This window comes from Ranitomeya variabilis, chromosome 7, assembly GCF_051348905.1.
Source record: "Ranitomeya variabilis isolate aRanVar5 chromosome 7, aRanVar5.hap1, whole genome shotgun sequence".
Taxonomy (NCBI): domain Eukaryota; kingdom Metazoa; phylum Chordata; class Amphibia; order Anura; family Dendrobatidae; genus Ranitomeya; species Ranitomeya variabilis.
The window spans coordinates 404,321-523,643 of NC_135238.1; the positions used below are offsets into that span (position 1 = coordinate 404,321).

The window sequence follows — 119,323 nt, forward strand, 5'->3', positions numbered from 1 at the left end:
GGACCCCCATATCTAGGTCAACAGGTAATTTGCTAGATCTTCCGCGCATCAGGTATGCTGGAGTGCAGTTGGTGGAATTCACCGGGATGTGATTGTACATATCTACCAAGTCAGGCAATTTGGTTGGCCACAAGTTCCGTTATTCGACAGGCAAGGTTTTCAGTAGGTCGATTACCACTTGGTTAATCTTTTCGCACATCCCGTTAGTTTGTGGGTGATACGGCGTCGTCCTGATCTTCTTACACCCATATAAACTGCAGAATTCCTGGAACACCTCTGCTTCGAATGCTGGTCCTTGATCGGTCAGCACCTTCTCCGTGTACCCATGCAGTCTACAGAAGTACTGCTGGAAGGCTTTGGCGGCCGTTCGGGCCGTCAGATCTTTGACCGGCACAACTACCAGAAATCTAGAGTAGTGGTCTACGATGGTAAGAGCGTAGACATAGCCTGACCGGCTGGGTGTTAGCTTCACGTGATCTAGCGCGACCAGCTCAAGCGGCCGTTTGGTGATGATAGGCTGCAGGGGAGCCCTTTGGCTATCACGGTCCTTCCTGCGCAGGCTACATGGGCCACACTCTCGACACCACTTCTCGATGGCTTTCTTCATGCCAATCCAGTAGAACCTCCCGCGAAGTAGACTCTCCAACTTCCTCCATCTGAACTGTCCTGCCCTATCGTGGTATGCTCCCAGAACCATGAGCGCATCTTGCCGGGGAACTACTATCTGCCACACCAGCTCATGAGTGCGGGGGTTGATGCTTCTTCGGCACAACTTCCCCTCGTGAAAAAACAGCTTGCCTCTCCCCTTCCATATTTGTTGTGTCTCTTGTGGATCATCCGAGCCGGGATGCGAACCTGCCTGCGTCAGGAGCTCTTTCACCCGACGGACCGCAGGGTCAACGTCCTGGGTCTCTGCCCATCCATGATGGGGCAGGGGGTTCAGCATGGCATCCTGCTTGTCCCTGCACTTATTCTCCAAATGATGGGAACACTGGGTGGCCTTGGGGCGATGGAAAGCGGGCAACTCTATCTTCTCAAGGGCTTCCGGGTCTTCTCCCGTCTCCGGCAAGTTGGGCATTCTGGATAGTGCATCGGCATTCGCATTCTTGTGCCCTGCCCGGTACTTGATGGTGAAGTCAAAGTTGGACAACCGGGCCATCCACCGCTGTTCCAAGGCGCCAAGTTTTGCGGTGTTCAGGTGGGTCAGTGGATTATTGTCCGTGAAGACGGTGAATTTTGCTGAGGCCAGGTAGTGCTTGAACCTCTCCGTCACTGCCCATACGATGGCAAGGAACTCCAGCTTAAAGGAACTGTAGTTGTCAGGGTTCCTTTCAGTGGGACGAAGTTTCCTGCTGGCATAAGCAATTACCCTCTCCTTGCCTTTCTGGACCTGGGACAACACAGCTCCCAATCCCACGTTGCTGGCATCCGTATACAGCACAAATGGTTGGTCATATTCAGGGTAGGCCAGTACCTCGTCTCCCGTTAGCGCCGACTTTAAACAAGTGAAGGATCCCTCCAGTCCGTCGTTCCAGTCAAATGGGGTCTTCTTACACTTGGTTTTCTTGGACTGGCCCACTAACAGGTCTTGCATTGGCGCGGCTTCCTTGGTGAAATCCTTGATAAACCTCCGGTAGTAGCCTACCAGCCCGAGGAACTGCCGGACTTCATGGAGGTTGATGGGCTTCGGCCAGTCCTTGATCACAGTGACCATGTCGGGGTCTGGGGCCACTCCTTCAGCACTCACCACATGGCCCAGGTACTGCACTTTGGGTTTTAGCAGATGGCATTTGGACGGTTTTACCTTCAAGCCAAAGTTGGTCAGGGCTTCAAACACATCAGCCAGGTGCTTCAAATGGTCTTCATACGTCTTGGAGAAGACAATGACGTCGTCCAGATAGAGCAACATGGTTTCAAAGTTCTTGTGTCCCAGACAGCACTCCATCATCCTCTGGAACGTTCCCGGGGCGTTGCACAATCCGAAGGGCATGTAGTTGAATTCGCAGAGACCCATCGGCGTCGTGAAGGCCGTCTTTTCCTTGTCCGCCTCTGCCACGGGAACCTGCCAGTACCCACTGGTGAGATCCAAGGTAGAGAAGTAGTTAGCAGATTTTAAAGCGACAAATAAATCAATATGAGTGGCGCTATGGAGCACAAAGCAGTTTGCCTGCCGCAGGTGAAAACAATCACCACAAGGGATTGTAGTAGTAAAAATGAAGTAAAGAGATGATCACATAAAAATGATTACATCAGGAACCTGCGCTGGTATAACTGCCTGTCGGCAAACATCTCCTACACTGACAACCACTCTGAGATAATATACATAGAGAACTGTATTGGCAAACTGCAATGTCCAATATTGCAGATAAACAGACCAACCGGCTTTCCTGGTCAGAAAAAAAGAAAGTTCCTTCTCATCCTTACCGCAAATCCGTGGGAGGGATGTGGGCGATCCTGGATGAAGATCTGCTGTCAGAGAAAGTCCCAGGATGTCGCTTCACTGGCCGTACAGGTAACAATACATAATGTCCTTATAGGTAACACGGCAAAAGTTTCAGAGGAGAAGTCACGAACCCCCTCGGTGCGGTTAGTGCGATCGGCGCCTGCGCAGGACCTGTGAGCCGTAGTACGCAATGTGACCGCACACGTGACGGAGGGTAAGGTACGGGTGGCGATATGGACCAAAAAAGTACAACGCGTTTCGGAGACGCCTGTCTCCTTCTTCAGGTATGGTCCATACCTCCAAATAGTAGTCCTTATATAGACGCCAGCCGTACCATTAATTATTGAAACCCGAAAAGTTCTATCCCACAGTTCAAACCCTTAGGAATAAGGGTGTCTAGAGTGAAGATCCATTTGGTTTCTGATCTTGACATAGATTTGATGAAATTTCCTCCTCTCCAATGTGGGTGTACCCTTTCAATTCCCACAACCTTCATACTTTTTGCCTTTCCCTCATGTATTTCAATAAAATGCTTCGAGAGTGGGTGACCCAGGAATTTATTATTGATATTACGAAGGTGTTCGTTTATTCGAACCTGTAGAGGTCTCTTAGTACGTCCAACGTACATTTTGTTGCAGGGGCAAGTAATGGTGTAAATCACCCCTGTAGATGAACACGTTATAAATTCTTCAATCCCCAATTCGGTATTGCCAATTTTCGTTTGTTTATGTGTTTGAGTTTTTTTACACATATTGCATTTTTTGCAGGGAAAAAAACCTTTTAGAACACTCTGTGAGAGGGTAGTTTGAATAGATACTGATCTATTTTGTACTGTGGGAGCAATATACGTACCTAAATTACAACTTTTCTTATAAATAAAGCGAGGTACCTCCGTAATTCTGCCCCCCAGGATTTTATCTTTTTTCAATAGATCCCAGTGTTTTCTCACTATTCTGCGCAGTATGTTTGAATTAGCATTATACTGGGTAATTATTGGGATACAGTCCAAATTGTTATTTTTTATTTTAGGAGTAGGGTATATCAATTCATGACGTGGTTTCAAGAGAGCTGCATCCCTAGATTCCTTCAACACGTTTAAGCTATACCCTTTTTCCACAAATAGGTCTTGCATTGGCGCGGCTTCCTTGGTGAAATCCTTGATAAACCTCCGGTAGTAGCCTACCAGCCCGAGGAACTGCCGGACTTCATGGAGGTTGATGGGCTTCGGCCAGTCCTTGATCACAGTGACCATGTCGGGGTCTGGGGCCACTCCTTCAGCACTCACCACATGGCCCAGGTACTGCACTTTGGGTTTTAGCAGATGGCATTTGGACGGTTTTACCTTCAAGCCAAAGTTGGTCAGGGCTTCAAACACATCAGCCAGGTGCTTCAAATGGTCTTCATACGTCTTGGAGAAGACAATGACGTCGTCCAGATAGAGCAACATGGTTTCAAAGTTCTTGTGTCCCAGACAGCACTCCATCATCCTCTGGAACGTTCCCAGGGCGTTGCACAATCCGAAGGGCATGTAGTTGAATTCGCAGAGACCCATCGGCGTCGTGAAGGCCGTCTTTTCCTTGTCCGCCTCTGCCACGGGAACCTGCCAGTACCCACTGGTGAGATCCAAGGTAGAGAAGTAGTTAGCAGATTTTAAAACGGCCAAGGACTCTTCTATCCTGGGCAGTGGGTATGCATCTTTATGTGTAATGCGATTTAGCTGCCTATAATCAACACACATCCTCATTGTGCCATCCTTCTTCCTGACGAGGACTAACGGAGCTGCCCAGGGGCTACAACTGTCTCTCACTACCCCAGCCTCCTTCATCCCTCGCAACATGTCTTTAGCACACCGATGAGCTGGGGGTACAGGACGGTACCTCTTTTTTATGGGTGGATGATCTCCTGTGGGGATATGATGTTGAATCCCCTTTACCTGCCCAAAATCTAGGGGGTGCTTGCTGAATACCCGCTCGTACTCATGAACCACCCTGTATCTGTATCTGCAGAGCATCGCTTCCCTACCTGTGCCTGTATCTGCAGAGCATCGCTTCCCTATCTGTGCGTGTATCTGCAGAGCATCGCTTCCCTACCTGAGCATGTATCTGCAGACCATCACTTCCCTACCTGTGCCTCTATCTGCAGAGCATCACTTCCCTACCTGTGCCTGTATCTGCAGAGCATCACTTCCCTACCTGTGCGTGTATCTGCAGAGCATCCCTTCCCTACCTGTGCCTGTATAAGCAGAGCATCACTTCCCTACCTGTGCCTGTATCTGCAGAGCATCGTTTCCCTATCTGTTCCTGTATCTGCAGAGCATCGCTTCCCTACCTGTAGAGCATCACTTCCCTACCTGTGCCTGTATCTGCAGAGCATCGCTTCCCTACCTGTGCGTGTATCTGCAGAGCATCGCTTCCCTACCTGTGCCTGTATCTGCAGAGCATCACTTCCCTACCTCTCCTGCAGAGCATCACTTCCCTACCTGTGTGTGTATCTGCAGAGCATCACTTCCCTACCTGTGCCTGCATCTGCAGAGCATCTGTTCCTTACCTGTGCATGTATCTGCAGAGCATCAATTCCCTACCTGTGCATGTATCTCCAGAGCATCGCTTCCCTACCTGTGTATGTATCTGCAGAGCATCACTTCCCTACCTGTGCCTGTATCTGCCGAGCATCACTTCCCTACCTGTGCGTGTATCTGCAGAGCATCAGTTCCCTACCTGTGTGTGTATCTGCAGAGCATCACTTCCCTACCTGTGCCTGTCTCTGCAGAGCATCAGTTCCCTACCTGTGCATGTATCTGCAGAGCATCGCTTCCCTACCTGTGCGTGAATCTGCAGAGCATCACTTCCCTACCTGTGCCTGTATCTGCAGAGCATCGCTTCCTTACCTGTGCCTGTATCTGCAGAGCATCGCTTCCCTACCTGTGCTTGTATGTGCAGAGCATCACTACCCTACCTGTGCCTGTATCTGCAGAGCATCACTTCCCTACCTGTGCCTGTATCTACAAAGCATCACTTCCCTATCTGTGCCTGTATCTGCAGAGCATCACTTCCCTACCTGTGTGTGTATCTGCAGAACATCGCTTCCCTACCTGTGCCTGTATCTGCAGAGCATCACTTCCCTACCAGCTGTGCCTGTATCTGCAGAGCATCGATTCCCTACCTGTGCCGGTATCTGCAGAGCATCACTTCCCTATCTGTGCCTGTATCTGCAGAGCATCGCTTCCCTACCAGTGCCTGTATCTGCAGCATCAGTTCCCTACCTGTGTGTGTATCTGCAGAGCATCACTTCCCTACCTGTGCATGTATCTGCAGAGCATCACTTCCCTACCTCTGCCTGCATCTGCAGAGCATCGCTTCCCTGTGTGTATCTGCAAAGCATCACTTCCCTACCTGTGCCTGTATCTGCAGAGCATCGCTTCCCTATCTGTGCCTGTATCTAAAGAGCATGGCTTCCCTACCTGTGCGTGTATCTGCAGAGCATCTCTTCCCTGTCTGTGCCTGTATCTGCAGAGCATCGCTTCCTTACCTGTGCCTGCAGAGCATCACTACCCTACCTGTGCCTTTATATGCAGAGCATCGCTTCACTGCCTGTGCGTGTATCTGCAGAGCATCGCTTCCCTACCTGTGTTTGTATCTGCAGAGCATCACTTGCCTACCTGTGCCTGTATCTGCAAAGCATCAGTTCCCTACCTGTGCCTGTATCTGCAGAGCATCAGTTCCCTACCTGTGCATGTATCTGCAGAGCATCGCTTCCCTACCTGTGTGTGTATCTGCAGAGCATCACTTCCCTACCTGTGCCTGTATCTGCAGAGCATCGATTCCCTACCTATGCCTGTAACTGCAGAGCATCACTTCCCTACCTGAGCCTGTAACTGCAGAGCATCACTTCCCTACCGGAGCCTGTATATGCAGAGCATTGCTTCCCTATCTGTGCCTGTATCTGCAGAGCATCGCTTCCCTGTGTGTGTATCTGCAGAGCATCACTTCCCTACCTGTGCCTGTATCTACAGAATATCACTTCCCTACCTGTGCCTGTAGATCATCACTTCCCTACCTGTGCCTGTATCTGCAGAGCATCACTTCCCTACCTGTATCTGCAGAGCATCGTTTCCCTACCTGTGCCTGTATCTGCAGGGCATCACTTCCCTACCTGTGCCTGTATCTGCAGAGCATCGTTTCCCTACCTGTGCCTGTATCTGCAGAGCATCACTTCCCTACCTGTGCCTGTATCTGCAGAGCATCGCTTCCCTACCTGTGCCTGCAGCTGCAGAGCATCACTTCCCTACCTGTGTGTATCTGCAGAGCATCAGTTCCCTACCTGTGCCTGTATCTGCAGAGCATCACTTCCCTACCTGTGTGTATCTGCAGAGCATCGCTTCCCTACCTGTGCCTGTATCTGAAGAGCATCGCTTCCCTACCTGTGCGTGTATCTGCAGAGCATCTCTTCCCTACCTCTACCTGTATGTGCAGAGCATCACTCTCTACCTGTGCCTGTTCTGCAGAGCATTACTTCCCTACCTGTGCGTTTATCTGTAGAGCATCACTTCCCTACCTGTGCCTGTATCTGAAGAGCATCACTTCAACCCTGTGCCTGTATCTGCAGAGCATCTGTTCCCTACCCGTGCGTGTATCTGCAGAGTATCGATTCCCTACCCGTGCGAGTGTCTGTAGAGCATCACTTGCCGACCTGTGCGTGTATCTGCAGAGTATCACTTCCCTATCTGTGTGTATCTGCAGAGCATCACTTCCCTACCTGTATTTGCAGAGCATCGCTTCCCTACCTGTGCCTGTATCTGCAGAGCATTACTTCCCTATCTGTGTGTGTATCTGCAGAGCATTACTTCCCTACCTGTGCCTTTATCTGCAGAGCATTGCTTCTTTACACGTGCGTGTGTCTTCAGAGCATCACTTCCCAACCTGTGCGTGTATCTGCAGAGCATCGCTTCCCTACATGTGTCTGCAGAGCATCACTTCCCTACCTGTGCGTGTATCTGCAGAGCATCGCTTCCATACCTGTGTATCTGCAGAGCATCACTTCCCTAACTGTGTGTATCTGGAGCGCCCCCACACCGCCGCAGGGCCGAGGGGTACCCGGAGCCGGGCCTCTGGGATCTCAGTCCTGGGGTTGTCACGGTGGCTAGACCCGGTCCGTGGCCCTGTCTGTCAGTGGGGGACGTCCGTTGCAAATAGGTGCTGTTAACGGTGGTGTAGCGGTGCAGTTGTGGGGTGCAGGTCGCGGTAAATAACGAGGACACCAGGTTGCAGTCTCTTTACCTCTTTACTGGAGATCTCTCGGTCCTCAGTCCGGAATCCGGTCCACCAGGCTGCGCAAGTCCGGCCGGTCCAATGGCACCTCCAGAGTTCTCCTCACAGGTGGAAATCAGTGCCTTCCTTCTTAGCGCTTTGTGTTGTAGTCCTTCCCTGCTGTGCTTACGGAAAGTACCCCACAACTGTTGTGTCTGTTTCTTAAGTTCCCTCACAACTCGATTAACTGATCTTCTGCTAATCATCCGTCCCTTCCTGATGTTACAGTAAGAACGGCACCCGTTTGTCAGGTAGGCCTGGAGTTCTTCCGGGACCCTAGAGACGCCCCTCTCCCGCAATTGCCCCCCAAGACTTCATAGGTGATATGTGGTAGACAGCCCGCCTGAGACTGACTGTCCTGCCGCTGTTTGGAGTATGGCTTAAAGCTGTATATTATTCCACTCCCTCGGCGTTCCGGCCACCGGTAATGCGCCTCAGCAAGGTGCTGCCTCTTTCAACAAAACCCCTGCTGGTATTTCTCCTTCTGCTTGATTTCGTTTCTCACTCAGCACAATCTATCTCGCTTCTAATCCTTTCTTAGGGCACCGCCGCTATTCTGAGCAGGCACGGTCCCGTTACGTTCTTTCAATGCCAAGCCTCTGCCAGGATCCCACCCCTGGCAGAGACCCTTCTGTCTCTTCCTCCACAACACCCTCTCTCACTAGGTGTTGCTTCGTTCGATCCAGTCAGCTTTCTCTACTAACTTCCTGCCTGACCCCCAGTTTACCCACTATGGTGGGGAGTGGCCTAATGAATAGCACCCTTAGCTCCCCCCGGAGGCCCTGCTGTGAAACATATTGGTGTCTGTGATACCTGATTGGAGGAACTCCTTCAGTGCCATCGAACGCACCATGGCTCCCCTTAGTGGCGGAGCCACAGTACTGCAACGACCAGGACTCTGGGGCGCTGCATATCTGCAGAGCATCACTTCCCTACCTGTGCCTGTATCTGCAGAGCATCACTTCCCTACCTGTGCCTGTATCTGCAGAATATCGCTTCCCTACCTGTGTCTGTATCTGCAGAGCATCACTTCCCTACCTGTGACTGTATCTGATACAGGCACAGGTAGGGAAGTGATGCTCGGCAGATACAGGCACAGGTAGGGAAGTGATGCTCTGCAGATACACGCACAGGTAGGGAAGTGATGCTCTGCAGATACACACACAGGTAGGGAAGCGATGCTCTGCAGGTACAGGCACAGGTAGGGAAGCGATGCTCGGCAGATACAGGCACAGGTAGGGAAGTGATGCTCTGCAGATACAGGCACAGGAGAACCTATAGAGACCAATGGAGTATGACGCCCCAAAAGATTACAATAATATACATAGTATAGTGACAAAAACAATTCATTTTATTATTACATACAAAAGATCATAAAAACACAGTAGAATGGTAGAAACTTGGTGATGACAAAGTACAAAGACATGGCAGTACCAAAGACTGCATACCAAATCGGCTGATCCCATCGTATCTGATACTGTGACGGAACAGGAGGTCCTTTCTATTCTGGAGGACTTGGAACGTGAGGGCGCATCCAACTCCTCAGGTACCTTTCCTCTCTCTGTGGTGCCGAGGTCCACCACGTTCCCCCCTTTTTCTTTATGCCCATCAATTGAGATCTTTAACAAACTAGTTTTGGATGATCTTAAAATAATACCCAACACACATAGGGGAGATAATCTAACACGGGCACACCGCTCGGCTCTAAGAGAACTCAAATCTATGAAAGATGTTGTAATCAAACCGGCAGACAAGGGGGGAAACGTGGTGCTCTGGCCCTCGCAGAGCTACGAAAGGGAGGCGTCACGCCAATTGAGAGACCGTGGATCGTACTCTGTCCTCTCACAGAATCCTACTATTGGCTTCTCTAATGATATATATGAAATCTTGGATCGAGCTCACATGCAGGGAATAATACCTAAAAAGGTTTTTGAGGGCCTATTTGTCAGGAATCCGGTGGTCCCTACCTTCTATCTTGTACCGAAGATCCATAAGAATTTGGTGGATCCTCCGGGGCGTCCGATTGTCTCTGGTATGGGAGGGCTGTGTGACCCCATATGCAAGTTCATTGAACATTATCTCCATCCTTTGGTGGAGACCCTGCCCTCTTATGTCAGAGACACTACGGACGTCCTGAAGAAATTGGATGGTCTCCATCTTGAATCCGATATGTTTTTCGCCACGGTGGATGTCGAATCCCTTTATACACGCATTGGTCACGCCGATGGATTGGAAGCGGTGGAATTTTTCCTTGGCATGAGTAATATTGACTCCGCTTTACGGTCCCTGATCTTGGAGCTTCTGGAGTTTATTTTAACACACAATTACTTCACCTTTAAGGACAAGTTCTATTTACAATGCCGTGGCACTGCGATGGGCGCGGCGTGTGCGCCATCCTACGCTAATCTCTTCCTTGAGTACTGGGAACGGGAGATTTTCGGGGATGGCGCGGACGCCGCCTCCCAGGCGCAGTGCTGGTATAGATACATCGATGATGTGTTCATCATCTGGCAGGGTCCCGAGTCTGGCTTCCTGGACTTCATCCGTGGACTAAATCGCAATAATAGAAACATCAAACTAACGTATAAAACAGCTGTAGAGGTAATTGATTTTTTGGACATCAAAATTATGTCCTGTGCGGATGGAAGCATTCATACTGATGTGTTCCGTAAAGAGACGTCAGTTAACTCATTACTTCATGCTACATCCGCACATACAACATCAACTATTCGAGCAGTCCCTACAGGTCAGTTCTTGCGAATGAAGCGTATTTGCTCCACGGATGTTGCCTTTGAGCGCCAGGCTCTGGACCTCAAACAGAGGTTCCTTGATAGGGGCTATAGCACTAGGACTATCAAGAAGGGATACGCACGTGCTAGGGGGACTCCTCGCCGCCAACTCCTCGGTAAGAGTTATCGTCCTGATGCAGGCAATCCACCACTGAGGTGTATTCTAACATTTAACAACCAGTGGGGTAGGATTCGACAAATCATGGAGAAACATTGGCCTGTTTTACAAACGGATAAAGTTCTTAAACAGTTTCTACCTGATCGACCACTCCTAACTGCAAGGAGAGGTCGTAACCTCAGGGATCAGTTGGTTAGGAGTCACTATGTGGCGCGACCACCTGATCCTTTTGGTGCAGGCCAACGAAGGTGCGGATGCTACCCTTGTGGATCATGTGTGGCCTGCAATAATATAGCACGAGCCACTAATTTTACATCTGCGGACGGAGGTAGGGACTACCGGATTACCTGCTATGTGTCATGTAGTACTAGCCATGTTATTTACTACGCTGTATGTGCATGTAATTTAATTTACATCGGCCTGACTTCCCGTGAGCTCCGTATCCGAGTTAGGGAACATGTGAGGGACATTAGGGCTGCTAGGGATGTCACTGATTTAACTCTACTGAAGACTATCCCGCGACACTTCAGGCTGTGCCATAATTGTGACCCGCGGTCCTTTAGGGTCCGCGGTATTGATAGGTTACACTTGGGCATCAGAGGTGGTGACCTTAAGAAAATCCTGGCTCAGATGGAATGTCGCTGGATAGTGTCCCTGGGCACTATGTCACCATACGGGCTGAACGAGAAACTTTCATTTGTGCCTTTCCTATAGTTTTATTGTGGAACTTTTATTGCTGAGGTTTCATTATTTTTCATTTTTTAGTTTTATTTCCTTTTTCTTTTTTTCTCAGTCTCTCTTGTTTTTTATTTGGTTGCACTCACTTATTTTAATCTTTTTATTTGCAGTATATATGCTTTGAAACTTTTGTTGAGATGTTACTTATGGAGGGATCTATCCCTGGCTGTGGAATGGGCTGCAAGACTACATTGGTAAATTTCCAGATCCATTTCTTTCAAGCGCATGATCATGGACTAATAAAACGAAGGACCCATTTCCTCATCACCATTGCACATACTATATGCATCACTACTGTTACTGATCTTATGATTGTAAATGCTTTATTAGGTATTTATCTGTGCACTTGGGTGGTCTGAGGGTGCAGGCTGGTCTTGCTGTCTGTGATGTTTTATAGTGATGTGTAAAGATGGCGTCTGTTATATGTGTAGGTGCGGCACACTTTCTTTCCTTTGCACCATACATCTGCTAATGAGGGTATTTAACTAATTAATATTCTCTTTTGTATTCTTTAATTGCTTTATACTTACTTCGCCCTCTGGGTCCGTCACTTGTGTTTGACATTTCTGCCCCTTGTCCATCTTTCCACGGTCTGTTTGCCCTGGCCTTTGCCAGTAACAAAGATGGCGATCGCGGTGCGCGCATGCGCGGTGGACCCGGGTTTTGCACACGTTCTCAGATGGCATCCTATCAGCGCTGTGGGGAATACTGACGTCACGGAGTGTTTTTCTCCCCTCCCCTCAGCGCTGGGATGGCCGGATGTTGCGTGTTGCGACTTGGGAACCGCCCCACATGCGCGACATAGAGCAGCGCCGTCCATTATCTGCTTAGTGTAAAGATCCCCTCATCATGGCAACCTCACACGAGCCTCCCGAGGAAGCTAATAAAAGCGAAACGTACGTCGGGGCTACGTACCTGGCAGGTACCTTCTCCATATGGGTAAGCACCATTGAGAATACTGACCATATGCACTTGGCACTTTACTATGGGATGGTGGCACATGGGCCTGGTTACAATTGACTATATATTGTCTTGTTACCTATAATAATTTTGGCTCTTTTGCACGCCATCTTTGGGATACGTATCTGTACACTGTATGGGTCAGGGCCTTTGAAGTGAGGTCTGACACTTTCCCTGTTTGGTCTATATCTCTTTTTGGATTGCTTGGAACTTTCTCTTTGGTACTGCCATGTCTTTGTACTTTGTCATCACCAAGTTTCTACCATTCTACTGTGTTTTTATGATCTTTTGTATGTAATAATAAAATGAATTGTTTTTGTCACTATACTATGTATATTATTGTAATCTTTTGGGGCATCATATTCCATTGGTCTCTATAGGTTCTATTGTTAAAGGGAGTTGTCCCAGGATCCTGGTATTACTTGGACATTCATCCTCTTTTGGATGTGAATAGGTATCTATGATGTATCGGTTATTGTTGAAAAAAAAAAGATACAGTCACAGGTAGGGAAGGGATGCTCTGCAGATACAGTCACAGGTAGGGAAGTGATGCTCTGCAGATACAGACACAGGTAGGGAAGTGATGCTCTGCAGATACAGACACAGGTAGGGAAGTGAGGCTCTGCAGATACAGGCACAGATAGGGAAGTGAGGCTCTGCAGATACAGACACAGGTAGGGAAGTGAGGCTCTGCAGATACAGGCACAGGTAGGGAAGTGATGCTCTGCAGATACAGGCACTGGTAGGGAAGGGATGCTCTGCAGATACAGACACAGGTAGGGAAGTGAGGCTCTGCAGATACAGGCACTGGTAGGGAAGGGATGCTCTGCAGATACAGACACAGGTAGGGAAGCGATATTCTGCAGATACAGGCACAGGTAGGGAAGCGATATTCTGCAGATACAGTCACAGGTAGGGAAGTGATATTCTGCAGATACAGGCACAGGTAGGGAAGCGATATTCTGCAGATACAGTCACAGGTAGGGAAGCGATATTCTGCAGATACAGGCACAGGTAGGGAAGCGATATTCTGCAGATACAGTCACAGGTAGGGAAGTGATGCTCTGCAGATACAGGCACAGGTAGGGAAGGGATGCTCTGCAGATACAGTCACAGGTAGGGAAGTGAGGCTCTGCAGATACAGTCACAGGTAGGGAAGGGATGCTCTGCAGATACAGTCACAGGTAGGGAAGTGAGGCTCTGCAGATACAGGCACAGGTAGGGAAGCAATATTCTGCAGACACAGGCACAGGTAGGGAAGGGATGCTCTGCAGATACACCCACATGTAGGGAAGTGATGCTCTGCAGATACAGGCACAGGTAGGGAAGTGATGCTCTGCAGATACACACACAGGTAGGGAAGTGATGCTCTGCAGATACACACACATGTAGGGAAGTGATGCTCTGCAGGTACAGGCACAGGTAGGGAAGTGATGCTCTGCAGACACAGGCACAGGTAGGGAAGGGATGCTCTGCAGATACACCCACATGTAGGGAAGTGATGCTCTGCAGATACAGTCACAGGTAGGGAAGTGAGGCTCTGCAGATACAGACACAGGTAGGGAAGCGATATTCTGCAGATACAGGCACAGGTAGGGAAGTGATGCTCTGCAGATACAGACACAGGTAGGGAAGTGATGCTCTGCAGATACAGACACAGGTAGGGAAGCGATGCTCTGCAGATACAGGCACAGATAGGGAAGTGATGCTCTGCAGATACACACAGGTAGGGAAGTGATGCTCTGCAGATACACACACATGTAGGGAAGTGATGCTCTGCAGGTACAGGCACAGGTAGGGAAGTGATGCTCTGCAGGTACAGGCACAGGTAGGGAAGCGATGCTCTGCAGATACAGGCACAGATAGGGAAGGGATGCTCTGCAGATACAGGCACAGGTAGGGAAGTGATGCTCTGCAGATACAGGCACAGGTAGGGAAGCGATGCTCTGCAGATACACACACAGGTAGGGAAGTGATGCTCTGCAGATACAAACACATGTAGGGAAGTAATACTCTGCAGATACAGGCACAAGTAGGGAAGTGATGCTCTGCAGACTGTCACCCTGCATTGTCCCTGTGTGCAGTGAGGAGTGCAGCCCTCCACATAGAGGTGCAGTGCTCTGCAGGAGCTGTCCATACATTCCCCTGACGCTGTGGGTGCAGGACCTGCCGTGGTGAGAGGTCCTGGCCGCTCTCCTCCCTCCCTATTAGGCTCTTTCCCAGGGGCGAGCTCTGGTTACAGTATAGCGCGCAGGTCGGGAATGTCGCTGACTGCAGCCGTCACAGGCGCGGAGTCCCTACTGACTGAGCGCGCTCCTGAATGCGCGGCACCTCCCACCTTCTAAGCCCGCCCCACGCTGCCCTGATGCACCAATCAGAGTCAGGCCAATTGCAGCCTGGCAGCCAATCAAAGCACGGAGGTGCACAGCCAATGAGCGGCTGCAGCTCCCAGAGACCGCCACTTCCCTGACACTCCCACCACAGAGGGACCTTGGAAGTGCAAACTCGCGTCCCGGCATGCTTCGCGGTGATAGACGTGGATGCGCATGCGCTGTCCTGCTTCTGCTCTGGTGTCAGCCCTGATGTCTGGTTCGTCGCTTTCTTCCTGTCTGTCTCGGTTGGCGGCGGCGGCTGAGGACCCAGCAGGTCTCGGGAGGGCGCTGAGTGAGTTGCGGAGCCGCCATGTGTCCCGGGCGGGGGGCGCCGAGCTCTTCCGGAAGCGGGGCGGACTGGCGCTTCTGCTTGCGCTGTTTACGGATCCGGCGCGGGCTGCTGTGCTCGGAAACTCACGCAGGAACCTGGAACTCGCCCTCAGTCTCCTGGCCAATGGCTGCACGGAGGCAGGGAGCCGCTCCCAGGTAAGACACGCCCTCTCTTCGTCATTGGCTACCTGACTCGGCAGTCACTGGATGACCCGCCCCTTGTACGCAGGGGTGTTACCCTACTGTCTGGTGGGCGGGGCAACACCTTCTACGGTCAGTGGGGTAATGGGGGGCAACACCTTCTACTGTCAGTGGGGTAGTGGGGGGCAACACCTTCTACTGTCAGTGGGGTAATGGGGGGCAACACCTTCTACTGTCAGTGGGGTAATGGGGGGCAACACCTTCTACGGTCAGTGGGGTAATGGGGGGCAACACCTTCTACTGTCAGTGGGGTAATGGGGGGCAACACCTACTGTCAGTGGGGTAATGGGGGGCAACACCTTCTACTGTCAGTGGGGTAGTGGGGGGGGCAACACCTACTGTCAGTGGGGTAGTGGGGGGGGCAACACCTACTGTCAGTGGGGTAATGGGGGGCAACACCTTCTACTGTCAGTGGGGTAATGGGGGGCAACACCTACTGTCAGTGGGGTAGTGGGGGGGGCAACACCTACTGTCAGTGGGGTAATGGGGGGCAACACCTACTGTCAGTGGGGTAATGGGGGGCAACACCTTCTACTGTCAGTGGGGTAATGGGGGGCAACACCTTCTACTGTCAGTGGGGTAATGGGGGGCAACACCTTCTACTGTCAGTGGGGTAGTGGGGGGCAACACCTACTGTCAGTGGGGTAGTGGGGGGCAACACCTACTGTCAGTGGGGTAATGGGGGGCAGCACTTTCTACTGTCAGTGGGGTAATGGGGGGCAACACCTTCTACTGTCAGTGGGGTAATTGGGGCAACACCTTCTACTGTCAGTGGGGTAATGGGGGGCAACACCTACTGTCAGTGGGGTAGTGGGGGGGGCAACACCTACTGTCAGTGGGGTAATGGGGGGGCAACACCTTCTACTGTCAGTGGGGTAGTGGGGGCAACACCTTCTACTGTCAGTGGGGTAATGGGGGGCAACACCTACTACTGTCAGTGGGGTAATTGGGGCAACACCTTCTACTGTCAGTGGGGTAATGGGGGGCAACACCTTCTACTGTCAGTGGGGTAGTGGGGGGGCAACACCTACTGTCAGTGGGCTAATGGGGGGGCAACACCTTCTACTGTCAGTGGGGTAATGGGGGGCAACACCTTCTACTGTCAGTGGGGTAGTGGGGGGCAACACCTACTGTCAGTGGGGTAGTGGGGGGCAACACCTTCTACTGTCAGTGGGGTAGTGGGGGCAACACCTTCTACTGTCAGTGGGGTAATGGGGGGCAACACCTTCTACTGTCAGTGGGGTAGTGGGGGGCAACACCTACTGTCAGTGGGGTAATGGGGGGCAACACCTACTGTCAGTGGGGTAATGGGGGGCAACACCTACTGTCAGTGGGGTAGTGGGGGGCAACACCTACTGTCAGTGGGGTAATGGGGGCAACACCTTCTACGGTCAGTGGGGTAATGAGGGCAACACCTTCTACTGTCAGTGGGGTAGTGGGGGGCAACACCTACTGTCAGTGGGGTAATGGGGGCAACACCTTCTACTGTCAGTGGGGTAGTGGGGGGCAACACCTACTGTCAGTGGGGTAATGGGGGGCAACACCTTCTACTGTCAGTGGGGTAGTGGGGGGCAACACCTTCTACTGTCAGTGGGGTAATGGGGGGCAACACCTTCTACTGTCAGTGGGGTAATGGGGGGCAACACCTTCTACTGTCAGTGGGGTAATGGGGGGCAACACCTTCTACTGTCAGTGGGGTAATGGGGGGGCAACACCTTCTACGGTCAGTGGGGTAATGGGGGGCAACACCTTCTACTGTCAGTGGGGTAATGGGGGGCAACACCTACTGTCAGTGGGGTAATGGGGGGCAACACCTTCTACTGTCAGTGGGGTAGTGGGGGGGGCAACACCTACTGTCAGTGGGGTAGTGGGGGGGGCAACACCTACTGTCAGTGGGGTAATGGGGGGCAACACCTTCTACTGTCAGTGGGGTAATGGGGGGCAACACCTACTGTCAGTGGGGTAGTGGGGGGGGCAACACCTACTGTCAGTGGGGTAATGGGGGGCAACACCTACTGTCAGTGGGGTAATGGGGGGCAACACCTTCTACTGTCAGTGGGGTAATGGGGGGCAACACCTTCTACTGTCAGTGGGGTAATGGGGGGCAACACCTTCTACTGTCAGTGGGGTAGTGGGGGGCAACACCTACTGTCAGTGGGGTAGTGGGGGGCAACACCTACTGTCAGTGGGGTAATGGGGGGCAGCACTTTCTACTGTCAGTGGGGTAATGGGGGGCAACACCTTCTACTGTCAGTGGGGTAATTGGGGCAACACCTTCTACTGTCAGTGGGGTAATGGGGGGCAACACCTACTGTCAGTGGGGTAGTGGGGGGGGCAACACCTACTGTCAGTGGGGTAATGGGGGGGCAACACCTTCTACTGTCAGTGGGGTAGTGGGGGCAACACCTTCTACTGTCAGTGGGGTAATGGGGGGCAACACCTACTACTGTCAGTGGGGTAATTGGGGCAACACCTTCTACTGTCAGTGGGGTAATGGGGGGCAACACCTTCTACTGTCAGTGGGGTAGTGGGGGGGCAACACCTACTGTCAGTGGGCTAATGGGGGGGCAACACCTTCTACTGTCAGTGGGGTAATGGGGGGCAACACCTTCTACTGTCAGTGGGGTAGTGGGGGGCAACACCTACTGTCAGTGGGGTAGTGGGGGGCAACACCTTCTACTGTCAGTGGGGTAGTGGGGGCAACACCTTCTACTGTCAGTGGGGTAATGGGGGGCAACACCTTCTACTGTCAGTGGGGTAGTGGGGGGCAACACCTACTGTCAGTGGGGTAATGGGGGGCAACACCTACTGTCAGTGGGGTAATGGGGGGCAACACCTACTGTCAGTGGGGTAGTGGGGGGCAACACCTACTGTCAGTGGGGTAATGGGGGCAACACCTTCTACGGTCAGTGGGGTAATGAGGGCAACACCTTCTACTGTCAGTGGGGTAGTGGGGGGCAACACCTACTGTCAGTGGGGTAATGGGGGCAACACCTTCTACTGTCAGTGGGGTAGTGGGGGGCAACACCTACTGTCAGTGGGGTAATGGGGGGCAACACCTTCTACTGTCAGTGGGGTAGTGGGGGGCAACACCTTCTACTGTCAGTGGGGTAATGGGGGGCAACACCTACTACTGTCAGTGGGGTAGTGGGGGGCAACACCTACTGTCAGTGGGGTAGTGGGGGGCAACACCTACTGTCAGTGGGGTAATGGGGGGCAACACCTTCTACTGTCAGTGGGGTAATTGGGGCAACACCTTCTACTGTCAGTGGGGTAATGGGGGGCAACACCTACTGTCAGTGGGGTAGTGGGGGGGGCAACACCTACTGTCAGTGGGGTAATGGGGGGCAACACCTACTGTCAGTGGGGTAATGGGGGGGCAACACCTTCTACTGTCAGTGGGGTAGTGGGGGCAACACCTTCTACTGTCAGTGGGGTAATGGGGGGCAACACCTACTACTGTCAGTGGGGTAATTGGGGCAACACCTTCTACTGTCAGTGGGGTAATGGGGGGCAACACCTTCTACTGTCAGTGGGGTAGTGGGGGGGCAACACCTACTGTCAGTGGGCTAATGGGGGGGCAACACCTTCTACTGTCAGTGGGGTAGTGGGGGGCAACACCTACTGTCAGTGGGGTAGTGGGGGGCAACACCTTCTACTGTCAGTGGGGTAGTGGGGGCAACACCTTCTACTGTCAGTGGGGTAATGGGGGGCAACACCTTCTACTGTCAGTGGGGTAGTGGGGGGCAACACCTACTGTCAGTGGGGTAATGGGGGGCAACACCTACTGTCAGTGGGGTAATGGGGGGCAACACCTACTGTCAGTGGGGTAGTGGGGGGCAACACCTACTGTCAGTGGGGTAATGGGGGCAACACCTTCTACGGTCAGTGGGGTAATGAGGGCAACACCTTCTACTGTCAGTGGGGTAGTGGGGGGCAACACCTACTGTCAGTGGGGTAATGGGGGCAACACCTTCTACTGTCAGTGGGGTAGTGGGGGGCAACACCTACTGTCAGTGGGGTAATGGGCAACACCTTCTACTGTCAGTGGGGTAGTGGGGGGCAACACCTTCTACTGTCAGTGGGGTAATGGGGGGCAACACCTACTACTGTCAGTGGGGTAGTGGGGGGCAACACCTACTGTCAGTGGGGTAGTGGGGGGCAACACCTACTGTCAGTGGGGTAATGGGGGGCAACACCTTCTACTGTCAGTGGGGTAGTGGGGGGGGCAACACCTTCTACTGTCAGTGGGGTAGTGGGGGGGCAACACCTTCTACTGTCAGTGGGGTAATGGGGGGCAACACCTACTGTCAGTGGGCTAATGGGGGGGCAACACCTACTGTCAGTGGGGTAATGGGGGGCAACACCTACTGTCAGTGGGGTAGTGGGGGGCAACACCTACTGTCAGTGGGGTAATGGGGGGCAACACCTTCTACGGTCAGTGGGGTAATGGGGGCAACACCTTCTACTGTCAGTGGGGTAGTGGGGGGCAACACCTACTGTCAGTGGGGTAATGGGGGGCAACACCTTCTGCTGTCAGTGGGGTAATGGGGCAACACCTTCTACTGTCAGTGGGGTAATGGGGGGCAACACCTTCTACGGTCAGTGGGGTAATGGGGGGCAACACCTTCTACTGTCAGTGGGGTAGTGGGGGGGCAACACCTACTGTCAATGGGGTAATGGGGGGCAACACCTTCTACTGTCAATGGGGTAATGGGGTGCAACACCTTCTACTGTCAATAGGGTAATGGGGGGCAACACCTTCTACTGTCAATGGGGTAATGGGGGGCAACACCTTCTACTGTCAATGGGGTAATGGGGGGCAACACCTTCTACTGTCAGTGGGGTAATGGGGGGGCAACACCTTCTACTGTCAGTGGGGTAGTGGGGGGGCAACACCTTCTACTGTCAGTGGGGTAATGGGGGGCAACACCTTCTACTGTCAGTGGGGTAATGGGGGGGGCAACACCTTCTACTGTCAGTGGGGTAGTGGGGGGGCAACACCTACTGTCAATGGGGTAATGGGGGGCAACACCTTCTACGGTCAGTGGGGTAGTGGGGGGCAACACCTACTGTCAGTGCAGTAATGGGGGGCAACACCTTCTACTGTCAGTGGGGTAATGGGGGGGCAACACCTTCTACTGTCAGTGGGGTAATGGGGGGGGGCAACACCTACTGTCAGTGGGGTAATGGGGGGCAACACCTTCTACTGTCAATGGGGTAATGGGGGGCAACACCTTCTACGGTCAGTGGGCTAATGGGGGGCAACACCTTCTATGGTCAGTGGGGTAATGGGGGGCAACACCTTCTATGGTCAGTGGGGTAATGGGGGGGCAACACCTTCTACGGTCAGTGGGGTAATGGGGGGGCAACACCTTCTACGGTCAGTGGGGTAATGGGGGGGCAACACCTTCTACGGTCAGTGGACTAATGGGGGGGCAACACCTTCTACGGTCAGTGGACTAATGGGGGGGCAACACCTACTGTCAATGGGGTAATGGGGGGCAACACCTTCTACTGTCAGTGGGGTAATGGGGGGCAACACCTTCTACTGTCAATGGAGTAATGGGGGGGGCAACACTTTCTACTGTCAATGGAGTAATGGGGGGGGGCAACACCTTCTACGGTCAGTGGGGTGATTGGGGGGGGCGATAGCCTCCCTCTACGGTCAGTGGGGTGATGGGGTGGGGGGGCGATAGCCTCCCTCTGCGGTCAGTGGGATGATTGGGGTGGGGGGCGATAGCCTCCCTCTACGGTCAGTGGGGTGATTGGTGGGGGGCGATAGCCTCCCTCTATGGTCAGTGGGGTGATTGGTGGGGGGCGATAGCCTCCCTCTACTTTCAGTGGGGTGATTGGTGGGGGGCGATAGCCTCCTTCTACGGTCAGTGGGGTAATTGGGGTGGGGGGGCGATAGCCTCCCTCTGTGGTCAGTGGGGTGATTGGGGTGGGGGGCGATAGCCTCCCTCTGTGGTCAGTGGGGTGATTGGGGTGGGGGGCGATAGCCTCCCTCTACGGTCAGTGGGGTGATTGGTGGGGGGCGATAGCCTCCCTCTACTTTCAGTGGGGTGATTGGTGGGGGGCGATAGCCTCCCACTGTGGTCAGTGGGGTGATTGGTGGGGGGCGATAGCCTCCCACTGTGGTCAGTGGGGTGATTGGTGGGGGGCGATAGCCTCCCACTGTGGTCAGTGGGGTGATTGGGGTGGGGGGCGATAGCCTCTCTCTACGGTCAGTGGGGTGATTGGTAGGGGGCGATAGCCTCCCTCTACTTTCAGTGGGGTGATTGGTGGGGGGCGATAGCCTCCCTCTACGGTCAGTGGGGTGATGGGGTGGGGGGGCGATAGCCTCCCTCTGCGGTCAGTGGGGTGATAGAAAAGGATATCGTCCCCCCCATGTTCGGTGGGGTAATTTTGGGGGCTACGATATCCTCGAACGCTCGGCGGAGTGGTTGAGGGGTGAGATATCCTCCTCGGATAGTTGCTTGTTGGGTGATGAAACGGTGTGGTTTCCAGTCCAGCACCATGTTTTGGACAGCAGAGGTTGGACTTTGGGGGGCGCAGCCGGCGGTATCATTCTTACTTTGTCTTTCAGGTGCGGGAGCTGGATGGGATTCCTGCTCTAGGTGAGTTTTCTCGATTGTCTGGTTCCTGTCTGCTTAGTTGTGATTTGTTTCTTCTGATAATAAAGGGATTCTCCGGGACTCTGTAGGCTCTTACTGGCGAGTGGTTGCTCCCTACCTGCAGGTTCTGCCCCTTGTCTGCCCACTTAAAGCAGTCATGGACTGCTCTCGCTGGTGGGTCTGCAGCCTCTGTTGACCTCTCGACAACAGAGCAGCACCTTCTCTTCAGCTCTCCTCTATGGCCGGGGCCTCTCTTCCAAAGTCCTGATGATTCCTGACTGCAAGGAGCTGGCTACCAGTCAGCATGATGTTGGACATGACGCCCCATAAGAAGCTGCTCTGTGAGCTCGAGTGAAGCCACAGGAGCGGTCCGTGACTTCTCTGAGCCGGCAGAGATCGGTGTCGGGCACAACCGGTGGGTGGTTGGCAACCACCTTCCTGTAAGTTCTTATTCCTCAATTAACCCTTTAGGGATCACGACTGGTCCTTCCACTTATTTAAAAAAATGACTGTAGTTCCTATATAATGTTTGTCAGATGTTCCTGGCTCACCCCCAGCCCGTAGTTGTAGTTTAGTGACGGGGTGACTAACGAGTGCAGGCATTGGAGAGGGTTGTGTATTCAGTGGGTGCGGAAAATATTCACATCCCTTTAAATTTTTCAGTCTTTGTTTCATTGCAGCCATTTGGTAAATTCAATAATGTTCATGTTTTCTCATTAAAGAAGTTGTCCACTACTATAACTTTTTTTTTTTTTTTAATAAATCTTGCTATTATGGGCCACTGAAAACATCCACTGTGTTTATTTTAGCAATATTACCTTTTATCATGCTGTAGCAGCACATTTTAGTGCTGGATTCAGCTCTCATGGGGTTAATCGACAACTTCCTTTCTCCTGACTTACTGTGCCCTAATACTACAAGTTCCATGATGCATTGCACTGGCCTGTAACTCTGCACCCAGCACACCCCCTCCAAAACACACCCCAACCCCTCCCTCCTCTCCCCCCTCTATCTTCAAAAAGATTTGTGATGTCATTTCTGTCCAACCCACCCTCCATTACACACGGATAGATGGATAGATAGATAACAAATAGATAGATAGATGAATACATACAGATATATCTATGTCTATTCCCATACATATGTCCATATCCATGTTTCGAAACCTCTTCACCCCTGGAGCTTTTTTTCGTTTACCGCTCCCCTTCTTTCCAGAGCCATCATTTTTCCGTCAATATGGCCATGTGGGGGCTTGTCTTTTGCGGGACAAGTTCTACTTTTGAACGACACCATTGGTTTTACCATGTCGTGTAACAGAAGATGTGAAAAAAATTCAAAGTGCAATGAAATTGCAAAAAAAGTGCAATCCCACACTTGTTTTTTGCTTGGCTTTTTTGCTAGGTTCACTAAATGCTAAGGCTGTGTGCACACGTTGCGGATTTGACTGCAGATCCGCAGGGTTTTTTGCCGCACTGAATTGCATCAAATCCACAGTGTAGTGCACAACCAATGTAAGTCTATGGGAGCCGCAGACTTGTGCACAAGCTGCGGATAAAGCCGCACCGAAACGCAGCTTTTTTCTCGCAGCATGTCACTTCTTTTGTGCGGAACTGCAGCGTTTCTGCACCTTTAGACTTTCATTGAGTCGGGCACATCCGCAGCAAAACCGCAGATGTAAAAAAGATCTGCAGTTTAGATGCGGATGTGGGTCTGGGAAACGCTGCAGCTCGGGAGGAGGGAAGTGTGTGGGCGGTGACGGTGTGCGTGTATGTGTGTGCGGGCGGGGTCTGCGGGCTGTTCGGATGTGTGCGGGCGGGGTCTGCGGGCTGTTCGGATGTGTGCGGGCGGGGTCTGCGGGCTGTTCGGATGTGTGCGGGGTCTGCGGGCTGTTCGGATGTGTGCGGGACTGTTCAGATGTGTGCAGCCCTGTGCGGGACTGTTCGGGTGTGTGCAGGACTGTTCAGGTGTGTGCGGGGCTGTGCAGGGAGTCTTTTGGGGTGTGTGTGCAGGCATCATCCGATGGGACTACAAGTACGCAGCATCCAATCTGCAGCTCATTTGGATGTAATCCGGACAGTGGACACACACCCTACGCTATCCATACATCTATCAATAGATATATCTATCGAGATATATCTATAGATAGCAGGGCCGGACTGGGACTAAAATTCAGCCCTGGCATTTGAAGTTACACAGGCCCACTTGTCACATGGTGACTGTATAATATCTTTGTACACTTGTAGGCAGGGCCGGTTTTAATGTGGGGCCCTAGGCAAAGTTTATAATGGGGCCCAAAATGCTAACATATTGCACATCACACAAAAGCATTTCGGTTGTATTTAGAAGCGCTGAGTTCAGGCCGCTAAATGAGTGTGATCGACAATACTGAAGTTGTTCAACACTTGTTTCCCGGCCTCTTTCCACCAGCTGAGGAATAATGATGAGACAGAACGATCACTAATAGATCACCATACAGTATCATGTTTTCAGCAGCACATCTACAGTTTACACCGGCGATGTGCTGCTGAGAACAAGGATTTTTGTTCCAGCAGAAACAATCCGAATATGCAGCATTTTACTTGTTTAGTAAAATACACCCCATAGTCCTCCATATATTATAATGTGCTCCACAGTCCTCCATATAGTCCTCCATATATTAAAATACACTGCTCAGTCCTCCACATAGTATAATACACTCCTCACAGTGCTCCATATAGTATAATGCACCGCCATAGTCATCCATGTAGTACAATTCACTTCCCATAGTATAATGCACCCCATAGTCCTTCATATAGTATAACGTATTCCCCATAGTCCTTGATACAGTATAATGCAGCCCACATATAGTATAATGTAGCCACCACCCTACAGAATATAATGCGGCAACCACAGAGTATAATGCTGCCACCTCACAGAGTATAATGCTGCCACCCCACAGAGTATAATGCAGCCACCCCACAGAGTATAATGCAGCCACCCCACAGAGTACAATGTAACCCCATAGAATATAATACAGCCCACCTCCCCATAATATATAATGTAGCCCCCCATAGAATATAATGCAGCCCCCCATAGTATATAACCCAACCTCCCCCATAGAATATAATATACCCCCACAATAGTATATACCACAGCCACATAGTACATAACATGGCCTCCCCATAGAAGATAATATACTCCCCATAGTATATAGCAAAGCCCGCATAGTATATAGCACAGCCCGCATAGTAGATAATACAGCCCGCACAGTGGTATATCCAGCACAGCCCGCACAGTGGTATATCCAGCACAGCCCGCACAGTGGTATATCCAGCACAGCCCGCACAGTGGTATATCCAGCACAGCCCGCACAGTGGTATATCCAGCACAGCCCGCACAGTGGTATATCCAGCACAGCCCGAACAGTGGTATATCCAGCACAGCCCGCACAGTGGTATATCCAGCACAGCCCGCACAGTGGTATATCCAGCACAGCCCGCACAGTGGTATATCCAGCACAGCCCGCACAGTGGTATATCCAGCACAGCCCGCACAGTGGTATATCCAGCACAGCCCGCACAGTGGTATATCCAGCACAGCCCGCACAGTGGTATATCCAGCACAGCCCGCACAGTGGTATATCCAGCACAGCCCGCACAGTGGTATATCCAGCACAGCCCGCACAGTGGTATATCCAGCACAGCCTGTCTCAGCGGCTGCAGTCTGCCCGGGACACAGCAGGTGCGCGATGATATGACGTCATCGCGCAGTGTCAGAGGCAGAGCGGGGAATGATGGGAGAGGGAGCGTCTGTAGACGCTCTCTCCTCCATCATTGCATTCAACTGTAACGGCGTCATAGATGGATCCGGCAAAAAACAGATGAAACGTGTGGCCATCAGGCGCAATCCGGCGCTAATACAACTCTAAGAGAAAAAAACGGATCTGGCGGAAAAAAATGGATCCGTTTTTATCAAAACTCGCCGCTCACAGGCGAAAACGGCAACGGAAGGTAATTACACAATTCATCAGGGGCCCCGGGGGGATACATTGGGGGGTTAATTGAAAGTAGTGGACAACCCCTTTAATGTACACTGCACCTCATCCTGACTGAAAAAACAGAAATGTAGAAATTCTTTAATATTTATTAAAAAAGAAAAACTGAAATATCCCATGGTCATAAGTCTTCAGACCCTTTGCTCAGACGCTCATATGTAAGTCCCATGCTGTCCATTTCCTTGTGATCCTCCTTGAGATGGTCCTCCTAGATTGGAGTCCAGATGTGTGTAATTTAACTGATAGGACTTGATTTGGAAAGGCGCACACCTGTCTATATAAGACCTCACAGCTCACAGTGCTTGTCAGACCAAATGAGAATCATGAGGCCAAAGGAACTGGCCAAGGAGCTCAGAGACAGAATTGTGGCAAGGCACAGATCTGGCCAAGGTTACAACAGAATTTCTGCAGTGCTCAAGGTTCCTAAAGCTTCTTTTACACATACCGTTTTTTTTGCAGCCTGTTATTGCGGGCGCACCATGGAATTATTGCGGCCTTTTTTACGGCTCCATAGAAATCTATTGGGGCCTCAAAACCAGGCCACAAAGCAACGGTATGTGTAAAAGAAGCCTTAGGGCACAGTGGCCTCCATAATCCTTAAATGGAAAAAGTTTGGGACAACCAGAAGTCTTCCTAGACCCGGCCGTCCAGCCAAACAGCAATCGTGGGAGAAGAGCCTTAGTGAGAGAGGTAAAGAAGAACCCCAAGATCACTGTGGCTGAGCTCCAGAGATGCAGTAGGGAGATGGGAGAAAGTTCCACAAAGTCAACTATCACTGCAGCCCTCCACCATTCGGGCCTTTATGGCAGAGTGGCCCTACCGAAGCCTCTCCTCAGTGCAAGACATATGAAAGCCTCATAGTTTCCTAAAAAAAAACATGAAGGACTCCCAGACTGAGAAATAAGATTCTCTGGTCTGATGAGACGAAGATAGACCTTTGTGGTGATAATTCTAAGCGGTATGTGTGGAGAAAACCAGGCACTGCTCATCACCTGCCCAATACAATCCCAACAGTGAAACGTGGTGGTGGCAGCATCATGCTATGGGGGTGTTTTTCAGCTGCAGGGACAGGACGACTGGTTGTCATTGAAGGAAACATGAATGTGGCCAAGTACAGAGATATCCTGGATGAAAACCTCTTCCAGAGTGCTCTGGACCTCAAACTTGGCCGAAGGTTCACCTTCCAACAAGACAATGACCCTAAGCACACAGCTAAAATAACAAAGGAGCTGCTTCAGAACAACTCTGTGACCATTCCTGACCGGCCCAGCCAGATCCCTGAGCTAAACCCAATGGAGCATCTCTGGAGAGACCTGAAAATGGCTGTCCACCAACGTTCACCATCCAACCTGACGGAACTGGAGAGGATCTGCAAGGAAGAATGGCCGAGGATCCCCAAATCCAGAGGTGAAAACTTGTATCATTCCCAAGAAGAGTCATGGCTGTACTAGCTCAAAAGGTGCTTCTACTCAATACTGAGCAAAGGGGCAGAAGACTTACTGTATGACCATGTGATATTTCAGTTTTTCTTTTTTAATAAATTTGCAAAAATTTCTACATTTCTGGGTTTTTTTTCCAGTCAAGATGGGGTGCAGAGTGCACATTAATGAGAAAAAAATGATGTTCTTGAATTTACCAAATGGCTGCAATGATACAAAGAGTGAAAAATGTAAAGGGGTCTGAGTACTTTCCGTACCCGCTGTATGTTACCGTCTGGTGAATGGCTGGCTGCAGCTGCTTCTCCCGGCTCGTGGTCTCGGGAGACTGCCGTGTTACTCCCTGCGGGGTCGATGCAGCTTCTTTACACTTGTTCTTTGCTCTTCTTTCACAGTTTGTATTCTGCAGTCTGTTTGCATCGATTCCATATGGAATCGCGTCTCGCGAGCTTTAGGGAACTTGGCTTTGGACCCCCTAAACAGTGTGATAATCCACCAGTCTGGTAAGTGAGGACACGTCGCCCATGTCTGCTCCGCATTCTATAAATGTACGATGGAATCTCTGTGGCTGAGGGAACTTGGCCTCCTAACTGGTGACGTCCGGGATTCGGCCGCGCTCGCTGCTCATCCTCAGGTCTCTATGAACAATGATTTGCACTGCAGTGTGGTAATAGAGATCAGCGATTGCCCCGTCTTTGGATATCACATTCTAACCATTAATGCTCTAGCTTTCAATGATATTGGGGAAAATGGTCAGCTGGCCATTAGTTAATCGTGGCCTGCACTAGTGCTCGCCGCAGCGTTGTACTGGAATGCTGACTGCGCCAATCACAAGTATACGTATACTGGGAGCATGGACCCATGGTTGTGCTCCATGCCCCACTGGTGATGGGCACTTAACAGTGGGTAATATTACTTCGTTAGGGGTCACGTCTGTGCGTGTAGTTACACTCGCTGGTTCCCACCGTCTTTGCCCGTTTTCATCCCCGCTCTGGCACCGCTCTACTGCAAGCTTGACTGGCAGACCCCGCACAGTAGTTGCTATGTGAAGCGGAGGTCACTTTTTAAGATCTTTTCAATGTCTCTGGGACTCTACCGTGACATCTGGGGCACACAATGATCCCGCGTGTTACAAGCCCTTTTGGGATGCTGGAGTGGCGCTGACAGCAGGTGAAGATGCCGACCGGTGACTGTATACCTACATGACTTTTACAATGTTTTCTTTTCATTTTTTTCCAATGTTTAAGATCTAATAGATTGAAACGCGTTTGTTTGGCTATGTGTTTTCAATTAGTTTTATCAAGATGCATTATAGATATAATTTTTAATATTTTGAAATAAAAATGGACTTTTGTAATGAAGACTTTTGGATGCTGGACCTAATTCCCTTTCTTCAATTATCCTTGCTGCGCAGTGAGTGTCCTTTCAATCAAATTCAAGAAGGGTTGGCTTCTGTACATGACTTACACTTGCATATGTGATCGCTAACAAAGGGATAGAAAAACAAACAACCCCCTTAAAGTGGTCCTTTAACTTTTTATCTCCTGTCTGTGGTGTAACCCTAATATATTGATGGACCCTATGGTATAACGTGTCCTATAACCCCAGAGGAGCGGACCCCACAGTCTACAGTGTGTCCTGTATACCATATACAAATTGTCTCTTCAGAGAGGAAGAGGACTAGAAGTCTAGTGCCACCTATTGGAAGTAGCAATCCTAACTGTCAATGTCGACCCTTTAACGAGCGTTGTCACATGACTTAGGATAAAATCCAAACCAGAATCTCAATTTTCAGACACTGTGTTTCGGGGTCCTGCCCCTCGCCAGTGCAAAGTAGAGATCTGGTTTGGCTGATTGAGAGGCGTCTGACCGTGATCCAAGAAGTATCGTTTCTCCTTGCGGAGAGTGACATGATAAGCATGCCGAGGAGAGGAGACTTAAAGCTGCAATGCTCCTCTGGGAAATATGCAAATTGTCTCTTCAGAGAGGAAGAGTCGACATTGACTGTTAGGATTGCTACTTCCAATAGGTGGCACTAGAGTTCTAGTCCTCTTCCTCTCTGAAGAGACAATTTGCATATTTCCCAGAGGAGCATTGTGGCTTTAAGTCTCCTCTCCTCGACATGCTTATCATGTCACTCTCCACAAGGAGAAACAATACTTCTTGTATCCCTGTATAGAGATGAGTGGTGTTCGAGTCAAACTGTTCGCCAATTTCAAATTCGAGCTGTTTTGGGCGGTGTTCCAGTCGTTCGCCGAACCTGAACAATTTGCTTAAAATTCGGCTGTTCGAGTTTCTGCTCGACAACTGTTCGTTCACCAAAAGCCTAACTTGATTTTCACATTAAAACTGTTTATCATTGTTAATGGACTGTTTCAGTGTATAGTGGGGGGGGGATAGATCTGTGCTGAAATAATGGCGATCTACATTATTTTTTTTTTTTCCTTTCCCTCATTTACAGAGGGGCGGTGCAGTCTCTCAGCCTATCAGCAGTGCACACACACAGCAAAGTGCATGTGTCATTGGCTGTGTGTGTCACATGTCCTTGCCCTATAAGAACCAGCCATTTTCCCCGTCGCCACCATTTCCTCACTGCTGCAGCTTAGTGTTAGACGGCACCGCTGCTGCTGTGGGCGCTATACAGTCTAAGTGTTAATTGCGAGCGAATTTGTAGTTAGATCGAGAGAGATAGGTTTAGGGAGTCGGGACTAGTTGTAATATCAGCCCTTTTCAGGGTAGGTTACAGCAGTTCATAGCACTTTTTGCTAGGAGGCAGGTTTGTGCCAGTCCTGTGCAAGTGTTCGTCACAGCATTTGGTGTAATCTAGCTCAGCCAATCCTTTTGGCCTAGTAGCATTGTCTTGTAGTCATCTGAGTAGGCCGCATGTGAAGCTAGCTACACCGCCTGTGTATCTAATAATTTTTTTACTGCATCTAACCCAGTAAATAATTTTGGGCCTAGGAGCAGTGTCTGCACGTCAGTGGAGTAGCCCGCCTGTGAAGCTACACCGCCTGTGTATCTAAATTTTTACTGCATTTAACCCAGTAAATCGTTTTGGGCTTAGTAGCAGTGTCTGCGCGTCAGCGGAGTATCCTGCCTGTGGAACTAGCTACACCGCCTGTGTATCTAAATTTTTACTGCATCTAACCCAGTAAATCGTTTTGGGCTAGTACCACAGTTTGGCCACTCAGCTCTGCTCGGGTTCCATCCATCGTTTTTTGTGCCAACAACTACAGAGTTGCCAATTAGTTAAGCACCAAAATGAATGGCAAAAGGCCTGCTGCTGGTGGAAAGGGGAATAGGCGTGTTGGAAAGGGGGAAAAGAGGTTGTGTCCGTGGGGTAGGTGGTAAAGCAACAGTAACATCTGCAGAAGAAAGACCATCTTCCAGCCAAAGTAAGATGTCTACTTATTTCGTGGACAATCTGATATGATCCCTTTCTTACGAGCATTGCTACAAATTCCAGATGAGGCACAAAAACAGCAGGTGCTTGAACGGATATCAAGTGCTCATTCAAGTGGGCTCTCCTCCACCTCAACTTCAACATCACAAATACTCCAGTCCTCAGAGGTGTCACCCCAATCGCACTTGCTTCCTCACAGCTCCCAAGTCTCCAGCTGCCCGTCCGAGCATGGGGGTAACACACATGGTTGAGTCTGTAGAGCTGTTTACGCATACTATAGCCTGGGAATCAGCGGTCTGCTCCAGAACTTCTGTGAATCCAGACAAGGAAATGATCTGCACTGATGCCCAGAATCTTTGAGAGTCTTATCCAGGCCCAGATGAAGAAGGTTCTGAGCATAATGTAGACCCTCGTTCCCAAACTGTAACTCCTGTTGGTGGAGACAATGAGGAAGATGATGATGAGACTGAGATACCTGATTGGAATGAAAACTTGACTTTTCGGTCAAGGCAGAAAGAGGTTGGCTCTGAGGACGACTGGTGTGAGAACACACAGGATGATGATGACGAGGTTGGAGACCCCACTTACTGTCAACCCACAGTCACAATTTGCATATTTCCAAGAGGAACATTGCGGCTTTAAGTCTCCTCACGTCGACACGCTTAACATGTCACTCTCCGCAAGGAGAAACGATACTTCTTGGATCCCTGTGTAGAGATGAGCGGTGTTCGAGTCGAACTGTTCGCCAATTTCAAATTCGAGCTGTTTTGGGCGGTGTTCCTGTCGTTCGCCGAACTCGAACAATTTGCTTAAAATTCGGCTGTTCGAGTTTCTGCTCGATAACTGTTCGTTCACCAAAAGCCTAACTTGATTTTCACATTAAAACTGTTTAGCAATGTTAATAGACGTGTATAGTGTGTGTGTGTGTGTGGGGGGGGGGGACGATAGATCTGTGCTGAAATAATGCCGATCTCCGTTTGTTTGTTTTTTTTCCCCCTTTCCTGCATTTACAGAGGGGCGGTGCAGTCTCTCAGCCTATCAGCAGTGCACACACACAGCAAAGTGCATGTGTCATTGGCTGTGTATGTCACATGTCCTTGCCCTATAAGAACCAGCCATTTTCCCCGTCGCCACCATTTCCTCACTGCCGCAGCTTCGTGTTAGACGGCACCGCTGCTGTTGTGGGCGCTATACAGTCTAAGTGTTAATTGCGAGCGAATTTGTAGTTAGATCGAGAGAGATAGGTTTAGGGAGTCGGGACTAGTTGTAATATCAGCCATTTTCAGGGTAGGTTACAGCAGTTCATAGCACTTTTTCCAGGCAGGTCTGTGCCAGTCCTGTGCAAGTGTTTGTCACAGCATTTGGTGTAATCTAGCTCAGCCAATCCTTTTGGGCCTAGTGGCATTGTCTGGTAGTCATCTGAGTAGGCCACATGTGAAGCTAGCTACACCGCCTGTGTATCTAATAATTTTTTACTGCATCTAACCCAGTAAATAATTTTGGGCCTAGGGGCAGTGTCTGCACGTCAGCGGAGTAGCCCGCATGTGAAGCTAGCTACACTGCCTGTAGGAGGAAGAAGTGGAGGACGAACTGGCTCTGGGCATGGAAGTCTCATCAGATGAGGGAGACCTTGATCAAATTTCTGTTGTGAGAGGTTGGGGAGAGAGGGCAGAGGAAGGAAGCATGATTCTCACCTCGCCGCCACCAAGGCAACAAGGACTTGGTCCTCCTGGACGCGCAAGACACATGAGTGCCTTCTTGCTGCACTACCTGCAACATGACCCTCGGATTGTCAGAATCTGAAGTAATGCCGACTACTGGGTTGCCACACTCTTAGATCCCCGATACAAAAGTAAATTTGGCTAAATAATTCCTGCCATAGAAAGGGATTCACGCATGCAGGAGTATCAGCAGAGACTGTTACAGAATCTTACATCACCAGTGGTGCACGTAGGGAATCTCTGAGTTCTAACTTGCCAACCGTGGGACTGTCGAGTCATCACTCAAACCGTAACAGTAACATCGTACCTGGTGGTAACAGCAATTTTTTCCAATTGTTTCAAGATTTTTTTTTTAGACCATCCTTTGCAAGGCCACAGGAGACAAGAAGTCTGACGCACAGCCAATGCCTAGAGAGGATGGTACAAGAGTATCTCCAAGTTAACATCGATGCCATGACTGTGGAACTGGACCCTTGCTCATGTTGGGCTTCCGATCTGGAAAAATGGCCTGAGCTCGCCACTCACGCCTTGGAGATCTTGTCATGCCCCGCAGCCAGCGTTCTCTCTGAACTTGTGTTCAGCGCTGCTGGTGGTGTGCTGACAGATAAGCGCACGCGGCTGTCCAGTGACAATGTAGACAGACTAACGTTCATCAAGATGAAGAAATCCTGGATCCACAAGGACTTTTCTATCCCTGTGTCATCCTGGGGAGACTAAAAGCTTGATGATTTTTGAAAATCACCTCACCAACCGTTTTAAAAAACTCTGGCGAAATTTATGCCACTTAAGTGGTGTCTGTGGCCCAATTTTTGGAAAAAATGGAGACTCTTTTTGGAGTCCCCTTGCTGTGTTTTACATGACGTTGGCATCGTCAATTCCAGGTGGGTGAGGTCGCCCCCCCCCCCCTTTTAACCTTTAGAAACTACATACACTATGGCTTGGGGTAACAGATGGTTGAGTCTGCAGAGCTGTTTACTCATACTCTGGCCTGGGATTCAGAGGTCTGCTTCAAAGCTTCAGTGTCTGCTAGTCAGCAGAGTACCCCACCCATGAAGCAAGCTACACCGCCTTCTTTCTTTCTCAGTCTAACCCCTCGGCTCTGGGGTGTCCGCTCTCCCTCCAGCTCTCTCTCCAGCTCTCTCCTTCTCACAGGTGGACTACCGCGTGTATTCACACTGTGGCGAATCTTTTGGGCCCAGGCATAAGAAGTCGTCGAGGTAATGGATAATATGTGCCCCCCTTAGAAACGTCCATGACAATCCATTCGAGGAAGCAACTAAACGCCTCAAATAGTGAGCAGGATATGGAGCACCCCATGGGCAAACAGCGATCTATGCAATATGCTCCTTCACAGAAGCAGCCCAATAGGCGGACACTATTCGGAGGCACAGGTAGTAACCGGAACACCCCTCAATGTCTGTTTTGGCCATTAGGGTTCCCCTTCCCAACTTCTTGACCCACCTGATTGCCTCGTCAAAGGAGGTACAGTATATAGTACTGTACTTGGTTCCGCGTCGATGTTGTCGTTTACTGACCTGCCCCTTGGACATGACAAATGGTGGATTAGTCTGAATGTATTGGGTTCCTTTTTTGGCACGACTACCAACGGGGATACCACTACATCTTCTAAGGAAAGTGTTCTGAATGGACCCGCCGCCATTCTACTTAAAGATTTTTTTTTTTTTTTTTTTTTTGTTCATCAAGATGTCTGTGTGTTGGTAGAGTGAGTTTAGATTTTTACTCCAGCCTTTCTTGATTTTAGAAGGGCATGTCATGCCTATATCTGTGTCTCCTCCTCCTTTTACTCCTCCGCCTAATTTCTTTTCGCATGACTATATGTACTTGTGAATTTTCCATGTGTTTGTTGTGTCTTCTGAGCAGTTTGTCAGCTTTTAGACACCTTTTAAGGTGTTTTCTATGTGCTTGTGTTTGCCTGCCATTGGTTTCAATGGGGTTCGACGGTGTTCGTTGAACACGCCCCAATTCGACGAACCGAACTCGAACACTAGGGAGGTGGCTCAACACTATCCCTGTATAGCATAATAACCCTCATATGAGCTAACCCCAGAGGAGCGGACCCCACGGACTAACTTGTGTCCTACATCTACGATATAATTGTCTAAGGGGTACTTCCGTCTTTCTGTCTATCCTTCTTTCTGTCGCGGTTATTCGTTCGCTGATTGGTCTCGGCAGCTGCCTGTCAAGGCTGCCGCGACCAATCAGCGACGCGCACAGTCTGGAAGAAAACGGCCGCTCCTTACTCCCCGCACTCACTGCCCGGCGCCCGCATACACCCCTCCGCTCACCGCTCACACAGGGTTAATGCCGGCGGTAACGGACCACGTTATGCCGCGGGTAACGCACTCCGTTACCGCTGCTATTAACCCTGTGTGACCACCTTTTTACTATTCATGCTGCCTATGCGGCATGAATAGTAAAACGATCTAATGTTAAAAATAATAAAAAATCGTTATATACTCACCGTCCGTCGGCCCCTTAATCGACAGCAGGCCTGCCTGACGCTCCGGTGACCGCTCCATGCTGCGATCTCGCGAGATGATGACGTAGCGGTCTCGCGAGACCGCTACGTCATCATCTCGCGAGACCGCAATGCACTCCTGGGACCGGAGCGCGCGAGGAGCGTCGGTAAAGGCCTCGCGTCGGTAAAAGCCTCGCTTGGATCCGGGAGCTCCGGAAGGTGAGTATATAACTATTTTTTATTTTTTATTTTTTTTAACAGGGATATGATGCCCACATTGCTATATACTGCGTGGGCTGGGCAATATACTACGTGGCTGTGCTATATACTACGTGGCTGGGCAATATACTGCGTGGGCTGCGCAATGTACAACGTGGGCTGCGCAATGTACTGCGTGGGCTGCGCAATGTACTGCGTGGGCTGCGCAATGTACTGCGTGGGCTGCGCAATGTACTGCGTGGGCTGCGCAATGTACTGCGTGGGCTGCGCAATGTACTGTGTGGGCTGCGCTATACACTACGCATACATATTCTAGAATACCAGATGCTTTAGAATCGGGCCACCATCTAGTATCCTAATAACCTTCATGTATCAGCTAACCCCAAATAAATAATAATAATCTTTATTTATATAGCGCCAACATATTCCGCAGCACTTTACAATTAAGCAGGGACATATACAGACAAATTCAATACAAGTTAAGACAATTTAAACAGTGACATTAGGAGTGAGCTCCCTGCTCGCAAGCTTACAATCTACAAGGAAAGGGGGGTACACAATAGGTGAAAAGTGCTTGTTATTTATTAACCCCAAAGGAGTGGACCCCACAGTATAAAATGTGTCCTGTATACCCTAATAATCCTCATATGAGCTAACGCCAGAGGAGCAGACCCCACAGACTAACATGTGTCCTACATATCCTAATAACCCTCATATATCGGCTAACCCCAGAGGAGCGGACCCCACAGTATAAAATGTGTCCTGTAAACCCTAATAACCCTCATATATTGGCTAACCCCAGAGGAGCGGACCCCACAGTATAAAATGTGTCCTGTATACCCTAATAACCCTCATATATCGGCTAACCCCAGAGGAGGGGACCCCACTGACTAACGTGTCCTACATACCCTAATTATTATTTATTTACCGTATATAGCACCATTGATTCCATGGTGCTGTATATGAGAAGGGGTTACATACAAATTACAGATATCACTTACAGTAAATAAACTATCAATGACAGGCTGATACAGAGGGGTGAGGACCCTGCCCCCGCGGGCTTACATTCTACAGGATTATGGGGAAGGAGACAATAGGTTGAAGGTTGCAGCAGCTCCGGTGTTTGTGAGGCGGTAGCTCCGGTAGTGGTGAGGAGGCAGCGGGGTCAGTGCAGACTGTAGGCTTTCCTGAAGAGGTGGGTTTTCAGGTTCCGTCTGAAGGATCCGATTGTGGGTGATAGTCGGACATGTTGGGGCAAAGAATTCCAGAGGATGGGGGATATTTGGGAGAGGTCTTGGAGGCGAATAGGTGAGGAGCGAATAAGTGTGGAGGAGAGAAGGAGATCTTGGGAGGACAGGAGATTACGTGAGGGAAGATATATGGAGATTAGATCAGAGATATATGGAGGAGACAGATTATAGATGACTTTGTATGTCAGTATTAGTCATTTGAACTGGATACGCTGAGGGAATGGGAGCCAGTGAAGAGATTTGCAGAGGGGGGAGGCGGAGGAGTAGTGAGGAGAGAGATGGATTAGTCGGGCAGCAGAGTTAAGGATGGACTGGAGAGGTGCGAGGGTGTTAGCAGGGAGGCCGCAGAAAAGGATGTTGCAGTAGTCGAGGCGGGAGATGATGAGGGCATGCACAAGCATTGTAGTAGATTGAGGGTTGAGGAAAGGACGGATTCTGTAAATATTTTTGAGCTGGAGGCGACAGGAGGTGGAAAGAGCTTGGATGTGCGGCTTGAAGGACAGGGCAGAGACAATGATTACTCCGAGGCAGCGGACTTCCGGTACGGGGGAAAGCATGATGTCATTAATTGCGATAGATACAGTAGGTCAGGTAAGGAAGATCTGTGAGATAGAGGAAAGATGATGAGTTCAGATTTGTCCACATTGAGTTTGAGGAAGTGAGAGGAGAAGGAGGATATGGCTGATAGGCACTCCGGGATTCTGGACAGCAGAGAGGTGACTTCTGGGCCAGAGAGGTAGATCTGAGTGTCCTCAGCATAAAGGTGATACTGGAATCCATGGGACTTTGAGTTGTCCCAGGCCAAGTGTATAGATTGAGAAGAGTAGGGGTCCTATAACAGAGCCTTGGGGGACTCCCAACAGAGAGAGGGTGGGATGAGGAGGTAGTGTGGGAGTGGGAGACGCTGAATGTGCGGTTGGAAAGGTATGAGGAGATCCAGGATTGGGCGAGGTCTTTCATGCCAAAGGAGGAGATGATCTGTAGTAGGAGGAAGTGGTCAAAGCAGAGGACAAGTCTAGGAGGAGGAGTATAGAGTATTGTCCGTTAGCTTTGGCTGTAAGTAGGTCATTAGTAATTTTGGTTAGGACAGTCTCAGTGGAATGATGGGGAAGGAAACATAGTAACATAGTTAGCAAGGCCGAAAAAAGCCAATCGTCCATTCAGTTCAGCCTATATTCCTATATTCCATCAGAATAAATCCCCAGATCTACATCCTTCTAAAGATCCTAATCACTGTAAGATAAAATATTGTTACGCTCCAGGAAGATATCCAGGCCTGTCTTGAACCCCTCGACTGAGTTCGCCATCACCACCTCCTCAGGCAAGGAATTCCAGATTCTCACTGCCCTAACAGTAAAGAATCCTCTTCTATGCTGGTGGAAAAACCTTCTCTCCTCCAGACGCAGAGAATGCCTCCTTGTGACCGTCACCTTCCTTGGTATAAACAGATCCTCGGAGTGATATTTGTATTGTCCCCTTATACATGGTTATTAGTTCACCCCTCAGTCGTCTTTTTTTCTAGACTAAATAATCCTAATTGTGTTAATCTCTCTGGGTATTGTAGCTTCCCCATCCCCTTTATTAACTTAGTTACCCTCCTTTGTACTCACTCTAGTTCCTTTATATCCTTCCTGAGCATCGGTACCCAAAATTGTACACAGTACTCCATGTGCGGTCTAACCGGAGATTTGTACAGAGGCAGTATAATGCTCTCATCATGTGTATCCAGACCTCTTTTAATGCACCCCATGATCCTGTTTGCCTTGGCAGCGGCTGCCTGGCACTGGCTGTTCCAGGTAAGTTTATCGTTAACTAGGATCCCCAAGTCCTTCTCCATGTCAGATTTACCCAGTGATTTCCTGTTTAGTGTGTAATGGCGATATTGATTCCTTCTTCCCATGTGTATAACTGTCACGAATCCCATCGTAAGTCAGGGATCCCACCAATAATATGTCACGGTTCACGGGGAGGATACCTTTATTATCCCCACCACTCACACCAATTTGTCATGAACTGGGGTTGTTTGGTTGCCCCTGGTTCTTTCTGAAGGGGATTTATCTATTTCCCAGTTCCGGTTTGGAACCTGCAGCTCTCTGGCGCCCCCCTTACCCTCAGGTCAGTCAGGGTACTGCAGAAAGGCTGCTTGCAATGTACTGGCTATTGGGCATGCTGCAGTGAGGGCGATATATCTACTCCCACTCAGGCGGGAACAATAATTATCAATGCCGCCGGTCGCTACAAAGACTCCCAAGCGCACAGGACAAATCCACTGCCACTAGCTCTGATTTCGTAATTATTAACGGCTCCGGAGCCAACCCAAATCAGTAGCATAATTCACTTCAGAGGACGCGACAGTACGTTAAGAGCAAGGAGAGGCAAGCTAGTAGTTTTATATTTTACTCCAAAAAAGGTAGGCAGTGTTTACAAAGTATAAAAAGATATTATAAAGAAGACAAATATCATATGTACAATACAATTACAAATAAAATGAGATTAAAGTTGAAAAGAACACTTACATTTTGTTACGCCATCTTATTTCATGGCTGGCTGTGTGCTGTGGAGGAGGGGGAGCATATATCCAGATGCATCACCCCTGTATAGCAGCTAGACCCTGGACAAAGACACGTGAAACCTCCTGCTTCACTCAGTTGTTTCCTAGCCTAAAACCAAAGCCCTCCCCCTGTGGTGACCTCACTTAGAGGCTGGATACTCCCTTGTCTTATCATTATGAAAACCCATCATCTCGCATATCTTGGTGTAGGAACCACATAGAAAGATGACACAATGATCAGAAGATGCACCCCGTCGGGGTGATTCTTTTAAGTGTAAACACGGCGTGGTTCATGACCCGCTTACGGAGAAACCAGCCCTTTGCACTCGTTGGGTTTAGCTTCTAGCGATTTCAGGGAGTTATAGATCCCTCGATGGAATTCCGGAATATATAATCCTTATATCTCTAGCCCTGATCGGTGCCACTATATATAACCTTACAAGAACAATAGAAGCTCATGGTTTCTATACCAGTTTCAACCAGTACCTAGTGGGAGGGGGAATGAGTAGGGTAGGGAGACTTGTTTGCCCGCAGCATAGAGCCATAAACTGCTCAGTGGGGGCTGCTACACATGGGTATCAAGTTGCACAGAGTGTGTCTGCTATAGGGCTTTGTTTTTGTATAAGGCTACGTTCACATTTGCGTTGTGCGCCGCAGCGTCGGCGCCGCAGCGCACAACGCAAACAAAAACGCGGCAAAACGCACGCTAAAACGCTGCGTTTTGCGCCGCATGCGTCGTTTTTGGCCGAAAGTTGGCCGCAAAAAAAAAAGCAACTTGATGCGTTTCTTGCGTCCAACGCTTGCGGCCATGCGGCGCAAAACGCAGCACAACGCATGTCCATGCGCCCCCATGTTAAATATAGGGGCGCATGACGCATGCGGCGCCGCTGCGGCGCCCGACACTGCGGCGCTGACCGCAAATGTGAACGTAGCCTTAGCGAATGCAGTGGGGGAGAAAGGGGGGTCGCATCTGCAGCTTGTGTGTGTGCCATGGTACCTTCTAGAACTAAACTCGCATTATGGCATATTTACATTATTGTGACAATAACCTTACATTTATTATTGTTAAACCACATCTGCCACCTCTTGGTCCAAGTTTCCAACTTCTCCAGATCCATCTATAACAGAATACTACTCCTGTATTTACTGCTTTACATAGTTTTGTATCATCTGCAAATATCGATATTTTACTGTGTAAACAAGATCGCTAATAAATATGTTGAAGAGAATAGGTCCCAACACCGACCCCTGCGGTCCCCACTGGTCACAGCCACCCAGTTAAGGTACCTTCACACTCAGCAACTTTACAACGAGAACGACAACGATCCGTGACGTTGCAGCGTCCTGGATAGCGATATCGTTGTGTTTGACACGCAGCAGCGATCTGGATCCCGCTGTGATATCGCTGGTCGGAGCTAGAAGTCCAGAACTTTATTTGGTCGTCAGGTCGGCGTGTATCGTCATGTTTGACAGCAAAAGCAACGATGTCAGCAATGTTTTACATGGAGCTAACGACCTGTGAGAACGATAAGTGAGTCGCCGTTACGTCACAGGATCGCTCCTGCATCGTTGCGGAGCTGCTGTGTTTGACGTCTGTACAGCGACCTAAACAGCGACGCTGCAGCGATCGGCTCGTTGTCTATATCGCTGCAGCGTTGCTGAGTGTGACGGTACCTTAAGAGAATCTACCATTTATAACCCCCCTCTGCTTTCTATCACTAAGCCAGTTACTTACCCATTTACACACATTTCCCCCCAGACCAAGCATTCTCATTTTGTGTACCAACCTCGTGTGTGGCACGGTATCAAACGCTTTGGAAAAATCAAGATATACCACGTCCAATGACTCGCCGTGGTCCAGTCTATAGCTTACCTCTTCATAAAAACGGATTAGATGGGTTTAACAGTGATTATATTGGTTTGACAGATTGTAGATTGTCAAAGAGCAAGTTAGATGAGAGGTGGGAAGAAAGTTCAGAATGGACGTGCTGCTCCAGAAGCTTGGAAGCGAATGGGAGCAGCGATATTGGGCGATAGCTGGACATAGCAGTTGGATCGAGGGTTAGCTTTTTAAGGATAGGCGTGATTGTGGCATGTTTGAAAGCAGAAGGGAAGGTGCCAGAAGTTAGTGATAGGTTGAAGAGGTGGGTTAGGGATGGGATAAGAGTGGTGGTGAGGTTGGGGAGGAGGTGGGATGGGATGGGGTCAAGCGCACAGGTGGTGAGGTGCGATTTGGAGAGGAGACAATTAAGCGCCCCTTCAGTGATGTTGGAGAGGGAGGTTATGGGGTTTGGGTATTGGTCTGGTATACAAAGGAGTTGTGGTGGTTGAACAATGAAGACTTGCCTTGTTTGGTCGATCTTATTTTTAAACTGTGTGGCAAAGTCCTCAGCAGAGATGAGGGAGGTTGGAGGGGGCAGTGGGGGGCGGAGGAGGGCGTTAAAGGTTTTGAATAACTGTTTGGGGTTGTAGGATAGGGAGGATACGAGGGTTGTGAAGTAGGCCTGTTTAGCAGAGGTGAGAGCTGATTTAAAAGCAAGTGTTGCCTGTTTGAATGCAGTGAAGTCATCTTGCGAATTTTTCTTCCAACGTTGCTCTGCAACCCTGGACACTTGCGGGAGCTTTCTAGTGGTGTTATTGTGCCAGGGTTGTCTATTGATACATCACACTCTGCCATGAACAAGAGGAGCAACCATGTCAATAGCTGATGCGAGAGTGGCATTGTAGAAAGCAGTGGCACTGTCTGTGTCGTGGAGTGAGGATATGGATGTCAGTGGTAGGATGGAGTCGGAGAGTGTGGGCGTCTAGGTGTGAGAGGTTTCTGCGGGGGGTGCGCATGTTGCTGGACATGGGTGACCGGTGAGGAGGACAGGGATGACAAAGTGAGCAGATAGTGGTCAGACCCTCATATATCGGCTAACCCCACAATAGAACAGGCTCCACCTTATGGGGGCTGCAGCTTGTACGTCTCTGACCACACTTTCCCTCTTGCTGACTGACTTTTTTTTCCATTTTGTCTCTCATCCGTCTTCCTAAAGGTGCAGTCTCTAGTCTGGTGCAGATTTTACAGCGCTCAAAAGATGTCGGCTGTCTACAGAGTTGTATGAGGGCCCTTCGTATCTTGGGGGATTCTCCAGCACACAGAGTTTCAGTTTGTGCCCAGGGAGGACTGGTGCCTTGTGTCCAGATGCTGAACTCTCCGGACCCTGATGTGGTGTGCACTGCTGTGCGTGCTGTTAGTGAGCTGAGCCACGACTGCACCCTGGACTGTGCAGAGCAGCTCAGCCTCGCTGTTCCCACCCTGGTAATTCTCGCCAATGGAGAAGGAGTGAAAGCTGCTGTACGCCAAGCTGCCCTCGGAACACTGTCCAATCTCTGCAATCAGGGAGCCCTGCGCCCCATGCTTGGTAATGCTGGTGCTATTGATCTCCTCATTGCTGAAGTCAAGGCAGTACTGGGTGCCTCTACGCGGTGCCTTCCTCTCGTGCGATCACTGTGTCTGTGCTGCCGTGAAGCTTTAAATCGGCGTCGAGTCAAAGAATTGGGAGGATTGGAACTCCTTCTAGACATACTGCGTGACCCTCACTATCGCTCTGCCCACTACAAGATAATCGCTGCATTTCTGCACTACTGCTATGACACGACTGCCCTCGCCATGCTCAGCTCTGGAGGCCTGGCACCCTTGTTGGCAAAGAGGTTAGAGGATGTGGTGAGGGCTTCAGAAGATAGAGGAGATTCATACTGGGCCAAAGAGATGGATGTAGAGGAAGATCCTGGATCTGCTTCTTTTGATTTCCCATCTGAGCCCAAGAAGAAAGAGGACGTGGGAACATCAGAGGAGAGTCTGAAGTAAGGGCAGATGGGGCAGTGTGGCTTGTGTGCATGTGCTGTGTGAGGCCTGATACGGGGACGTTTAGATCCTTCAGACGCGAGATGTCTGTCTAGGGCCATGTGGGTGGCTGCTAACATGCTCTATGATCTGCACTTCCAGCATTTCTATTGACCCAGGCTTCTCCACCGACGTTGATGTTGTAGATGACGTCTAGCGGAATGTGTGTACATAACCTATGGTGATTGGGTAATTAGCACCACCAACTTTACTCCCATTGTTACAATCAGTTACTCCAATATGATTAGTGTTTCAGAAGTGTATGGGACTCTACTGCCCGCTGCATATAGGGGCCTAAGCTGGACCATGATTTTCGAGTAACCAGATGTTGTTTTACTTCTGGCTAATGCTAACTAGTGCCAATGGGCAAATGCAAAGTAAGAGCAGATGATGGGACATGTTCTTTTCAGCCTGACACCTGACCAAATGCACCATGCTGGCACCAGTGCATGTGTTTCCCACTGGTTGGCACCTCTGATTCATTTTTGTCATTCCTCAGGTGTTGGCTGCTGTCGGAAGGCTACATCAGTACGTTGGATGAGCTTCCACCAGACTGGTCCTTGGAGCAAATTCCCAATGGAGAGCCGAATATCAGAACCTCTTCTGACACGCTCAACTTTCTGCCTCAGTCTCAGGCAATATCTCCGACACTCTCCGGACCCAGGAGGGTGCCGGTCTCTGTTACCTGTCAGCAGTGCTGCTCCCCTCCCTTTTCTTCTACAGCATGTCCATCGCCAATGCAAGAAATCCTGCGCCATCAGGAACCATTGGGGCCCAAGTCTCCTCCTGCAGAATTTTGGGGTCCAGAGTTTCCAGTTCTCATTCTCTTGTCTCGTTTTTCTCAGTTGTCTGATTCAAGCTCCTGTCTGGTCTCCCATTCGGTGTTACGGGGCCTATTGACTTATCTCACTTGTCACCCGCAACCTTCTAGAAGTGCCGCCAGGCTTCTTCAGCGTCTGACCTGTGACCCCACCTGTCTGGAAGCATTTATTAGGACAGGAAGTATCTGCACCCTTAGATGCAGACTACTCCTGAGTACATCACCAGATAAAGATCCAGAGCTGAGGACCAGGCACCCCGAGAGGGCAAAAAAGCTGGGTAAGATCCTGCTGGGATAAAAGGTTTAGTGTGGAAAGATAAATCCAAGTAGTACTTGCACTATTTGGTGACATTTCTTAGCTTCTCATCTGCGCTTGAGAATCTTTGTGAATAGAACACCAATCTATACCTTAGTGTTTTACCCACAAAGTGGTGAGGAATCATGAGGAAATGAAATGGCTCCATGGTATAAATCCTGTGTTTAGAGAGCTCCCCCTAGTGGTGGCTGCAGACAGGATCTCCTCATGTATCTCTGTATTAAGGGAGCTCCCCCTCCCTAGTGGTGGCTGCAGACAGGATCTTATCATGTATCTCTGTATACAGGGAGCTCCCCCTAGTGGTGACTGCAGACAGGATCTCCTCATGTATCTCTGTATTCAGGGAGCTCCCCCTAGTGGTGACTGCAGACAGGATCATATCATGGAGCTCCCCCTAGTGGTGGCTGCAGACAGGATCTCCTCATGTATCTCTGTATTCAGGGAGCTCCCCCTAGTGGTGACTGCAGACAGGATCTCCTCATGTATCTCTGTATTCAGGGAGCTCCCCCTAGTGGTGGCTGCAGACAGGATCTTATCATGTATCTCTGTATACAGGGAGCTCCCCCTAGTGGTGACTGCAGACAGGATCTCCTCATGTATCTCTGTATTCAGGGAGCTCCCCCTAGTGGTGGCTGCAGACAGGATCTTATCATGTATCTCTGTATACAGGGAGCTCCCCCTAGTGGTGGCTGCAGACAGGATCTTATCATGTATCTGTATACAGGGAGCTCCCCCTAGTGGTGACTGCAGACAGGATCTTATCATGTATCTCTGTATACAGGGAGCTCCCCCTAGTGGTGACTGCAGACAGGATCTTATCATGTATATCTGTATACAGGGAGCTCCCCCTAGTGGTGGCTGCAGACAGGATCTTATCATGTATCTCTGTATACAGGGAGCTCCCCCTAGTGGTGACTGCAGACAGGATCTTATCATGTATCTGTATACAGGGAGCTCCCCCTAGTGGTGACTGCAGACAGGATCTTATCATGGAGCTTCCCCTAGTGGTGACTGCAGACAGGATTTTATAATGTATCTCTGTATACAGGGAGCTCCCCCTAGTGGTGGCTGCAGACAGGATCTTATCATGTATCTCTGTATACAGGGAGCTCCCCCTAGTGGTGGCTGCAGACAGGATCTTATCATGTATCTCTGTATACAGGGAGCTCCCCCTAGTGGTGGCTGCAGACAGGATCTTATCATGTATCTCTGTATACAGGGAGCTCCCCTAGTGGTGGCTGCAGACAAGATCTTATCATGTATCTCTGTATACAGGGAGCTCCCCCTAGTGGTGACTGCAGACAGAATCTTATCATGTATCTCTGTATACAGGGAGCTCCTCCTAGTGGTGTCTGCAGACAGGATGTTATCATGTATCTCTGTTTACAGGGAGCTCCCCCTAGTGGTGACTGCAGACAGGATCTTATCATGTATCTCTGTATACAGGGAGCTCCCCCTAGTGGTGACTGCAGACAGGATCTCCTCATGTATCTCTGTATTCAGGGAGCTCCCCCTAGTGGTGGCTGCAGACAGGATCTTATCATGTATCTCTGTATACAGGGAGCTCCCCCTAGTGGTGACTGCAGACAGGATCTTATCATGTATCTCTGCATACAGGGAGCTCCCCCTAGTGGTGGCTGCAGACAGGATCTTATCATGTATCTCTGTATATAGAGAGCTCCCCCTAGTGGTGGCTGCAGACAGGATCTTATCGTGTATCTGTATACAAGGAGCTCCCCCTAGTGGTGGCTGCAGACAGGATCTTATCATGTGTCTCTGTATACAGGGAGCTCCCCCTAGTGGTGACTGCAGACAGGATCTCCTCATGTTTCTCTGTATTCAGGGAGCTCCCCCTAGTGGTGGCTGCAGACAGGATCTTATTATGTATCTCTGTATACAGGGAGCTCCCCCTAGTGGTGACTGCAGACAAGATCTTATCATGTATCTCTGTATACAGGGAGCTCCCCCTAGTGGTGACTGCAGACAGGATCTTATCATGGAGCTTCCCCTAGTGGTGACTGCAGACAGGATCTTATCATGTATCTCTGTATACAGGGAGCTCCCCCTAGTGGTGGCTGCAGACAGGATTTTATCATGTATCTCTGTATACAGGGAGCTCCCCCTAGTGGTGGCTGCAGACAAGATTTTATCATGTATCTCTGTATACAGGGAGCTCCCCCTAGTGGTGGCTGCAGACAGGATTTTATCATGTATCTCTGTATACAGGGAGCTCCCCCTAGTGGTGACTGCAGACAGGATCTTATCATGTATCTCTGTATACAGGGAGCTCCCCCTAGTGGTGGCTGCAGACATGATCTTATCATGTATCTCTGTATACAGGGAGCTCCCCCTAGTGGTGGCTGCAGACAGGATCTTATCATGTATCTCTGTATACAGGGAGCTCCCCCTAGTGGTGACTGCAGACAGGATCTTATCATGTATCTCTGTATACAGGGAGCTCCTCCAAGTGGTGGCTGCAGACAGACAAGATCTTATCATGTATCTCTGTATACAGGGAGCTCCCCCTAGTGGTGGCTGCAGACAGGATTTTATCATGTATCTCTGTATACAGGGAGCTCCCCCTAGTGGTGGCTGCAGACAGGATCTTATCATGTATCTCTGTATACAGGAAGCTCCCCTATTGGTGACTGCAGACAGGATCTTATCATGTATCTCTGTATACAGGGAGCTCCCCCTAGTGGTGACTGCAGAGAGGATCTTATCATGTATCTCTGTATACAGGGAGCTCCCCCTATTGGTGGCTGCAGACAGGATCTTATCATGTATCTCTGTATACAGGGAGCTCCTCCTAGTGGTGACTGCAGACAGGATCTTATCATGTATCTCTGTATACAGGGAGCTCCCCCTAGTGGTGGCTGCAGACAGACAAGATCTTATCATGTATCTCTGTATACAGAGAGCTCCCCCTTGTGGTGGCTACATACCAAAGCTTATCATATACAGTTGTGTCTGTGAGTTTGCCCACTACATTATTTCTTTTTCTTTTGCATGTTTGTCGCACTTAAATGTTTCAGATCACCAAACAAATGTAAATATTAGACAAAGATAACACAAAATGCAGTTTTTAATTGCAGGTCTTCATTATTAACCCCTTCACCCCCAAGGGTGGTTTGCACGTTAATGACCGGGCCAATTTTTACAATTCTGACCACTGTCCCTTTATGAGGTTATAACTCTGGAACGCTTCAACGTATCTTGGCGATTCTGACATTGTTTTCTCGTGACATATTGTACTTCATGATAGTGGTAAAATTTCTTCGATATAACTTGCGTTTATTTGTGAAAAAAACGAATATTTGGCGAAAATTTTGAAAATTTCGCAATTTTCCAACTTTGAATTTTTATGCCCTTAAATCACAGACATATGTCACACAAAATACTTAATAAGTAACATTTCCCACATGTCTACTTTACATCAGCACAATTTTGGAACCAAAATTTTTTTTTGTGACGGAGTTATAAGGGTTAAAAGTTGACCAGCAATTTCTCATTTTTACAACACCATTTTTTTTTAGGGACCACATCTCATTTGAAGTCATTTTGAGGGGTCTATATGATAGAAAATACCCAAGTGTGACACCATTCTAAAAACTGCACCCCTCAAGGTACTCAAAACCACTTTCAAGAAGTTTATTAACCCTTTAGGTGTTTCACAGGAATTTTTGGAATGTTTAAATAAAAATGAACATTTAACTTTTTTTCACACAAAATTTATTTCAGCTCCAATTTGTTTTATTTTACCAAGGGTAACAGGAGAAAATAGACCCCAAAATTTGTTGTACAATTTGTCCTGAGTACGCTGATACCCCATATGTGGGTGTAAACCACTGTTTGGGCGCAGGGCAGAGCTCGGAAGGGAAGGAGCGCCATTTGACTTTTCAATGCAAAATTGACTGGAATTGAGATGGAACGCCATGTTGCGTTTGGAGAGCCCCTGATGTGCCTAAACATTGAAACCCCCCACAAGTGACACCATTTTGGAAAGTAGACCCCTTAAGGAACTTATCTAGATGTGTGTTGAGCACTTTGACCCAACAAGTGCTTCACAGAAGTTTATAATGCAGAGCCGTAAAAATAAAAAATCATATTTTTTCACAAAAATGATCTTTTCGCACCCATTTTTTTATTTCCCCAAGGGTAAGAGAAGAAATTAGACCACAAAAGTTGTTGTGCAATTTGTCCTGAGTACGACTATACCCCATATGTGGGGGTAAACCACTGTTTGGGCGCATAGCAGAGCTCGGAAGGGAAGGAGCGCTATTTTACTTTTCAATGCAAAATTGACTGGAATTAAGATGGGATGCCATGTTGCGTTTGGAGAGCCCCTGATGTGCCTAAACATTAAAAACCCCCACAAGTGACACCATTTTGGAAAGTAGACCCTCTAAGGAACTTATCTAGATGTGTTTTGAGAGCTTTGAACCCCCAAGTGTTTCACTACAATTTATAACGCAGAGCCGTGAAAATAAAAATTCTTTTTTTTTTTCACAAAAATGATTTTTTAGCCCCCAGTTTTGTATTTTCACAAGGGTATCAGGATAAATTGGACCCCAAAAGTTGTTGTCCAATTTGTCCTGAGTACGCTGATACCCCATATGTGGGGGGGAACCACTGTTTGGGCGCATGACAGAGCTCGGAAGGGAAGGAGCGCCATTTGGAATGCAGACTTAAATGGATTGGTCTGCAAGCGTCACGTTGCATTTGCAGAGCCCCTGATGTACCCAAACAGTACAAACCCCCCACAAGTGACTCCATATCGGAAACTAGACCCCCCAAGGAACTTATCTAGATGTGTTGTGAGAACTTTGAACCCCCAAGTGTTTCACTACAGTTTACAACGCAGAGCCGTGAAAATAAAAAATCTTTTTTTTCCCACAAAACTTATTTTTTGGCCCCCAGTTTTGTATTTTCCCAAGGGTAGCAGGAGAAATTGGACCCCAAAAGATGATGTCCAATTTGTCCTGAGTACGCCGATACCCCATATGTTGGGGTAAACCCCTGTTTGGGCACACGGGAGAGCTCTGAAGGGAAGGAGCACTGTTTTCCTTTTTCAACGCAGAATTGGCTGGAATTCAGATCGGATGCCATGTCCCGTTTGGAGAGCCCCTGATGTGCCTAAACAGTGGAAACCCCCCAATTATAACAAACCCTAATCCAAACACACCCCTTACCCTAATCCCAACAGTAACCCTAACCACTCCTCTAACCCAGACACACCCAACCCTATTCACAACCGTAAATGTAATCCAAACCCTAACCCTATCTTTAGCCCCAACCCTAACTGTAGCCCCAACCCTAGCCCCAACCCTAACTGTAGCCCCAACCCTAGCCCCAACCCTAACCCTAGCCCTAACCCTAGCAATAACCCTAGCCCTATCACTAGCCGTAACACTAGCCCTAACCCTAGCCCTAACCCTTGCCCCAACTCTAACCCTAACCCTAGCCCCAACTCTAACCCTAGCCCTAACCCTAGTCCTAACCCTAGCCCTAACCCTAGCCCTAACCCTAGCCCTAACCCTAGCCCTAACTCTAGTCCTAACTCTAGTCCTAACTCTAGCCCTAACCCTAACCCTAATGGGAAAATGGAAATAAATACATTTTTTAATTTTTTTATTTTTCCCAAACTAAGGGGGTGATGAAGGGGGGTTTGATGTACTTTCATAGCGGGTTTTTTAGCGGATTTTTATGATTGGCAGCCGTCACACACTGAAAGACGCTTTTCATTGCAAAAAATATTTTTTGCGTTACCACATTTTGAGAGCTGTAATTTTTCCATATTTGAGTCCACAGAGTCATGTGAGATCTTGTTTTTTGCGGGACGAGTTGACGTTTTTATTGGTAACATTTTTGGACACGTGGCATTTTTTGATCGCTTTTTATTCCGATTTTTGTGAGGCAGAGTGATCAAAAACCAGCTATTCATGAATTTCTTTTGGGGGAGGCGTTTATACCGTTCCGCGTTTGGTAAAATTGATAAAGCAGTTTTATTCGTCGGGTCAGTACGATTACAACGATATCTCATTTATATCATTTTTTTTATGTTTTGGCGCTTTTATACGATAAAAACTATTTTATAGAAAAAATAATTATTTTGGTATCGCTTTATTCTCAGGACTATAACTTTTATTTTTTTGCTGATGATGCTGTATTGCGGCTCGTTTTTTGCAGGACAAGATGACGTTTTCAGCGGTACCATGGTTATTTATATTCGTCTTTTTGATCGCGTGTTATTCCACTTTTTGTTCGGCGGTATGATAATAAAGCGTTTTTTGCCCCGTTTTTTTTTTTTTTTTTCTTACGGTGTTTACTGAAGGGGTTAACTAGTGGGGCAGTATTATAGGTTGGGTCGTTACGGACGCGGCGATACTAAATGTGTGTACTTTTATTGTTTTTTTTTATTTTATTTAGCTAAAGAAATGTATTTATGGGAATAATATATATTTTTTTTCTTTATTTAGGATATTTTTTTTTTTTTTTTTTTTTTACACACATGTGGGGAATTTTTTTTAAACTTTTTTACTTTGTCCCGGGGGGGGACATTACAGATCATTGATCTGACAGTGTGCACAGCACTCTGTCAGATCGACGATCTGCTGTGCAGGGCTGCAGGCTTACCAAGTGTCTGCTCTGAGCAGGCACTCGGTAAGCCACCTCCCTCCCTGCAGGACCCGGATGCCGCGGCCATCTTGGATCCGGGACCTGCGGCGAGGAGGGAGGTAGGAGACCCTCGGAGCAACGCGATCACATCGCGTTGCTCCGGGGGTCTCAGGGAAGCCCGCAGGGAGCCCCCTCCCTGCGCGATGCTTCCCTATACCGCCGGTACACCGCGATCATGTTTGATGGTGGTGTGCCGGGTGTTAATGTGCCGGGGGCGGTCCGTGACCGCTCCTGGCACATAGTGCCGGATGTCAGCTGCGATATGCAGCTGACACCCGGCCGCAATCGGCCGCGCTCCCCCCGTGAGCGCGGCCGATCGCGTATGACGTACTATCCCGTCGGTGGTCATACGGGCCCACCCCACCTCGACGGGATAGTACGTCTGATGTCAGGAAGGGGTTAAGGGAAAAAATCCAAACTTACAGGACCCTGTGTGGAAAATTGATTGCCCTCTAAACCTAATAGCTGGGCTACACTTAGTAGCAACAACTGCAATCAAGCGTTAGTGATAACTGGCAATGAGTCTTACAACACTCTGGAGGAATTTTGGCCGCACATATTTGCAAAATTGTTGTAATTCAGCCACATTGGAGGGTTTCTGAGCTTTTTTTAAGGTAATGCCACCGCATCTCAATCGGATTAACTTTGACTAAGCCACTCCAAAGTCTTAATTTTGTTTTTTCTTGAACCATGGTGGATTTGCTGGTGTGTTTTTGGATCATTGTTCTTCTGCATAAACCAAGTGCGCTTCAGCTTGGTCACGAACAGATGACCGGACATTCTCCTTCAGGATTTTTTGGTAGACGGAATTCATGTTTCCATTTACCACAGCAAGTCTTCCAGGTCCTGAAGCAGCAAAACAGCCCCAGACCATGACACTACCACCACCATATTTTACTGTTGGTATGATGGTCCTTTTCTGAAATGCTGTTACATCTACACCAGATGTAATGGGACATACATCTTACAAAAAGTTTACCTTTTGCCTTGTCAGTCCATAGAGTAATCTCCCAAAAGTCTTGGGGATCATCAAGATGCTTTGTGGCAAAACTGAGATGAGCTTTTGTTCTTATTGTTCAGCAGTGGTTTTCGTCTCGCAACTCTGATGTGCAGCCATTTTTGCCCAGTATTTCTCATGGTGGAGTCATGAGCACAGACCTTAACCGAGGCAAGGGAGGCCTGCACTTCTTTGTTGTAGGGGCTTTTGTGACCTCTTGGATGAGTAGTCACGGCTCTCTTGAGGTAATTTTGTTTGGCCGGCCACTCCTGGGAAAGTCAACCACTGTGTTGTGTTTTCGCCATTGGTCGATAATGGCTTTGATTGTGGATCGCTGGAGTCCCAAAGCTTGACAAATGGCTTTATATCCTTTTCCAGACTGATGGATCTCAATTAATTTTTCTCGGTTGTTTCATAACTTCTTTGGCCCTTGGTATGATGTCTAGCTTTTGAGGATCTTTTAGTCTACTTCACTTTTGTCAGGCAGGTTCTATTTAAGTGATTTATTGATTGAGAACAGCTGTGACCGTAATCAGGCCTGGGTGTGGCTAGTGGATTTAACCTCTGCTTCCCAAAAATGTGAGAAACCACAATGAATTTGTTTTAAGGGGAGGGGCAATCACTTTTTCACACATGACCCTGTAGGTTTGGATTTCTTTTTCCCTTAATAATGAAGACCTTCATTTATAAACTGCATTTTGTGATTACTTGTGTTATCTTTGTCTAATATTTACATTTGTTTCATGATCTGAAACATTTACGTGTGACAAACATGCAAACTAATAGGAGATCAGGAAGGGGGCAAATACTTTTTCACAGAAGTGTATCTCTGGAGTCTTTCTTAAGTTGACACTTTCCTTCTCTGCAGGCCATGTGCTCCTCCGTAATCTTCGTATTCAGGCTGAGTCACCGTTTGGTGTTGGGATAATTACCCACATGTTGGCATCTGGATCCCCGAGCGAGAGACAGCAGTGCGCTCTTTGTCTGCCCTTTATTTACAGGTAAGAGGTCGGGGTCTCTGTCGCAGCGTTTTCCTGGGGTCTCACAGGCCCTATTAAACTGTTTTGTGTGAGTGGATTCATAGTGTTGAATATAAGCCTTTTCATTGTCACATACTGATCCGACCCTGCAGCACCTCTTTGGTCTGTACTTGGGGTTCCTGCCCACCTCACACTTGTACATTACACAGAATGTGTGAGGAGACTTTGGGTAAGTGGACACAATAGGGAGGGCATAAAGCAAAGCGGTCGTCTTCATGTATAGGAGCAAGACGTAACATATGTGCCCATGTCCATGTGATAGGGGGATAGCATGTCCGATGGCAGAACCCCGCTTTGATGTGGGCTCCGGCGGTGAGCCCGCATCAAAGCCGGGACTTGTCAGCTGACATGTGCCCGCAATAGGCCCGGGCGGAATCGCGATCCACCCGCACCTTTTAACTAGTTAAATGCCACTCTCAAACTCTGACAGGTGCATTTAACAGGCGCTTCTGTCCGGAAATGCGCGCACCACTGACCCCCGTCACGTGATCGGGGGTCAGCGGCGTGTCGGCATGACAACCAGAGGTCTCCTTGAGACCTTTGTGGTTGTTGATGCAGGATTGCTATGAGCATCGCCTCTATGTAGCAGAGGCAATCGAGTTATGGCAACTTCTAGCCTCCCATGGAGACTATTGAAGCATGGCAAAAGTAACAAAACAAAAAAAAAAGTTTTTAAAAATATGTAAATGATAAAAAAATATAAAAGTTTAAATCACTCCCCTGTCGTCCCATTCAAAATAAATCAAAAATAATATCAAACATACACATATTCGGTATCGCCGCGTTCAGAATTGCCCGATCTATCAATAAAAAAAGAATTAACCTGATTGTTAAACGGCGTAGCGACAAAAAAATTCAAAACGCCAGAATTACGTTTTTCTGGTTGCTGCAACATTGAATTAAAATGCAATAACGGGCAATCAAAACAATGTATCTCCACCAAAATGGTATCATTAAAAACGTCAGTTCTGCACCCACAAAATAAGCCCTCACCCAACCCCAGATCACGGAAAATGGAGACGCTACTGGTAACGGAAAAGTGCGCAATTTTTTTATTAGCAAAGTTTGGAATTTTTTTTTCTCACCACTTAGATAAAAAAGAACCTAGACATGTTTGGTGTCTATGAACTCGTAATGACCTGGAGAATCATAATGGCCGGTTGGTTTTAGCATTTTGTGAACCTAGCAAAAAAGCCAAACAAAAAGCAAATGTGGGATTGCAATTTTTTTGCAATTTCACCGCACTTGGAATTTTATCCCGTTTTCTAGTACATGACATGGTAAAACCAATGGTGTCGTTCAAAAGTACAACTTGTCCCGCAAAAAACAAGCCCTCACATGGCCATATTGACGGAAAAATAAAAAAGTTATGGCTCTGGGAAGGAGGGGAGCGAAAAACGAAAATGCAAAACCGAGAAAAGCTCCGGGGGTGAAGGGACCATTAGAGAGTAGTTTTTAGACTCTGAGGTGTGAGAAGTCCAGTTAGCTCCACAGCACGGCTTGTCCTCTACAGATGTCTGGTCATTCAGATCAGGACAGGTCTATCTGTGGGTCCTCCTGACCGTCCAGCTATGATAGTAGTACAGTAGTGATGTGCCTCGTATCGTGAGGAACGTCTACTGAGCCCAGTGATTAGATGTCAGGAGAAGGAAGGATGGGACATGTCTCCTCCTGACGGTTATACAATAATCGTAGGACTTATTCCTTTTTCCCACTCTCATCTCCCAATTTCCTATTCAATGAGTTGTTCCCATCTTGTATATTTATGGCACACCCACCTGTTAGAGAGGAGGACCCTGTTCTCAAGACGTGCAATATGCATTGACAAAAAGGGTTCGTCAAGGTAATTGGAGGGTGTAGGCTTTCCTGAGAGATGGGATCTTGGGTTGCTTTTAACTGTGATAGACTGTCTGTGGTATTGTATGTATCCAGAGGACAGGACTTGTACTGGAGAGATTATGTGGGGTGGTATTAGGGCAGAGATGTATGGAGAGGGACAGGTTATATACTGGAGATTATATGTGGGGAGGTATCAGGAGATTAGGGCAGAGATGTATGGAGAGGACAGGTTATATACTGGAGATTATGTGTGAGAGGTATCAGGAGATTAGGGCAGAGATGTATGGAGAGGACAGGGTATATACTGGAGATATCAGGAGATTAGGGCAGAGATTTATGGGGAGGACAGGATATATACTGGAGATTATGTGGGGAGGTATCAGGAGATTAGGGCAGAGATGTATGGAGAGGGACAGGTTATACACTGGAGATTGTGTGAGAGGTATCAGGAGATTAGGGCAGAGATGTATGGAGAGGACAGGTTATATACTGGAGATTATGTGTGAGAGGTATCAGGAGATTAGGGCAGAGATGTATGGAGAGGACAAGTTATATACTGGTGATTATGTGTGAGAGGTATCAGGAGATTAGGGCAGAGATGTATGGAGAGGGACAGGTTATACACTGGAGATTGTGTGAGAGGTATCAGGAGATTAGGGCAGAGATGTATGGAGAGGACAGGTTATATACTGGAGATTATGTGTGAGAGGTATCAGGAGATTAGGGCAGAGATGTATGGAGAGGACAAGTTATATACTGGTGATTATGTGTGAGAGGTATCAGGAGATTAGGGCAGAGATGTATGGGGAGGACAGGTTATATACTGGAGATTATGTGTGAGAGGTATCAGGAGATTAGGGCAGAGATGTATGGAGAGGACAAGTTATATACTGGTGATTATGTGTGAGAGGTATCAGGAGATTAGGGCAGAGATGTATGGGGAGGACAGGTTATATACTGGAGATTATGTGTGGGGAGGTATCAGGAGATTAGGACAGAGATGTATGGAGAGGACAAGTTATATACTGGTGATTATGTGTGAGAGGTATCAGGAGATTAGGGCAGAGATGTATGGAGAGGACAAGTTATATACTGGTGATTATGTGTGAGAGGTATCAGGAGATTAGGGCAGAGATGTATGGGGAGGACAGGTTATATACTGGAGATTATGTGTGGGGAGGTATCAGGAGATTAGGACAGAGATGTATGGAGAGGACAGGTTATATACTGGAGATTATGTGTGGGGAGGTATCAGGAGATTAGGACAGAGATGTATGGAGAGCACAGGTTATAAACTGGAGATTATGTGGGGAGGTATCAGGAGATTAGGGCAGAGATGTATGGAGAGGACAGGTTATATACTGGAGATTATGTGTGAGAGGTATCAGGAGATTAGGGCAGAGATGTATGGAGAGGACAAGTTATATACTGGTGATTATGTGTGAGAGGTATCAGGAGATTAGGGCAGAGATGTATGGGGAGGACAGGTTATATACTAAAGATTATGTGTGAGAGGTATCAGGAGATTAGGGCAGAGATGTATGGGGAGGACAGGATATATACTGGAGATTATGTGTGGGAGTCATCTGGAGATTAGGGCAGAGATGTATGGAGAGGACAAGTTATATACTGGTGATTATGTGTGAGAGGTATCAGGAGATTAGGGCAGAGATGTATGGGGAGGACAGGTTATATACTGGAGATTATGTGTGGGGAGGTATCAGGAGATTAGGACAGAGATGTATGGAGAGGACAAGTTATATACTGGTGATTATGTGTGAGAGGTATCAGGAGATTAGGGCAGAGATGTATGGAGAGGACAAGTTATATACTGGTGATTATGTGTGAGAGGTATCAGGAGATTAGGGCAGAGATGTATGGAGAGGGACAGGTTATACACTGGAGATTGTGTGAGAGGTATCAGGAGATTAGGACAGAGATGTATGGAGAGCACAGGTTATATACTGGAGATTATGTGTGGGGAGGTATCAGGAGATTAGGGCAGAGATGTATGGAGAGCACAGGTTATATACTGGAGATTATGTGTGGGGAGGTATCAGGAGATTAGAGCAGAGATGTATGGGGAGGACAGGTTATATACTGGGGATTATATGTGGGGAGGTATCAGGAGATTAGGGCAGAGATGTATGGAGAGGACAGGTTATATACTGGAGATATCAGGAGATTAGGGCAGAGATTTATGGGGAGGACAGGATATATACTGGAGATTATGTGTGAGAGGTATCAGGAGATTAGGGCAGAGATGTATGGAGAGGACAAGTTATATACTGGTGATTATGTGTGAGAGGTATCAGGAGATTAGGACAGAGATGTATGGAGAGGGACAGGTTATACACTGGAGATTGTGTGAGAGGTATCAGGAGATTAGGGCAGAGATGTATGGAGAGGACAAGTTATATACTGGTGATTATGTGTGAGAGGTATCAGGAGATTAGGGCAGAGATGTATGGGGAGGACAGGTTATATACTGGAGATTATGTGTGGGGAGGTATCAGGAGATTAGAGCAGAGATGTATGGAGAGGACAGGTTATATACTGGAGATTATTTGTGGGGATATCAGGAGATTAGGTCAGAGATGTATGGAGAGAACAGGATATATACTGGAGATTATGTATGGGGAGGTATCAGGAGATTAGGGCAGAGATGTATGGAGAGGACAGGTTTTACACCAGAGATTGTGTGGGGAGGTATCAGGAGATTAGGGCAGATATGTATGGAGAGGATAGGTTATATACTGGAGATATCAGGAGATTAGGGCAGAGATTTATGGGGAGGACAGGATATATACTGGAGATTATGTATGGGGAGGTATCAGGAGATTAGGGCAGAGATGTATGGAGAGGACAGTTTTTACACCAGAGATTGTGTGGGGAGGTATCAGGAGATTAGGGCAGAGATGTATGGGGAGGACAGGTTATATACTAGAGATTATGTGTGGGGAGGTATCAGGAGATTAGGGCAGAGATGTATGGAGAGGACAGGTTATATACTGGAGATTGTGTGTGGGGAGATATCAGGAGATTATGGTAGAGATGTATGGAGAGGACAGGTTATATACTGGAAATTGTGTGGGGAGATATCAGGAGATTATGGTAGAGATGTATGGAGAGGACAGGTTATATACTGGAGATTATATGGGGAGGTATCAGGAGATTAGGGCAGAGATGTATGGAGAGAACAGGTTATATACTGGAGATTATGTGTGGGGATATCAGGAGATTAGGGCAGAGATGTATGGAGAGAACAGGTTATATACTGGAGATTATGTGGGGAGGTATCAGGAGATTAGGGCAGAGATGTATGGAGAGAACAGGTTATATACTGGAGATTATGTGTGGGAGGTATCAGGAGATTAGGGCAGATATGTATGGAGAGGACAGGTTATATACTGGAGATTATATGGGGAGGTATCAGGAGATTAGGGCAGAGATGTATGGAGAGAACAGGTTATATACTGGAGATTATGTGTGGGAGGTATCAGGAGATTAGGGCAGATATGTATGGAGAGGACAGGTTATATACTGGAGATTATATGGGGAGGTATCAGGAGATTAGGGCAGAGATGTATGGAGAGAACAGATATATACTGGAGATTATGTGTGGGAGGTATCAGGAGATTAGGGCAGATATGTATGGAGAGGACAGGTTATATACTGGAGATTATATGGGGAGGTATCAGGAGGTTAGGGCAGAGATGTATGGGGAGGACAGGTTATATACTGGAGATTATATGGGGAGGTATCAGGAGATTAGGGCAGAGATGTATGGAGAGAACAGATATATACTGGAGATTATGTGTGGGAGGTATCAGGAGATTAGGACAGATATGTATGGAGAGGACAGGTTATATACTGGAGATTATTTGTGGGGATATCAGGAGATTAGGGCAGATATGTATGGAGAGGACAGGTTATATACTGGAGATTATTTGTGGGGATATCGGGAGATTAGGGCAGAGATGTATGCACAGAACCGGTTATATACTAGCGACAATGAGGGGTGGTAATGTGATTAGGACAGATGTATGGAGGGAACAGGTTCTGGACAACTTTGCTATGTTAGGTGAACTCGATTCTCTGGGTAGTGGTGAGGGAATAGCAGAGGAGTAATAAGATGAAAGGTGGCTTAATCTGGCAGCAGTGTTGAGAACGGCTTGGAGGGGTACAGAAGTCTTAGGGTACCGTCACACATTGAAATTTCCATCGCTACGACGGTACGATTCGTGACGTTCTAGCGATATCGTTACGATATCGCTGTGTCTGACACGCTACTGCGATCAGACACCCTGCTGAGAATCGTACGTCGTAGCAGATCGTTTGGAACTTTCTTTCGTCGCTTGATCACCCGCTGACATCGCTGGATCGTTGTGTGTGACAGCGATCCAGCGATGTCTTCGCTTGTAACCAGGGTAAACATCGGGTAACTAAGCGCAGGGCCGCGCTTAGTAACCCGATGTTTACCCTGGTTACCAGCGTAAACGTAAAAAAACAAACCGTACATACTCACCCGTCGGTGTCCTTCAGGTCCCTTGCCGTCTGCTTCCTGCTCTGAGTGCCGGCCGGAAAGTGAGAGCAGATCACAGCGGTGCTGCGCTCTGCTCTCACTGTACGGCTGCACTCAGAGCAGGAAGCAGACGGCAAGGGACCTGAAGGACACCGACGGGTGAGTATGTACGGTTTGTTTTTTTACGTTTACGCTGGTAACCAGGGTAAACATCGGGTTACTAAGCGCGGCCCTGCGCTTAGTTACCCGATGTTTACCCTGGTTACCCGGGGACTTCGGCATCGCTCCAGCGCCGTGATTGCAACGTGTGACCGCAGTCTACGACGCTGGAGCGATGATCATACGACGCTGCGACGTCACGAATCGTGCCGTCGCAGCGATGAAAATTTCAATGTGTGACGGTACCCTTAGATGGGGGTCATAGACTAAGACGTTGCTGAAGTCCATGCTGGAAATCTGTTTTTTTTTTTTTTTCCCTGATTAACTGTTTAGTGGCCATTTGGAGTTCCCAAATGTGTGCTGTTCACACATGGTGTATATCTTGTAGCTCTGGTTTCTTGGTGGTGGTGTTTGCCTTTACTGTGTGTTCAGCGGCATTTTGTGCATGTTTTTGAGACTTTTGCGATTTGTTTTTCACCCCTCGTTTTATTTCCATTTTAGGAAACACTCTTTGCATCGGCAGCAGCTGATTTCTGGAGCTCTTCAGTTGGTATTGGAAACACTGATGACTTCTGAGGATCCAGCTTATTTCTTCCATGCCTCAGAATGCCTATCCGCTTTAGTAAACAGTGAAGATTATTTGGCCCCTGGTAAATCTCCTTCATTAATTTCCTCCAAATGCTCTTACTTGGAACTCCTCGCTCAGGGCCAGGGCAATCTGGTATTTGTGCTAGATGGAGGAGACTGTATAGCTGGTAATCGAGAGAAGATTTCTAAAGAAAGTGATGTGTTCAGAGCTATGCTGCAAGGTGGCTATGCTGAGTCCCAGCAGCATGAGGTCCGTGTTTGTGAGGTGCCAGCCTGTGCCTTCTTACCCCTACTCCATTACCTGCATGGCTGCGCCCAAGACGCCCTGTGTCCTACCCTGCAGGAACTGAGGCTGGTGTCTGGAGAAGAGCTTGCCCAGTCTCCACTAGTGTCCACCTTGGCTGCTGCTGGTAGATTTCTTTTACCGGGTCTACAGAGAGTTCTGGAGAAAGCTGTACGAGACAGTCTGAGCCTGGAGAGTCTGCCCTATGTTTACAGCTTTGCCGAGACCTATGAAAGTGCTCAGCTCAGAAGAGACTGCTGCTCTTACCTTCTGAGAGGGCCTCACTCCCCACCAAAGAAGTCGCACATTCTTCTTCAATTGTATGAGAGAGCGCAACACAAGCAGCGGCTTTCCCAACTACTGGCAAATCTTGTTCATGATAGACCCTAACGCTCCTTTTGATCTTACACACCGTGCCTTGTCCGATCTTCCCATTCCTCTCCCACCCGGTGTCCTTCCTACTGTGTGCGATATTCTCCTGACCGCTCAGCCCCTTGTTCTGTACGAAGTTGAAAGTTACTAATGTAGCCCATATTGGGTGTGGAATAAATGGTGCACTATATTCATTGCTTGTCTCCATTGACTTTTTTTTTTTTTCATACAGAAGCAGCAGCGTCATTAAGCCTAAATGTGGCAAATTCCAGACACTGTCCCAAGTGGGAGATATTGTTATATTTCCTAGCACGATTTTACCTTTCTATAGAGAAGAAATGTGGCATGGATAGCATCATTCATCTGACATATTAACTTGGAGGTGTTAGGACGGCCTTACAGTGATTTGAGTGAATGCATTATGTTCGTCACTTAGGCTACTTTCACACTTCCGTCAGTAGTTGCCCTTCACAAAGCGTCGGCGCGACGTCCCGACGGAAGTGTGCCCTTTCACATTTCCTTCAGAATTCTGGGTGAGGAAGAGAGTGAGAGCGATATTTCCTGCTGCGCATGCGCAGTATTAAAATCTGGATGAAACGTACAGAAAAACGTTCCCTTGAACGTTTTTCCCAGACAACGGGCTGTCAAAACCCGACGCAACCAGTCCACAACGGACGCGACGTGTGGCCATACGTCGCAATCCGTCGGCAATACAAGTCTATGGGGAAAAAACGCATCCTGCTGGCACATTTGCAGGATGCTTTTATTGCCCAAAACAACGCATTGTGACGGAGGCCAAATGACGCAAGTGTGAAAGTAGCCTACGTCACAACACCGAAAATGTATCTCACATAAATATTTCATAGATGCACATGTCAATTTTCATCACAAACCACTGGCTCCAGACTATCTGAGATAATTCATTTATACAGAGGAAGCTCTTGTTTCAGGAATTGTACTTCCGCCTTTCAGTGTACAAATTCTAGACTTGATAGCGGTCTCTCAGCAGATCTTTGCTGTAACTACCTGTTCACGACAGGAGGTCATACTTCAGTGAGGTTGAAGTGTCAGCTCTTTCTTCTCCAGTCATAATTAACCCCTTTTACAACAAACGAGGGACATAACACATCATGATGTTGGAACTGACTCCTGCTCATGAAATGCTATGTCCATCATGGTTGAAAACTCATTGTGTGAATATGTTAGGTTGAACAATCAATAAAATGTTCACTTCAGTTGCCTACTCCTGGCATAATGGATATTGATCAGGTGCGCACCAAAAGAAATGAACATATGACACACACAGTCAGATGTAAACTCTCCTTGATCAATCTGTGGCTCAGCTCCAAAAAGGGGCCTTTATTAGTCAGACACAAGTTTATATATCTCCTGTAAGGGGGCTCGGTTAGCTCTAAAATGGGAGTGATTGGATGTATTCCATTGGTTAGTGGGTTGGGCAATGAGCAAGTCCATGGGCGGATCCATGAGGTCATCAGGGTGGGTTGGTCCATGAGGTCATCAGGGTGGGCGTCACTGGGTGGATCCATGAGGTCATCAGGGTGGGCATCATCTTGGATATCAGCACATGGCATGCTGATACAGGAAATGGCAGCCATCTCTAGTGTCTCACTTTGATCTGAGAAAGCTTAAGTAAGGTTAAACAGTGCATGTTATGGGTTGCTTCTCTCAATTACCTTATGTCTTGAGGTTAATTAAGTATTTGATCTTATGGCTCTCCTCAACAGTCCCCCCTAAATACTTTATTAACCACCTTTTTTTATCTTGATCCTACCGTGGTTTCCTAACCCACCGGTGTTAAGTGTCACTATGACATCAGAGGCTTCATGACAATTCGGATGATATAGACACCAGAGAATGTGTGACCAATTATGGGTATACCGAGGAGGTATATCAGAGCGCGTTACCCATGTGTCCTTTGGACTTCCCTACCTGATGGATCTATTACTCTCCAATCTCCCATCACCATGGTTACATTAAATACACATGTCACTCATCCTGATGTACACATCCTAGATCTGACCGTCTCGCCCGGGAGGGGGAATTGGAGTTTTCACCAGTTTGAGACAAGTTTTCCCTTGTGGAAAACCTCCCTTTGTAGCTGGACTTTGGCAAGCAGGTCAGATCCTACTCTGTCCCTAACTGTCTAACAAATTTATAATGTGAGAGATGGATCAGGAGGCGCACAGCAACCCTGACTGAAGTAGGAGTATTCAGGAGCACTTGGTAGGGACCCTCAAATCTCGACTCCAGGGATGTCTTTTCTGATGAACTTCTTTACCAGAACGTAGTCACCAGGTTGGAAAGTATGGGTACCTTCACTGGAATCTGGACCTGGAATGGATGATAAAACTTGTACATGTGTTACTGACAGTTCTTTAGTAACAACAATTACATAATTTACAAGAGTATCACTTCCTAAGGCTAGCTGTTGTGGAAAATATTGACCCAACCTTGGAGACCCCCCCAAAAAGAATCTCGAATGGTGTGAGTTTAGTGGAACCCCTTGGAGTGTTTCTGACTGAGTATAAGGCAACGGGCAAAATGTCTGTCCAAGGAAGTCTGAGCTCCTGACTGGCTTTCAGTATTTTATTGTTCAAGGTGCCATTCAATCTTTCTACTTTCCCACTGCTCTGGGGGTGATATAGAGTATGTAAACCCAAATCAGCTCCCACCAATGTCCATAGTTCCTTAGTGCTGCAATGAACGTGGGTCTTTGGTCACTCTCAATTACCTCTGGGACCCCATATCTGCATACTACTTCAGTCATCAGTCTCTTAACAGTCACTCTGGCAGTCATGTTGGTTACTGGATAGGCTTCTGGCCATCCTGAGAACATCTCAGTCACTACCAGTACATACTCGTACTTCCCTACTTTTGGCATTTGAATGTGATCAATCTGAGTGGTTTAGCCAAATGTTTGAGTAACTTTCTGAGGCGGTGCTGGATTGCATGTTGCACACACAAGGCAGGACTTGCAATATTTTTGGTTGACAGTAGAGATTCCAGGTGCCATATAAGTCTTCCAAATCAGGTCATTCATCCGATTCTTGCCTCTGTGGGTGATACTGTGTGCCCATTCTGTCACTGAGGGGTACAGATTACGGGGTAGACAGACCTTTTTGTTCATCCTCCAGACTCCATCTTCATCCTTTTTAGCTCCTCCTTCTTGCCATGACTTCTTTTCATCATCTGATGTCTTGATGTAGATGGATGATCCTCATAAGAGAGCCTTTAGTCCCTTCTTCAGTATCTTGTGACACGTACACCGCTGCTTTCTCTTTCCCAAATGGATCCACAGCATAGGTTTTTGCTGTTTTGTCAGCAAAGATGTTCCCCCTTGCTTCTGGAGAATCCAATCTCCCGTGTGCTTTGATCTCGATCACTGCAACCTCCAAAGGTAGATCTAGAGCGGCCACAAGTTCTTGGATGATAGCAGCATGTTTTACATGAGTTCCACTGGACGTTGGGTATCCTCTGGCTGCCCAGATAGTGCCGAAGTCATGAGCCACTCGGAAAGCATATCTTTAATCCGTATAGATGTTGACCACCTTTTCTGTCGCTTCCTGACAAGCCAACGTCAAAGCCTTAAGTTCCGCTTCTTGTGCAGACGAGTGGTGGTAGGGATCCGGCTGAGATGACCTGGTCATGTGTAACCATGGCATATCCCGTATGGAATCTTCCTGTTTCATCTGCAAATCTGGAACCATCAGTGAGGAACGTCAGGTCAGCATGTGGGAATGGGTGTTCAGACACGTTTTTCTGGGAGGCTACTTCTTCCTGCATTTGTTCAAGACAGTCATGATCCAACTCTGAGTGTGTAGAAGCATTTTCACTGAGAGCATCAGCATCATCATCCACATCCCCCCTGGAAAGAGGAAGCAGCATGGACGGGTTAAGGATGGTGCAGTGGACAAGAGTGACATTATCCGGACCAAGAGGGAACATTGGAGTCTCATATCACACTGTAGCGACAGGTGTTTAGGTTGAGTCTGGCCTAGAATAGCTTTTATGTAGTGTGGAGCCATTAAAAGAACCGGATGTCTTAAGATGATATCAGAATTTGGGATTCCAAGAGCTGGTGCAGACTGTATGGCCTGTTTAAGAGCGTAGGAAGCTTCCACGGATTTGGTACATAGTGGAAACGCTGACGTCTTGAGGTCATCGTACAATGGCTGCATCAGCTTGGAGGCATCTGGAATCCATTGGCGACAATAAGTGATAGGTCAGCCAGCTCATCCGAGGCCCATGTCTTAGTTTCTTGGCAGAACTGAACACCAGAGTCCCATGTAGTGTCACTGGCAAGTGAGGCATCATTGAACGCGATCTCCATAACAGGCCAATATGCATCTCCTGCTTTAAAATTTGCCAGGGTAATGAGATCTTGCCACGTGGCTAAGTAATTCCTTTGGATTTGAAGCATGCTTCTGTAGAAAGGCATCGGCTGTTTTTCTGGATCTAGAACTTCGTTGAACAGAGTAGCAACTTGCTGGGGTGTATACTTGACGTAGAGGGTGGGCTCCTCAGACATGAGCACTGGCACTTTTGGTGGTGGTACCTGAGGCAGGAGTAGGGATAGCACCGGGAGTACAGATGTAATCCCTTGTGTATGAGGAGCAGGAGGAGGTAACAGTCCTGGATTGAGGGGCTCTATTTGGGCAGCTCCAGTATCATGGAGTGGGGTCCAGGTGATGCAGGCAGTCTTAAAAGCTTTAACAGTCCTGTCCTCATTACTAATTAACCTGACTTCAGAGAGGCAGCAAATGCTTGGGGGGCTACACTTGTTTATTATAATTCCAACGATTTCTCTTGTACATGCATGAACAGGGAAACCGAAAATGCCAACACCAATGGCGGGAATTGTCAAGGTCTCAATCTGCTCACTAATATTCGCATACTCTAAAATGCAAGTTATTACTGCACGAAGTTGTTGAGCACTAACGTCTGGATGAATAGGGTCATAAGTAGGGGTCACAGTGTGTATGATCATTCTACACGGGAGATTGCCAGCTTTAGTCACCGCTATGTCCCCAACAGCTATCTGACCACGTGACTCAACAATGATTTGACTGTCAGCTTGAATAATCGCCTCTCCTGCTTCCACTATAGCTCTAGCTACACCTCCATTGTGCTCTAACCCAGAATTGGCAGCATTAACAATAGCGTCTGTCTCCACTGTTGTTATGTCACCCTTTCCCACCACTAACAAGGGTCCCTCAGGAAGTTCTTTTTCAAAAATAGGTTGTCACCATTCCCTCCCCTTTGTGCTTCCTGTGCTATTGGTATCCCCCTCCCAGATTGAGCCCCCCCTTGTTACAGTTGCCACCATCCCATACAGGTGTGCGCTTGGCTGCGAGACAGCCTGTGAGGTATCGGGTATAGGGTTAAGTAGACTGCGTGAGAGTGTGGTTGTAGCGGAAGCATTGGGAGGAGAGGCCGTTGCTTGGAGCATCTCGTGTGGGTGTGCGGCTAAATTGGCAACTGGAAGTGACAGTAGAAAGGGTCGGTGCCGGGGGCGATCCAGGTGGGAGGATAACTGGATTCACGACAGGAGTGATAGCAGAAAGGGTCGGTGCCCCATTGGAAACCACTGAGACGGGAAACATGGGTAAAGCCTGTTCACTTCCCGAAGGAGTATAGTATTGGCCATTAGTGGTCATTACTGGGTAGCAAGTATTTAGTGATGTGGTGTGTAGCCTTAGTCTGAGATGTTCACCACCAGGAGCAGCACATTTGCCATCCACAAAAATGGCTGCAGCCAGAATTACATTTGCCAACCACAAAATGGCTGCGGCCAGAATTACATTTGCCATCCACAAAATGGCTGCTGCCACCATTAACACATTTGCCATCCACAAAATGGCTGCCGCCAGAATTACATTTGCCATCCACAAAATGGCTGCTGCCAGCATTAACACTTTTTGCCATCCACAAAATGGCTGCCACCAGAATTAGCCATTTTATGGATGGGCCATGTGTTATTAGAATTAACACATTTGCCATCCACAAAATGGCTACCGCCAGCATTAACACATTTGCCAACCACAAAATGGCTGCTGCCAGCAGAATAAGCATTTTTGCCATCCACAAAATGGCTGCTATTAGAATTAGCACATGGCCCATCCACAAAATGGCTGCTACCATCAGAATAGGCACATGGCCCTGGGCCACCATTATACGGTGGTGGCCGCTCACAGGATATATTTTTGTAATACACAACTCAAAACTACTCTTTCTATTCCTTTCCTCTTCTACCCAATTTCCAATTATTTTTTTTTCTACAGACTTCCAGAGACTCCTGCCCTAGCAATAGACAACAATCCATTGTCTTCTAGGATACCTTTTCTTTCTTTCAAGACAATCTTTTACTCCAGGGGCTGTAACCTCCCCCCTTCTGGCATTCCACACAACTTCATAAGCTTTTTACATTGTTTAACATGACTCTTCCCTTCACGAGTCGCTACTAATATGCATGAGTCTAACTTGCCATCTGAATTTGGCTTAGTGCCAATACGACAGAACTGCATTAATTTCTCCATCTTTCTATAGATATACAGTATATCTATCTATCTATCAAGATAACAAACACCAAACAGACAATAAGACGGGGGAGATGACTCAAACCTGAGATTCTAAAGGGAACTGAGTCTGCAGCACTCAGTTCCTATTCCTTCTTGTCACGTGGTCCCTGTCTGGTTTGTAAAGTACGGAACACGGAAGTCAATTATTCCCTACTTAATCAAATTGCTCCCTAAATTACCAGTCCCCGTGCAGAGTCAATTCACTCAATGTCACGAGGCAAAACTATAAATTTAATTGGCTCGAACTGAGTCATCTCACTCAAAGTTTAACGAGCCGCTACACAATTTATTAGGCGCCGAACTGAGTCATCTCACTCCAAGTTTAACGGGCCCCTCCTAGGCCGAGTCAATTCACTCAAGGTCCTAGTCTCTCCTATACAGAACTGAAAATCGTATTACAGGCGACAACCGTGTACTGTACTACAGAAATGTATTTTTTTTCCCAACACTTGCTTTCCTTTTCTAACACTTGCTTTTCTTAACTACCAGTCATCTCCCCTCTTCACAACACGTAACAGGCAGTAGGCAACTAAAACATATGACGGTTCTTGCAATTAAATGACCAGCAGCGGATAGACCCTTCTGCCGTCTTGCAGATACCAAGAAAACCGGACACGGTCAGGCAATCTGCACAGGATACCCCGAAGGACACAGGTAAAGACTACAGATTATAAAAATCAGCAGACTAAGGCTACTTTCACACTAGCGTTAACTGCAATCCGTCACAATGCGTCGTTTTGCAGAAAAAACGCATCCTGCAAAAGTGCTTGCAGGATGAGTTTTTTCCCCATAGACTAACATAAAGCGACGTATTGCGACGGATTGACACACGTCGCAACCGTCGTGCGACGGACCGTCGGCACAAAAAACGCTACATGTAACTTTTTTGCCACCGACGGTCTGCTTTTTCCGACCGCGCATGCGCAGCCGGAACTCCGCCCCCACCTCCCCGCACCTCACAATGGGGCAGCGGATGCATTTTTCCAGCGCACCCGTTGTGCGGCGCAGAGAACGCTAGCGTCGGTAACCTCGGCCCGACGCACTGCGACAGGCCGAGCCCGACGCTAGTGTGAAAGTAGCCTTACCGTGTTCTGATAAGGAGGTGATCAGTCTCCAGGTTCGGGGTTATTCCACTCGCTGGTCCCAGGGTTCAGGGCTCTTCCTTTGCTGGCCCCAGGTTGGGCGGCCAAATATGTTAGGTTGAACAATAAAATGTTCACTTCACTTCAGTTGCCTACTCCTGGCCTAATGGATATTGATCAGGTGCGCACCAAAAGAAATGAACATATGACACACACAGTCAGATGTAAACTCTCCTTGATCAATCTGTGGCTCAGCTCCAAAAAGGGGCCTTAATTAGTCAGACACAAGTTTATATATCTCCTGTAAGGGGGCTCGGTTAGCTCTAAAATGGGAGTGATCGGATGTATTCCATTGGTTAGTGGGTTGGGCAATGAGCAAGCCCATGGGCGGATCCATGAGGTCATCAGGGTGGGTTGGTCCATGAGGTCATCAGGGTGGGCATCATCTTGGATATCAGCACATGGCATGCTGATACTGGAAATGGCAGCCATCTTTAGTGTCTCACTTTGATCTGGGAAAACTTATGTAAGGTTAAACAGTACATGTTATGGGTTGCTTCTCTCAATTACCTTATGTCTTATGTCTTGAGGTTAATTAAGTATTTGATCTTATGGCTCTCCTCAACATAAACACGCAGTGACCGTTCCGTGCCAACAGCTGTCACTGACAGCGGAGCGACACAAATAGGTGGGGGAACCCATGTCAGCGGTCCCCGCCCTCAGAATGCTGTGATGGCTCAGCCAATCTGACTGACCGATCACAGCGTGGTCGTGCAGGAGGTGCTGAAATATCAGTGTCTCCTCCATGATCACGGCAGCTAACAGCTGAGCTCCTGCAGTGAGAACCAGGACAGTGCCAGCCTCACCTCTGGCTCATTAACCCTCCAGACGTTGTGATCGGAATATATATGGAATGTTGAGAGGGAGGGAGCTTTCTCTGTCGCCCCATCTTCACACACACATTTGATATTGCGGATCCCGAACGACCCGACCTATAAAACTGTCCCACAAGTTAACCCCTTCAGTGAACACTGTAAAAATAAATACAAACGTGGCAAAAACCTATAGTTTATCATCACACCGCTGAACAAAAAGTCCGAAGTCTGGCGCTGAGAGGTGGGAGGTGGGCATGGGGAGCAGTATAATAGCGGGCATAGTGTTAGCCGCAGCCGCTGGCTTCCTGAAGCCGCTGGGCGATCATGTGAGCCTGCTATTAAAGAAGATGAATATTAACTGCTCCCCACAACAATAGTCTTGGGCATGAGGAGAAGTGAAAATTCCAGGAGCTGGTCTTTGCATGTGACCGTGCATGTCCGTGAAGTCATCAGCGCTGTGAGGGAGAGGAAGAAAGGGGAATATAATACACTTTTTTTTTTTTTGCATGTGTGCACCATGATGAGGACTATGGATACCAGGATGGGGATATTAGCACAGATTAGGGGACATTACCCCCATAAGTGTCAGCAGCAGATCACCCCCCCCCCCTCCCCCCTCCATAATAGTACGACATGACCACATTTTTTGTTTCAATTTTCTTCTTCCTGCTCTAAAGCCTAGGTTGGTCTTATAGTCCAAAAAATACAGTAGATATTGGAAAAAACTTTTTGACAGTGCGGACGATCAATGAGTGGAACAGTTGGCCACGAGTGATGGCGAGTTCTCCTTCAATAGAAGTCTTCACACAGAGACTGGACAGATGTCTGTCTGAGATGGTTTCGTGTATCAGGGGGTTGGACACGATGACCCTGGAGGTCCCTTCCAACTCTAACATTCTATGATGAGTGCTTCACTCACTTCTATAGGCTCTATATAGATAGTCATTCTATCAGTCTCCTAGAACTGAATGAAGCTGTAGGCAATATAGTAAACCGTAGCCATTGTATGGGGCAGACGACATTAATACTAGAGACTGGCATCATTGGGTGATGGCACAATAGTGCTGAGGGTGAATGAGCTGCCACAATTCTCTAAAATTGTACTAATCGCACATTTCCCTGTCCATTCTAATAGACCTAGAGTAAAGTTACCTATTTCTCTTGTATTTCAGGTGAACGCTTTCTCATCTGCTGTAAAACAATGTTTCAGGAAATTGGAAAACTGTAAAATAATTTTCGCTCCTTGCAACCTTTAAAGGGAAGAAATGTGCAGGCTTGATTCCAAAGTTCTTTTTTTTTTCAGTAAATATATTTATTGAAATTTTAAACAGGAAAAACAGTAAAAAGAATAATTACAATGTCCAGAGCTATACATTACGCCTCTGAGAACACAGCACAAGTGTAGTTGAACAAGGACTCTGGCACATAAAGGGTACATGGTTCTCATCTTGAGAATCACTTCGGGACATAGACCTTATATACAAAATACAGAACCTGTAAGAAAAGCAATTGTAGAAATAGGAGAAAGGAAAGAGAGAGAAAAAAAAAAAAAAGGGGGGGGGGGAAATGGGGAAAAGGGGAGTAAGGGGGGAGGGGGGTTAAGGGAGACCCAGCAATGTACACGCCCACGTATTGAGAATTATGATTATGTGCGCAGCCAAGTCAGGAACCCTGTGCTCTCCTTGAAGGATTGCCAGATGAACCAGGTGCGCCCCTGGTCATATGCAGCATCACCATCACCCGCCACCAGCGACTCCAGACGATGTAATCTATCCATTTCAGCTATCCATTCCTCCGTGGAGGGGACCTCAGTAGACTTCCAATGCCGGGGAATAACTGCCCTGGCAGCTATTAGGCAAAATCTCAGGATCCCCTTTTTAACGGAAGCTATCGAACTGGGTATCAGGGACATTAGGGCCATTTGGGGGGAGGGCTCATGGCGGACCCCAGTCATCAAGTGAAAGGCATCGAAAACTGAGTTCCAGAAGGGTTTCAGGGGACCACAGGACCCCCAAACATGGAGCATAGAGCCCGTGGCGGAGCCACATCTCCAGCAGGCATCCGAGATCTCCGGGTTAATCCTGTGGAGAAGAGTGGGACACCTATACCAGTGTGTCAGTAATTTATAATTCCTCTCCTGCGCCTGACTTGACATCGTCATCTTATGTGCAAGAGTGAAAATTTTCAGACTATCAGCCTCAGAAAAGGTGATCCCCAGGTCCCTCTCCCAAGCCTCCATAAATCCCAGCGTAGTAGGGGGAAGTGAATTCAAGACCAGGCCATAGAGCACCGAAACCACGTGGGAGGGACCCTCGGTAGGGAGCATCAGGGACTCAAATGGCGTCAGCGCCCCCATCGGCACACTGGAAAGAAAGCTCCGCAATTGCAGAAACTCTAGCCAGGACAGCGGTGTCGTAAGATCAGAACCTCGTAACCCCCGCACGCCGGAGAGCCCCGCAAGCTTATCCTTCACCTGACCCAGTCCCACCCCGTCAAGTCGTGACCAACACAGATACGTAGATCTATTCATTGCTGGGGGGAAAGCCGGATTGTCAAAAAGGGGACTCAGTCTGCTCAATCGGGAGGTCAGGCATAATTTCACATAGGATCTATCCCAAAACCTCAAAACAATCTGTGTGAGTGGAGCAAAACTCGACACAGGTGGGCGTCCGGTCCCCCCCAGCCAAGGCAGCCAGTACAAAGAAGAGGGCGATAAAAGTTTCTCCAGAAGCACCCACTGTTTATGAGCATCACTGAACCTCCAGTCGACAATCCTAGAGAGCAAGACTGCCTGGTAATAATGTTTAAAATCAGGAAGGCCTACCCCACCCTTAGTCTTGGGTCTCACTAACACTGAGAATCGTGTCCGCGGCTTCTTAGTTCCCCAAATAAAGCTATTGATGGCTGACTGCAGGCGCCTGAAAAAGCAATCCGGAACCTGCACTGGAGCAGTCTGAAAGAGATAGTGGTCAAAATGGATATTTTACCCCGATTCCTCTCTCACCCGTCTGAACCAAGATAGCTGAGGTCTGCCATACCGTTTAAGGTCCGAGATAGTTTTCTGCAAGAGCGGGACGTAGTTCAGAGCATATGTTGCGCTAATGTCAGCAGGTACTAAGACTCCTAAATATTTTAAGGCGTCGGTCTTCCACTTAAAAGAGAAGGACGCCTGGAGCTGAGAGACTAGATTATCAGGCAGGGAGATATTGAGCGCCTCCGTCTTGGAGTAGTTGACTTTAAAGTTTGAAACCTCCCCGATCCTACGGCACTCTCGGAGAAGTACAGGAAAAGCCACGGTCGGGTTGGTAATGTACAGCAATAAATCATCCGCATACAGGGATATCTTAAACTCATGTTGGCCAATCCGCAGACCCTCAATATCAGGTGTCTTCCGTAATGCCACTTGTTGTGGATTCTGTTTGGGGGCTCCCTCTGGTGGTTACTGCTGGTGCTGGGTGACTTTGGTGGGTTGCGGCCTTTGGTTTCCACCTGTCCATCAGAGGCTGGGTGTTTCCTATTTTACCTGGCCTTTCTGTCATTCCCTTGCCGGCTATCAATGTATTCAGATGTGCTCTGTTTGGTTCCTGCCTACCTGCTCCCAGATCTTTCAGGATAAGCTAAGTGCTGATTTTCAGTTGTTTGTTTTTTTTGTCCAGCTTGCTTATTATGTCTCTATGCTAGCTGGTAGCTCTAGTGGACTGAGGTTCTCCCCATGTGCCATGAGTTGGCACATGGGTTCTTGTAATCTCAGGATGGTTTTTTGATTAGGGTTTTTTGCTGACCGCTCAGACCCCTTTTGTATCGTTCTGCTTTCTAGTTTTCAGCGGGCCTCAATTTGCTAAACCTATATATATCATCTCTATGTGTGTGCCTTCCTCTCATTTCACCGTCAATACATGTGGGGGGCAACTATACCTTTTGGGGTTCGTTCCTCTGGAGGCAAGTGAGGTCTTTATTTTCTCTGCAGTACTAGTTAGCTCTTAGGCTGGTGCGTGGCGTCTAGAACCAACGTAGGCACGCTCCCTGGCTATCTCTAGTTGCGTTTGTCAGGCGTAGGGCAGCGGTCAGCCCAGGTTCCATCACCCTAGAGCTCGTCCGTTATATATTTGTACCTTGCTTGTCCTGTGCTATCCCTAGCCATTGGGATTCATGACAGTATAGCCGGCCCACAAAGTGTTAATTGTTTGGGCTGAAGCAGGAGAAAAAGAAGTGTTTAAGGGAAATTTTTTTTTTTTTTTTTTTTTCCCTTCAGAGTTTTGCTGCCTAGCCCTTAATTGCTGTCTAGCTGCTTCTTACCTCCTCTTAACCCTTGAATGGCTCTGATCTTAGCTGTTTAACATGGATGTCCAGAGTTTGGCTTCCAGCCTGAGTAATCTCGCGGCAAAAGTTCAAAACATACAGGATTTTGTTGTTCACACTCCCATGTCTAAACCTAGAATTCCTATTCCAGAGTTCTTCTCTGGAGATAGATCTACCTTCCTGAATTTCAGGAACAATTGTAAATTGTTTCTTTCTTTAAAATCTCGCTCCTCTGGAGACCCTGCTCAACAGGTCAGGATTGTAATATCTTTCCTGCGGGGCGACCCTCAGAATTGGGCATTTGCATTGGCACCAGGGGATCCTGCATTGCTCAGTGTGGATGCGTTTTTTCTGGCATTGGGATTGCTCTATGAGGAACCCAACCTGGAGATTCAGGCTGAAAAGGCTTTATTAGCCCTCTCTCAGGGGCATGATGAAGCGGAAATATATTGTCAAAAATTTTGGAAATGGTCGGTGCTTACTCAGTGGAATGAGTGCGCCCTGGCTGCAAACTTCAGAAATGGTCTTTCTGAGGCCATTAAGGATATTATGGTGGGGTTCCCTACGCCTACAGGTCTGAATGAGTCTATGGCTATGGCCATACAGATTGATCGGCGTTTGCGGGAGCGCAAACCCGTGCACCAGTTGGCGGTGTCTTCTGAACAGGCACCTGAGACTATGCAATGTGATAGAATTCAGTCCAGAAGTGAACGGCAAAATTATAGGCGGAAAAATGGACTGTGTTTTTATTGTGGTGATTCAGCTCATGTTATATCAGCATGCTCTAAACGCACAAAAAAGCTTGATAAATCTTTTGCCATTGGTACTCTGCAGCCTAAGTTCATTTTGTCTGTGACTCTGATTTTTTCACTGTCTTCCATTTCCGTTGATGCCTATGTGGATTCGGGCGCTGCCCTGAGTCTTATGGATTGGTCATTTGCTAAACGCTGCGGTTTTAGTCTGGAGCCTCTGGAAGTTCCTATTCCTCTGAAGGGAATTGACTCTACACCATTGGCTATGAATAAACCGCAGTATTGGACACAAGTGACCATGCGCATGACTCCCGTTCATCAGGAGGTGATTCGCTTCCTTGTACTGTATAATTTACATGATGTACTAGTGCTGGGGCTGCCATGGTTACAAACTCATAATCCTGTCCTGGACTGGAAAACAATGTCTGTGTTAAGCTGGGGATGTCGGGGTTCATGATCATGCACCTCCGATTTCAATCGCTTCATCTACTCCTTCTGAGATCCCTGAGTTTTTGTCTGACTATAGGGATGTTTTTGAGGAGCCTAAGCTCAATTCACTCCCTCCTCATAGAGATTGTGACTGTGCTATAGAATTGATTCCTGGCAGTAAGTTCCCTAAGGGTCGTTTATTTAATCTGTCACTGCCAGAGCATACTGCTATGCGGAATTATATTAAGGAGTCCTTGGAAAAGGGACATATTCGTCCATCTTCGTCCCCTCTGGGAGCAGGTTTTTTTTTCGTGGCAAAAAAAGATGGTTCCCTGAGGCCTTGTATAGATTATCGCCTTCTGAATAAGATTATAGTCAAATATCAGTATCCATTGCCATTATTGACTGACTTGTTTGCTCGCATTAAGGGGGCTAGGTGCTTCACTAAGATAGATCTTCGCGGTGCGTATAATCTGGTGCGGATAAAACAAGGTGATGAGTGGAAAACCGCATTTAATACGCCTGAGGGCCATTTTGAGTATTTGGTAATGCCTTTTGGACTCTCCAATGCTCCGTCAGTCTTTCAGTCCTTTATGCACAATATTTTCCGTGAATATCTGGATAAGTTTATGATTGTGTATTTGGATGATATTTTGGTGTTTTCTGATGACTGGGAGTCTCATGTTCTACAGGTCAGGAAGGTGTTTCAGGTTCTGCGGGCCAATTCTCTGTTTGTGAAGGGCTCAAAGTGTCTCTTCGGAGTCCAGAAGATTTCTTTTTTGGGGTACATTTTTTCTCCTTCTACTATTGAGATGGATCCCGTCAAGGTTCAGGCAATTTGTGACTGGACACAACCTACATCTGTTAAGAGCCTACAGAAGTTCTTGGGGTTTGCTAATTTTTATCGTCGGTTCATTGCAAATTTTTCCAGTATTGTTAAACCTTTGACTGATTTGACTAAAAAGGGTGCTGATGTTGCTAATTGGTCTCCTGCGGCCGTGGGGGCCTTTCAGGAACTTAAGCGCCGGTTTTCTTCTGCTCCTGTGTTGTGTCAACCAGATGTTTCACTTCCTTTTCAGGTTGAGGTTGATGCTTCCGAGATTGGAGCGGGGGCGGTTTTGTCACAGAGAAGTTCTGATGGCTCGGTGATGAAGCCATGTGCATTCTTCTCTAGAAAATTCTCGCCCGCCGAGCACAATTATGATGTGGGTTATCGGGAGCTTTTGGCCATGAAGTGGGCATTTGAGGAGTGGCGTCATTGGCTTGAGGGTGCTAAACATCGTGTGGTGGTCTTGACTGATCACAAGAATCTCATTTACCTTGAGTCTGCCAGGCGTTTGAATCCTAGACAGGCTCGTTGGTCGTTGTTTTTTTCTCGTTTCAATTTCGTGGTTTCATACCTGCCAGGTTCAAAGAATGTGAAGGCAGATGCTCTTTCCAGGAGTTTTGTGCCCGACTCTCCTGGAGACTCTGGGCCTACTGGTATCCTTAGGGATGGGGTAATATTGTCCGCCGTATCCCCAGACTTGCGACGTGCATTGCAGGAGTTTCAGGTGGATAAACCGGATCGTTGTCCACCAGAAAGACTGTTTGTTCCGGATGATTGGACCAGTAGAGTCATCTCCGAGGTCCATTCTTCTGTGTTGGCTGGTCATCCTGGAATATTTGGTACTAGAGACTTGGTGGCCAGGTCTTTTTGGTGGCCTTCCTTGTCTAGGGATGTGCGTACCTTTGTGCAGTCTTGTGAAGTGTGTGCTCGAGCTAAGCCTTGCTGTTCTCGGGCCAGTGGGTTGTTGTTATCCTTGCCCATCCCGAAGAGGCCTTGGACGCACATTTCCATGGATTTTATTTCTGATCTCCCGGTTTCACAGAAAATGTCCGTTATCTGGGTTGTGTGTGACCGTTTTTCTAAGATGGTTCATTTGGTGCCCTTGCCTAAGTTGCCTTCCTCCTCTGAGTTGGTCCCTTTATTTTTTCAGAACGTGGTTCGTTTGCATGGGATTCCGGAGAATATCGTTTCTGACAGGGGATCCCAGTTTGTGTCTAGATTTTGGCGGACATTTTGTGCCAAGATGGGCATTGATTTGTCTTTCTCGTCTGCATTCCATCCTCAGACGAATGGCCAGACGGAGCGAACTAATCAGACCTTGGAAACTTATTTGAGGTGTTTTGTTTCTGCTGACCAAGATGACTAGGTTGCTTTTTTGCCACTGGCCGAATTTGCTCTTAATAATCGGGCTAGTTCTGCCACGTTGGTCTCTCCTTTTTTTTGTAATTCGGGGTTTCATCCTCGTTTTTCCTCTGGTCAGGTGGAGTCTTCGGATTGTCCTGGAGTGGACGTGGTGGTGGACAGGCTACATCAAATTTGGAATCAGGTGGTGGACAATTTGAAGTTATCTCAGGAGAAGACTCAGCAGTTTGCTAATCGCCGTCGCCGCGTGGGTCCCCGACTTCTTGTTGGGGATTTGGTGTGGTTGTCTTCTCGTTTTGTCCCTATGAAGGTCTCTTCTCCTAAGTTCAAGCCTCGGTTCATCGGTCCTTATAGGATCTCGGAGATTCTTAACCCTGTATCTTTTCGTTTGGATCTCCCAGCATCGTTTGCTATTCATAATGTGTTCCATCGGTCGTTGTTGCGGAGGTATGAGGTGCCCGTTGTTCCTTCGGTTGAGCCTCCTGCTCCGGTGCTGGTGGAGGGAGAATTGGAGTATGTTGTTGAGAAGATCTTGGATTCTCGTGTTTCCAGACGCAAACTCCAGTATTTGGTTAAGTGGAAGGGTTATGGTCAGGAGGATAATTCCTGGGTGGTCGCCTCCGATGTTCATGCGACTGATTTGGTCCGCGCCTTCCATAGAGCTCACCCTGATCGCCCTGGGGGTTCTCGTGAGGGTTCGGTGACCCCTCCTCAAGGGGGGGGTACTGTTGTGGATTCTGTTTGTGGGCTCCCTCTGGTGGTTACTGCTGGTACTGGGTGACTTTGGTGGGTTGTGGCCTTTGGTTTCCACCTGTCCATCAGAGGCTGGGTGTTTCCTATTTTACCTGGCCTTTCTGTCATTTCCTTGCCGGCTATCAATGTATTCAGATGTGCTCTGTTTTGTTCCTGCCTACCTGCTCCCAGATCTTTCAGGATAAGCTAAGTGCTGATTTTCAGTTGTTTGGTTTTTTTGTCCAGCTTGCTTATTATGTCTCTATGCTAGCTGGTAGCTCTAGTGGACTGAGGTTCTCCCCATGTGCCATGAGTTGGCACATGGGTTCTTGTAATCTCAGGATGTTTTTTTGATTAGGGTTTTTTGCTGACCGCTCAGACCCCTTTTGTATCGTTCTGCTTTCTAGTTTTCAGTGGGCCTCAATTTGCTAAGCCTATATATATCATCTCTATGTGTGTGCCTTCCTCTCATTTCACCGTCAATACATGTGGGGGGCAACTATACCTTTTGGGGTTCGTTCCTCTGGAGGCAAGTGAGGTCTTTATTTTCTCTGCAGTACTAGTTAGCTCTTAGGCTGGTGCGTGGCGTCTAGAACCAACGTAGGCACGCTCCCTGGCTATCTCTAGTTGCGTTTGTCAGGCGTAGGGCAGCGGTCAGCCCAGGTTCCATCACCCTAGAGCTCGTCCGTTATATATTTGTACCTTGCTTGTCCTGTGCTATCCCTAGCCATTGGGATTCATGACAGCCACTGCCAGATGCTCCATCGCAAGGATATAAAGTAAGGGGGAAAGGGGGCAACCCTGACGGGTCCCGTTTCTTATGTCAATGGGCGGGGAAAGGGTGCCGTTCACTCTAAGACGGGCCGTAGGCCTATGATACAGAGCAAAAATCCTCTCCAACATGTTAGGTCCCACTCCCAGTTGTTTCAGGGAGGCACGTAGAAAGGTCCAGCCTAGGCGATCAAACGCCTTCTCAGCGTCAATAGATAATAAGCATGCTGGTACCTTTCTTGTGCGCATGTACGAGGTCAGAAGCAACGTCTTCACCGTGTTATCCTTGGCCTCCCTGTGCGGCACAAAGCCCACCTGATCACTATGGATGGACCCAGGGAGAATAGGGTTCAGTCTACCAGCTAACACTTTCGCGAACACCTTCACATCCACATTAATGAGGGATATGGGCCTATAGCTTGCACATAATAGGGGATCTTTTCCCGGTTTAGGAATCACGGTGATTGTGGCCATCAGCATTTGGGGGGCAAAGGGGCAGCTGGCCGAGATGGAGTTAAACAGTTTGGTCATGAAGGGGACCAGGGAATTCGCATATAACTTATAGAAGGCGGCGGAGAATCCATCAGGACCAGGGCTTTTACCATTAGCCAAAGATTTTATCGTGTCTAAAACCTCCTGTTCCGAGAGAGGACTCTCCAGGGCCTCAGACTCCTCCACCAACATAGGCGGGAGCTCAGTGTCCCAGATGTAGTCGTCCACCCGTGCTTGAAACTCGGAAGGGGACATATCAGACAATGGGCTGCTTAAATTGTAGAGAGAGTCATAATATGCTCTGAATGAGTCCACAATCTCCTCAGGAAAATGGACCAGTTCACCCGTAGCAGACCTCATGGTATGGATATAAGTGGTGGGAGCACGGGGGTGCAAAAACCTCGCTAGAGCTCTCCCAGGTTTATCAGAGTACTTGTACAGAAATTTATGAAAGCGGTCCCTCTGTTGTGCTAACGTCGTGTCCAACAAGGCACTCAACTCACAGCGTGCCCGGAGGAGATCAGCCAGCACCCCAGCATCTCTAGTCCGTCTATGATCCAACTCCAGAGTTTGGATACGAGTCAATAAACCCACCATGTTAGTCTCCCTCTCTCTTCAGTCGGGCCCCCTGTTGTATAAATACTCCCCGTATAGCTCCTTTCAAAGCCTCCTATTGGTATGGGATGGCCGTGGGGTCATGCTTGTGAAAATCTAGAAAGTCCGAGATTGCTGTTCGCATGGCCGCCTGACACGTTAGATCTCCGAGGAGACCGGGGTTTAAGGACCAGGTCCATTCTCTCAGAGAAAGGCTCGGCAGCCGGAGGGAGAGCAAAACCGGGGCATGGTCTGACAACAACATCGTGTCAATGTCAGACTTTGGGTCAAGAGACAGGAGCCCGTGGCTGATCAAAAAATAATCCAATCTACTATAGGAATTATGTACTGTGGAGAAGTAGGTATAATCTCGGGTAGTGGGGTGCAGTAACCTCCATACATCCACCAACCTTGAGTCCGTCAGGGCCCGCCGTAGTCTCTCCAGCTGTGAGAGGGACACCGCCGACCTGCCCAAAGAGGAATCCACAGCGCGGTCCAACACCATATTGAAGTCCCCTCCCATAATCACATAGCCTTCCGCAAAGGCCGAGAGGTCCCGTAGGAACTTTCTGCATGCTCGGACCTGGTCTTGATTGGGGAGATAAATGTTAGCTATGGTGAACAAATCATGGGCAATTTTAAGCTTCAAAAACACATATCGACCATTAGAATCCGCTTTAGAGGCAACTACCTGAGCCTGTAAAGACTTGTGCAATGCAATGCTGACTCCTTTAGACTTGGAGTCAGAGTTACTGCCATGGAACCACTGTGTGTAGTATTTATGGTTGAGCTTAGGGATTCTGTCTGATCGGAAATGTGTCTCCTGCAACAGAAGTATGTCAACCCGTTTCTTATGCATACCGTGTAAAACCTTTGATCGCTTTTCAGGGACATTAAACCCCTTGACATTAAGCGAGCAGAGTTGTAGAGATGCCATAGGAACTATCGGGCCTGCGGGTGGTACAATCGGGTCGGAAAGGAGTAGAAGGGGTGGAAAGTGGGGAAAAATAGAAACAGAGAAAGTAAAGCACCAAGGAAAGATAGTAGTTCAGCCGGAAGACAGGGTTCCGACCAAAAAGAAAGAGAAAAACCAAGAAGCCACTAGGCCTCAAGGGTACAGAACAATATCAGAGAAAACTCTGAGAAGTAGTGTCAGAGACACACCCTAGTGGGGAGGTGATTGAGCAGAGAGCAACCAGCCAAGCCCCTGCAGCAAAAAAGAAAATAAAAAATCCAAATCTACCCAGAAGGCCCATGACCCTGGTAACATAAACATTGTTAACGAACATAACAGCGGATCGTGGGCCAAGTACATTTGTCAAAATGAGCAGAGTCATAACAAGCCCCCGAAGGGGTATCATCAAAAGTCACATTTCAGGAGAAAGAGCAGCGTTAGCCAACATGGAATAACATTAGCACATTAATGCGGTAGTGAAACAGTTGAGCACAGTACATGAGGAGTCAATTGAAGTAGGTGGACATTCATAGATAGTGCAAAATGAACCATGCTAGGAACTCCGCTTAGAAGTCCCAGGTAGAATCAAATAGAAATGTCACCGCTACAAAACATGCGGCTCCAATCCATCCACAATAAAAAGTCACGACCAAGCCCCCCGTGGGAGCCCGGCCACATGGAGGGACAATATAGGCGGCAAGAAAGCAAAAAGAGACAAGATAAAAGGGGCAGTAGTGATCATAAGGTCTGAATTGGGTGATCAAGTGTCATCAGCATGAGTAATGGAGGCACGTCTACGGCGGGAGCCCTGTTTCCTCTTTCCCAGCGACCCGCCACCAGTGCGGCATGGGCCCCATAGGTCAGACGCAGTAAGGCGAGGCCAGTCTCCCAGTGTGACCATGGGTAAGCCCAGTGCAGCCGTGAAGTTCTGCAGATCTGATGGGGATCTCAAAATTATCAATCCTTTATCACTGCGTACTTGTAACGGAAATGGGTAACCCCAAATGTAGGGATCTTATTTTCTCGCAGCACCTCCAGGAGGGGGCGCAAATCCCTCCGTTTAGCCAGGGTGAAGCGTGAGAGGTCAGACAAAAGAACATCAGACCCATTAAAGTTAACAGCATCGTGGTCCCTCGCCTTACGCATGATGTCATCCTTACTTTGGAAGTAGTGAATCCTACATATGACGTCCCTCTGTGATAGAAATATATATATCATGTAGATCTCACTTGCATGTATACTCCTCTATAATCAAATATATACTTATATACTCTTATACTCACAGCTAATATATACATTATAATAAATGGTTTAAAATGGTTGACACGAACTAATATAACCCAGACAGATCATATGGGGTTTTCCATCCCTAAAAGCGGAATAGTGTCAGATGTTTGATGACTGCTGATTAAATGTCTCCACTTTGTCCTAGATTCAGAACTCAAGTTTAGTTGCTTAATCCGCTGTCATATGAGCATTAATCACAATATTCCATATATGTTTAGATAACCAATGACAGAAGAGCTAGACAATATGGTAATTAACTAACCACCCCTGACAACCCCTAACCACTCCTTTCTATGTGAAAATATAAAACTATGTATGTACAATAAAGTACCAGTATTGATGGAATGTTGTTCTGTCACAGTTGTGTACAGTCCATTCTTGATGAGCGCTCAAAATACTCAGTCTAATTGGGAGCGGCCGCAGCACACACAGAGGGATAAATTTATCCAACCCTAATATTTCCATAACAGAATGGCGCCCAACGGCACGGATGAAACGCACGGGATCCTTCTGACCGGAAATACGGAGGTTGTAGCCGTGGCCTTGGCACAGGGGCAGGAGACTGCGCAGCTCCATAAGTAAGGTAAGAAAATGTTATCATCTTACCTGGAAGTCCCCTGTGCCCAGTCCTTGTCTATGCCTCTTGCCGGTCAGGTGTGGTCTGGTCACAAATTCCCAGGTAGTGTAAAAAATCCGTAGCCACGAATCCACCCTGGGAGGTGTCTGCTGTGTGCAGTGTATATGTTATGTGTTTGTGTAAAATCCGAGAGAAGAAGGAAAAAGTGACTTTTGTTTATGGTGGCTGGGTAACAGACAGCAGGAGGTCAAATCGCTGAATAAGCTATCACAGATTCCCGTGTAATAGGAGAGACAGGAAGTCTCGGGACAGGCAGTTCCATGTTCCAGGCACGGATGGTGATAGTTAAAAGGGCTGCCACAGATTCCCGTAGCCGGCGGCCAGTCAGGACGACCGGAGCGGAGGGTGGTAGAGTCCGGCATATGCGTGCCAGTGCGATTGATAGTTGTCTGTTCCCAGCGCAACCTGCACGTGTCACAGACTTTAAAAGGGCGTCTCTCGGATTGTCTATCTGTTTCTGTCTGTCAAGTGTTGCTTCTTTAAGAAGCATGAAATAGTGAAAAGAAAGTTTTGGTTTTCTTTTTTTTGTTCTCTTTCTCTCTTGAACTTCCTATTTTTTCTGCTGTAGCAGATATATGCATTGTAAATCACACTGTCACATCTGTTTTTCTTTTTCTTTTGCAATCTGGCTATGGTGTAGCATATATTTGTGAAGAAGTTAAGTTAAATTGTATCTATCATTTTTGATGTGACATACATGTTTTCAGATATGTGATTTTAGTGACATTTGATATTATTGCAATAGCATACGGAATAAATAGAGGAAGTGTGTGACTGCATTTGAGCGCAGAGATTCTAAAAAAAAAAAAAAAAAAGAGAAGAGAAAAGCCGTTTTCATTTTTAATTTTTTTTAACTCTCTTAAAGGGTCTTTTTCTTTTTGCGGCATTTTAAAATTTTTAATTAAGTTTTCCTCAATCTTCAATCTCTTTACCTTTTTATTTTTTATTTATTTTTGGAAAAAGTTTTTTTTCTTTCCTTTTGTATCAAAATTTTGAGTTTTTGGTTGTGAGCTAAGTTTTTGACGGTTTTTCTTATCGTTTTGGGTTTTTCTTAGAGTTTTATATACTCATTTTTAGAAGTTTTTTTTATTATTTAGCACTGTTTTTTTTTTCATTTTTGTGTGTTTTTCATTTTTTTGCTTTTGCCATGGGGAATAAAGTGGCCGAGCAACAGGAAAGTCTTTTTATTTCCTGATGAGCAAACAGCCCCTAGATAGTGGCAGAACACGAAGGTGTTAAGTATGTGAAGATTTTGGAAGGTATAAAGTACGTGAAATTCATTAGAATGGCAGATTTCAAGCTGCGGAGTGGCATGACGTAGAAAGGAAAATAAGGGAAGTTAGCTGATGTTAGATTGCTGAATACTAATACATGGTATGAAGTGGCAGCAGAGCTTACATCGTTTAGGTGGTACAGAAAGTTATGTGAGCAAACCAGGAAGTGATTTTTGTGGGTATGAGACGGGAGAATCTGCGCAGTCTGCTTTTAGCAGAATCCATGGTATAGGTAGTTATTTTTGCACAGTATGTGGCGCGCCCCGTCTCTCCCTACAGGGAGAAGGCATAATTGCTCCTCTCTATTATTCTTGTTGTTCTCATCTATCCTCTTTTTTTTTCTCTGTCAGTCTTTTCTCTCCGCATTCTCTCTCTCCTTTCCTCTCCTCTTCCACATTTTTTTTCTCTTCTCTCTCTTCCCCTCTCTCTCTCCTCCATACCCTCCATCTTCTCCTCCCTCCTTCTCCACTCCCCCACCACACCTTTCTCCTCCCTCTTTCTCCACACCCCTCTCTCTCTCTCTCCTCTTTCTCCACTCCCCCACCACACCTTTCTCCTCCTTCTTTTCCTTCTCCACACCCATCTCTCCTCCCTCTTCTCCTCACCCTCTTTCTCCCCTCCTCTCTCCTCTCTTCTCCTCCCTCTCTCTCCACATTCTCTCTCCCCTCCTACTATTCCTTTGTCTCACTCCTCAACCCCTCCCTCTTCTTCTTCCTCTTTTTTCCTCCTTGTTGCCGGCTGGGCCAACGCCCAATTCAAACAATATGGTGCTTACAGCACAAGGTTTCCCTCTATGCCCCTGGCACAAACCAGCCATTGCCAGCTGTGATATCGGGGAAAGAAGGTGAAAGTTCTCCCCTACAGTGGGCAGCCCCAGACACATCAGGCAGCAGGCAGCTCAGCCCTGGGTGCTGAGGGGGGAGGAATGATATCAGAACGAGCTCACTGACAGATCCTCCGTTACCTCATTTCACAGTCAACAATATTGTAACCCTTAAGGTTTTACATGAACTTTGATATCACCATGTATTGATAATGTACAACTTCAGCACCGGTCAGAGCTGCCTACATTCACACCAACATAGAACTATAAGCCTAATCCATCACAGCTTCAGCAAGGGGGGAGACATCCTCACATAAAAAAGCAACTTCTAAGTCCAATATCAGTCAGTGTATGACCCCAGTACAAGCTATCACAACTATTCCTCTGATGAAGATGAAGAGGGAACATCATACATGCTGTCTAGTACTAGAAAAGAAACCCACAGGCACCAAGAATGCAGGGGCAGATAGAGGCACCACCATTACACTATGTGCACTGCACTTCAAGTCAGGTGACAATCATCCAGACCCAGGGATGCATCCCATGCCATTTTACCAAAGAAAGTAGCAGAAGCAGCAAACATATGCAGCCAGCTGGAATGATCTCTGGGCCATGAATGAAAATAGAAGCAGGTGATGAACTCTGGCCAATCATAAAGGAACAATTCAAACTTCCAGCAGAATCAGACGTACACGCTTGGGAGTCAGGGCCACAGCTAATTGAACAGCTCAGAGAGTGGGCCAAAGGCAGATTGGCAGGACAAGCCAAAACCAAGAGCCAAGATAAGATAGAGTCTGTAAAGAAGTTTCATTGCAGAGTAATGCAAGTATTCCAAGACTTGGGCTTCACCATTCATGACCAGATACACAGGCAAATGTTGGCACAGGCCTTTGTGCATGGACTGAGACAGCCAATTAGGAAACCACTGATAGTGGCTAGGCCTGAGAACAGGTCAATAGCAATGGACTGACCCAGCAAAAAATGTTTTATGTGCGCCTAGGAGACTGTTTATTGCCGATTGTCACCAAAACTGCCACCATTATAGCACCACAAAGAGCGCAAAGAAGGAAACGGGTGCCGTGCTGCTGAGAACGCCGGAAGGGAAGCCAGAGGTGAAGACGCTGCAAAGTGCCGATCAACACACCGGAAGAACCGCTGCAGACTCCAGAGAGGAGACACCGACCTCAATAAGGTTAGCAAAGGGGAGAAGCTATGTTGGAGCAGGGGGAAGAAGTGATGGCAGATGCAGCCACAGCCCCTGTAATGCCCCAAGACCTTGGGTTGGATGCAGCCGCCGGTCTCATGGCACCCCCGGGCCTCGCCACGAATGCACCTGCAGGCCCCGTCTTACCACCGCAGCTTCAATCAGCAGGCCGGACCCCGCTGCCGCTGCAGTACCCATCATGCTGTTGTCCACAGTAGCCAAAGGGAATGAGTCCCAACCAGGGGTGCAGAAGACAGCCCCTCTCATGGTGACCACTGACCTGGAAGCGCAACCACCCTACAAAGACAGAAAAAGTGTCGTGTTACATCTGTGGCAAGTTTGGCCATTACCAGAACCAGTACAAAGCCCCCACGCCCCCGAAGAGACTGGACCCATGCAACCCAAGAGTTGGTCCAGAGAAACAGGTCAAGGAAGAAGTGCAGAAAGCAGTGAAGTACCCCGTTCTTAGGACAGAGGCAAGCAAGCCAGGTCCTCAAGACACTACACTCCTGACATGTAAAACTTCATCTGCAAGACCAATACCTCAAATTACCCTTAAAATGGATGGCGTTGTCAGATCCAACGTGGTGCAGCCAGAAGTGTGATGACACCTGTGGAACTCGCTGATCCCACCTGCCTATCAGAATCCTCTGTGTCTCGCATGAGCATTGATGGTCAAGTCAGACATTCTCAGCTTACAAAGCCACTGAGCGTGTGCACTCAGCCAGGACACTCTATCCTGTCCCAGTTTGTGTTGTAAAGGACCTGCCACTCAGCCTGCTGGGAGCGAACCTACTGCAGAAGCTGAAGGCAACCACAGTGTTCCACGAAGATGGGACAGTGACACTTTTTTCATCCCTGACCCGAGAAGAGTCATGCTGGCGGCCCTACAAGAACATTAAACAATCGATGAGGCCTACCCAAGGAGGTACTGGATGTAGTACCAGAAAGTCTATGGTCTAAGGGACCTCAGGATATGAGAAAACCTCAAGTTGCCCCAGTACGGGTGTCACTCAAGCCATGTACCCCGTACCCTCGTAAGGCCCAGGCCAGGCCTAGAGTCAAGCTGCCTCTGACCAACTGAAGGTCTACCTGGAAATAGGAATCATTGTTCCTCGCACATCGCCTTGCAATACCCCGCTTTTCCCCGTCAAGAAAAAGACTGTAAAAGGAGAGCCAGCCAAGTTCAGAATGGTATATGGCCTGAGAGCTGTGAATGACGCCACGGTGTTTGAAACTGCAATTATGCCGAATCCGCACACTCTGCTCTCAAATGTGCCTGCCACAGCAAAAGTGTTCACAGTGAACAACCTGGCTAATGTTTTCTCCAGTGTTCCCCTTCATCCGGAAGACCAGTTCCTGTTTGCCTTAATGCACCAGGGGGGACACCACACATGGACAGTGATGCCACAGTGGGCCCAGAACAGCCCTCCACAATTCACCAAAGCAATGTCCACAGTCCTCACCAACTGGGTCACAGAACATGCAGAAGTAACCCTGCTACAATACATGGACGATCTACTCCTTTGTGCAGTTGACTTTGACACGTGTAAAACCCATTCCTTGTATCTCCTACTCTACCTGGCGGAGCAGCACTGCAAGATCTCAAAGAACAAAGTCCAGTGGTGTCTGAAGCAAGTTACGTTCCAGAGACACTGTATTGCTCACCAGGCGAAATGCCTGACAGATGACCGGAAGACCACAGTGGAGAAGATGGTCCCTCCAACAACTCCAAAGGTGCTACAGGCCTTCCTTGGTCTAGTTTCGTATTGCAGAGCCTGGATCCCTGATGCTTCCATCCTAATGCAGCCTCTGTGTGAATAAAACAGCGTGACCCCGTTCCTCCAGACAGATGTGGCCTTCAGTTCGTTCAAGAAGTTAAAAGGCTCTGTAGTCTCAGCGCCAGCACTAGGCCTATCTGACTACAAGAAGCCATTCCGTCTCTACTTGATGAGAAGGCCTTGCTACTGGAGTCCTGACACAGCTTCAGGGGGGAAAGCAGAGACTTTCGGACTACTTTTCAACTTGCCTGGATCCAGTTGCAAGGGGAGCCTCTTCCTCCCGCATGAGAGCAGCAGTTGCAGCACACGCCCTCCTGGACAGGACTACTGACATCAGTGGAAAAACCATTGGAAATCCTGGCTCTGCAGGACATCTCAGCAATCCTCAACCAAACCCAGCCAAAACATCTCTCCACCGCCAGCATTCTTCGCCTCCAGTGCTCTCTACTCCTGCCCGACAATGTCACCATCTCCAGATGCACAGTCCTCAACCCGTCCACTCTACTCCCACTCCCAAGGGGGGATACAGATATGGACCTTCAGATAAAAAGTCTGATCAGAATCTGCATGATACCTTCTGCAGGGATCTGAATTTGCTCCGGATGGATGACCATGATTGCTTCAGCATCATGCAACAGGAAACAGCAGGACTACCCAAGGTGGCAGAAGAGCCACTGACCAACCCAGAGTTGATCCTCTATGTGGACGGCTCCAGATTCGCAGATGATGAAGGAATATTTCACACGGGATGTGCAGTGACCAGCAATCAAGAGATCCTGTGGTCCAGAAGTCTGCCGCCCAGTCTGTCAGCCCAGGAAGCAGAACTGATAGCGCTGATGAAGGCCTACCAGATGGCAGAAGACAAGACTGAGAAAATGTATATCGATTCAAGGTACTTGCATGGCATAGCACACGACTTCGGACCCATCTGGGCTGCAAGGGACTTCATCACAGCAAGCGGAACAACCGTGAAGCATCAATGGAGCCATTAAGGACCTGCTGAACACACTTCAACTTCCAAAAGTGGTGACAATACTAAAAGTCAAAGCGCATGGAAAACTAAATACAGTAGAGGCACGAGGCAACAACATGGCGGATATGGCAGCCAAAGAAACAGTCAAGGGAAGACAATATGGGCAAGTGGAAGAGGTCGTAGAGCCGGACGGCTGCTACAGGACGGCTGAAGACAGGAAACCTGACAAGATGACAGCCTGGGATCTGCTGAAAAAGCTGCAAGAGCAAGCCCCAAAGGACAAGAAGGAATGCTGGATGCAGAAGAGAGCAGCACATGAAGAAGGAAGGGTATACTCAATGGACTACAAACCCTGTTTACCCCGAAGCATGTACCCTATGGTGGTCCAGTGGGCACATGGGCCCACACACAGATTAAAGACACAGATGAATGTTCCGATTGGTGCTTACTGGTTCGCTCCAGAAATCTCCACCCTAACAGCCAAGTTCATAAACAGCTGTCTGACCTGTGGCAAATGCAACCCTGGAAGAATGAAGAAAGTTCCCACACATCGTCTTGCCAGACCACTGTACCCCCTTCCAGAGGATCCAGATAGACCACATCCAAATTCCGCCAAGTGAAGGATTCGAATATGCCCTTGTGGTCGTGGACATGTTCTCAGGATGACAGCCAGAAGCTTTCCCAGTGAGGAAGCAGTCAGCAAAGACTACTGCAAAGAAGCTACTCTCAGAGACGAGATATGCAGCTATGGGGTCCCAGAAGTGATAGAGAGTGACCAGGGACCCGCATTCACAGCAAATCTCACACGAGAGATCTAGTCAGCAGTAGGGTTAGACTTAGGCCTACACACTCCCAATCACACTACTTAGTGTAAGGCATACTTCCAGAGGCCCAGAAAAGCTGTCATTATGTGAAATTTTGTTTGTGTCTAGTCCCAGGTTAGGGGTATATTTTCCCTCAGCAGCTGACTATGTAATATGATATTTTGTCTGCTTATGTAATTGAAACCACCAAGAAACTTGCTAACATCCATTCTCGAGTTTTTTTCTTCATTCCCAGATCCAGATTCAGTGTCCGGTATGCACTCCTAGAAGCCAGGAGACTGGGTGTTGGTGAAAAAGTTTGAAAGGAGAACACCACTCGATCCCAGATTTGATGGTCCTGCTCAAGTGCTGCTGATGACACCAAACTCTGTGAAACTGGAGGGAAGACCCACTTTGATCCACTCATCGCATGGCAAGAAAGCTCCCCTACCAGAAGATGACACCCAAGCCAGAATGATGTTGCGGCCTGACCGAAAAGATGACCTACCTGATAAAGACTATACATCGCTCACTACACATGCTATTGACTAAGAGACTGATTGCAATGAACCCCCGTTAGGGACAGATCTCCTGACCGCCCATTTGCGAAAAGTCTGTACGGAGTGGGGCACAGGCATTAGGCTTGTGTCAGTTCGCCGACAGCACAAAAGAGTTGCAGCGCTTTGGGACAGGAGGCTAGGATTAGGGCAAGTGATATCTAAGGGGGGCTTGTGATAGAAATATATATATATCATGTAGATCTCACTTGCATGTATACTCCTCTATAATCAAATATATACTTATATACTCTTATACTCACAGCTAATATATACATTATAATAAATGGTTTAAAATGGTTGACACGAACTAATATAACCCAGACAGATCATATGGGGTTTTCCATCCCTAAAAGCGGAATAGTGTCAGATGTTTGATGACTGCTGATCAAATGTCTCCACTTTGTCCTAGATTCAGAACTCAAGTTTAGTTGCTTAATCCGCTGTCATATGAGCATTAATCACAATATTCCATATATGTTTAGATAACCAATGACAGAAGAGCTAGACAATATGGTAATTAACTAACCACCCCTGACAACCCCTAACCACTCCTTTCTATGTGAAAATATAAAACTATGTATGTACAATAAAGTACCAGTATTGATGGAATGTTGTTCTGTCACAGTTGTGTACAGTCCATTCTTGATGAGCGCTCAAAATACTCAGTCTAATTGGGAGCGGCCGCAGCACACACAGAGGGATAAATTTATCCAACCCTAATATTTCCATAACACCTCGGCTTAGATGTATCGGGATTCTTTGGGCCTAGCGAGCGGTGGGCTCTGTCAATTTCAATATGTTCAGTGGGTGACCTCCCTAAGAGAGAATTGAAAATGCCATGGAGGGCCGAGGAGAGGTCACGTGGGGCTACGGACTCAGGGATCCCACGGAGCCTGATATTATTCCTCTGGTTCCTGTTCTCAGAGTCCTCCAGCATATCTAGGACCACATTGAAAGTTTCCGAGTGCAGGTCCAGAAGCTGCTGCTGACCCTGTAATTGTGAGGAAAGAGACTCCACTTTAGCTTCTAATGCAGAGACAGTGGTGGTAAGATGGGACACGTCCTCCTTAAGGGACCCCACTTCACTCCTGCACACTGCCTCCAGACGCTGTATATAGCCCTCCATGTCAGCCTTTGTAGGGAAGGCACTTAGCTGCGCTCTCAGCTCAGAGGCAGTTATATAGTCATCAGAGCCCAGGGACCTAACAAGAGCCTGTGTGGGGAGGCCATGAGATGCAGTGATGGTGGGCACAATGTCCTGGGGCACTAGGCTGGGAGAAGCCCCTCTCTGTCTCCCTGGTGGTAGTGAGGGGCCCATTTCAGTTTCCTGAGCCTGATAAGGGTGCAGTATAGGGGGAGACAGGTCCTCAGCCAGCTCAGCCTGTGACACGGTCTGTCCAGGGGGAGGGGCAGGTCACAACTCTCACCTCTCCTTTGCTCTGTGCTCGGCTCCCTCCTGTCAGCTTCTGTGGTGAGCGGCTGGTCCCTGGTGCAGCAGTCACTCGTCCTCTCTCCTGTGCCTTCTCTGCTATGGCCCCATTCTTCTGTGTGCCTGCAGTCCCAGGAGGGGAGCTCCTCTGTGCTTGTTGTTGCATGGAGGAGGAGGAGGCACCTCCCCCTCCACCATGGCTGAAGGAGCTGCTCTCCTTCCCGCCCTTCCAGACACCGACATGTACCTGGTGATATTGGAGCCTGCGTGGCCCGCTGTGAGCTCCCTAGATGCCTGGGAATGGAGCCCGACCTTGTTCTTCCACATCGGTGGGTGAGTGGAGCTGATGGTGGCTATATAATTGCTGCAGAGGCCTCAGGCACGCTGGAGCTCAGGAGAGATGTGTGCTCACAGCTCCATGCCCAAGCCACGCCCCGATTCCAAAGTTCAATGCCGGTGTCTCCTAACAGTATAGCAGCCTCCAATGGGACCGTCGTTTCTGGCAACCACGTCGGGCTGCGGGCCAGTGTCCTGCTCACCATGATGTTACTGCTGCTTTGTCTAACACCATAGTAAATGAATATATACTGTATGTATATGTCACATACCCATTTCTCAGCACGTGACTTGGGGTTGCGCCTGCAAGGGTTAATCTATCTCCTCTCAGTCCAGCATTCAACCTCTGTCCTATGCTGCAATGAGAGCATAAATCGCACCCCGACACAGTCCACACACCCCGCTTCAGACACGCTGCCACCACTCACCGAACACACGGGCGATGAGTCCCGAAAGTACTACTGTTACTGTCGCCAGGATCACACACTCTAGGGTTATGGCTTCTTTTAGAGCATACAAGGTTCAAACTTATTCAAGTTTTAAGCTTTAATAGAAAAGGTACAGTGCTTACAATAATGGATATAAAAATATGGAAATAAAGTGACCTACAAATATGCAGTTATAAAATAAAAGGCGAAACTTACAGAAATATCTAAACTTTGCAGTCTGGTACTCTGTCCCTGAGGGGGGGATATGAAATGGATCACATCTGCTTGGCTGCCCTCAATCTGTGAACAACTTTCCTTGTGGAGGGCCCCATTTATAATCTCAGCCCGGAGATCAGATTTCTAGACCAGCCGTTCATGTTAGTATTTTAATTCCTGCTTTGTGACTGGACCATGGCTACTTTCCCAATGAATACATTAGTTTTCTAAAGGTTCTTGTCTTAGCTTTTTTTTTCCCATAGTAAATAGAAATTGTCAGGCTACAATTAGGTCCCTTTTGGCATCTTCCTTGAAGGCATCAGAGGTGTGGAATGGTTCCAATTCTGTGCCTTCTCAGGAAGGCACACTGGGGTCTGAGACTCTGCAACCAGGAAAGCTACCTTTGCTCAAGATAGCATAAGTTATGACCTTTGTGAAGAGCTGCAGTCGAAGAACAGATGCTAATTTACTAACGGTCATACATCGCCTACAAGTACATATTTCCACAACAAATTATATATATATATATATATATATATATATATATATATATATATATATATATATACACATATACATTAGACTTGAGCATGAAAATATACTGATGAAGGATATGAGGTGCGGCAGAGAAGACCCGAGACAACATACTCGGAAGGGAGGTAGGAAATTTTCCAAAACAATCCACAGGGAGAAGATTGGATCAAAACAAAATCCTCTGAACTGCATGCTCACAAACCCCAGAAGCCTGACAAACAAGATGGAAGAACTAGAAGCAGAAATATCTATGGGTAACTATCAGAGGCGTAGCTAGGGTTTCAACTTAGGGGGGGCGAAACATCTGAGTGGGCCCCTAACCAGCTAACCCTGATTACAGCTACGGTTGCGCACTCTAATTGTGAATATAGTGGAAACTCAGAATATGACCGCACTGTTATTGAAAATAAATCTATATACAAAAACGAACATTGACGCTACCGCCATATTGTGACCATATGCAACTTTGATGGTCACAATACTCTGAGTGCCCCTATAACAACGATGCTTAAGTGCCCACTTAACATTTAATAATGTCCCCTAAGTTCCCCCATGTACTGCTCCATTATACACAGTATGGTGAGCTTAAAGCTTCCTTATACACAGTCTAAGGCCCCCACAGCTCCCCTATACACAGTATGGTGATTCTATAACTCCCCGATACACCGTATAATGTTCTCACTGCTTCCCTTTACACAGTATGATCCCACTGCTCCCCTATAGATAGTATGAGCCCAATGCTCCCCTATACACAGTATAATGCTGACAGAACTCCACTATAGAAAGTATAATGCCCCCCAGAGCTCCCCTATATACAGTGTAATGGGCCAACAGCTCCCATATGCACAATATGCCTTTACAGTTCCTTCATACACAGTATGATGGGCCTGCAGCTCCCTTATACACAGTGTGATGGGCCCGCAGCTCCCTTATACACAGTATGATGGGCCCACAGCTCCCTTATACACAGTATGATGGGCCCACAGCTCCCTTATACACAGTATGATGGGCCCGCAGCTCCCTTATACACAGTATGATGGGCCCCAAACTTCCTTATACACAGTATGATGGGCCCGCAGCTCCTTTATACACAGTATGATGGGCCCGCAGCTCCCTTATACACAGTATGATGGACTTACAGCTCCTTTATACACAGTATGATTGGCCTGCAGCTCCCTTATACACAGTATGATGGACTTACAGCTCCCGTATACATTGTCTGATGGACCCGTAGCTCCCGTATACACAGTATGATGGACTCACAGCTCCCGTATACACAGTATGATGGACTCACAGCTCCCTGTCATGATTTGGATGCCCCGGTCATTTACTCATCCTCCGGCGTATTCACTATTTTGTGGCACTGCTGCTGCTCAAACTTGTGAGTGCAGTCTCTGACAGGCCAGAAGTTAGAAGCTATGTCACAAGCGCTCAATGTAAGACTATGAGGCTATGTGCACTTGTTGCGGATTCATGTGCGGATTTACCGCGGATTTCCTGTGTTTTTTGTGCAGATTTCACCTGCGGAATCCTATACAGGAGCAGGTGTAAAACGCTGCGGAATCTTCAAAAAGAATTGACATGCTACGGAAAATACAACGCAGTGTTTCCGCGCAGTATTTTCCGCACCATGGGCACTGCGGATTTCTTTTTCCATAGGTTTACATGGTACTGTAAACCAGATGGAAAACTGCTGCGAATCCGCAGCGGCCAATCTGCACCGTGTGCACATAGCCTGAGAGTGAGAGAGAGGCCAGAACGAGGCTCCCACAGACTCACACTGATTAGTGACCTCTGCGCTGCTCCATGAAACACTGGAGCCTCGGACAGGACACAAACTGCAGGAGACGGAGCCGAGCGGAGACTAAAACAGATGAAAACGCCAGAAGGTGAGTATCAGACAGGGGGCAGGGGACGGGGATTGTCAGCACCGCTCCAGCAGTGAAATAAAAAATAATGCTGGAGTGGTGCTGTAAATGTGATGCAGCTCTTGGTTACTGTATGCCGGCTTCTTATACTAATACTCATAAAAGACCCAGGTGGTATCAAAAGCCCCCGACCCTCCATCTCCAGCCTCCCCAGACAGCAAATATTACATGATGGAGCACATATAATATCAGAACAAAACATTATAATATTCAGCCCCCAGTGACCTGTCCCCCCTCCCCCACTTCAGCCCCAATATCCCCATCAACTCACATCCACCCCCTCAGTGCCCTGTCCCACCTTCAGCCCCCACAACACCCCCATGGTGTCACATTTACCCCCCAGTGCCCTGTCTCCCCTCCCCCACAACACCCCCATGGTCTCACATTCACCCCCCAGTACCCTGTCCCCACTCACTCACTTTCAGCCCCCACAATACCCCAACGGTCTCACAGTGACATACCTGAATTGAATAAACATAATAAGTTCCATTCCCACTTACTGGTAAAGTTTGCACTGCAGGCAGGACCAGGAAGTAAGTGAAATGCAGGTGGGCACTAGGACCCAGCGTGCCTGAGCCAATCCCAGCATGCACAGAGTGAAGAAAACTGCAGCCGGGAAAAGCTTCATGATCAGGTCAGACGGGCGAAACCATTCACTGCAGGGGGGAGACTCTGCAGCCCCCACTGTGCTAGTAGCCAGCGTGCAGCTTGTCAGACGGGAGCAGACGTTATACTGCTCTGCTCCTATGTGGTGTTCTGCCTCGTCACAGAAGTGGCCCTGGCTCCTAGTGGGCCCCTTCATGTGACAGGGCCCGGGGCGACGGCCCCCTCTGCCCCCCCAGTAGCTACGCTACTGGTAACTATGACATAGTGGGAATAACCGAGACATGGTTAGATGAAAGCTATGACTGGGCAGTTACCTTACAGGGTTACAGTCTGTTTAGAAAGGACCGGAGAGGAGGAGGGGTTTGTCTCTATGTAAAGTCTTGTCTAAAGTCCACTTTAAGGGAGGAGATTAGCGAAGGGAATGAGGATGTCGAGTCCATATGGGTTGAAATACATGGAGGGAAAAATAGTGACAAAATTCTCATTGGGGTCTGTTACAAACCCCCAAATATAACAGAAATCATGGAAAGTCTACTTCTAAAGAAGATAGATGAAGCTGCAACCCATAATGAGGTCCTGGTTATGGGGGACTTTAACTACCCGGATATTAACTGGGAAACAGACCTGCGAAACCCATAAAGGCAACAAGTTTCTGCTAATAACCAAGAAAGATTCTTTCACAATTGGTGCAGAATCCAACCAGAGGAGCAGCACTTTTACACCTAATACTATCTAATCGACCTGACAGAATAACAAATCTGCATCTAGGAAATAGAGACCACAATATTGTACAGTTTCACTTGTCTTTCACTAGGGGGACTTGTAAGGGAGTCCAAGAACACAACTTTAGTGTCACGATAATATGAACATGCCATGTTTGAGTATCTACCTAACTTTTCAAGACACGCTGCGGGCCATCCCGACCCCCCCTCTTTTCACTCTGCTTGTGTGTGTGAATCCTAAACCCTCCCTCTCCCCTGCTATATAGTGTAATGGGAGACCAATGTGCAGCAGCCCCTCCCTCCTCCCAGAAATGCCTTTGGGGCCTCTAAAAACGTAAATAGTTGGAAAAGCAATGCATGTCATTACTCAGCCCACTCAGTGATGTCACGACAAGAGGGCATATCTTTACCCCTGCTGAATTCAGGGCAGTCTTGGTCCAGGAAGCGAGCAAACAACAGCTCAGCAAAGTGGTTCTATGCATCTGGATGTATTTATCCTCCTAAGCCACAGGCCAGCCAAGATGATACCATGACATAACGACCTGAAAGTGTTCTCTTTTCAATGTTAATCCTATTTTATTTGTAGTCTGCAATGTACACATGATTTTGTCTTCTTTATAATATCTTTTTAATACTTTGTAAACACTGCCTATTTTTTTGGAGTAAAATATATAATTTACTAGCTTGTCTCTTCATGCTCTATAAACGAACTATCACTTCCTCTGAAGTGAATTACGCTACTGATTTGGGTTGGCTCCAGACCCGTTAACCCTTGTGGAATCAGAGCCGGTGGCAGCATACTTTCTTCTGTGCATTTGGGAATCTTTGTAGCGACGGCGGCGTTGATAATTATTGTGCCCGCCTGAGTGGGAGAAGTTATATTGCCCTCGCTGCAGCATGCCCAATAGCCAGTGCATAGCAGGCAGTCTTTCTGGTGACTAATTACACTAGGTGCAGTACCTAGTCTGACCTGAGGGTAAGGGGGCGCCAGAGAGCTGCAAGTTCCAAACCGGAACTGGGAAGTGGGATATAAATAAATACCCTTCAGGAAGGAACCAGGGGCAACCAAACAACCCCGGGTCATGACAAATTGGTGTGAATGGTGGGGACGATAAAGATATCCTCCCTGGGATCCCTGACATATTGTTGGCAGCACGGTGTGAACTGTGACAATTAGGAAGGCAAAGTTTGGCCAGCTTAGAAATGCCCTTAATCTGGTTGACTGGGACAATGTCCTCAGAAATAAGAATACAGATAATAAATTGGAAATGTTTAACCCCCGGAGCTTTTTTCGTTTTTCGCTCCCCTTCTTTCTAGAGCCATAAGTTTTTTATTTTTCCATCAATATGGCCATGTGAGGGCTTATTTTTTGCAGGACGAGTTGTACTTTTGAACGATAACATTGGTTTTACCATGTTGTGTAACAAATACCATGTTGTGTAACAGAAAACGGGAAAAAAATTCCAAGTGCGATGGAATTGCAAAAAAAAGTGCAATACCACATTTGTTTTTTGTTTGGCTTTTTTGCTAGGTTCACTAAATGCTAAAACTGACCAGTCATTGTGATTCTCCAGGTCATTACGAGTTCATACACACCAAACATGTCTAGGTTATTTTTTATCTAAGTGGTGAAAAAAATTCCAAAATTATTTTTTTTTTATTGTTTTATTTTGATTGGTGCGAAAGGGGGGTGATTCGAACTTTTAATTTTTTTTATGTTTTTAAACACATTTTTCTTCTTTCTTTTTTTGGCATGCTTTAATAGCCTCCATAAGAGGCTAGAAGCATGCACTATACGCTCGCCTCTGCTACATAGAGGTGAAGCACAGATCACCTCTATGTAGCAGAAATGCAGCATTGCTTTGAGCGCCGACCACAGGGTGGCACTCACAGCAATCTGCCATCAACAACCATAGAGGTCTGCAGGAGACCTCAGGTTGTTATGGCAATGCACCACTGACCCCCGATCATGTGACGGTCCGGGGCCTAGGACTGATCCTTGAGGAACCCCAACAGTAAAGGTACCTTCACACTGAACAACTTTCCAACGAGAACGACAACAATCCGTGACGTTGCAGCGTCCTGGATAGCGATATCGTTGTTTGACACGCAGCAGCGATCTGGATCCCGCTGTGATATCGTTGGTCGGAGCTAGAAGGCCAGCACCTTATTTCGTCGTTAGGTCAGTGTGTATCGTCGTGTTTGACAGCAAAAGCAACGATGCCAGCAATGTTTTACAATGGTAACCAGGGTAAATATCGGGTTACTAAGCGCAGGGCCGCGCTTAGTAACCCGATATTTACCCTGGTTACCATTGGAAAAGTAAAAAAAAAAAAAAACAGTACATACTCACATTCTGATGTGTGTCACGTCCCCCGGCGTCCGCGCTGCTGCTCAGAGCTTCCTGCACTGAATGTGTCAGTGCCGGCCGTAAAGCCGAGCACAGCGGTGACGTCACCGCTGTGCTCTGCCGGCCCTGACACATTCAGTTAAGGAAGCTCTGAGCAGCAGCGCGGACGCCGGGGGACGTGACACACATCAGAATGTGAGTATGTACTGTTTTGTTTTTTTTTTACTTTTCCAATGGTAACCAGGGTAAATATCGGGTTACTAAGCGCGGCCCTGCGCTTAGTAACCCGATGTTTACCCTGGTTACCCGGGTGCTGCAGGGGGACTTCGGCATCGTTGAAGACAGTTTCAACGATGCCGAAGTCGTTCCCCTGATCGTTGGTCGCTGGAGAGAGCTGTCTGTGTGACAGCTCCCCAGCGACCTAAACAGCGACGCTGCAGCGATCGGCTCGTTGTCTCGTTGGCTGCAGCGTCGCTGAGTGTGACGGTACCTTAAGGGGAAGGTGACAGGAGAAGGAACCAACAAAAGATACAGTGAAGGAGCTGTCAGGGAGATAGAAGAACCAGGAGAGAACGGTGTCCTTGAGGCCGATGTAGTGAGGAGGAGCTGATGATCCACAGTATCAAATGCTGTGGAGAGATCCAAGAGAATTAGCATGGAGCAGTGACCATTAGATTTAGCTGATAGTAGATGAAATGTCAGTATTAAGCAAGGGGTTGTCTTTTGTGCCCTCTAGTGACTTTGATGCCTTTGTGGGCATCAAGGATCTTCATCTGTTCATTTGTAAACTAAAGTGGAAAAAATTTCACGTACAAGAAAGTAAGAGATTGAGTATGGACCTGGGAGTACCAGATTCACTACTGGAGGATATTAGAACACTTTTTTATGTGATGTGGTCCCCATACTCGAGAAGGTCCATTCACTGATTTGAAGGTTAAAAGTAAAAAAAAATGCCCCCACCACAGAATGATTTGTCATTGATTGATATCTTTCTGAACCTGGTTTTGAATGAGATTGAGATGTTGGGTATTTTGAGATCTGAGGTTTGGTATAATTTGACCCAAGAAATTACTGCATTGTGTTGCCTGGAGAATGACCCTAGTGTTACAGTCAAACTATCTGATAAAGGTGGCAACGTTGTGGTCATGAACGCTCCAGACTATAAACAGATGTGTATGCAGATTTTGCGGGACAAGGATTGTTATCGTGTACTTCCTTCAGATCCCACCAATGTTTTTTTAAATTAACTCACATACATTCTAACACATGGTCTCATCTTGGCTGTTATTGACAAGAAAGAATAGTTCATTCTACCCAAATTCCTAATAACGGCAACATTTTATTGTCTTCAGAAAGTACACAAGGGTCTAAACCCCCTTAAGGGAGGACCCATTGTATCTGGTGTGGGTAGTCTTTCCAGTAATTTGGGGGTATACTTAGACAAAGTTTTAAATTCATTTTTCACTGCATTGAGTTTGTACACACGTGAGACAACAGATTTGCTGAGAAAGATAGAGGGAGTGGTGTTGTAATCCGACAATATTCTTGGAAGTATTGATGTAGAGGCTTTATACGTCTCGATCCCTCATAACAAAAGGTATTGAAGCGGCTAATTATTATCTTAAGAGCAGGGGCCGCCTATTTGTGAAACACAATGAGTTTGTTCTGGAGTGCCTTAGTTTTCTACTGACAAGGAATGCATTCACATTCGATGTCAAGTACTTCCACCAGCTCAGGGGCGCTGCGATGGGGAGTCCCTGTGCCCCATCATATGCTAATTTGCTCCTGGGCTCATGGGAGGAAACCATTGTCTTTGGAGAGGCAGGTGTAGGGGGTAATGAAAACATCCTCTTATAGGTAAGGTATATTGACGATGTGTTTGTAGTATGGAAAGGCATCGGGGACCCTTTTGCTGATTTTGTCACTATATTGAATCTAAATGATCTGGGCCTTACTTTCACCTTCGAGTGGAATGTTGACAAGCTTTCTTTCCCCGACGTTTTGATTGAAAGATTGCCTGATGCCACTTTTTTTTCCTTTTTACTACATTTGGGCACCAGTACATACAGAAAATCCAGGGCTACCAACTCATTTGAGATGGGAAAGTAGTCATCCCACAAAAAAGGCATTCCAAAAGGGCAGTATACGAGAATCCGTAGGAACTACTCTGATATTAATAACTTTAAATGACAAGCATGTGATTTACGTAACAAATTTCTTGATAGGGGATACCCTGATGGAATTTTGAGGGAAGCCTATCAGGATGTCCTTAAGAAACAGATGACAGAATTATTGTCTCCTACTCCCACCGACTCGGATCAATATTCAGGCTTCCGTTTCATTACCACCTTTAATAATGGGGCTAATGAATTGAGAGAAATTTTAAAGACACACTGGTCTATCCTTAAAATGGACCATGATATTGGTGATCTATTACCAGCATACCCCCAGATTACATTTCAAAAGGGTAGATCACTTAAGGATCGGCTAGTCTGGAGTCACGTTTCCAAACCAATGCAAACTACATGGTTAATATTGAAGGTTACGGGCTGCTACAAATGCAGCGGTTGTGTAGCTTGTAAAAACATTGAGGTTGGAAAATTCTTTTTTTATTTCAAATTGACTAAGAAATATGAGATCAGATCCTTCACAAATTGCAGGAGTGAAGGTATTATTTACAAGGCCACATGCATTTGTGGTTCAATTTAGGTTGGGAAAACAATCAGGGAGTTCAGAAGAAGAGTTGGTGAGCATGTGAGACATCGTAAAGAAGAGAGACGCACCTTTAGCAAGACATGCCAATTCAAAACAAGGGGGGAATACCTAATTGATTAAATTCATGGGAATTGATAAAGTTGATAGACCTTTGCGTGGTGGTGACTGGGATAGGTTGATCTTGCAACGAGAAACAAGGTGGATCTATCGTTTTGGATCCACATTCCCAGGAGGATTAAATGAACAACTCACTTTTGGTTGCTTTCTTTAAGTTTAGTTTTTTTTAGGGCATTCCTAGGGAATTGTTTTTCAGGGTGAGCCGCCGTTAAGTGGGTGCGCCACTGCACAGGTCCTAGGGTGCCAAACCTTCGTTGTCAGGTAGGGTGAATTGTTTAGAGGGGGATAACTAAAGGGTTAAAATAGGCCTTTTCTTTTCTCTTTATCATCTTTTGTTTGCCGTGTTTTTTTTTCCTGTGAGTGCTGGTGCTCTCCATGATTCTTACTATTTTTTGACATTCTTTGATTTTGATCTGTGGCACTCCTTGACGGTGATCATACTCAGGTGACCTCTGTTCATGTGGTACATTAGGAAGCCAGTCTAAACTACTTTCTATGTATTTTTAGTAACTTTGTTGCTCAGTTCATTCTTTGAGAATTTTTGAGATATCTCTAATAGCTCAAAAAACGTTATTGGGATGCCATTTTTGACACAATCTTGTCTATTTTATACTATTTGTTACCATGTTTTCAGTCATGTATATTTGCTGAGTATTAAATATTTATCGCTCTATCCCCACTATTTGGCTAGAAGTAGGATTATGTGAGAAAATGATCATTTAGTTTATAATTCTTGGACATAATAGTCATTTTCATTGACCAGATATGCGTCCTTTTAATAGGTATGGCTCATTCCATCTAAACTTTGTAGGTGTACTTCTATGGACTGATTTCGAGCATATGGGATATTTCTCTTTTCTTCTAGATATTTGGGCAATTCATACGAGTTTTGTTTTTTTGCCCATATGTATGAGAAACCTTCCATTGATCTTCGAGTGCTACATAGGCGTCCTACCACTTTTTCGGTTCACGCATGCGCTCACTTTTGAGCACTTCTTTGTGGATTATGTATGCGTTCCACCGCTTTTGCGGTTCACGCATGCGCAAATCTTCAACTGCATCGGAAGTATTACATGAGTCAGACTGTGCATCCGGTTCGCACTACGGCATCCAAAATATGTCCCCTTGTTTGATCATGTGAGCTTGTGCTCTGTTTAATACTCCATCTGTAATTGGTCAGGGGATTGTTTACAATTGTTACACATAAGGCGATTGGCTATTTGGCAAATGACCGACTGAGAATATGACATATAAACGAACCGTTAGGAGTGCTTCCCTATGGGTGGCCCTTCAATTATACCTGTCATGGTGATGTTATTATCCTGACTGCCATATCCCCTGATAAACCCTGGAGGGATGAAACGCGTTGGAAGGCGGTCCCTATGTGAATTGGCCTAATAAGTTCATCTGTGATATGGATATGTTGGTTAGAGGCTCAATGCTGACCACTCCATGTGATGATTTATCAACAGATGCCTGTGATCCCATCATCTATTTGAACTGGGTGAGACTGTTCTAAGTTCTATTGATCTCTACTCTTATGGGGCGAAAGTAGCCATTAATCAGTGGTTCTGACATACGATTGTGCTCATATCGCCCCATCTTTTGTCTATGAGACTATTTTGCCAGTGGTACTGGTGGTGGTTGTGTAGAATAGACATTTGGACCTTTAATTGTGCAATTTGAGTGTGTTTTGCTATTGGAGGGTGCCCACTTTTCATGTATGTTGTGTCCATTCGATTTTAAATTTTATAATTAAATGTTATGTTTAATAATTTCCCTTTTTTGCTATATTCAATTCATCTTATCGCTGAACAAAAAGCGGAATAAAACATTATCAAAAAGACTAATGTAAATAAAAATGGTATCTCTGAAAAAGTCACCTTGTCACACAAAAAAAGCCACCATACAGCTCCATCAGCAGAAACATACAAAAGTTATAGCTCTCAATACAGTAATGCAAAAATTATTTTTCTATAAAAAGCCAAAACATAAAATAGAATTAGTATAGGATAATAATAACCACCGCACTCCATAACCGCCAATTTCACAAGCAGCATGCATGTAATGCACCAACAATGCATCTACATCCACAAGGTCGTCCTTTTTGTTTGTTTTTATCTTTGCTCTTATTTTTACTTTTATTAATATTTTAGCGTACTTCGATTTTACATTTATATCTTCTATATATGAACACTAGTGCAAACAATAGATGCACATCACAAGACACTTTTATGCGTTTTTAGCTGAAATCTAATAAAGTCTTGTTTTTATTTTGCCCAGTGGCACATTTTTATACATATTCTTAAACCCCGTCTGTTATTTCAATTAATCTACTAGCTCATCAGTCCATTTTAGTCTGTGAATCAATTTATTAGCCCATTAATCAATCTTAGGCTGTTTAATGATCCACCATTTACCCTCATCAGCCTCTAATTGAATTTCAAACAATCCAAACATTCACCGCAGCTGCAATTAAGAGAGGGCGGCGTACACTTCCTCTATATAAGGACGGTCTCAGACGCAGATAGTAACTACCCTGACGAAGAGGGCTGGTTAGCGTTCTTTCTGCGCACCCGTCCTTCCCCCATTGGTGACGTCACCCCAAAACTCCGCCCCCTCCTTTCCCGCGGCGTCCTCAGCGTTGCTTCCGGCCGGGGCACGCGAGGACTTGCCGGCTCCCAGCCTAGCGGTCACACGCTGACAGCCTGCAGCTCAGCGGTCATCACCCACAGCACAGCGGCACCCTCCTTGGACTAAGGATACAATACATGCTCTCTAGCAGCAGCGGATAAACCAGTGAGCACCAATAATCTATTCTTCTCGCACAATATCATCTACAAATACTCACTGTTCTAGTTAAATTTGCAGCTGTAGCCCAGGGCTGAACTTACTCTCCTCTATAACAGCTCACAGTCGCTTACACCACGCCCTCAACAGAATCAGTAGTAAGTGTATTCATTACAGGATTCTCTCCAAACTGGCCACCATCTTGTACAAACTAGGAGCATCTTTACAGTAAAACCACATCTTTTATTTATTCGATCCCCACTTGTGAACTTCCCACACGGAGGGTCCACGAACCATACCATCTAAATATTTACCATCTGTTGTGACCCAAGTAAGTCCATTGGTACATGCACCATTTCGCCCAACAGGGTCACTATCAAGCCCCACTAAACTCTATTAATCAAATTCTTTTATAACTAGTGGAAAAACGTACCCCAGGACCACCACCTCCTCTAACAAGTACCTGGACTGCGGCATCCTGTAACAAGTACCTGGACTGCGGCATCCTGTAACAAGTACCTGGACTGCGGCATCCTGTAACAAGTACCTGGACTGCGGCATCCTGTAACAAGTACCTGGACTGCGGCATCCTGTAACAAGTACCTGGACTGCCGCATCCTGTAACAAGTACCTGGACTGCCGCATCCTGTAACAAGTACCTGGACTGCCGCATCCTGTAACAAGTACCTGGACTGCCGCATCCTGTAACAAGTACCAGGACCACCACCTCCTCTAACAAGTAACTGGACTGCCGCATCCTGTAACAAGTACCTGGACTGCCGCATCCTGTAACAAGTACCTGGACTGCCGCATCCTGTAACAAGTACCAGGACCACCACCTCCTCTAACAAGTAACTGGACTGCCGCATCCTGTAACAAGTACCTGGACTGCCGCATCCTGTAACAAGTACCTGGACTGCCGCATCCTGTAACAAGTACCAGGACCACCACCTCCTCTAACAAGTACCTGGACTGCCGCATCCTGTAACAAGTACCTGGACTGCGGCATCCTGTAACAAGTACCTGGACTGCGGCATCCTGTAACAAGTACCTGGACTGCGGCATCCTGTAACAAGTACCTGGACTGCGGCATCCTGTAACAAGTACCTGGACTGCCGCATCCTGTAACAAGTACCTGGACTGCCGCATCCTGTAACAAGTACCTGGACTGCCGCATCCTGTAACAAGTACCAGGACCACCACCTCCTCTAACAAGTACCTGGACTGCCGCATCCTGTAACCAGCATCTGAAGTCCAATCCGGATCTCTGGCACAACTACAGTAAATCTCCACCTAATAATTCCTGACATTACCCAGATTCACTACTCACGATAGAACTTGTATATGGAGGAGCGCGGTGGTTATTACTATCCTATGCTAATTTTGAATTTAGCAGGTATACACAGAACCTGCTTTAACCACCAGCAGCTCTCTATAACTATCCCGAGCAAAGAACCTTTTCATCTGCTAGTGGAGCGCCGGTGTTTATATAAATTTTTTCAATAAAATAGAATTAGACTTACCGGTAATTCAGTTTCTAATAACCCAACATGGCAGCACACAGGGGGATGTCATATCATACAAAAAGGGACAGGAAACAGGTCAAATAGCCTCTTCCACCTCGTTTCTCCAGTGTTATTATAAAGGACCACAATAGTATGAATGCTTTAAATCATATTTATTATTACTGGATCCAATAATTGAGCAATGGGAGGGAATTACGTGCTGTCGTGGTGGGTTATTAGAAACCAAATTACCGGTTAGTCTAATTGTATTTTCTCTAATAACCCAGGTAGCAGCTCTGCATATCTGTTCGATGGACAAGCTGCTTTTTCCACCCATGAGACTACTCCTGCTCTGCTGGAATGAGCCATGAACTTCTGTGGAGGTGTGAGATTCTGAACCTGGTAAGCTTCCATGATTGCTCTTTTTATCCAACTTATCCAACTGGCGACCGTAGTCTTGGATGCCTTCTTTCCCCTATTCTGACCATAGGGTTGAACGAACAGGTTATTGCCTCTCCTCCACTCTTTGGTTATGTGGAGATAATGTACAACCCCTGGCAAAAATGATGGAATCACTGGCCTTGGAGGATGTTCATTCAGTTGTTTAGTTTTGTAGAAAAAAAAAAAGCCGATCACAGACATGGCACAAAACTACAGTCATTTCAAATGGCAACTTTCTGGCTTTAATGTTAAAGTAATGGTTACTTTTTTTAACCAAGCATAGGGGAAAAATTACTCAATTCTGAGGAAAAAATATGGAATCATGAAAAACAAACAAAAAAGCCCTCCAAAACATCCCTAGTATTTTGTTGCACCACCTCTGGCTTTTCTAACAGCTTGCAGTCTCTGAGGCCTGGACTTAATGAGGGTCACACAGGACTCTTCATCAATCTGGCTCCGACTTTCTCTGATTGCTGTTGCAGATCAGCTTTGCAGGTTGGAGCCTTGTCATGGACCATTTTCTGCAACTTCCACCAAAGAATTTCAATTGGATTGAGGTCCGGACTATTTGCAGCCCATGACATTGACCTTATGTGTTTATTTTCAAGGAATGTTTGTACAGTTTTTGCTCTATGGCAGGATGCATTATCATCTTGAGAAATGATTTCATCATCCCCAAACATCCTTTCAATTGATGGGATAAGAAGAGTGTCCAATAAATGCACAAGTTTATGTGGATAGTTTGAAGATGTAATGACAGCTATCTCCCCAGTGCCTTTACCTGACATGCAGCCCATATCATCAATGACTGTGGGAATTTGCATGTTCTCTTCAGGCAGTCATCCTTATAAATCTCATTGGAACGGCACCAAACAAAAGTTCCAGCATCATCACCTTGCCCAATGCGATTCATCACGGAATATGACTTTCATCCAGTCTTCCACAGTCCACGATTGCTTTTCCTTAGCCCATTGTAACCTTGTTTTTCTCTGTTTAGGTGTTAATGATGGCTTTCGTTTAGCTTTTCTGTATGTAAATCCCATTTCCTTTAGGCGGTTTCTTACAGTTCGGTCACAGACGTTGACTCCAGTTTCCACCCATTTGTTCCTAATTTGTTTTGTTGAGCATTTCCTGTTTTGGAGACATATTGCTTTAAGTTTCCGGTCTTGAAGCTTTGATGTCTTCCTTGGTCTACCAGTATGTTTGCCTTTAACAACCTTCCATTGTTGTTTGTATTTGGTCTAGATTTTAGACACAGCTGTGAACAACCATCTTTTGCAACATTGCGTGATGATTTACCCTCTTTTAAAGGGAACCTGTCACCCCCAAAATCGAAGGTGAGCTAAGCCCACCAGCATCAGGGGCTTATCTCCAGCATTCTGTAATGCATTCTGTAATGCTGTAGATAAGCCCCCGATGTATCCTGAAAGATGAGAAAAAGAGGTTCAATTATACTCACCCAGGGTGGTCCCAGTCCGGTTCTGGTCCGATGGGCGTCGCAGTCCGGTCCGGGACCTCCCATCTTCTTACGTTGACGTTCTCTTCTTGTATTCACGCTGCGGGAAAGGTCAGAGGTGCCCAGCGCCTGCGCACTGCAGTACTTTGCTCTGCCCTCAGCAGGGCAAAGTACGACTGCGCTGGAGCCACAGCATGAACACAAGAAGAGGACGTCATCGTAAGAAGATGGGAGGCCCCGGACCAGAAAAGGGACCGCCACTGGGTGAGTATAATCTAACCTCTTTTTCTCCTCTTTCAGGATACACCGGGGGCTTATCTACAGCATTACAGAATGCATTACAGAATGCTGTAGATAAGCCCCTGATGCCGGTGGGCTTAGCTCACCTTCGATTTTGGGGGTGAAAGGTTCCCTTTAAGAGCTTGATAATCCTCTCCTTTGCTTCAATTGACATCTCTCATGTTGGAGCCATGATTCATGTCAGTCCACTTGGTGCAACAGCTCTCCAAGGTGTGATCACTCCTTTTTAGATGCAGACTAACAAGCAGATCTAATTTGATGCAGGTGTTATTTTTGGGTATGAAAATTTACAGGGTGATTTCATAATTTTTTCCTCAAAATTGAGTGATTCCATAATTTTTTCCCTTAAAAAAGTAACCATTACTGACTACCACATTTTTTGTTCTTGATTTCTTTTAGTGTTTCTTAAAGCCAGAAAGTTGCCCTTTGAAATGACTGTAGTTTTGTGCCATGTCTGTGATCGGCTTTTTTTCTACAAATTAAACAACTGAATGAACATCCTCCAAGGCCGATGATTCCATAATTTTTTGCCAGGGGTTGTAGTACCACTCTCCTTACATCAAGAACATAGAATTCTTCTTCTTTACGGTTCTTTGGGTTCTGGCAGAAGGAAGTTAGTATTATGCCCTGATTCTTATGAAAGTCTGAAACTAACTTTGGCAGAAATGAAGGGTCCAGACGGAACACCAGCCGGTCTTCTATTATCCTCAGGTAGGGGTCATTTATTGAAAGAGCCTGTAACTCCTCAATCATCTGGCTGTTGTGATTGCCACCAGGAAAGCCATTTTCCAGGACAGCTTGTCCAGCATTATTGATGGTAGGGGCTCAAATGGTGGAAGTGTTAATCCTTTAACCCCTTAACCCCCAAACTTTTCTCGGTTTCGTTTTTCGCTCCCCTTCTTCCCAGAGCCATAACTTTTTTATTTTTTCAATCAATATGGCCATGTGAGGATTTATTTTTTTGCAGGACAAGTTGTACTTTTGAATGACATTGATTTTACCATGTCATGTACTAGAAAACGGGAAAAAATTCCAAGTGCGGTGACATTGCAAAAAAAGTGCAATCCCACACTTGTTTTTTTGTTTGGCTTTATTACTAGGTTCACCAAATTCTAAAACTGACCTGCTATAATGATTCTCAAGGTCATTACGAGTTCATAGATAAAAAAATAACTTAGATATATTTGGTGTCTAAGTGGTGAAAATGATTCCAAACTTTGTTAAAAAAAGAGAGCCATTTCCCGATACCCATAGCGTCTCCAATTTTCGTGATCTCGAGTTGAGTGATGACTTCTTTTTTGCGTGCCGAGCTGACGTTTTCAGTCATACCATTTTGGTGCAGATACGATCTTTTGATCACCCGTTATTGCATTTTAATGAAATGCTGTGGCGACCAAAAAAAAAAAAATGTCATTTTGGTGTTTTGACTTTTCTTTCCTCGTTGCGCCGTTTAGCGATCAGGTTAATCCTTTTTTTTTTATTGATAAATTGGGCGATTCTGAATATGGAGATACCAAATATGTGTGTGTTTATTTTATTTTGTTTTATTTTGAATGGGGCGTAAGGGCGATGATTTGAACTTTTATATTTTTTTAAAAAAACTTTTTTTTTTTTTTTACTTTTTGCATGCTTCAATAGTCTCCATAGGAGACTAGAAGTTGCCATAACTCAATCAGCTCTACTACATAGAGGCGATGTTCAGATCGCCTCTATATAGCAGATTTACTGACTTGCTATGAGCGCCGACCACTGGGTGGCACACACAGCAAGATGGCACTGACAACCATAGAGGTCTCCAGGAGACCTCAGGTTGTCATGCCAACACACCGGTGACCCGCGATCATGTGACAGGGTCACCGGCGTGCGTATATCCGGCCCCATGGCCGGAATCACGATTTAAATGCCATTGTCAGAGCCGGAGCCCACATCAAAGGGAGGGACCCAGACATCGGCGTACTATTACACCCGATGTCGGTAAGGGGTTAAAAACGACATTCAAGTCCCAGGTGGAGACCAGATTGACCGATCTGGGACGAAGCCGGGTGGCTGCTGTCATAAACCGTCTCACACAATGATGTTCAGCAAGGGTCTGGCCGAAGTATGAGCTCAACGTTGTCACCTGTCCTTTAAGGGTACTTGGTCCGAGTCCTTTTTCCAAGCCTTCCTGTAGGAAATCCAGGATCTGGGCGATGTTGGGCTGGCGAGGATCCGGACGGTCCAGTTCTCTAGGGTCCGCATTCGGTGTCCCCGCTAGCGCAGATCCCCGATCTGGGCTAGCGAGGAACGGACCTCGGGCGCACCTCGGACGCTGCAAGCAGCGTCTGAGGTCCGTCACAAAAGAACGGCACATCGCTAGCGCGTGCCGAAAATGGCATGCGCTAGCGATGCGCTACAGGGAAAAATCACATTGCTGTCAATGGGTGCGCTAACGGACCCGTTGCACGGCGTTAATTGCGACATTTTCGCCGTGCAACGCAGTCCGTTAGCGTTAACCTATTAACGCAATGTGAACCTAGCCTTAGTGCGAAAAGCCGGATTACTCACCGGTAATGCTCTTTTAATGAGTCCACGACAGCACCCCACATGAGAGAGAGGGATCCGCCCATAGGAACAGGAAACCTACAGAATAAAAGGAGGCGGTCCCCTCTCCTCCTCAGTTTAGTTTACAGAGTATAAAAAGGGAACCGCACAAGCTTTAGTATTAATTCTTATTCAGTAAAATATCTTAAAAAACTCTATACAACCATTATTTGTGAATTAAAGAAAGGGCTGTGCATAATCAGGGAGGGTTGTAAATGGGTGCTGTCGTGGACTCATTAAAAGAGCATTACCGGTGAGTAATCCGGCTTTTTACCCTTCGCCACGACAGCACCCCACATGAGAGACTTTCAGAGAGTCATTACTCGGGTGGGACAACTGTACTAAGCACAGCTCTACCAAAGGTCAAATCAGAAGATGAAGATAGATCAAGTCTATAATGGTTGTAAAAGGTAGAAGGTGTAGACCAAGTTGCGGCCTTACATATTAGATGGATCGGGACATCCGCTTGTTCCGCCCAGGAGGAAGCCATGGCTCGTGTCGAGTGCGCTTTAATACCCACTGGAGGAATCTCGCCTTTTGATGTATAGGCCAAGCAGATAGCGTCTCTGATCCACCGAGATATGGTAGCTTTCGTGACCCCATGTCCTTTCTTGTGGCCCTGAAAGGAGATAAACAGAGCCCTACTCTCCCTCCATGTTTGACACCTTTCTATATAAGTCAGTATGGCTCTTCTGACGTCTAAGGTGTGGAACTTCTGTTGTTCAGGGGTTACAGGAGAATCAAAAAAGGAAGGGAGAAATATTTCCTGTGACCTGTGGTAGGTGGATGCTACCTTAGGGAGGTATGAGGGGTCTGGTTTTAGGACTATTCGGTCATGGAATATCAGTAAGAATGGCGGGTCAACTGATAGGGCCTGGATGTCACTAACACGTCTGGCTGAGGTCAGGGCTACCAAGAGGGCTACCTTATATGTGAGGACATTTAGAGGTATAGAATCTAGAGGCTCAAATGGGGAGCTGGTTAAGGCTTCTAGCACTAGATTTAAATCCCACGGAGGTAGACGGGGAATATGGACTGGGTTACTCCGTTCACAAGACTTAATGAATCTGGAGACCCATCTATCAGCGGCTATATTATATCCATATAAGGCCCCTAACGCTGATATCTGGACTCTCAAGGTGTTCACTGATAGTCCTAATTCTCTACCTTTTTGTAGGAACTCTAGAATAGGTGTTATTGGAACCTGTTTAGTGAATGGTATTGTATGAAAATCTAAGAATTTTTTCCATACCCTGGTATATATCAGGGTGGTAGATCTTTTTCTACTTAGTAGCAGGGTGTTTACTAGTTGTTCTGAGAAACCCCTTGAACTTAATAATTGCCGCTCAAGTTCCACGCCGTCAAGTGAAGCCCTTTCACTTGCGGGTGGAAAAACGGCCCCTGGAACAGTAGTTCCCTGTCCGCTGGAAGAATCCATGGATCGGATAGACACATGCTCCGGAGGCAGGAGAACCACGGTCTTTTTGGCCAGAAGGGTGCGATGAGGATGACCCTTGCCCGTTCCCTCCTGATCTTCCTGATCACTAGCGGAATTAGAGACATTGGAGGAAAGGCGTAAGCCAGTTTGAAGTTCCAAGGATGATGTAGGGAGTCCAGTATGTCTGGATGATCCATGGAGTTTAGGGAGGCGAATCTTTCTACCTGTCTGTTGCCTCTTGTGGCAAACAAATCTATCTGAGGCACTCCCCATGCTTTTGTTATCAGTCTGAACACGTCTCTGTTTAAGGACCATTCTCCCTGGCGCAGCCTGTTTCGGCTGAGGTAGTCCGCTTTGGTGTTCTCTATTCCTCTGATGTGTAGAGCTGTTAGGGACGCAAGATGAGTCTCTGCAAATTGGAAGATCTCCTCTGTGATGGTCATCAGACTTCCTGACCGTGTACCGCCCTGACGGTTTACATAGGCCACTGTGGTGGAGTTGTCTGAGAAAACTCTTACATCTGCTCCCTGGATCTGTGGAAGAAAATAATTTAAGGCTTTCCCTACTGCTGTTAACTCCTTCCAATTTGACGAACAGGATGATTCTGACCGATTCCAGGTATCCTGGACTATATGATCTTCCATATGTGCACCCCATCCCGTAGGGCTGGCGTCTGTAGTAATTATTTTGGATGGATCTATTATCCATGGTACACCCCCTGAAAGGTGACCCATATCTAGCCACCAGGATAGGGATTTTATGACACCTCTAGAGAGAGTTAGTTTACTCTCTAGGTGTCCTTCTCGTCCCTGGGCTAACAGTACTTCGTACTGTAATTGGCGAGTATGGAACTGAGCCCATGGTACAGCCGGGATACATGAGGACAATGATCCCAGTAAGGACATAGCCTTCCTTAGTGTCATGTCGGGATTTTTTATCGCTTCTGACACTTTTGACTGTATAGTTTTTTTCTTTGCATGCGGGAGGAAGCTTTTTTGACTTACTGAGTCTAGCTGGATCCCTAGAAACATTTGAGTAGTGTCTGGATTCAGCCTGGACTTCTCGAAGTTGATAATCCAACCCAACTCCTGCAGGGATGAGATTGTGTTAGACAACCGCAATTTACATTGGGCCACAGAATTCCCTATCACTAGAAAGTCATCCAGATAGGGTATTATTAGAGTGTCCTGTTGGCGTAGATAAGCCATTACTTCTAACATCACTTTTGTAAAAATGCGGGGGGCCATAGAAAGCCCAAATGGCATTGCTACATATTGGAAGTGACGAACCTGTCCCTCCAGGATGACCGCTACTCTCAGATACTGCTGGTGTTCGGCATGTATTGGAAGATGATAGTATGCATCTTTTAGGTCTATCCCGGCCATGACACACCTAGGGAACAAAAGCTTGATGGTAGAACTAATGGATTCCATTTTGAAAGTGTGGTTACGTAAAAAGGAATTTAGTTTTTTGAGGTTTATGATGGTTCTGAATGAACCATCCGGTTTATTGATCAAGAATAAAGGGGAATAGAACCCCCTCCCTTCTTGATCCCGGGGAACCTCTATCAACACTCTTTTAGATAGAAGTGATAGGATCTCTGTTTCCAGAGCTTCTTGTTGTTGTCGACTTCTCGGAGATGTTACAATAAAAGAATCCCAAGGGATTCTTTCAAATTCTAATTTTAATCCATCACCAATAATGTCCAGAATCCAAGGACTAGATGTTATTAATTTCCATTTAGAAAAGAAATTTTTCAATCTACCGCCCACTTCATAATTAACGGTACTTGTTACGTTTCTGGTTATAGGACCCGGAAAACAGAGCACCTCTTTGTTTTGGATCCTTTGCCTCCCAGCGCTCCCTTTGCTCAGTAGGTTTATTTCTGGTGAAGGGGCGTCTCCTGAAAGCTCTCCTGTAAGAGGGAAGGTACTGGTTAGGGAAGCCTTTCTTCCGCTCTCCTGCTTTATTTAAGAGCTCGTCCAGAGCTTTCCCAAATAGGAACTCACCCTGGCAGGGGATCGCACAAAGTTTTGCTTTAGCCTGTGCGTCCCCTTTCCAATTCTTCAACCAGAGTGCTCGCCGGGCTGTGTTCACTAGGCCGGCTGACCTGGCTGTTAGGCGTAGCGAGTCCACCGAGGCATCGGCTAGAAATGCTACTGCATCTTTCATTAGGGGGATTTTCGACAGAATCGTATTTCTCGAAGCTCCACTCCTAATTTGTTCCTCCAGCTGCTCTGTCCATACTAGCAGCGACCTTGCAGTACAGGTGCTAGAAATGGCTGGTCTGAATGCTCCTGTATTAGCCTCCCATGACCTCTTAAGTAAGGCTTCTGCTTTTCGGTCTAACGGATCAGTTAGAGTCCCTGAGTCCTCCACAGGCAAGACCGACTGTTTAGAAGTTGAAGCCACTGCCGCATCAACTTTTGGTATCTTTTGCCAGGAACTAAGTTCTTCGTCACTGAAGGGGTAGCGTCTTTTAGCAGAGGATGGCAGGAATCCTCTTGTATGTTGTTTCTCCCACTCTTTTTTAACCAGCTCCTTAATTGTGGGTATGGCGGGGAAGGACCTTCGTTTTCTTTGCCCTAACCCCGCGAACATGATGTCCTGCGCTGACTTCTTTCCCTTCTCATCTGGGCACCCCATCGTGCTCCTGACGGCTTTAATTAAACTGTCCACACCACTATTTGGTAGACAAAGCCCTCCTTCATAATCCGATGAACTTGGCTGGGACTCTCTTTCATCAGAGGATTTTTGTACTGCGTCTGACTCCGAGCTTACTGGAGATCGGGACCTGCTGGGCTGACGGGTACTGGTACTACTTGTATGGGCCAGACCTTGCATCTCCTCACGAATTATGGCTCTAACGTCAGACGGAGTCATTACGTTTTCCTGGCGTAGGGTCAATACGATGCACTCTGCACATAACCTCTTAGAATATGAGTCCGGGAGGGGTTGCAAACATAAGGCACATTCTCTGTGTTTAGTTTTATGTGTCCTTTTCTTAGTCTAGAGGAAGGGAATACAGGAGGAACATATATCAGCATATGGGAGGAGACTTTTTATAAAAACTCACCCAGTGAAGCTGACAGGTACCGGTTCTGGAGGCGGATTCTTAGCTGAAAGACCTTTCTGTTTGGTGGCAGATCGCTTTTCCTGGGATCGATCTCCACTTTTGGTGCTGCTCCTGGTGCTTGTCTCCTTACTGGGAGACTGCTCCGTCGCAGACAAGTGCGCTACATCGGCCGGTGAAGCCATACTTACACACACCGGCCGACGCTAGCGCTGCACTTTTAAACTTGGCGCCGAATCTCCTGCCTCCCCGGACCCAACCCGGAAGTGCTCCCGCGACTTCCGGGTTAGACGCGCCGCTCCTCCTTACCATGCGGCGGCTACAGGATAAGAAGCCGGCCGCTGAGCGCGCGCGTCCTCATGGATCCGGGCGGCCCAGCGGCACCGAACCCGGACCATGGCGACGATCAGACGAGGGGGGAGGCTGTAAACAGTGGCTCCCCCGCCGCTGCCTCTGGTACCGCAGCCCCTGCCGTTCCACCAGAGACTGACGCAGGCGGGTGCATGGCCCCAGGAATCCTTTTTGGACTGCAGGTATTTCGGGTTCCCCATAGAAACAGGAAACCTAAACTGAGGAGGAGAGGGGACCGCCTCCTTTTATTCTGTAGGTTTCCTGTTCCTATGGGCGGATCCCTCTCTCTCATGTGGGGTGCTGTCGTGGCGAAGGGTAAAATAGCGGGTCACCTTTGCATTCTGGCGTCCTGCAGATAGATCAACCTCTGGATAACCCCCTCTGGATAACCCCATTTCCTGGTCAGCATCTGGAATACCTCCGGATTCAGACTCCACTCTCCTGGGTGGATACCCTTCTGCTTAGGAAGTTGGCTCGCTTGTTGGCTGTTCCCTTTATACGAAGGGCTTACACGGAGAGAAGATTCTCTTCGGCCCAAGAGAATATTCTCACTGAGATTCCTTTCAGGTCATCGTGCTTCAAACTTCCTTGTGACAGAGGTGTGCGACCATGGTCACATTGTCCAAATAGATCTTTAAGTGGGTACTTAGAACCAATGACGTTGCCGCCACGAGGATCTCTTCCATCACATTCAATTCTCTGAAATTTGAGGACTGTCTGCTGATTTCGGATGACCAGTGGCCCTGGAAGGATGTCTGGGAAACTATGGCACCCCATCCTCTCTTGCTGGCATCCACTTCTATGGTGACCAGCAGGATCTGGATGCAAGGCACTCGGATCTGGATGCAAGGCACTCCTTTGTTCAGTTTCTTCGGGTTGTTCCACCAAGACAATGATGTCCTTGCTCGGGCAGGTATCGACAACTTCTTGTCCACTGATTTGGGGGGATCCATCCCCCTCTGTCAGCACATAAGTCTGAAGGTCACTGTTGTGCACTTGGGTCCAGGCTACTGACTGGATGGAAGTGTCAGAGCCAAGGACCAACATGGCGAATCTCATAGACACTCACCTTTTGCATAACAGGATGTTTATCTTTGCTCTGAGTGGATCTGCTTTTGTTTGGGCAAAAGCGATGTTTGTTCCTGAGAATTGAGAATTCCTAAGAACATCTTTTTTGTGGAAGGGATCAAATCTAAACTTCTGTTGATTTATCTGCCACCCCGGCAACGACAGAATCTGAGTTGTTGTCTGTATGTGTTCTTGCAATGACAGTACTGACGGTGCCCCTAGCAGGAAGTCGTTGAGATATGGAATTATGCATATCTGTCGACTTCTGATGTCATGACCTTCTGAGCCATGACCTCTGCCATAATGTTTGTGAATCATCAGGGTGCCAAAGATATTCCAAATGGGAGCACATCTACTATATAATTGTCTAAGGGTCACTTCCGTCTTTCTGTCTGTCACGGATATTCATTGGTCACGACCTCTGTCTCTCATGGAAAACCAAGTCGCTGATTGGTCGTGGGCGTTTTGCCACGACCAATCAGCGACGGCCATAGTCTGGCAGTGAAATGGCCGCTGCTCTACTACCCTGCAGTCAGCGCTGAGCGCTCACACAGGGTTAATGCCAGCATTAATGGACCGCGGTGTAACGCACTCCGTTAACGCAGCTATTAACCCTGTGTGACCAACTTTTTACTATTGATGCTGCACATGCAGCATCAATAGTAAAAAGATCTAATGTTACAAATAATAATATAAAAAAAAGGTTATTCTCACCTTCCGACGTCGCGCGCTGTCCTCGGCAATGCAAGCGTCAGGTTCCGGTGCCAAGGATGCTATGCGAGAAGGACCTGCCATGACGTCACGGTCATGTGACCGCGACGTTATCACAGGTCCTGCGCTCATACCAACCCTGGGACCGGAAGCTGCCGCGTGCACCGCACACCGGCACCAGGACTTCAAGGGGCCTTCAGAAGGTGAGTATATGTTTATTTTAAAGGGAACCTGTCACCCCGTTTTTTCGGTATGAGATAAAAATACCGTTAAATAGGGCCTGAGCTGTGCATTACAACAGTGTAGTTTGTGTACCCCGATTTCCCACCTATGCTGCCGAAATACGTTACCGAAGTAGTCGTTTTCGCCTGTCAATCAGGCTGGTCAGGTCAAAAGGGTGTGGTGTCCTCCCCCAGATCTTGCGTAGTGTTCCGTTGGTGGCGTAGTGGTGTGCGCATGTCCAAGGTCCCGAATCCTCTGCCAGGGGTGTGAAAACAACAGCGATGTCCGTTATTCCATTGGTGGTCGGTGGGCGCGGCCATCTTGCTTTGGCCGCAGAATCGGCGCTCTGCTGGCCGCGGCTTCAGGAAAATGGCCGCGGGCATCCGCGCGTGCGCAGATGGCTATCGCGGCGGCCATTTTCGTGAAGCAGAATTCGCATCTCGGCTTCACGAAAATGGCCGCCGCGATAGCCATCTGCGCACGCGCGGATGCCCGCGGCCATTTTCCTGAAGCCGCGGCCAGCAGAGCGCCGATTCTGCGGCCAAAGCAAGATGGCCGCGCCCACCGACCACCAATGGAATAACGGACATCGCTGTTGTTTTCACACCCCTGGCAGAGGATTCGGGACCTTGGGCATGCGCACACCACTACGCCACCAACGGAACACTACGCAAGATCTGGGGGAGGACACCACACCCTTTTGACCTGACCAGCCTGATTGACAGGCGAAAACGACTACTTCGGTAACGTATTTCGGCAGCATAGGTGGGAAATCGGGGTACACAAACTACACTGTTGAAATGCACAGCTCAGGCCCTATTTAACGGTATTTTTATCTCATACCGAAAAAATGGGGTGACAGGTTCCCTTTAAGTCTTTTTTTTAACCACGCATATAGTGCCCACATTGCTATATACTACGTGGGCTGTTACATACTGCGTTGGCTCTGTTATATACTACATCTTTGTGCTATATACTATGTAGCTGGGCAATATACAACATGACTGTGCAATATACGTGACTGTGCAATATACGTGACTGTGCAATATACGTGACTGTGCAATATACTACGTTGCTGACCAATATACTACATACCTGTGCAATACACTACGTGTAGCTATGTTATATACTACGTGGCTCTGCTATATATTACGTCGCTGACCAATATACTGCATAGCTGTGCAATATACTACGTGCCTGTGCAATATTTTACGTGGCTCTACAATATACTACGTGGCTATGTTATATACTACATGGCTCTGTTATATACTACGTAGCTCTGTTATATACTATGTCGGTTGTGTTATATACTACGTCACTGTGCAATATAGTATGTAGCCTGTGCTATATACTACCTACATATTCTAGAATACCCGATACGTTAGAATCGGGCCACCATCTAGTTGAATTTATAATGAGTTATCAGCTCTCCCTAGGCAACTGCGAATTTCAGGAACTTCCGGTGGTTGGGATGAATCGGGACATGATAGTACGTGTCCTCCAGATAGGGAAGGTCTTTGCCACAGTCTATCAGAGGAACTACTGATTTGATGGACTCCATTTTGAACCTTTTGTATCTGATATATTGGTTCAGCGGCATAAATTTATTATGATCCTGTTGGATGAGCTTGGCTTTTTTATTAAGAACAGACAGGAGTAATGACTAGAGATGAGCGAATATTTCAATGTTCAGTATGGATTACGATCACCGAATTTGCAATATTCGCTGATTAATTTGACGAATATTCACCGAACATAACCGAACGCTATTCATGTCAATAGGAGGCAAAAAAACAAACGCATGCACAACACCTTATAAACGGCCCTAAATGCTGCCAAAACACATCAAATCAGGGACAGACACCAGAAAAGTGGCCTCAATTCACCCACAGTACAAATTGTAGCATGACACTGCAGCAATCAGCCAGACATGAGGTATCGGCTTCTGGGACAGCATTTACAGCTTGAACGTCACAGTAAGACGAGGTGGGTGAGGTATCAGTGTAGACCTCCTGTGCTGGGAGCCCTGATACCACATACAACAGCTCAACTTGCTTTCATGCTCAGCCACACTCAGGTGGCACAAGTATCGTATACATTTTGTAGACTACCATTGTCAGAAAATCTAAGGATAGTAACACGGGTAGTTGACTCCAAGGGAGAGGAGGCATGATGGTTGGAGGTCTACTGCTACAGGCAACACACCTGAAGGAGACCCAACCATGAGTCTACACATTTACAAAAATTAGTGGCAAACACTAAAAAAGTGGCATCAATTTCACCACAGTATAGACAGAATAATATGGACCGACAGGTCTTCCACTACACCCAATCTTGAATTTTCACATTTTAAAAACTCAGGGCCTGACACCACCAACGTGGAATAAATGTCACGAGAATAGAAATAGTATAATTGGGACCG

General features: G+C 47.5%; 1 protein-coding gene across 1 annotated transcript; it reads left to right on the top strand.

Moving 5' to 3' along the window:
- The first annotated feature begins 14,814 nt into the window (after window positions 1-14,814).
- Window positions 14,815-60,668, top strand: ARMC5 (armadillo repeat containing 5). The gene is made up of 7 exons (XM_077273573.1): window positions 14,815-15,212; window positions 21,847-21,877; window positions 27,739-27,846; window positions 42,005-42,815; window positions 43,355-43,953; window positions 52,535-52,667; window positions 59,731-60,668. Exons 1-7 carry the CDS (start codon window positions 14,895-14,897, stop codon window positions 60,488-60,490), a joined length of 2,760 nt encoding a protein of 919 aa, XP_077129688.1. The 5' UTR covers window positions 14,815-14,894; the 3' UTR covers window positions 60,491-60,668.
- The last annotated feature ends 58,655 nt before the right edge of the window (window positions 60,669-119,323 follow it).

Bases quoted from the DNA above. Each gene is read 5' to 3' on its own strand.
- ARMC5 (XM_077273573.1), top strand. From the start codon at position 14,895: ATGCGCATGCGCTGTCCTGCTTCTGCTCTGGTGTCAGCCCTGATGTCT. The intron at 15,213-21,846 runs GTAAGACACGCC...TTTGTCTTTCAG, and splicing joins AGGCAGGGAGCCGCTCCCAG to GTGCGGGAGCTGGATGGGAT. The intron at 21,878-27,738 runs GTGAGTTTTCTC...CTTCTTTCACAG, and splicing joins GGATGGGATTCCTGCTCTAG to TTTGTATTCTGCAGTCTGTT.